This window comes from Scatophagus argus, chromosome 19 (assembly GCF_020382885.2).
Source record: "Scatophagus argus isolate fScaArg1 chromosome 19, fScaArg1.pri, whole genome shotgun sequence".
Taxonomy (NCBI): Eukaryota; Metazoa; Chordata; class Actinopteri; family Scatophagidae; genus Scatophagus; species Scatophagus argus.
The window spans coordinates 21,127,554-21,262,122 of record NC_058511.1 but is presented as its reverse complement, the minus strand read 5'-3'; the positions used below and the strand labels follow the sequence as shown (position 1 = coordinate 21,262,122).

At 41.9% G+C, this 134,569-nt stretch overlaps 5 protein-coding genes and 1 long non-coding RNA gene across 12 annotated transcripts; 5 read left to right on the top strand and 1 right to left on the bottom strand.

Annotated features, from left to right (window-relative positions):
• Nucleotides 1-12,899: 12,899 nt before the first annotated feature.
• On the top strand, nucleotides 12,900-57,861 carry mcm9 (minichromosome maintenance 9 homologous recombination repair factor). 3 transcript variants are annotated; one of them, XM_046372989.1, is made up of 15 exons: nucleotides 12,905-13,425; nucleotides 16,049-16,237; nucleotides 17,052-17,217; nucleotides 18,956-19,062; nucleotides 32,380-32,586; nucleotides 32,727-32,808; nucleotides 33,095-33,295; nucleotides 33,373-33,498; nucleotides 33,946-34,065; nucleotides 34,662-34,836; nucleotides 46,100-46,302; nucleotides 48,777-48,980; nucleotides 49,620-49,702; nucleotides 51,167-51,312; nucleotides 55,946-57,861. In XM_046372989.1, exons 2-15 carry the CDS (start codon nucleotides 16,073-16,075, stop codon nucleotides 57,753-57,755), a joined length of 3,795 nt encoding a protein of 1,264 aa, XP_046228945.1. In that variant the 5' UTR covers nucleotides 12,905-13,425; nucleotides 16,049-16,072; the 3' UTR covers nucleotides 57,756-57,861. The 3 variants fall into 3 exon arrangements, with proteins under 3 accessions (XP_046228947.1, XP_046228945.1, XP_046228948.1); XM_046372991.1 differs by lacking the exon at nucleotides 16,049-16,237 and having other exon boundaries at nucleotides 12,900-13,425; XM_046372992.1 differs by lacking the exons at nucleotides 12,905-13,425; nucleotides 16,049-16,237; nucleotides 17,052-17,217; nucleotides 18,956-19,062; nucleotides 32,380-32,586 and having other exon boundaries at nucleotides 33,070-33,295.
• Nucleotides 57,862-62,323: 4,462 nt separating this feature from the next.
• On the bottom strand, nucleotides 62,324-68,591 carry LOC124050879 (gap junction Cx32.2 protein-like). Its single transcript, XM_046373823.1, has 2 exons — nucleotides 67,793-68,591; nucleotides 62,324-66,705 (listed from the first exon to the last, which is right to left on the bottom strand). The coding sequence occupies exon 2, from the start codon at nucleotides 66,690-66,692 to the stop codon at nucleotides 65,934-65,936; it is 759 nt and encodes a 252-aa protein (XP_046229779.1). The 5' UTR covers nucleotides 66,693-66,705; nucleotides 67,793-68,591; the 3' UTR covers nucleotides 62,324-65,933.
• A 690-nt stretch (nucleotides 68,592-69,281) lies between these two features.
• LOC124051031 lies at nucleotides 69,282-73,742 on the top strand. Its single transcript, XM_046374057.1, has 2 exons — nucleotides 69,282-73,211; nucleotides 73,697-73,742. Exon 1 carries the CDS (start codon nucleotides 70,208-70,210, stop codon nucleotides 71,243-71,245), a length of 1,038 nt encoding a protein of 345 aa, XP_046230013.1. The 5' UTR covers nucleotides 69,282-70,207; the 3' UTR covers nucleotides 71,246-73,211; nucleotides 73,697-73,742.
• Nucleotides 73,743-74,133: 391 nt separating this feature from the next.
• Nucleotides 74,134-76,672, top strand: LOC124050592. Of its 2 annotated transcripts, none has more exons than XR_006841658.1 (3): nucleotides 74,134-74,189; nucleotides 75,086-75,235; nucleotides 76,163-76,666. It is a non-coding gene; the product is annotated as an uncharacterized LOC124050592 (long non-coding RNA). The 2 variants fall into 2 exon arrangements; XR_006841657.1 differs by lacking the exon at nucleotides 74,134-74,189 and having other exon boundaries at nucleotides 74,492-75,235; nucleotides 76,163-76,270; nucleotides 76,620-76,672.
• Nucleotides 76,673-76,743: 71 nt separating this feature from the next.
• LOC124050579 (gap junction Cx32.2 protein-like) lies at nucleotides 76,744-78,926 on the top strand. 3 transcript variants are annotated; one of them, XM_046373270.1, is made up of 2 exons: nucleotides 76,744-77,300; nucleotides 77,990-78,923. In XM_046373270.1, the coding sequence occupies exon 2, from the start codon at nucleotides 78,031-78,033 to the stop codon at nucleotides 78,781-78,783; it is 753 nt and encodes a 250-aa protein (XP_046229226.1). In that variant the 5' UTR covers nucleotides 76,744-77,300; nucleotides 77,990-78,030; the 3' UTR covers nucleotides 78,784-78,923. The 3 variants fall into 3 exon arrangements, with proteins under 3 accessions (XP_046229226.1, XP_046229224.1, XP_046229225.1); XM_046373268.1 differs by having other exon boundaries at nucleotides 76,745-77,300; nucleotides 77,954-78,916; XM_046373269.1 differs by lacking the exon at nucleotides 76,744-77,300 and adding an exon at nucleotides 77,307-77,702 and having other exon boundaries at nucleotides 77,954-78,926.
• A 2,241-nt stretch (nucleotides 78,927-81,167) lies between these two features.
• Nucleotides 81,168-87,222, top strand: gja1b (gap junction protein alpha 1b). Of its 2 annotated transcripts, none has more exons than XM_046373266.1 (2): nucleotides 81,168-81,304; nucleotides 83,942-87,222. In XM_046373266.1, exon 2 carries the CDS (start codon nucleotides 83,958-83,960, stop codon nucleotides 85,122-85,124), a length of 1,167 nt encoding a protein of 388 aa, XP_046229222.1. In that variant the 5' UTR covers nucleotides 81,168-81,304; nucleotides 83,942-83,957; the 3' UTR covers nucleotides 85,125-87,222. The 2 variants fall into 2 exon arrangements, with proteins under 2 accessions (XP_046229222.1, XP_046229223.1); XM_046373267.1 differs by having other exon boundaries at nucleotides 81,181-81,304; nucleotides 83,939-87,222.
• Nucleotides 87,223-134,569: the final 47,347 nt, after the last annotated feature.

Below are 134,569 nucleotides of genomic sequence, written 5' to 3'. Positions count from 1 at the left end.
AGAGTAGCCAATTAACCTCATGTGCGTGTTTTTGGATTGTGGGAGGAAACCAGAGTACCCAGGGAAAACCCACACAGGCACAGGGAGAACATGCAAACTCCACACAGAAGGGTCTGGACCAGTATCAGACCTGGGACCCTCTTGCTATGAGGTAACAGTGCTAACCACTGCACCAGCGTGCTGCCCCACAATAAACATTTAAGCTATAATACTATTTATGAAATACACGGACTACCATGAAGCCATGGCAGAAGTTGTTCAGGTATAAAGAAGCTCCCTGGTGGCAAGGCTCTGGGGAGTGTATGAGATTCAACCAAAGATGCTTGAAACTAGTTTAAGGATAACGAAGGATATCAAACTATTGTGTGAACTTAGGATTGTATTAATAACATTAACATTATTAAACGTAATCGATACAACAAATACACCAAAACCAGTGGGGCTTAAGATCAGTATATATCTGATTTTTTTTTTCATTTAATTAAATCACATTAAGATACACTGATGTTATATGCAACTGTGTTCCATATAGTCTGCCTGTTTCCTCGTGCCACTACTATTAAAGATTAAGATTAAGATTAAAGTGACATATTTTGTCATTGTCATAAAGTTTTATATTGATTTATCCAAACATTTTGTTAAATATTGACAATGTTCCACAGATGCATCATTTAAAAAAAAAAAATCAGTTCAATTGTTTTTATTTATATAAGGATAAATTACAACAAAACCTATCTCATGACACTTTCATATCAAATAGAGCAGGTCTAGACCAGAAAAAAATTAAATAAACGTACATGTATTTCTTTTTGAAAAGAAAGAAAATAAAGACAGGTATCTACAGTGCAACCATTTTATTACAATGTGACAACGGGAAAAATATTTGGGTGCATTGATGTGAATGACTTGAGCTCACCAACATAGTACCACTTTTAGTTGGTACTGTGGCTTGTAAAAATATGAAACGTTATATCATATCAGTTGTCACCAACAAATATTAATCCCATGATTTAAGTTGATACAGGCCAAAATGAAAAGTTTGGTGTTGTTCAGTTTGTGTGCTCTCCGTGGGAAACAAGTTTCCATGCAACACCACTGCCTATACTAAGCCTAAGATTGTTGAGGTAAAAGAAACATCACTCTGTAACACTGCTGAACATTCATTGGACTGAATGTTTCTGTATAGCTCCAACAATGAATGAATGAATGAGTGTCTTTGTATGCCTGCATACACTCTTCTGTTCGTATACTCTTCTGTTATGTCATTTTTACCAGAAATTTCTTGGGTCTGCTTTCTTGGTTTTTGTTGTGTGTTTTTTTTTTCACCCATCTGATTTGCTTGCCTCTCCTGCCTGCCTACCTGTAGACCAAACATCTTGTAAGTTTGACTGAAGTCTCCAGAGTCTTGCCTTCGGGCCCTGCTCTCTCTCTGGTCGGTTCGCAGTTGTGTCAGTTCTCCAGAACTCCACACATATCTTTGGTCTACTGAATGGTCCCATGAACAAACCAGTCATGACCTGGAATAACAGATGCATGACAAACCCACATATTATGCTCAAACAACTGTATAATTTAGAAAACAAGGTTTATGTGAGCCATTACCATGAGGGGCCACCTTAATTTTGACATGGTGACCCTCTACATTATATGCATTTGGTTTGTTTAGTTTCTTCTTTGTTAGGTGACCATTAAACCTTTGTTCGCAGCTCCAAACCACTCACTCTGCAAGCACAGGATGTGGCACTGATATTCATGATGAATCTGCCTTCAGAGATGAAGTCCTGAATCTGTCTGTGTGGTGTCAGGCCAACAACCTCATCCTAAACACTACCAAGACTAAGGAGATCATCCTGGACTTCAGGAAGCACAGAGCAGACCCACCCCCACTTTACATCAACGGTGACTGCTTGGAGAGGGTCCACAGCTTCACCTTCCTGGACACCACCATCTCAGCCGACCTCACTTGGTCCATCAACACCAGGTCCGTCATCAAGTAGGCACAGCAGCGCTTGTACTTCCTGAGAGGGCTCAGGAAGAACAATGTAGATTAGAAGCTGCGATAAAGTACATATTGCTGAGGGAACTGAAACATTGGCAGGCCGCTGAATTAAAATGGTTTTTGACTTGTATTACTGGGACAGGAAGTGCTTTCATGCTACTTTTCTCTGTTATTGCTCTTGTAAGTGCTTGACTATCCTGCCACACACAGTATACTCACAACTTACTGTACCAAGATCTATTGTCAATTACTTTGATAAAACATAAAATAGATATAGAAATTATTGTAATGTGCATGCTTTGGTCCATTTGTCAGATGAAGTACAATGACATGGTAGCATTTTTCTATATTTCCCTATGAAAGTTACCTACACAAGCAGATATCTCAAGGAAATTCAATCGAATGCAACTGGACTTAGTTATTTGTCTTTGAAGACGTTTCACCTCTCATCCAAGAGGCTTCATCAGTTCATGCTCGCTTGACTAGGCTAGTCCCAGCAAATACAAATACAATAATACAACAAATAACTTAGTCCAGCAGAAAAAATAGTAAGAAAACTTGGCTCTATCCTTGACCAAATTGTTGGATGGGGAACAGGAGAACCGCAGACCATGAGCGTACGTCCCATGGGGAAGAGGAAAGATGATGCAGGAGACTTGAGATAGCTTAGGGGCAAAAACCATTGGTCAGAGCAGGTTTGAAGCTTGCACACAAGCAGTCACTCAGGAGGATGACTGGAAATCTGAGCAGACAGACAAATTCCCTCAAAAACACTCCAAAATCTTGTGGAAAGCCTTCCCAGAAGAGATGCAATGCAATGGTCAGGTGGCCCTATACTTTCGCCTATATAGTTTAGGAAGGCTCTATGAAATGCAAGAGCAGCCTATTACTCAGTATTAACAGAGGAAAATAAGGAAAACCTCAGCACTGCAGCCAGACTGACAGAGAGCCATAGCTCCATTGATCCTTTAGATGCCAGGGTGTTTTTGTTTTGTTGTTTCTTTTAATATTTGGTTTTTGACACCAAGATTTTAAAAGACTATAGCTTGAAAGTAGTTCAAGCTACAGTCAATGTCGTACATCCTTGCCACCTCAACATTTGGTAGGATCATTTTGTTCATGTACACTATCGCTACACATAGATGCATGGCTTCCATGCATGGACACATCATCATATTCTATGTTGTTAGATCTAAAGGCAGATTATCTCCTTTAGAGTCAGATTTTCTCTTTCAGAGTCAGAATCAGAAAATGGCTGACATAAAACACCTTCAACTGTCAACAGATTTCTCAGGATTTTCTGTTTTTGCAACGCTTTACTTCAAAACTTTAGACAGGAATGCCTCAGCATGTACTCCAATTAGCGCTGTAAGCAAGCAAGTTTCAACTTCAATTACCTCAGATACTTTGAATGTGAACATGCAGTGATTTTGGGTTAGAATTAAAATATTGCTTGTCTGCCAACTACTGGTAGGGAGGACAAACAAGATTTGGATGTGTATTTAGTGTCACACACTGAGGTATTGTCTCGTTTTGGTTTTATGTCTCGTCATTTCCTGTTTTATTTTGAAAAGTAACTCTCCTCTCATTTCAGGTCACTTGCCCTTCCTCATGTGTCTCCAGTCTGTCTTCCCGATTACCTGATTGTTAGTAGTTATCTTTGTAGATAGCAGTTTTGTCTTCAGCTTTGCGAATGATTTTTTGTTCTCCAGTTAGTTTTTCTTTTCTAGTTTTTCTTTCCTCCTATGGGAGCGTTTTCAGTTGTAGATAGAGTAGATATTTCCCTCGGTAATCTTAATAGCTCTTTTGTTTCTTTTCTCTAGTAGATTTCATCGTCGCGCTTCTTCTAAGGAAGAACTGCATTACTGTTTTATGCAGTCTAACTGACAATTAAAAGACTGTGGATCAAGCCATTTTTAGCTTGTAGTGTTTTTTGTGTGATAGAGAGAGTATCAGTGGTACGATTAGTTTTTGACTGGATGGATATTTATGCAAAATAAAGTCAGTGACTCTGACAAAAGCTGATTCTGATGTCATCTATCCATTTTCAGACCACACTCACCTCCATGGCCAATAAATCCACCACCCTATGACAAAAATTCATTTAGGGTAGGACAATACCTGCTGACAAACTACAGTGGAAGTGAGCATAGTGAAAGTTCCAGTCACACGAGTAAAAAGGGGAGACTTTGTACTTGAGAGAAAGATAACCATAGTAGGGATTAAGAGGAGAACAGTGGATAGAGCTGGCCACCTGAAGTACCTTATTACAGGGAGTTGTCATAGCAAGCAAAGCCATACTCACATAACACTGAAGATGAAGGGGTAACAAAGCAGATGAACACATAAGATATTGAGGACAGGGAACAGATGCATGAGGCACTGAAATCAGTGGCTACAGAAAGGTTTAAAAGCAACCGTGGGGGGCTGTTGATGTCTACTCCTGACCTAACAAAAGAAAACAATAAGAGAACTTCAATATATTTTGACTAAGACAGAAATACTAGAGACAGGGGACATTCCATGGAAGACTAGCCCATGGAACTTTATGGACCGAATGGAAATGAAAGCAGCTTGATGGTTATGAATCAAAGAAAAGAACAAACAGAGAAGAAGCTGAATATGAGGAGGTAAGACATCATCTGGGACCACAAGGGTGTGACAGCAGCGATCACACTACAATTGCAGTTGATGTCTTTGTTTCAAATAATATGTTCCGGTCCACATGTGACATTAATGATTCCAGAAGGCCATAAACAAGTGGTAAGAGAAGCATTGTAAGTTCAGAAGTGGCTTTCAACACTCAATTCACAAATTCATATTTCAAGTGACAGAAAGTTTATTAGAATAGCAAATAAAACCCATGATCAAAGAATAGCAAAAAGAGTCTTGTTAGATAACAAGAAACCAACAATGTCACTTACAGACAAGCACACACCATTACAGCAAATACCAGAATGCTTGTCGCGACATAAAATAGATGTAGGGATGGTCAAATCAGCACAACTAGCACACATCAACCTGAAACCAGGGACAAATTTGTTATGTAAGAGAACATGTTCAAACATCTATGGATTGGTTCATGATCTGAGGGTAATAAATGTAATGGTGGATGAGACACCAATTATGCCAGATCCATGCATATTGTGTCAAGCATTTCTCCAGAAACTCAGTGCTACACAGTGATATATTTGTGTTCAGCATTCTTTTGTGTGCCACTACATCCAGACTCCCAAATCCTTTTTGCATTCACCTACGGAGGTCATCAGTTGATATATACAAGATTAGCTCCGAAAGTCTATCCATTTTCAACAAAGTACTGTCAGAACATTTACAGCATCTGAACATAGAGAGCACTCTCATTCAATATGTTAATATCCTGCTCATTAGCAATCCCACAAAAGAACAATGTGAACAAAACCTAGTAAATGTGTTGCAACTATCAGGCCAGGGAGGTCATAAGGTGAAAAAAGATAAAATGCAGCTCTCTCACAAAGAAGCTGAATATCTAGGCAGGAAACTGTGTGATCACAAAATGTGTATCACACAATCACAGGTGGAAGCTATAGTAAAAGTTCCACAATCGCAACAGTTGGAAAGACGTTGTCCCTCTTGTGTAAATCAGGGTTGTCTCCAGTGGGCTTATGACTATGCTCTTAAAACAGCACCATTTTGAACAATGATCAAAGCAACAGGATAAGCTAAAAATTCAGTTCAAATGGAATGAAATGACACAAAATGACACAAAACATGCATTTATGGCCTTAAAAGAGAACTTGCAATCAGCCTCTACATTAGGCACCCCAGATTATGGCAAACCATTCCATTTCTATGTGGCAGAACACTGTAGATTTGCCAGTGCACTGTTAATGCAGGAAACAACCACTGGAAAACAGTCATAGGGCAACAGCCTATTGTAACACAAAGATGCTGTCAAGCAAGTTTCTATGAGCAGTCCACTCAGCTGAATCAGTAATTGGGTTTCATGTCATCCTCTTCCTCAATCCACTCTTTTTTAAACTCTGCAACACTTGTATAGCCTTGCATGTTATCCATTTTAAAAGTATGTCACCGCGGTGAGGTGTTGTCTTGTTTTGGGTTCTTTGTCTCATCATTTCCTGTTTTATTTTTAAGAGTAACTGTCCTCTCGTCACAAGGTCACTTGCCCTTCCTTGTGTCTCCAGTCTGATTGTCTCCCCGATTACCCGATCGTATCCACCTGTTTCCCATTACCCTCATGTGTTTGAAATAGTCTGCGTTTCCCTTGCCTTGTGCCAGTGTGTTTCGTCCTTTGAGTGATCACGCCAGCTCTTCTAGCCACAGCTATAGCCTTGTATCCTGCATTGTAAGCTCTTAGTAGTGTCCTCTTTAGGAGTGATTTTTTGTTTTACATTTTATAACCCAGTTTAGTTCTAGTTAAATTTAGTCATAGTTTTTTCCTTTCCTTTTTTGTTCTTAGATTAATCACCTTAGATTGTAGATTTATTCCTCTCTAGGGAGCGTTTTTCATTCTTTGTTTTCTTTTCTCCTGTTTTGTTGATGTTTCATAGCTGTGTGTTCTTCCTCAGGAAAAACGCACGTTAGGATAATTTCATAGCCTCATTGTTTTTTCACTCTGCCAAGAGGTTTGTCTCAGACATTGTCAATAAAGTCTGATCCTTTTTAATTGAGTCTCTGCATCTGAGTCCTGCTCCAAGCCCAAGCCTGACATTCTTCTGCTGTTGTTTCTGCTTCTTCTGAAGATGGGAGGAAGAGGTGGAACTTGGAGGTGATGACGTGGGTGTGAGCGTAGGCATGAATCCCGGGACCTCCTCATCCTGCTCCTCTTCTTCATGAAGATGACGCCATCATCATTGTTGTTGTCTGTGCTGTTTTCTCTTTTATCTTTTTCTTCGTAGTCCAACAGCTGGTCCTCGGATTTGGCCACCCACCCGTGGGCCGCCCGTTGGTGAAGAACTCATCGCTGGGCCAGCATGGCCACTGTGGCCGACAACACTGCTGCTGAAGACAGATGATCAGTAGAAGAAATTCAATGACCGATAGCGTGCGTGTTGTTGACATCACCGTGCAGCCAATAAAAAAACAAACAAAACAAAGACAAACACAGTCCCCAGACAAAAGTCTTTTTACGGCCCAGGTAGGGACAAGATGACTGGAAAGAGGGAAAAGAAAGTACTTGTTCTTTAATCAGCTGGAATTTCAGAGACGCAGAAGTCTAACCATGTTTTCTGTCTAATTCAGTCACGTTTGACTAAATTTAAGCTAAAAACTTTATTGTGAACAGCTCTGTGAGAAGACTGTACTTAAAATGCTGAAACTCATGTTTTCTCACTGAAAACAGTGCAAAAAGTACTTGATCTGTGATCAGCTGGTATTTGAGAGACATAGAGGTCAATCCATGTTTTCTGTCTAATTCATTTACATTTGACAAAAATCTGAGCTAAAAACTTGATTATGCATAGTTAGTTAGTTAGTAGTAGTAGTTAATAGTTATGTTTGACCAGGACATGTCCTTTGGTCTAGATCTGCTCTAATTGGAAAGCGGCGCTATGTAAATAAATTGAATTGCACTGAATTGCCGTATTTTTAATAATTTTCTAAAGACAAATTTCACCAGTTTTTCTCTTCCTCAGGCCTCTTTTCCAGCTAAGTTATTGCTAGTCCCAGACACCATTATTTCTTGGCCTTTAGTAATGGTATTTTTTTAAAAAAATAATTGTTTTATGCAAGGTTACAATGAAATACTCTTTTTAGGTTTACAGAAGTTATAATGAAGTTACATAGACAGAGTTTTCTACATAGACAGAGTTCACACTTTCTTAAATCAAATCAAATTCTTAAATCACAACAGCATGACTACTTCATATACAAGGCATGGCGTATTACATCCTTTAGCACATCACAACTCTATCAGAAATTATACCACACTGTCATGATCCACCTGCTGACTATTTGCATTGTTTACTTACTTGCATGCTTCTTCTTATTATATTATTATATGTTACTCATTTTATGTTGTATTTAGAATGTGGACATTGTTGTCTTCAAAGGAATGTCCCATTTCCTTGAGATGCAAGTGGACCGCTGAGTCTTGTCCTGTGGAGGTGACTCTCCTGTGTTGTGCCATTCTTCTGTGGAGTGGTTGTTTTGTTTCACCAATGTACAGATCTGAGCATTCTTCACTGCACTGGACTGCATATATGATATTGCTCTGTTTTTCCCTGGGGATTTTGCCCTTGGGGTGGAGCAGTTTCTGTCTAAGTGTAATCATGGGTTTGAAATGGACCGGGATATCGTGGTTGTTGGAAATTCTTCTAAATTTTCTGATAATCTGATTCTGATAATCCTGACACATAAGGAATGACAATGTTACTCCTCTTCCTGTGGTTGTCCTTTTTATTGTTGGTGGGTCTTCTTTTTGTGGCTTTGATGAGTGCCCAGTTGGGGTAGCCACATGTTTTTAGGGCTGACTTGAGGTGTTGTTGTTCCTTCATCTGTCCTGCTGAGCTGGTGGGGACTGTCTCAGCTCTGTGATGCAGGGTTCTGATGACTCCCATCTTGTGTTCCAGTGGATGGTGTAAGTCAAACAGTAGGCACTGGTCTGTGTGTGTGTGGGTTTCCTGTATACTTCCACATTAAGGCTTCTGTTATCTTCAACGTGAACTGTGCAGTCCAAAACGGCCATATGGTTGTCACTGGAGTCCTCCTGTGTGAACTTGATGTTGTGGTCCACTGCGTTAATGTGATCTGTGAATCGTTCCACTTCCTGGGTCTTGATCTAGACCCAAGTGTCATCCACATATCTGAACCAGTGGGTGGGAGGTGTTCCAGGAAAGGACCAGACAAGACAAGACAACTTTATTTGTATAGCCCATTTTTACAAGCAGTTTGTCTCAAAGGGCTTAACATAACATCAGCAACATCCTCTGCCCTTCGACCCTCACATCGAGTAAGGAAAAACTCCCAGAAAAACCTTTAACAGGAAAAAAATGGAAGAAACCTCAGGGTGAGCAACAGAGGAGGGATCCCTCACCCAGGACGGGCAGACGTGCAATGGATGTTGTACAGGCAGGAAAGCAGTTAACAACATGAGAATGACATTACTAAAAAGACAAGTAAAACAAAATCTCAACTCATGAAAATTTTTGAAATTTTCATGCGATTCATCTGTTTAGTTTCACTTTTGATACCATCTCAATATGATTTTAACATTTCACAAAACTGAAATTAGAATAATGAAATTATAATGAACTGCTGTATCATTCATGTATTTTTTATGTGCTGTGGAAAATCACTATCCTATTAATTCTATTCAGTTCAATTTTGGCCTGCAAGGGAGAACCACCCCGCCGATAGATTTCACTTTGTTCACGTTAATAATGCTTCCTCTTCATATATAAGGGTTAGACTCGGTGTTCCACAAGGTTCAGTGCTTGGGCCGATCCTGTTCACCTTATACATGCTCCCTCTAGGAAATATTATTCAGAAACTACTACTGATTCCTGTTAAAACTCTAGCTGCTGCATTCTGGATCAGCTGCAGGCTATTAACAGAGTAATTTATTATCATCCTGACAATAGTGAGTTGCAGTAATCCAGCCTAGAAGTAAGGAAAGCATGGACAAGTTTTTCAGCATCACTCTGAGAGAAGACGCTCCTAATCTTAGCAATATTACGGAGGTGAAAGAAGGCGGTCTTAGAGATCTGTTTAATGTGATGGATAAATCACACATCCTGATTGAAGATAACGCCGAGGTTCCTCGCAGTCGTACTGGAGGCCAAAGTAATGCCGTCCAGAGAGACAATATTATCAGCTATTCTAGTTCTAAGATGTTTGGGGCCTAGAACAATGATCTCAGTTTTGTCTGAGTTTAATAATAAAAAATTGGAGGTCATCCAGTCCTTTATGTCCTTAAGACATGTCTGGCTAACGGCTCTGTTTCTTCAGACTTTAAGGACAAGTACAGCTGAGTGTCATCAGCATAACAATGAAAGTTTATGTCATGTTTCTGAATAATATTTCCTAGAGGGAGCATGTATAAGGTGAACAGGATCAGAATCAGAATCAGAAATTCCTTTATTTATCCCTGAAGGGAAATTCTTGTACTTACAGGCATTGCACATGCAGTATTCCCGACCAAGAAAGGAGAAAAGTGCGGAGTATAAAAATAGGATAAACAAATAAGGATAGGATAAACAAAAAAACTAAAATCTCAAAGTACAGGTATTTACAAGTGTATTCAAGTTTTTTAAGAAAATTTAAAATGCAGGTATGTACATGTCTAAAAAATCAATATATACATTGTATATATAAAGTGAGTGTGTCCGTCACAGTGCTGAGTTTAACAGTTTGATGGCGACAGGCAGGAATGATTTCCTGTGTCGCTCTGTGGTGCATCGTGGTAGTAGGAGTCTCTGTTCAGCAGGTAGATGATGGCATCGTCCACTCCAAGACGGGGCTGGTAGGCGAACTGAAGGGGATCCTGAAGTGGTTGGACCATGGGCCGGAGCTGTTCCAGGACGAGTCTTTCCAGGGTCTTCATGATGTGTGATGTCAGGGCCACAGGCCTGTAGTCCTTGGGGTCGCTGGGACGCGGCGTCTTCGGGACAGGAACGAGGCATGACGTCTTCCACACCACGGGGACCCTCTGAAGACTAAGACTCAGGTTGAAGACATGATGGAGTACTCCACTTAGCTGGGGGGCACAGGCTTTCAGGACCCTGGGGCTCACACCATCTGGGCCTGCAGCTTTGCCTGCACGGAGTCTCTGCAGCTGTCTTCTCACCTGATCAGCTGTGAAGGTCATCGTTGGGGTGATGGGTGCGGGAGGAGTGCATGTGGTACCCAGGTGAGAGTGGTCCACCCAGGCTTCTGGAGACGAGGTGTGAGCCATCCAGTTGGAATGTGGGGGGGGAGAGTGCCTGCCAGTCTGTCACCTCAAAACAGCCCTGGAGTGTCTCATTCGCCTCGTCTGTCCATCTCCTCACAGTCCTTGAAGTTGCAGGCAGACGCTTTACGAGAGGCACATAGCAGGGGGAGAGGTGGATCAGGTTGTGATCTGACCTGCCTAGTGGGGGGAGGGGGGGAGAGCTGTAACAATCCTTTGCATTCGCATACAGCAGATCTATTGTTCTTCCCTCTCTGGTAGGACAGTTCACAACCTGAGTGAAAGTGTTTTGTCCAGGTTAGTATGGTTGAAATCACCCGAGATTGCAATGAATGCACTCGGGTGCTGAGCCTGTATCCGGGCTATTGCAGAGTGAATAGTGTCACATGTCCTGCTGGGGTTTGCAGAGGGGGGAACATAAACAGTCACCATGACAACATGTGAAAACTCCCTGGGCAGGTAATATGGACGTAGTCCAACGGCACACAGTTCCACATCCGGGCTGCAGATGCGCTCCTTCACCGTGATGTGAGCTGGATTACACCACCGGTTGTTAACGAGCATGGCAAGCGCCCCCCCCCCCCCCCCCGTTTGTGCTTACCGCTGGTAGCGCAGTCTCTGTCTGCACGGACCGTATAGAAGCCCGTTACTGTCACATTGTCGTTGGGTATGTCCTGGTGCAGCCATGTCTCTGTAAAGCACATCAAACTGCACTCCCGGTATTCCCTCTGACTCTGCGACAGTGCCGTCAGTTCGTCCATCTTATTCCCGAGTGACCTCACATTTCTCATGATGATAGAGATAGAGGGGAGACACAGCTTAAACTTCCTAGTCATAAGCCTCCGTTGTTTCAAAGCTTCCCTCTTCCTCCGTAACTTTTTATTTCCCCTGCATCCCCTGTGAGTTTTGATCCAACATTCAGCAGGGATTACTCTCTGTGTTTTCCCTGGAGCGGTGGCCGGCTTCAGGTCCATCAGCTGACCCCGAGTATAAACAATGCGGGCCTCGAGGAGTTGCATCGCCGCTCCGAAAAGTGTAGTTCAGCGACGAACAAAAACACCAAAAAGACCCACAACTTTCCTGGTGTGTGGTAGATAGAAGACAGTGTAGTCCAGAGTAAAAGAAAGTAAAAAGAGTAGCGAAAATATAATAAAAACAGTAGAAAACAGTGAAAAAGATCGGTGAAAGGATCGGCCCAAGCAAGGACATCAAGGCTCTTCTTTCCACTTCTTCCATGTAAAGGTTGGCCACAATAGGAGACACATGTGATCCCATAGCACAGCCATGCTTCTGCCTGTAAAACTTCTCCTTGTACTGAAAGTAGGTTGTGTTCAGGCAAAGGTCCAATAGATCACAGATGTTCAGATTCTTGTGAGCTGCCACAACAAGTGAATTTCCCCACTGCAGGATCAATAAAGTTCATCTTATCTTATCTTATATGGTCTGGAGAGAGATTAGTTCTGTCATTAAGTGTGTTATCTTGTGAAAGGCGTCTTCTTACCATCTGTGTGGCTTCTGAGGTGGGGATGCAAGTAAACAAGGAGGTGACATCAAAGGAGATCATGGTGTCCTCTGGGTCCATAATGATCTTTTTAACCTTTTTCACAAAATCCTGGGAGTTGTTGCCTTGCTTTAACTCTTTGAGTGAATATGACCTGGATGATTGAGAATCTCCACAGACAAGACAACTGAAAATACAAAGCTCTGGTACAATCATGAAAAACAACAAAGATGACAAAAAATAAATAATCCAATAAATCCGGAAAAAGAAAGAATAGCAGATTTCTTTAAGTACATTAAGAATCAATAAGAGTTGTTTTTTACTTAAATAGTTCTGAATATATATTAATGGCTGAGATTCCTTTCTTGTTCATGTTCCAGAGATTTAAAAGACAGGTTGTAAGTGCCATTATGCTGGTTTACTTTATTAAGTTTATTTCAGTGATTTATGCCAACCTGCGATGTAGATATAAGTTTGAGTTTGCCTTTGAATTTTGAGCCACCGGTGTTGTGGTTGTTCTTATGCGGCTTCCGTAGAGAAAACAGGAAGTGTTCTTGTGTGAACGTGTTGAATAAACGAGACATGGCAGAGCAACACAGTCGTTTGGTTTTACCATCTGTCTCGACGAGTAAAACAGTCTCTTGCCGTTCCTCAAGAATGGTATAACAAGTAATTTTCCCAATAAAAAGTCGAAGGGCTGTGGGCTGGATGGATAGGATTGGTGGACGGAAGTCTCTGATGCGCATGCATATTGGCCACTCTGGCTCAATGAGCTTGCGCAGTATGCGTTCACCCAGTCAAATTCTTTAACGCGGGAAGCAACCTTCTTATTAAATGGGCCAGTGGCTGTATTTAGAGCAACCATGGTCAGTGGGCCGCTTTCAAAAATATGAACAAGGCCCCGCCTTTGACTCTCTATCCAGTTACGCTTAAGGAAAACACACAGCTGTGCCCGCGAAACATCAGTCGTTTTGTTTAAGTCGGTGAAGGAAATCAAGGCGTCCTTCGAAACAAATGTTTCCGTCTTTGTAAGATAAGGTACGTACAACCTTCTGTATTAGAAGAATGTTGCATTTAGACCGGTCGTCTGGCAAAAGATAGAAAAGTATTCGACGCTGTATTACATAACTACGGAACAGACTTCCTCAGGGTATAAAAACTCATCCTCGAAACTCCACCTTACATTTTTGTTATGTTTTTATCTACGTATTAGTTTATATAGTTCTGTTTTTGTCTGTATAATGGAGAACTATAACTCAAGTTTCGTACCCACTGAAACATTTTTGTTGGTTAATCACACATTGACAGATACCCGTACAATGAGGCAACAATGAGCCCTGAGTAACTTCCAACCATCCCTTTTCTGTACCGCTAATCCGTCGGTGTCGCAGGGGGGCTGGAACCTATCCCAGCTGACACGGGGCTAGAGAAAGGGTACACTGGACATGACACCAATCAATTGCAGGGGTCCTACAGTAACTTATGGTACAACTGAAGATGACTAAAAGTTGGTAGAACTACTCAGATACTGTATTTAAGGAAAAACAGCAATACCACAGTGTAAAAATACCCCACTTTATCATTACAAGTAAAAGTGATTCATTTAAATGTTTACTTAAACAGAAAAGCAAAAGTATTAGGAGCAGCATGGTGGTGTGGTGGTTAGCACTGTCTTACAACAAGAGGGTTCCAGGTAGTTTGATCCTGGACCCTGCCGAGTTTGCATGTTTTCCTTGTGCCTGCATGGGTATTCTATGGGTATTCCGGCTTCCTTGGTTAGGTTAATTGGCTATTCTACATTGTCCCTAGGTGTGAGTGTGTGAGCGTGTGTGACTGACTGGCAACCAGTTCAAGGATCAGTAACAATTTATCTTAGCTTATATTACACCATAATGTATTTGTTAATTTGTATTTTTTGACAAAATACTAATAAGTCACTAGCTTCTGAACCATACTGGAGTGGAAGTATAAAATGGAAATACTCAGTAAAGTACCTCAACGTTGAGTAAATGTGCTTAGTTACTTTCCACCACTGCTAAATGTTCACTATAATTTGCTTTAATTGATATTTACTTAGTACATTTAAAAATCAAAGCTGTATTTACTCAAGCTTCCATGCACAAAATGATGCCAGAGACCCAGAGCCTGAACCCCCGAGCAAGCAGGCAGTGGCAAGGAAAAAGTCCCTTTTAACAGGAAGAAACCTTGAGCAGGACACCGGCTCACAAGGGAGAACTATCCTGCTGATAGTCGGCTGGGTGAAACATACATGCAAACATACATGCAATAAACATAAATTACAAAGGACAAACATGACAGGTTGTTTAATTGGAATGCTGAAGACTATGCATTGTATGTATTTGTTTTTTAGCTGATATGTAAGTTAGTTATAATAGCACTACATAGAAGAATGATTTGGGCAGATGTTGGCAGTAGACATTGGGTTTGTCAGAGGGCCGGATGCAGTTCAACATGTAGATCTGAATGGAAAGAGACCTGCAGAAAGATACAGAGAGAGAAAGAAAGGGAGGGAGAGACACAAAACTACAAGGAGAAGTGGACACACAGTTAGTGACATAAAATAATGGATCATATGTTGACCTGATGAGAGGAGAGGAGGGGAGAAGAAGAAGAGGAGAGGAGGTGAGAGAGTAGAGATGGTGGTGGTATTGGGGAGGTGGGGAAACTGCTCGGTGAATCATGTTTGTGTCCCCTGGCAGCCTAGGCCTATAAGCAGCGTAGCTATGATAGAGATTAAAGACTAAAAGTTAGTCAGACCTATTCTACTTGTGCCTAAATATCAAGAAGTGACTGTAACTATGCCTACCAGCCCTACACACTTTATTTGGGGCTAACTATATGCTTTAATAAACAGAAAGGTTTTAAGTTTAGTCTTAAAAGTGGAGGTGGTGTCTGCCTGTCGAACCCATAATAATACCACACAAGAATACTTCTATACAAGTCACACTTCTGTGGATAAAGTATTAGTGGGAAATATAAAAAATGGTTGATGTAGTCCAATTCTGGATGATGTACTTACTACTACTCCTCCAAAATTGGAGGACGTGGTAGACAAATACTAGCAGTGTATTTAATCGCGTTAGACCACTGAAACTTTTACCTAAGGTACAGCGATCTGTATTTTGCACTGGAAACCCTTCAACAAAGAACTTGAATATGGAATTGAGATTATTTTTTAATGCTGGAACAAGCAGTTAAGTGATTAGTAAATTGGTCTAAAACCAAAATAAAAAAATGCCGCATGTTTACTACATTTTCTGTTACTTACTTGGACAGACTCAATGTCTTTTGAAGGGATGGTACAGAGATATTTGAAGACTGTGTCAGGTGTTTTTCAGTATTGTTTGGCGTTTTTATGGATGAGCAGTTAGTTTATTACAGAATAATCTGAAGATTAATGAATTAATAAAGTAATCATTAGTTGCTGCCTCTTTTATCATACATCTTAAAAAAGGCCATGGAAAAGCACATGACTGCAAATTATGTGTTTTATTTCAAATGAGAGCCCTGTGGTGAAGTCTGTGCAGTAAGGAGAAGTGTCTTCTTCTGAGGTTGTTGAGCCAGTGTTATTTATTTTTAATTCTTATTTCTCTGTAAGAGTCAAGCCCTGAACACTGCATTGTTATTTCCATTCTTACAGGGGTTCAGATCACATTGGTTCACTATGTTGATGAGCCCAGAACATGAAGCCCTGATCAGCCAAGTATTTGAAAGCTATCTCAAAGAATATCATCATGGGGACATTCTCCAGCTTATTGCAGATACCACTGAAGAGACCCATCACCCCGTTGTTATTAATGCCATGACATTGTTTGAAGCCAATATGGAGGTAATGTGAACACATATTCAAAACAAAACTAACTGTATTCAAAATAAATAGAAGTAAGTTGGGATATGTGAGATTTAGATATATGTTTAAGTAAAGCTGGGTGATTTGGTTAAAATCAGTATGATATTTTTTGATTTTTTTCTCCTTACCAATAAATCACAATTTGGCATATGTAATGACATGTAAAATAATCAAATCAATGTTCACTTCAGTGAACTGTGTTCTGCTATCTCATGAAGTTACTTTTTAGTTCCATTTTACTTGAATGTATTAATATTAACATTTCTGTAAAATACACTATTAAATATCATTAGTGAGCAATGTTAAAGAAGCCTTACATTGACAGCTGCCTAGAAATAAAAGCTTGATAAAGTATATCAAAATTGTTAAAGTAATGTGCTCTGACAGATTTATTTCTGTACCAAGTTTCTAAGTTTTTTACAACACATCTTTCAAAGGCAGATGCTTGAAACTAGCCCAATCAATTTAAATGACACCTACTTGTTAATGCAAACACCCTTCTTCTCATGTAACTGATGACAGCTTTGCATAAGGTCCAGGGTAGTGCTCTGGAGAGGCAGGGGTATCTATGTCTCCATGTGGCCAGTTTTTAAATCTGTCATGTGCTTCTGGTTTCTGCTTTTTTATCTAAACTTTTATTTTCATTTAGATGCAAAATCATTGCTATTTTCTGTTCAATACACCTTACTTCAGATTAAACTTCAAACAACTGCGTGTTAGTCATTTTTAGTAGACTTGACCATTTAATCTGTGTTGTCACTAATTATATGATATCTCTGCTAACTGTTGGCAGGTTGGCGACTATTTCAACGCCTATCCCAATGATGTCCTGGCTATATTTGACAAAGTCTTACTCAAAACAGTCGCTGAGATATCACAGAGTGCTTCTCCTACTCACTATGGAGGACAGACGTCAAAAAAGTACAGAATGAGACACATTCCTCATGCCCGCATTACAGGTTAGACATCCAACTGCGAATGATGCTCAGATGTTGCCAGATGTTATTCAGAGCAAGCATTCTGAGAGTTTTTTCAGACTGGCATGTACATGAACGTTCTCCTCTCTATTGCTTTTAGTTATTTTTGGATAATGCAATCTGCTTTGTTGGAATGTTCATGATTATGTCCATGATTTCATGCATTGTCCCATAATTGCACTTCATAACACATAATGTCTTATAAATCATAGAACTGTGATGACTGTAGATAGTTCATCTACAGAAAAAGTGAGCCGATGAAGGCTGAGCCCCTCAGCACCCTCTACTGTCCATCTATCTGTATGATTTGTTTTATTAGTATAGGAAGAAGAATTTCATGTGGTGTTGTGTGGTGCATCATGGTGGCAACGTGGTTGGTTTTTTTTTTATTTTTTTTGGCGTTAACTGCACTTTTTTTTTACGGCCAGAGCAAAAATCCAGAGCCTGCTAGAACATCCTCAGCTTCCTGCTACAGATGTTATGATCAGAGCCTCAACAAAAAGTGGCCAATATTACTCTGCCTCAGTGTAGTCCACTTGTTGTTCAGGCATACTTCCCCATAGTTCTGCACAGTGTCCACATCCACCCCCTGGATTTAAATGGATTTAGATTCTCCTCTCTTACCACTTTTAAGCTTCACGTGTTTCCCACAGCACTGAGTGAAGGTTCACTTCATCTCTAAGCTTGGCCTCCTTTCCACTACTGATGCAGCTCATGGTTGTAGGGTCGTCTGAGAACTTGTACTGGTGGCAGGATTTGGATTTGTATGGGAAGTTTGAGGTGTAAATGGTGGCAGAACAATCCCTGTGATGCTCACCGCAATGTCAGACCAACAGTGCTCTACGGTGTAATGTGCTGTGGCCAACCAGTCAAATAGTCCACAATCCTGGAGACCAGGCCCAGAGTGTCTGTCTGCATTGCCATCAGCTTGTTCCCCAGTGGTTCACACTGCTACCCATTCTGTACAGTTGAGCACTGACACAGTGAAGCAGGAAGATGATGGTGTTTTCCACTCTCTCATTTGGTTTTCAGGGATATGATTTAAACGCACTGTCTGTACCGCTTCCATCAGGAAAGCAGCACAGGAACAATAAAACCAGCACAAATAGACTCAGGGACAGCTTCCTCCCCAGAGCTGTAAAAGCAATAGCAGTGCCCTGCAGTGAAACATTCACATCCCACCCCCCTGTAGGACTTCACACATACACCCTCTCCCCTCTAGCCACATACACACACCTTCTCACACACACACACACACACACAAAATCAAACATTCTCACAGTACACCATAGACTGGCAAGTGCACTTTACTTAAGTGTTCATTTCTAAGTATTTGTGTTATTTTTTGTGCCTTTAAGCAGGGAATCTCTACAAAATTTCGTTATGTTCCCATAATGACAATAAAGATTGATTCTTGAGTGTGGGCCCACTAGTATTGTTGGGGTATGCTGGTCTAAAGTACAAAGGGCAGAGAAGTGTTGTTGGGTGGAGCTGATGATGTTCTGTCTGACTTTTTTTGTGTTGCCCTGCTTGTTCTTGTCTCTGAAAACCTTCTCATTCAAGAGGAACTTGATGTCTTTTGTGACCCAACATACTTCATACAGGCTTTGTTAGAACATTTGTTATTATTCTCACAGATGTGATTTACCCTGTTATACAAACAAATGAATGAAGTTAATTTACTTTTCTGTTGTTTATTGACTCTCATATATGTGCCCAGGTCTGCCTGTGTGTCCAGAGCTAACCAGAGACACCATTCCCCACTCCAGAGATGTAGGCCACTTTTTGTCTGTCACTGGTACTGTCATACGCACCAGCGTTACCAAGGTAACAGCATGACACATGTTCAGTTTTCAACAACTGACTGGAACTGTTGACCACATGTTTATTGTTTCATCAGCAGTACATTTGTGAGGGGGTAGAACATACACCCACACATTGTCCATTTTCTGAATATATACACAGTTTGTGCTGCTGCTATACTTGCTTTTGTACTTTTATTTTTATTATTCTGTGTTTGTTTACTTATCATTTTTTATACAGTTGTTGCCATTATGCCTTTTATGATTATTTCTATTCTCTTTTTATACTTGCTGTTTTTTTTTTTTGTTTGGTTTTTTTTTTTAGAACTTATTTTGTTTTATTCGCTACTGTCTGGCTATGCCATACCTGGACATTTTGATAAATGCACATCTATGTATGAGTGATGAGTATGAGTGATCTCTCTTTCTTTATAAGAACAGTAACAGAGAAACTAATTTAGTGAAGTAGAATTGTGACTAGTAGTTTTTTTTTCGGAATCAGCTTTATGGGCCAAGTTTGTGTGTACAAGTACAAGCAAGGAATTTGATTCAAAGTACAAAGTACAAAACAGACACCTGGCACTAAGAACTCAGAAAGTACTATATACAATAAGATAAGGATAAAAAATTGAAAAAAATACTATAAACAGTACAATAGCAGTGAATCTGTGGAGTAGTGCAATGACAGTGTAGGTAAACTAAGATTTAAATAAATAAATACAGTGCAAGGCAATGCTGTGCAATAGATGGATAATAATGATACTGTATTGTTAAGTAAATGAGGTAGATGAACATTTGTGATTGTCATAGTCCAGTGTAAAGATATGGGGCTATTTCAAAAGAGTGACTGCTTGGGGAATGAAGCTGTGTTTGTGCCGGCTGGTTTTGGCAGACAGTGACCTGTATCGCCTACCAGAGGGAAGGAGTTTTAACAGTTTGTGACCAGGATGTGAGGGATCTGCAGAGATCTTTGTTGCCCTTTTCCTGACCCTGGACCTGTACAGGTCCTGAATGGAGGGAAGGTCAGCTCTAATGATCCTCTCTGCAGCCCTGATTGTCTGTTGCAGTCTGGCCCTGTCACGTGCAGATGACAGACTGAATGATGGCTGAGTAGAGGGTGATCAGCAGTTCCATAGCAGGAAGTATAACCTCTGCTAGGCCTTTTTCTGGATCAAGTCAATGTGAGGAGACCACTTTAGGTCCTGTGAGATGGTAGATCCCAGGAACATAAAGGAGTCTACAGTGGACACTGTGTTGTTCTGGATGCTGAGGAGGGTGAGTGGGGGGGGGAGGACTTCTTCTAAAGTCCACTGTCATCTCCACAGTCTTAATTGGATTTAGCTCCGGTTCTCAGATCGGTTCTTTCTATATGCGTACTGGTGTGGGTCCACAGTGATGTTGATGCAGTCTTTGATGCGGGCCATGACCAGTCTCTCAAAGCACTTGACTATCGGGGTGAGGGCTACTGGCCGATAGTCACTGACAGGTGGAGGCGGGCACAGAGAGCTGGGTGAGCTTCTGATGTAGGAGTTGAGGGATGATGATGTTGAACGCCGAGCTGAAGTCCACAAACAGGATCCTGGCATATGTCCCTGGGTAGTTGAGGTGTTGCAAGATGTATTGCAGTCCCATGTTGATGGCATCGTTCGCTGACCTGTTTGTCCTATAGGCAAATTGCAGGGAGTCCAGCAGGGGTCCTGTTCAGGTGGCTCAACACCAGTCTCTCAAAGGATTTCATGACCACAGATGTCAGGGCGACAGGCCTGTAGTCGTTTAATCCTGTGATGAAGGGTTTTTTTGGGGACTGGGATGATGGTGGAGCGTTTGAAGCAGGGGGGTACTTCACACAGCTCCAGGGACCCATTAAAGATCTGCGTGAAGCCTGGCGCCAGCTGTTCTCAGCACAGGCTCGCAGACACCCCATCAGGTCCTGGAGCCTTCTTAGTCTTCTGCCTCTGAAAGAGCCGGTGCACCTCCTCTTCGCAGATCGTCAGTACAGATGGGGGGAGGGGGTTGGGTGTTGAGGGTAAGTCATTCGTGCATGATGGGTGTGAGAAAGTTGTTAAAGTCGTCCGCCAGTCTGGGATTTTCTGCAGGGTGGGGAGGTGGTCTTTTATAATCCATTATCTGTTGCAGGCCTCTCCAGACTGATGCGGGGTCGTTGGCTGAGAGGCTATGTTTTAGTCTCTCACTGTAGCTTCTTTTGGCTACCTTGATCTCCTTTGTCAGCTTTTTCCTGGCCTGCTTGAACAGGTCACGGTCCCCACTTCTGTAAGCCTCCTCTTTGGCTTGGTGCAGCCTCATAAGATTAGGAGTGAACCAAGGTTTGCTGTTGTTGTATGTGTAAAAAGTCTTGGTTTGCACACATAAGTCCTCACAAAAACTGATATAAGATGCTACAGTGTCAGTGAGTTCATTTAGACCTGTAGCTGCAGCTTCAAAAACACTCCAGACAGTGCAATCAAACCAGGCCTGCAACTCCAGCTTTGACTCCCTTGTCCACTTCCTCACAGTCTTTGGCACAGGTTTAGAAGTTTTGAGTTTCTGCCTGTAGGTTGGGATGAGCAGACAGTGGTTGGAGAGTCCTAGAGCTGCCTGGTGAACAGCATGATAGACATCTCTGAGATGATGTGCTGTCTGTATTTAGGAACAAAATTACTATTCCCAATAGAAGCTCTCCATGTTCTGAACAAAAATACTAACAAAAAAACATGCATTTTGCAACAGAAAATGGCAGACCAGCGATGTGTCTCTGCAATAGTCTCCAATAGTCTGAGGTGTTGGAGGCCTCTCCACACTGATGCAGGGTCATGGGCAGAAAAGTGTTTTCAGCCTTCAGATTAGTGCCTCTTCACTGCCCTGATCTTGCCTATAGAAATCTATATCCTTACTTCTATAGGCATTCTCTTTGGCCTGTAGAGGTTGCCTGAGTTTTGCTGTGAACCATGGTTTATATGTCTTTATTGGAGCACACAGCTCTTCACAAAAATGATGTAAGATGTCACAGTGCAGGCGTCACAGTGATGCAGTGGTTAGCACTGTGGCCTCACAGCAAGAGGGTTCCTGGTTCGAATCCTGGGTCCTTTTATGCAGAGTTTGCATGTTCTCCCTGTGCCTGTGTACGTTCCCTTCCACAATCCCAAAAGCATGCACATTAGGTTAATTAGCTACTACATTGCTCCTAGGTGTGTGTGTGTGTGTGTGTGTGTATATATGTGAGAGGTTGTCTGTCTCTCTGTGTCATCCCAGTGACTTGAGACCAGTCCAGGGGGTACCTCGCTTCTCGGCCGTAGTCAGCTCTCGACTCCAGTGCTTTGTTCAAGTCCCCATGAATTATACACAGTGAGTCTGTGTATTTCAGTCCAAACCGGTTTCTTGATTGGCTTGAATTTTCTGTGTGTCTTTCACGTTGACACGGGAAGGTTTGTTGTTAAGGATTTAAAATTCACCTGTGCTGATTAACGGGAATCTCAGCAGGCAGACATATCACTTCCCCAGAAACCTCTCTAAATGCAATAGGAGGCAGATTATCAATATTATTTTTATAACATCTTAGTTCTGATAAACTGGTAAGTTAATTTAAATCGGCTTCAGAAATCCTACCCAAATCTGATCACCAATCACCCCTTCAATAGTTTATAGATCCTATAAGCACAAATGTAAATCACATGGGACATAAAACATTGAGGTTAAAGGAAACAAAGACCACATACTCATATTAAAATATAAAACATGAAAATAATAATTAATTGTCAGATATGATAAGAGGATTTTGTGAAATTGATAAGAGATGGTGTTAGACATACAGTAGTTTGATAAGTGAGACTGGGACTGAAGAGGATGGTGTAGACAATAGAGTTTGGTGCCGATAGTACTTATTAAGGTAGATGAAGATGATTGCTGCTCTTTTCTTTTGGAACTGCTTATAAACTGGAAGATCATTAAGCCTCTGCTAGTAGACATGGAAGCAATGAAACAGTCTTAGAGGTATGCTATGCAGGAATTTCTTTTTCACAGAGGTGGTATCAAAAGTGAAACTGAACAGATGAATCACATGAAAATTTAAAATTTTTATGAGTTGAGATGTGAGGGTCGAAGGGCAGAGGATGTTGCTGATGTTATGTTAAGCCCTTTGAGACAAACTGCTTGTAAAAATGCGCTATACAAATAAAGTTGTCTTGCCTTGTCTTGTCACTATTATTATTATTATAACAATAATAATAATGATAATAGTGATGATAATTTTAAAAAATCATGTATAGCTTCTAAAAAGAAATGGAACAGCATTTCTGTCATGAAACGGCTTCTAGCCAAAGATCCACGTTCATTAGTTTTGTGTTTTGCTTTTTTTTTTTGTTTTTGTTTTTAAAAAAAAAAAACAAAAAAACCTTTTTGACACTCCACTGGGGGACCCCTTCAGCTTCAGCAATGGGTCTATTGTTTACACCAGGGATCAGCTTTTAGCTCTATGTGGCCCTGCTCTTCTCTACACTGAAAAACCAGAGATACAGAGGAGAAGGAGAGGCTGCACAGCGGGACGAAAGATCCAGGAGAGGAAATGGAGGTACAGACCGTATGTATCCTCCATTATTATGGGAAATGTCCGTTCCCTTTCCAGTAAGAACGACGAGCTTACGGCGCTGATCTAGCTACAGAGGGTATACAGGCAGTGTTTTACTGAGACTTTACCAGACTCTGTGGTTTCTCTGGACAGATTTGAACTTGTTGACCGGAGGGTGGAGGACTGTGGTAAATGGAAGGCAGGAGGCTGGCAGTGTTTATTAATGAGAGACGGTGCAACCCAGGACACATCTTTGTAAAGGAACAAGTCTGCACTATAGATTATAGATAGAAAGTTACTTGTTGTTGGCATTTGGCCTTAGTACATCCCAATGGAGTTTCCGCACGTTATTGTGTTTAATGTGTACATCACTCCCCTCGCCGACGCAGTAGCCGCCTGTGAATTACTCCACAGTGCAGTGACCAGGATGCAGACACAGCACCCACAGCCCCTTCTCTTCGTCAGTGGAGACCTCAATCAAGCCTCTCTATCTTCCACCCTCCCCTCACTCACACAGTATGTGAAGTGCCACACCAGGGACAACAGGCCGCTGGACCTTTTTTGAGCTAATGTCAAGGACTCTGCCCCCTCAACCTGCTCGGACGCTCCGATCACTGTCTCCTTCATCCGCTCCCTGAATACACACCCAGAGTGAGAAGAGAGCCACACTTTCACAGAAGTCTGAGACCTGGCTGAATGGGCACTTTCACAGAAGTCTGTGAAAGTGCGAACTGGCGAGGCCAGTGAGAGACTGAGAGACTGTTTCCAAACCGCAGACTGGGAGACACTTTACAACTCTCATGGTGATGACATCAGTGGCCTGACCGACTGCGTCACAGACTACATGGACTTCTGTGTGGAGAAACCTTTACCAACCCAGGTACAGTGTTTCTCCAACAACAAGCCCTGGGTGACCCCTGAGCTTAAATCCCTGCTGAACCAGAAGAAGAGGGATTTCTTTTCTGGGGATGAAGTGGAGCAGAAGAGAGTTCAGGTACTCAATCAGGCAGGCAGGCCAACAGTTACAAGAAGAAGCTGGAGCAGAACAATACACGAGATGTGTGAAGGGATCTAAAGACCATCTGAGGACATGCACTGAGTGGAGCCAGAGGGACAGCTGAAGGTGACTTGTGCTGGGTAAGTGAATTAAACCTGTTTTTCAACAGATTTAATTCCAACCCCACACCTTCTGTCACCCTTCCTCTCCCCCTGTCTTCACTTCAATTCACACCAGCGCCCTCGACCATTATCAGCCCCCCGTCCCCCACCAATTTCCCCTCCTGAGCATTAGTCTGGATGGAGTCCCTGTCCTGTTGAAGACCTCCTGTGTGGCTCTGGTTCCTAAGACTGCACACCCCAAGGAACCAAACCACTACAGACCTATTGCCTTGACCTCCCACCTGATGAAGACTATGGAGTGACTCATCCTTAGCCACCTTCGCTCTGTGGTGAGCACCGCAATGGACACGCTGCAGTGTGTCTACAGGCCAAACATTCAGTCGGTGCTGCTGAGAGGGAAGGTGTTGAGAGCAGGAGTGGATGGACATTTGGCTGGATCATCGACTACCTTACTAACAGGCCACAGTATGTGAAACTGCATAACTGTATGTCTGAGGTGGTGGTCTGCAATGTGGGGCCCCCCCAGGGAACGGTGCTTTCACCTTTCCTCTTCACCCTTTACACTTCGTACTTCACCTACAACACCATCAGATGTCACCTCCAGAAGTTGACAAAGACTCAGCAATTGTTGGCCTGGTGTCTGAGGGGAATGAGATGGAGTACAGGTCAGTCATCATCATCATCACTTTGTGGACTGGTGTGAGCGTACCCACCTGTGCTTAAACACCAGTGAAACGAAGGAGATGGTGATTGACTTCCGGAGAAGGACATTACCACATACACCGGGCTGAGACATTGAGGTCTTGAACAATTTTAAGTATCTGAGTGGCTACCTCCACCTTCCACCACTATGCTGTATATATCCTGTATAGTGGTATATTTTACAGTGTTCTTTTTTAAACTGTTAATTTATTAACTTGAAACTGTTATGTGCTTTATTTGCTTTTTGCACTCTATTCTGTTCTTGTGAGCTGCTATGACAAGTGAATTTCCCCGCTGTGGGATCAGTAAAGTTCATTTTATCTTATTATTCCTTTTACAAGACGAGGACGCTTTGACATGTAGACTGCAGGGGCCATTGATAGAACCAAGAATATCAATTACCATTGTGTGGATATAACCACAATAATACAGTTTCAGTTTTTGTATATTAGTCCTTTACATATTTTCCTAACGATAGCTACAAGAGGTATTAGAAGTGTGTCAAAACAAAACAAAAACTTGGTGCTTGACTGATGTGCGAAACCAAATTAACCATTGCCGTAAGCTGGCGTATAAATGCTTACAAAAAGCTATTTCACTACAAAAGGCTGCAAAAATGTAATCTAATGGAACTTTATCTATTGTCACTCTTGTTTATACTGAAAACGTAATGAAAATTGGCAGATTTTTATTTTATTTTATTTTATTTTAAGGGGGTACATTTTGGGACTACAGCTCCAAAGGTCCCCCATTCATTATGGACTACCTCACGAGCACCCATTACATAACCAGAAGGAATTGTGTCTCCACTGACTGCAAGACACAGGGTATGATGGGCAACACCTGCATGTTGCCTGATCCAAAACCTGATTGGTTTAGAATTCGACTGAACAATATAATGTTTTATAGGTAATTCTCTTTTTTGTTGAATTGGAGAGATTTTTATTTGTCTGATTTTGAAGGTTTATTGTGTTAACAGAATGCATGTTGGGTGGCTGATGGCACATTTAGCATTTTAGTAGGCTAGGGACTGCGTGCAAACTATATAGATAGATAGATAGATAGATAAATGACTTTATTCATCCCCGAGGGGAAATTAGGTTGTCATAGCAGTACGGTATACTTCAATACAGTAAAACACATAATGACACAAAATACTGGGTATAAAAATAGAATAAAATACACTAAAAGGCACTTGTATGAAAATAGATAATAGTAAAAACAGTATCAGAATATACCATTTTTTTTCAGAGTGCAAAAATGTTGTATAATGATGAGAGCAGGACTAGGTTGTGGTCTGACCTGCCCAGTGGTGGCAGGGCAGTGGAGCTGTACGCATCCTTAACATTTGTGTACAGCAGGTCCAAAGTCTTATTTTCATGGGTGACGCATGTTACAAACTGGTAGAAGGTTGGGAGTGTGGATGAGAGGGAGACATGGTTAAAGTCACCTGTGATGATGATGAAGGCCCCGGGGTGTTTTGTCTGTAATCCCGTAGTCACAATGTGGATGGGGTCACACACAGCTTCTGCATTTCCAGATGGAGGAATGTAAACAGTGACGGCGATAACACTGGTAAACTCCCTCGGCAAATAGTATGGACGAAGTCCGACGGCGACAAGCTCGATGTCTGAGCTGCAGACCTGCTCTTTAACAGAGATGTGCCCGTGGTGACACCACCTGTTGTTCACAAGTACGCGGGTGTAAACAATGCCGGCGGTGTTGCAGGCATGGCTCCCAGTGATCCGGAGAGTTCCGAGTGCAATAACAATGAGGGGAAAAAGTGTCCAATCCTCTGGAAAAGCATCTTGCTGTAGTGCTTTGCAAAGATGCACAGAACAGTATAATAATAAAGATAAAAAGCTGAAAACAAATACAATAAAAATACGAAAACCGTCAGAAATACCCGGAGGTGCTACAACAAGCTCCCGCTAGGACGGCGCCATATGGGTCTCATGTAACATTTTAATAAGTCAGAATCAGATCTAACAGGATGGAAGGGTGTCTGTAAGTTCCTATAAACTGAAGGCTGCTGGAAACTGTCCAACTTGACTGCAGCTTTTTGTCTTTGCCCATTGCTGCTGCGGCCTGCTGTCATCTGCTTTACAGGCGAGGCGCTGTTCAACTCGAACTGGCTTAATGTGATGAAGTACTCTCTAGGCTGTCCTTCCCTCAAAGGTACCTTTCCCAGTGGATAAAACATGCCAAAGTGATTTCTGGGGTACCCCTCCAGTGGATATGATGCAGCTCCTATAGGCTGTTGTACATGCTAGAAAATGAGCTGAAAATAACTTAAGTCTCAACCGCCGTTTAGTAGTTTTTCATCATCATCATATTATAAAAAATTAAACATTCTTATATAAGAAATATTACTGTTACTGCATGAGTAAAAGAGTAGAGTAGACAACTTGCATTGTGAATCTCATCAAGGATCAAGGCTATTTAATTTTCATTCTCATCATGAGAACATGGAATGAACAAAATACAGTACTCAGGCCTTGGTGAAAAAAATATGCCTCTTAAAATAAAATAAAAACAAATAAAAATAAGTTAATAGTTTAGCTTTTTTAATTAGTAGGCTACAACCAATAAAAAAGGCAACAGCAATGATAATGATAAATAAAATAATGAGCAACATCAGTAGTAGTTATATGGGCATGAGCAGCATTGAGAGATGGTGCAATTTAAAAAAAAAAAAAAAAAAAAAGGTGCAGCAGAGCGTGGACAATTGACAGAAACAGCGATGGAATGGCTGGTTTGCTGGTGTTAGCCCTCAGCTTGGCTAGCAAGCCAGCCCTCTTGCCCCTCTTCTGCTTCCTTGTGCCCCGCTTCCTTTTGCAGCCTGTATCAGTGTAGCCTGCTCTTTTATGCCAGTGTGCTTCAAAGCTGTAGTCTACCGAGTGCTGCTCTGAGCTTTCGTGGAAATGGAGCTGATCAGTTGTTGTTCAGCTCCAAAACCTCAGCTGAGCTGTATTTTAAAGTTGTTCTGTATGGAAAAAGACATTCAGGAAATGTATCAAGTACGTTATGACTTTTCAGCTGAGCATCAGAGGCTATAGGTAATTAATTACTCAGAATTTCCTATTATGTATTTCTGTTTCCTGTTTCCTGCAGACATAGTGTATATGACTAGGAATTATGAATTTAGAGATTGTATCATGTACAACATGCTGTTCCAGCGGATCCGTACGTCTTGCTAGTGTCTTGACAAGATTGCAGTCTGCTTTACTTGTGTCAGCATCCTAAAGTTCTAAAATATCTCCAAACTGCTGACATTGCTCCTTCTCTGACGAGTGGTTAATGTTACATAGAGTCCTATTGGGAATGGTTGTTTCGGTGTAGTTTTCTTAATCCTAGAGTATGAGCATAGTATCAAACCGATACGTCATACTGGCACAGTGCAGCCCTATCACAATTTAATAAGTGCACCATGTGCAAAAAAGTTTTGCGAAATCACGTTTCAAAGGGAGACTCCATCTGCATTCTATCTCAATTCAATTCAATTCAGTTTATTTATATATTGCCAATCTCATGACACTTTCCAATTATAGCAGATCTAGACCAAACTCTTTAATTAAATTGTAATACAGAGAGCCCAACATTCCCCCTTGAGCAAGCACTTGGCAACATTGGCGAGGAAAAACTGCCTTTTAGAAGGCAGAAACCTCGGAGCAGACCCTGGGTTTTCATGTAAACTGCCATTCAGTCGTCAAAGTTACAATCCAGCTCTATGGAGGAGACAGAAGGAGACTGTCAGCAGCAATAATTAAGTGCCATTGATTGAATGGAGAAAGGGACTGGCGTTGGGTGAACAGAGCAGTGAATTTAGAGGAATTGTTACTTTTTGTAACAGTGTCTCTTTGCTTACTTTTGGTAACAATTCCTCACAGTGGTTATGTTATACATCACAAAGACAGTCACCTGATTTTGTGTGAATTCAGACAAAGCACACATTTTCTTGGTTCATTGTGTGCGGCTGTGTAATTTATCCATCCATCCATTTTCTATACCGTGTCCGTCAGGGTTGCGGGGGAGCTGGAGCCTATCCCAGCTGACTACGGGTGAGAGGTGGGGTACACCCTGGAGTCAATCGCCAGTCAGTCGCAGGGCCAACACCCACAGACAAACAACCACATACTCTCACACTCACACCTAGGGGCAATGTAGAGTAGCCAATTAACCTAATGTGCATGTTTTTTGTATTGTGGGAGGAAGCCGGAGTACCCGGAGAAAACGCAGGCACAAGGAGCATGCAGGCACAGGGAGAACATGCAAACTCCACATAGAAGGGCCCAGACCGGGATTCGAACCTGGAACCCTCTTGCTATGAGGCGACAGTGCTAACCACTGCACCACCGTGCCGCCCTGTGTGTAATTTATCCCCTCCCCAAACCATGTTCAATCACAGACCTGCAGCTCTCAAAGTCATGAAGGCATAGACAGGTTAGGGACATTGTATGTAGCAAGGTCATCATCAGAAACGATCTGCTCACTTGGGAAAAGGACTTCCTAAAAGAGACAGATAGCATTTTGATGCAAAAGCAAGCATACTTTGACCAATACTTCAGTGTTTATATTTCAATACTTAAAGCGACAAGATAAATATCTTGTCCTACATCTGTTTCTATGGTTCTTGTTTTTGAAGACCTGTACCAGTTGAGGGCATGAAGTGATTAATTTTGTTTGTAATAAGTGAAAGTTTGTCATTAAAAAGTTCATGAAGTCATTACCATAGGGGGTTATAGTGCTGAAACCTTAGGTTGTTCTTAATTTCCTCTATTAATGCTGAGTATTAGGCTGCTCTGGCATTGTGTTGGGCCTTCTCATATGATTTAAAGCTATCTTGGCAGACCAAACGAGATCCTTCCAGTTTGGTGAAACATCATTTCTTTGTTTTTGCAAGGTTTGCTTTAATTTATGGATCTGAGTTATACCATACTTGCTTTAAAGAGTGTTGCAGTGAGCTTCCACAAAATTACATTACATATTGTAAGTATGTGTTGTACTGAGACATGATATTGAACAAAATGCATGGCAAACTACAGAATGATATGAAAACATCAAATTAAAAAAAAGAAAATTACCCATTGTTTAAGTGGTGACTGTTTTAATAGTGTAAATGGCTCGATGTCCTTAGTAGTGGTCACATACTGTACATGTCTCCTTCAGGAGCACCAGTTAACACTTACTGTCCTCAAACATGTGGCCCCAGGTCATGTATATCCAATTTCAGACAACATTCTGAATGCTTTTGGATCAGTGGAATACTGTGAATCAGAAGCACTGAAACTTCATAAGCGCCTGGACAGAAGTTACAAATGCAGTTCATTCTCATTCTCCTAAGACTGATGTAGTTTGCATTTCCTGCAATGTTGTCATGTTCCCCAGGGAGATGTCAATACTCACAAATCCTTCAGTACAGAAGTTCACGCCCTTATAAGATCCCTCCAATTGGTGTCTATGGCTTCTTAAAATATCTCTAGCAAGATGGTGTTGTTCAGAGGATGTGGATCAAAGCCCTAAAGTAATATAATATGGAGACTTAACATAATGACATATGTATTTTTTTCTTGATTTATCTGTTTGCACAATCTTGGAGTGCAGAAAAAAAGTGCATGTAATAAATACTTATTTACTGCAATTTAATGTGACCATTGTGCGTGCGTGCGTGCGTGTTTGTGTGTGCTTTTTTTAGATATGTGCAGTGCACCATTTGTCATATTCCCCTTAAACATGAAGATGATTAATTCTTCATTTTACTTATTTGTCTGCACTACTCAGCTTCGTCAGCGCAGAGTGTTGTCTCTTCAAGATATGTTAGGAAGTTTTCTTTTGAACATTCATCACTTTCTCTGCTTTCTCTAAAGGTTAATTGTACATGCAAGAAACACTTTCATGCTCTGTTTTTCTTAATAGGCTACATGAAATGAGATGATGGATTTTCTGTAAAATAAATTCTGCTTGAACTGAACTGTTTACTATAGGCTGTGGACAAATTGTTGTTATGCTTAGACTGTGGTAAAGTGCATTAAATTTGCCCTAAACCACAGCTCTGTTCCTTTGAGACTGCATAATGCTACAACCAAGGGGTAAAAGATGAATCACGTTAGCTATTTAGCTGCATATTTTATCTTAACTAACTTCATTGGTGTCCAAAACTTTAACTAATTTTTATGTTTCGCCACATGCTACATTAATGTTAAGTGACTTACAGTAATGTTAGTGGACTGAAAAGCTTTGTCAAATCACTCATGAGAAGCATAATTAGTTATCCTGATGATAGAAATTCTCCACGAGCAACTTATTATGTGTTACTGCATCCTGGCTACTAAGGGTGGTGTTGTCTCTGGTCTTGGGCTCAATTTAGTCAGTTAATCTTTTTTTTTTTTTTTTTTTTTTATTGCAGGAGTGCACATATTGTATTCTGATGCAGACCTTAATTAAACATACTATAAGTATGTTTTAAACATTTTTGCAAGAAAAGATTAAAATCCTAAATTTTAAAGAAATGTACCAGTGTCATTTCTTCATTCCAGATATCAGTTTTGATATTTTTTACCTCCCCTAATTCTGTATAGATTTTAAGTCATTTTTCTGTTTATGAATATTGGCTACTTGTAGAACAATTGTAAAACTGCATGCTAGCGCATAGAAGACTTCCTTTACTAATCAATAATCAAGACTCATTTTCTTGTTGATATGTGATCCACCATTTTAGGCAATATTAGAGGCTATTGGTATTGGAAGAACATTGACATTTAATTTTTGAGGCTCAGGAGGAGTGGGAACAAAAATTGTTCTTAATCCAAATACTTAAAATAAAAACTAAAATGGATGTTTGCTGTAGCCCTTTGCCTGAACAATGAGGACACAAATGTGTAGTGACATGCGAGTGAAATTTATTTTTTTTGGTTTGTTTTGAGATGTACTTTGAATCAGTGCCTTCTCTACCTTTTGTAGGTCCTGGAATATGAACGGGACTACGTATGCACAAAGTGTCGTCATGTTTTCACTATGCAGGCGGACTTTGACCAGTTTTATACATTTGCCCAACTGACGGCCTGTCCTAATCCTGATGGCTGTAACTCAAAAAAATTCAGCTGTCTGTCTGGAGGCTCTGAACCTGCTACCTGCAGGGACTACCAGGAAATCAAGATACAAGAACAAGTAGGGCAATTATGCATGGGACCTTATTTTTAATTACTAAACCCACTTTCTTATAATGTTATTGTTTTCTTCAGTAAAATAAAGTGTCTAAAATATGCATTGTACTTTGGGTCAGTGTTACTCTTGTTCCCCTACTACAGGTACAGAGGCTGTCAGTGGGCAGTATTCCTCGTTCTGTAATGGTGGTTCTGGAGGATGACCTGGTTGATGGTTGTAAATCTGGTAAGAAATGTAAATAGCAGAGTACACAGAGGGCCATGTCATGGTATTAGCTACATGTGATATTGTGGAAATCTAGTCACAATACCAGCTACCTTTTTTACCTCATTTTTGTAACAAAACTGCTCTATAAGATACGTTATTAATAAATACCTTTTATTAATGTGCTGTCGCCGAATGAATGTTGAAAATTTATTGAGAATTTATAGCATTCAGAATTAATTTTTTACCTGACAGTGCTGCTGCTCATGCTATAACTTTCAGTAATTGTGGACTGGGGTGCTCATAGGGGATGATGTGACTGTCTATGGGGTGATGTGCCAGCGCTGGAAACCCTTTTCTGATGGCACTTGCTGTGATGTGGAGCTGGTCCTCAAAGCTAACAACATAGAAGTGAACAACCAGCAGGCTGCTGCTGCTCTGATCATGAAGGATGTTCAGAAAGAATTTGAAGACTTCTGGAATAGTTATAAACATGATCCCATAGCTGGTATGTAAATTGAATTTAACTCATAACCCAAAAAAATCTTGTTTTATTCTTATTTTTAAATATTATTCTCTCTGTAGGTAGGAACCAGATCTTGCTGAGCCTGTGCCCACAGGTATTTGGCATGTATTTGGTTAAACTGGCAGTGGCTATGGTGTTGGCTGGTGGTGTGCAGAGAATAGATTCTTCTGGGACCAAAATCAGGGGTATCTCTTTCTCTTCATATGTGATTAGAATAAGTGTCTGAAAAGAATACCACATACATTTCAGTGTGCTTGCCAGTTTGTAATTTCCAAGAATGACAGCCTTGATATAATTTGATAATAGTTAGTAGTGTATATATATATATATATATGAAAACATTTTTATAAAGAAAAATTATAAATAAATAACAAGGCAAACTAACTTATTTTGTTTTGATTTAAATAACACATGCTTGCAATGTTAAATGTTTACATTTAGATATTACATTTTGATATTGATCAGGGGAAAAAATACAGTGATCATATGTTTTGCCATGTCATCCTTAATAACCTATGACCATTACAATATGGAAACTGACAAATGTTTGCTGCAGGTTGGTTTTTGTAATTGGATAAACTGATCTTCTGTGGAATGCTGTCTCACTAGGAAATTAATCTTATTCTCTTTAGGCGAGTGTCATATGTTGCTGGTTGGTGACCCTGGCACAGGAAAGTCTCAGTTCCTGAAGTATGCAGCTAAAATCATGCCTCGCTCTATACTCACAGCTGGGATTGGATCAACAAGTGCAGGTACGTCCTGTGGACTGTCAGCTGTCAAGCAAGCAGAGTTTTAGCACATTATACTTTCTGTCATCAAGAGCTTGAGCTAAATGTCAGATAAAGCATTGTACATGGTACATATAAACACATTTATTTAGTTTTAAGCATTACTGGATCAAGTGAATTGGTTAAAGACCACTGACATAGGGATGACACGTCTCCACTTCCTGCCACTGTACAAAAGTGATGACAAAATATCCCAGATACAAGCACTGTTATTTTGCGGTGATGACAAACACCCATCTGACCCAGTTGTCAGCAGTGCTTAATTGTCAGTCATAACATTTCATCCCCTTTTTTTTTAATAACATCAAATAACCACTTGCAATCAAACATATCAGAAAGATGAACACTAGAACACATACCAGAATTAAAAAAGAACATTTATTGGACATGGAGTTTTTAGTTTGGTCTGTGTTGCCTCTGTTAACATGAATGGGTAGGGATTTACAACTTGGGCTTGATCCGGCCATGAGGGAACAATCAAATGTTCACTTTTGGGTAGCTCTTATGTTATCCATCTTTATATACACTTAGTGGTTAATGCATAATGTTATTTTGTTAAGGATTGACAGTAGCAGCAGTAAAAGATGGAGGTGATTGGCATCTGGAAGCAGGAGCCTTGGTCCTGTCAGATGGTGGTTTGTGCTGCATTGATGAATTCAACAGCATCAAGGAACAGGACCGCATCAGCATCCATGAAGCTATGGAGCAGCAATCTATTAGTGTGGCCAAAGCTGGGTAGGACAGACACACATTCATGGACATTCAGTCCAGCCAAAGAACACCACCATACATGATAACTAGATCCACAACAGTAATTGTTGAATCTTTGAGTTTGGTACTGAATCTTTTTTAGTGGAAGACTCTTTAAGGAACCACAACAATTATGATGAGTGCTATGTGACTGATGGAGGTTACCTAAGACTTGAGATCACTTTGAATTTTACATAGTTAATAACAATATGGAGGTAAATAGATTACAAAAATAGATGAAGTTGTCAGTTCTTGTAGCTGATAATTTGGAAAGAATTCTAAAATGCTGACAAACTGTGTGTCCAGATATACATTAAACATATTGGAACAAGTACAAGTATTCTGACATTTTGCCTCTGTACATTACCACATTGAATGTGAAGAAAAGACTTTCTGCTTTAATTCAAGGGGTTTGACAAAAATGTGGCACTAACCTAGGAATTACAGCCGTTATTATACACCTGCCCCCATTTTTGGTCATTCATAAGTGATGGAACAAATGTCTGAGAAGCAGTTTCACAGTCAGGTAAGGCCTGTTCCCTCATTAGTCCATGACAAATCAAGATGAAGGTCTGGAGTTGGTTCGGAGTGTTGCATTTGGTAGCAGTTCACCAGAATACTCAACTCAAAGAGGTGTCTATTCAAGTGAAAAGGCGATCATTAGGTTGAAAAAAACTCTTAAACTAAACCATTTAGGGAGATGGCAAAAATGCTGGAAGTGGCCAAAAGAACAGTTTGGAACATTCTTAAGAAGAAGGAATTGACTGGCAACCTCAGTAACATCAGGAAGACAAGTAAAGACAGCTAAAGTGGATGACCTCAGAATTTTGTCATTGATGAAGAAAAACCCTTTGACAATGTGTAGCCTATGGCTGGTTAATCTATTAGTCTATCGTCTTAGCTGGGCTTCTTTAGTAAGGGTTTTACAGCAGCTGTTTTGAATTCAATTCAGTTTATTTATATAGCGCCAGTTCACAGCAAAAGTTCACAACAAAACCGCTGTGGAGTGGTTGCGGCGATAAGCAAACTGGTACGGGTCGAATATTGAGGGGAGTCCAAGGACCATATGGTTTCTGGACTCCCCTCAATATTCGACCGCTCCACAGAGGATGCCATCTCCTCCACAGTCCATCGGAGCCTGCAGCATCTGGAAGGGGAAAACACACACGTGCGGATGCTGTTTCTGGATTTCAGCTCCGCATTCAATACCATCATTCCACAACACCTGATAAGTAAACTGGCCCCCCTTGGATATAACACCCACCTCTGCAACTGGCTGCTTGATTTCCTCACCAACAGACCTCAGCGTGTGCGGGTGGGAAACAACGTCTCCAGTGTCATCTCTCTGAGCACCGGCTCCACTCAGGGCTGTGTCCTGAGTCCGCTGCTATTCACAGTTATGACACACGACTGCTACGCCAGGTCCACTACCAACCACATTGTGAAGTTCGCAGACGACACAACAGTAGTGGGCCTCATCACGAACAATGATGAGCAGGCCTACAGAGAGGAGGTGAAACACCTGGCAGTCTGGTGTGACACCAACAACCTGATCCTGAATGTCTCTAAAACAAAAGAGATCATTGTGGACTTCAGGAGGAACCGGCCCAGCCACACCCCTCTCACCATCAACAATGTAGCAGTGGAGATTGTCAGCAGCACCAGGTTCCTGGGGGTGCAGATAACTCTTTAACCTGGTCCAATCAAACTGGCACGCTGGTAAAGAGGGCCCAGCAGCGCATGCACTTTCTTCGCCGGATGAGGAGAGTACAACTACCCGCTCCCATCCTCACCACCTTCTACAGAGGAACTATAGAGAGCATCCTGACCAGCTGGAGGACAGCGGAGAAAATCATTGGGACCCCCACTCCCTCCTCTCCAGGACATTGCAAGGAAATGCTGCCTGACCAGGGCCCACAACATCACCAGTGACCTCTCCCACCCTCACCATGGTCTGTTCTCACTGCTGAAGTCTGGCAGAAGATTCCGCAGCATGCGGTGCAGAACAAACAGACTCGCAAACAGCTTCTTTCCATATGCCATAAGACTACTTTACTCTACATGATCACCTCCCCTCCTCACCCACACAAACACCACTCAGGACTACAGCCCATTTATTTACTGTGCAATATATTTATATTCTGTACATCTACAAAAGTACTATTTATTACAAATACTCACTGTGCAATAATAATTACATATGTATATATGCCGACTGACTTTTTATACAAAATACAAAGTACTTTTTACTGCATATTTATTGTGTGTATATATTATATTTTTTACTTTTTTTTCTTTTAAAAAGAATATGTCAGTAATTCCTGCTATGCTTGAGCCACTGTACCGAAATTTCGTTTGTTCGATTTTCGATGAAAATCCAAATGAGAAATAAAGAAAGTCTAAGTCTAAGTCTAAAAGTTATCTCATGAGACTTTACAATTAGAGCAAGTCTAGACCAAACTCTTTAATTACATTTTTTTAATACAGAGAACACAACATTCCCTCTTGAGCAAGCACTTGGCGACAGTGGCGAGGAAAACCTGCCTTATAGAAGGCAGAAACCATGGGGCAGATCCTGGCTCAAGATGGGTGGCCATCTGCCTTGACCAGTTGGGTTAAGAGAGAGAGGGAGAACGGGGTGGGGTGTGAGAGAAGGAGCACACAAACAGAGATGTGTAGCAGCAACAGTAATACCAGAAATATTGGAAAAGTAGATAATCATAAAGATGAAGTATATAGAAGAGGTACTATGGTGATTATGCTAATAATGGTAGTAACAATAATAATGGTGGTAGCTGTACAGAGTCGTAAAGTAAAGTGGAATTAAAATAGATTATAACTAAACAGTAGTAATCGCAGTAAGTTTCAAGCAGGACCGCAGCAGGAGCTCCAACCACGATCCATGGGAGCCTGCGAGACGAAAAAGCACAAGGACTCCAGGGAAGAAGCTGAGTTAGTAACATGCATTAATGGGACATAAATGTGTCCAGAAGGAGAGGGAGAAGAACAGAGAGCTCAGTGCATCGTAGGAGATCCTCAGCACCTACTGACCTCAGAGGGTACTGATCTACCATCAAACACTAGAACCTTAGGAACAGCTGTACAACCAGATAATTATCTTGACTGCTTTTCTCCCAGAGTTTTTGTCCGGGATTTGGGTCGCCAGGACCCCCGTCCACAGCTGTCGCCCAAACCACATTGCACCGGCCCCTTCTGAACCCTCTCGCGGGTGGTGGGCCTACGAGAGAGCGGGCCCACGTCGCTTATTCGGGCTGTACCCGACCGGGTCCCATGGGCGGGAAAGGAGCCAGTTGAGGTGGCTCGGGCATTTGTTCCGGATGCCCCCTGGACGCCTTCCTGGGGAGGTGTTCCGGGCATGCCCCTGCGGGAGGAGGCCCCGAGGAAGACCCAGGACACGCTGGAGGGACTATGTCACTCAGCTGGCCTGGGAACGCCTTGGGGTCCACCCGGAAGAGCTGGAGGAAGTGTCTGGGGAGAGGGAAGTCTGGGCATCCCTGCTCAAGCTGCTGCCCCCGCGACCCGGTCCCGGATAAAGCGGAAGAAGATGGATGGATGGATGCTTTTCTCCCATTGGCCTTCATCAGTTAAATTCACTCATATTTTCATCTAAACCAACAACATGCCTCTCAGACCCTATCCCAACTAAGCTGCTCAAAGAGTTTAAAATTCTTCTCCTCACATATGAAGCCCTGAACGGCCAGACACCATCAGATTTTAAAGAGTTGATAGTACCCTGCTATCCCACAAGAGCTTTACGTTCCCAAGATGCAGGGTTACTTGTGGTTCTCTCTGTCAGCCTGGCTACAATGCTGAACAGAAACCTGGGGTTATGCTTGTTATCCTCAGTTTTGAGAATTTTGAGTAATAGCCTGCTCTGACAGTCCGTATGGCCTTCCTATATGATCTAAGGCTGTCTTGCCAGATTGAGCAAGTTCCAGTGAGTTTGGAGGAATGCCATTTCAAATTTTTTGCTCATTTTGCTTTAATTTGTCAACCTCAGTATTATGCCATGGTGCTATTAGCCTGATTCTTTAATTGGAAGCCCAAGAACAGACCAGAGAGATCTTCATTTCACAGAAGTACAATTTATTTAGGTCACAGGTAAAGTATGGCAGCGCTGGGCTCAAAGTGATAGCGCTCTCGCAGAATCTCAGTCAGAAAGAGCCTGGATATCAGAATCAGAATTCCTTTATTAATCCCTGGAGGGAAATTCTTGTTTTTACAGACATTGCACATGCAGTATTCCCGACCAAGAAAGGAGAAAAGTGCAGAGTATAAAAATAGGATAAACAAAAAACTAAAATCTCAAGTACAGGTATTTACAAAAAACTGTATTCAAATTTTTTAAGAAAATTTAAAAATACAGGTATGTACATGTGTAAAAGAGCCAATATGTACATTGTATATACAAGTGAGTGTGTCCGTCACAGTGCTGAGTTTAACAGTTTGATGGCGACAGGCGGGAATGATTTCCTGTGTCGCTCTGTGGTGCATCGTGGCAGTATGAGTCTGTTGCTGAACGAGCTCCTGTAGCCGATCAGCACATCGCGGAGAGGGTGAGAGGGAAAGTCCAGTATAGTTCTTATTTTGGACAACATCCTTCTCTCAGACACCACTGTCAGAGAGTCCAGTTCCTCTCCCACAACATGGCTGGCCTTCTTGATGATTCTATTGAGTCTGTTTGTGTCCCTCACCCTCAGGCAGCTGCCCCAGCAGGCAACAGCATATGTGATGGCACTGGACACCACCGACTCGCAGAACGTCCTCAGCATCGTCTTGCAGATGTTGAAGGACCTCAGCCGCCTCAGAAAGTAGAGGCGGCTCTGGCCCTTTCTGTAGACCATGTCCACGTTCTTGCACCAGTCCAGTTTGTGGTCTAAGTACACCCCCAGGTATTTGTACTCCTCCACCACCTCCACAGTGTCCCCTTTGATGTTGATAGGGGTCACTGGAGCCTTAGTCCTCCTCAGGTCCACCACCAGTTCTTTGGTCTTTGTCACATTGAGCTGTAGGTGGTTTTTCCCGCTCCATGTGACAAAGTTGTCCACTACCGTCCTGTACTCTCTCTCATCCCCCCCAGTGATACACCCAACCACTGCAGAGTCATCAGAAAATTTCTGAAGATGGCAGGACTCTGTGCAGTGCGTAAGGTCTGTGGTGTAGACCGTGAAGAGGAAGGGAGAGAGGACAGTCCCCTGTGGAGCCCCGGTGTTGCTGATCACTTCATCTGACAGGCTGCACTTCAGGCGTACATACTGCGGTCTGCCCGTCAGATAGTCTGCGATCCAGGACACCAGTGGGGCATCCACCTGCATCGCTGTCAGCTTCTCAGCCAGCAGAGCCGGCCTGATGGTGTCAAACGCACTCGAGAAATCGATTCTCACAGTGCTTGCCGGCTTGTCTAGGTGAGTGTAGACTCTGTTCAGCAGGTAGATGATGGCATCGTCCACTTCGAGGCGGGGCTGGTAGGCGAACTGAAGTGGATCCTGAAGTGGTTGGACCATGGGCCGGAGTCTTTCCAGGGTCTTCATGATGTGTGATGTCAGAGCCACAGGCCTGTAGTCCTTGGGGTCGCTGGGACGCGGCATCTTCGGGACAGGAACGAGGCATGACGTCTTCCACACCACGGGGACCCTCTGAAGACTCAGACTCAGGTTGAAGACATGATGGAGTACTCCGCTTAGCTGGGGGGCACAGGCTTTCAGGACCCTGGGGCTCACACCATCTGGGCCTGCAGCTTTGCCTGCACAGAGTCTCTGCAGCTGTCTTCTCACCTGGTCAGCTGTGAAGGTCATCGTTGGGGTGATGGGTGGGGGAGGAGTGCTTGTGGTACCCAGGAGAGTGGTCCACCCAGGCTTCTGGGGACGAGGTGTGAGCGAGGCCATCCAGATGGAATGTGGGTGGAGGGAGAGAGGGTGGAGTGGCTGGTTGCTGCAACCGTACTGCTGAGGAGTCGTTTGAAATGTGAATTGGGGTCCCTGTGTCGAATCTGTTAAAAAACTGATTCAGCTCATTCGCCCGTTCCACACTGCCATCAACTCCTCCGCTGTTTGGCCCGTAACCTGTGATGGTCCTCATGCCACTCCACACCTCTCTTGTGTTGTTCTGCTGGAGTTTCCACTCCAGCTTCCTCCGGTACCTCTCCTTTGCCTCCCTGATCTTTATTCTCAGGGTGCGCTGAATAGCTCTCACCTCCTCCCTATTGCCTGCTCTGAAAGCCCTCTTCTTGTTGTTGAGGATGGCTTTGATGTCCTTGGTTACCCACGGCTTGTTGTTGGGGTAACACTTTACCGTTGTGGTTGGGACAATGGTGTCCACACAGAAGTTTATGTAGGCAGTGATGCACTCAGTGAGCCCATCAATGTCCTGGCCGTGGGGCTCACAGAGTGCCTGCCAGTCTGTCACCTCAAAACAGCCCTGGAGTGTCTCATTCGCCTCGTCTGTCCATCTCCTCACAGTCCTTGAAGTTGCAGGCAGATGCTTTACGAGAGGCACATAGCAGGGGGAGAGGTGGATCAGGTTGTGATCTGACCTGCCTAGTGGGGGGAGGGGGGAAGAGCTGTATATCCGCTTGTAGTTTACATTTATCTTCTTGGGCTGGTCTGTCCCATACAGAGGTTGGACTGTATGGGACAGACTGAGTGTCACTGGCCAGTTATCTCTGAGGTGAACACAGCAGGTTACATGAGTTCAGTAAAAAAAACCCCCACAAATCTAAAAATACAAGTCTAAAGTGTACACAGTAAAGGCCAGTTATAACAGCGCAAGTCTTTTGCTTTATGTGATTCTTTTTTGGCGAGGCAATTTGTCGATTGTTGTCCTTAATGAGCTTACAGCACTGTCCACAAAATGGTTGATTTGAGAGGGACTACAAGTGGCATAAGAATTTTCCTTGGTGTTGTAATGTTCTGCAGTACCAGGACATGATACTGATGTAAATGACAATAGAATTGTTTCCTTAAATTTAGCCACAGCACTATCAGGTAGGTATCTAGTGTAGGAAGTTTTTCTTGGTGGTATGTAGTCAAGTAATACAAACTCAAAAGTTATTAAACAATGGTCAGATAGAAGAGGATTTTGTTCAAAGACTATTAAATGTTCTACTTCAGTGCCATATGTCAGAACAAGGTCAAGAGTGTGATTGAAGCAGTGAGTGGGTTTATGTACACACTGACAAAAGCCGAGTGAATCTAATAGAGAGATAAATGCTGTGCAATGGCTAACATTACCATTGTCCATGTGGATGCGGCCATAATAATTACTTAAGACTCGATAGAAACTCTGAAAATTCCAGTAGTAATTCAGAGTATGGGCAAAGAGTGCGGTACACTACAACAATAAAAATTGATTGCAACGTTTTCCAGGTTGTATGTGAAAGACTAAGAATAAGGCTTTCAAGTGAGTGGTAGTTGACTTTAGGCTTTAGACTGAACGATAGGCTTGGGTCAAAAACGGCTGCAACTCCACCTCTTCGACCAGTTTCTCGAGGAATTAATTAATTAATTAATATGATTAATCTCGAGTAATAATTTGACTTGGGGGAGTGGATTCATTTAAGCTGGCATATTCTTCTAGCTGAAGCCAGGTTTTGGTTAAACAAAATAAATCTATATTATAATCTAATATTAATTAATTTACTAGTACAGCTTTAAATGAGAGAGATCTAACATTTAACAGTCCACATTTAATTCTCCTATTTGTTGTAGCTGTGGAGGTGTTGGTGTTAATCTTTATTAGATTTTTATGTATAACTCCTCTTTTTGTATCTCATTTAATTAAATTAGGTGGTTGGGGGACAGATGCAGTCTCTATGGGATTTTGGGTGGTTATTCCCATGGTGCTCATGGGAGTGCAGAGAGGGGTGTAGGACTGCAACTCTGCCTTCTGGTCTCAACTCTGGGTTGTCATGGTTTTGATTTAATAAGAAACTCAGTCAGATTTCTAGATACGAGAGCTGCTCCCAGCTCACTGGTCAGATTGGGTAGGCTGGCACAGTCTGGTGTCATTACTGTATTTATGCTTATCCTTAGCCAGTAGTTTTAGATATGATTCAGCGTCGCCCGCTCTGGCCCCAGGCATGCATTTGACTGTTGTTGCTGGTGTCGCTAACTTCACGTTTCTAACTATAGAGCTGCCAATTATAAGAGTTAGTTTCTCAGCAGGTGTGTCGCTGAGTGGGGAGTACTTGTTTGAAATGTGAACAGGTTGGGGTGAACCATGGACTTGTGCTTTGGACTATCCCTCAAAAGCACAAATACTGTCAAACACCCACTTTAAAAATGCTTTTGGTATAGAGGTGGAGGGAGTGATAATGACAGTCAGACACTTGTAAAGCTCAGCTGATGTAATTTTCCCATGCTCACAACTTTTCACAGAGTTTGCTGACATCAGCAACAAAGCTGTGTCTAATTGCATTATTTTGTTACCGAAAAACAATGCAGTACTTCATCATTTGATGCAGAGAACTGTGGATGGGTGGGGGCAATGTTGCGTAGCTGGTCAGTAGTGGAGAACAATTGTTTATATACATTCCAAATTTTTATGGGTTCTTTGTTGCCTCATGTTACATCCTTCAACCAAGCTTTATGAAAATAGGGTTGCTAGTTTTTCCGTAATCCCGGTGACAAACAGACAAAACCACAAATTGGACCAAAAACATCACCTCCTTGGTCGAGGTCATGAGATTTAAAGACTCATGAAGAGCAGATGAAAGAAAATGGATGAAAACAAGACTCACAGTTCATTGTCAGATAAACAAAGAAGCCTTGACTGTCCATAATGAATTAATACTTGTGGCATTTGTATAGAGAATGCTGGAAACTCTAAAAAAAATTGTTCTCCGCTACTGACCAGCTAGCATATGTCGTAGTCCTGTTGGTGTCATCGAACAATGATCAGCTGAGGCCATGGTTCTCAGCTAGAATCTTGTGGACTGCCCACTCTGGGTCAGAGGAGCGTTGCTGGCCCAAGTAGAGGAGTTCAAGTTTCTGGGGGTCTAAATAATAAATTTGGAGAGGGAGGGGATTTAAGTGCCTTGCTCAAGGGCATATCAGCTGCCTAATGGGGGGGGGGGGGGGGGGGGGGGCGCGCTTCTAAACCTCGTTTTGTCACGTTTTGTTTTGTTTTTTTTGTTCACAAGTGAGAGAAAAATGGAGTGATGTGGATGCGGTACTGGTCTGTTGTGGTGAAGGGAGAACTGAGCTGAAAGGTAAAGCTCTCAGTTTACCAGTCAGTCTATGTTCATCTATGGTCATGACCTGTGGGTAGTGACTGAAAGAACATCACAAATACAAATGGCTGAAATGAGTTTCCTCCACATGGTGGCTGGACTCAGCCTTCGAGATAGGGTGAGGAGTTCAGAGTAGAGCACTGGTCCTCCACATTGAAAGAAACCAGTTCAACATCTGGTCAGGATGCCTTCTGGATGTGTGCCTGGGGAGGTGTTTTGGGCATGTCCATTTGGCAGTAGGCCCCAGGGCAGACCCAGGACACAATGGAGGGATTATATCTCTCAACACGTTTCCTAGTTTAGATCTGAGGGAATTTCTGCAGCTGTTTCATCTCACGAGACAGCAAGCCTGATTGCAGTCGCTTTTTCTCCCTTCGCCATGGCACCTTTTGCAGAAGAGACAAGTGTGGACTTCTCTGCTGGGACTGTTGCCCCCACAACCTGGACCTGGATAAGGGGAAGAAAACAAGATGAAATGAAAGGCTACTTTGGCTCTCATGTAGCTGCCTCTTTTGGCCTGTGTTCAGCACCTTAAATATATTATCATTATCTTGTATAGCTCCTATGATCAAAAGTAATAAATGCTGCCGTGCTTGATGGGGAAAAAGAGGTTGAAGTTGCACTGGTGAGAGCAGTGCTGCGTGTCAGAGAAAAGGCAATATTAGCAGATATCGCAAAAGATGCAAAAAACATTACAATCTCATGATATACAAGATTCAAGAGTCTTTATTGTCATTATGCAAGCATAACGAAATTTTGTGCAGATTCTCAGCTTCAAAACACACTTATAAATAGAAAAAATTAAAATTGAACACCTTAGAAAAAATATAAAAATATAAAATGCAAAGTACAAAATACGGAATACGGAGTGAGGTAGATAACAACAAAGTGCACTTAGTGCCAGACTATGTGTATGAGTGTTTCACTGTAGGGGGGTTATTGCTTTAACAGCTCTGGGGAAGAAGCTGTCCCTGAGTCTGTTGGTGCTGGTTTTAATGTTCCTGTACCGCTTTCCTGATGAAAGCGGTACAAACAGTTTGTTGCCCGGGTGGGTGGGGTCTGTGGCAATGCGTCTTGCCTTCTTCTGGACTCGGGCAGTGTAAACTGAGTCCAGATCTGGTAGACTGCAGCCCACAATCCCCTGTGCTGTCCTCACTACCCGGGCTAAATCTTTCCTGTCCTGCGCTGTGCAACTGCCATACCACACAGTCACACTGAGACACAGGATGCTTTCTATTGTGGCTCTGTAAAAGTTCACGAGCAGCTGAGTAGACAGTCCAGTCCGTTTCAACTTCCTGAGAAAGAAGAGCCGTTGTTGGGCCTTTTTCACCAGGTGTGAGGTGTTCACTGACCAGGAGAGGTCAGAGGAGATGTGGATGCCCAGGAACTTAATGCTGTCCACCCGCTCAACCGCCTCCCCAAGTATACAGACGGGAGCGTGATCAGTCTTCCTGGATCTCCTGTAGTCCACTATGACCTCCTTGGTTTTGCTGATGTTCAGGATGAGGTTGTTCCTGGAACACCACTGTGTCAGGTTCTGGACCTCGTCTCTGTAGTGGGTCTCATCACTTCTGTGATGACATGCATGCCCAGTTTCCAAGTTTACACCACTGAAAAGGTGCAAAGTCACAGCTAACAGGACTTCACTCAGTCCCTCGTTGTCCTTCAGAGTAAAGCTCACGATTTCATGTTTTTTCACTTTTGATAAAAATTACTTTCTAAAGTAACAGCAGCAGTAAAACTGTTTTACACTATGATGATCAAATTTTGCAATTAATTCACAGTTCACATGGGTTATTCAGATCACTATGTTCAGTTACACCACTAGTAACTAGTTATGTGTCAGTATTTAGTGGTAATTTTTTCCTCCAGTCCATTACAGCATTATCGTAGAAATAAGTAAGGTAATAATGGAAACTGAGTGCTGTCTAAGCCTTATTTTTGTAATAGAACTATAAAGACAGTATTCTTACTCTACATTTTCTCTCCTCTCTACAGTATGGTGTGTAAGCTGAACACTCGAACTACCATTCTGGCAGCCACCAACCCTAAAGGACCATATGATCCCAACGAGCCATTGTCTGTGAATGTAGCTCTGGCCAGCCCTTTGCTGAGTCGTTTTGACCTTGTTCTAGTTTTGATGGACACTAGAAACGAAGAGTGGGACCATATCATCTCCTCTTTTATTCTGGAGGACAGAGGTAGACTATATGCTTTCGAATTTGGAAATTAAATACTGAAACTAAAAAAAAAAAAAACATTTCAAAAATGAATTTTGAATTACTTTAATTTTTGAATGTTTGTTTTTCGGTTACTGCAAAAGCTGCAGTCCTTCTGTCTTAGTATCTGTCTGTTGCTGAAGGAGACCGCTGGGCCAGCCAAGCTTGACAGGCCTCTTTCTTTGTATTCTTGGTTTGCCACCAGATGGGCTCTGATGACCTTATGACCACTTTTCACCACTATAGATTCTTTTAACATGGCCCATTCAAATTCCATGTCCACAGCTTTGACAATTCATCCTGGGATGAATTGTGGAGGTGGGAGTTGAAGACCATATGAACAGTGGTGATCTGTGCTCTTCTCTGGTGTCCAAGACATTTGATCACAAAGTTGATATTTGTCAAAGTACATAGTTTTGAGTCAGTCTTGCGCCCCACCCCCTCCACTTAGGCAGCTGTCTTGCCATTGCACCATTTTCTTACAATACGTTCCACATGCCATGCCTTTCTATAGCTCGAAGCTGCCTAGTCTCATTTTGCATTGCTTTATGTGATTTTGATTGAACATCCATCCATTTTCTATATCACTTATCCGTCATGGTCGCAAAGGGGCTATTCCAACTGACGAGCAAGAACCCTGGACTTTTTGCCAGTTAATTGCAGGGGTGACACACAAAGACAGACAACCACACATATGCACACACTCACGCCCAGGGGCAATGTAGAGTAGCCAATTAACCTAATGTGCATGTTTTTAGGGACTGTGGGAGGAAGCTGAAGTACCTAAAGAAAACACATGCAGGCACAGGGAGAACATGCAAACTCTGGACAGAAGGGCAGAGACTGGGATTCAAACCTGGAACCCTCTGGCTGTGAGGGTGTGTGTGTGCTAACCACTGTGCCACTCTTTTGATGAAAAATTCTTAAAAAATATTCACAATAACACAAAGTTTGGTGACTTGCAGTCACATAGAAGTCAGCCTGTGTTTCCTGTGATTGATCATAGGCTGGTCATACAATGTTCTTTTTTCGTGTTAGATGGATTACCTTTCGTAATTTAGTCTTGTTGGAAATGCTTTACTGTACTCACAGCAATGTAATTAGTTGTCACAAGTTTGAGTAAGGCTGTCTTTATTTCTCATGTTTTTCCTGTACTCCACTTTGTATATCAGTACAGTGATATAGGCAAAGCTAGCCAGGCTAGCGAGTTATCTTTACATGTAGTGAGGCTAGTTTCCGAACAAGCTAATTCCTGAAATTTATTGCAGCATTCTGAGGTACCGGGATTGTTGCTACAGGTTGAACTGTCCAATACTCCCACATAAATAGGTGATGGTAGGCGGTCATAGTTTGTGATCAGCCAATAAACACAAACGAAGAAGAAGAACAACAAAAACAACACACTGTTGTCATTCACATGACATCAAACTACTGCACCAAGGTAGAGCCACACAGGGTAGACAAGAGAGCCAAACATGTCATCACCAATGTGTGAAAGTTTTCTACACTTTAGTGAATATATTTTGTTCTCAAAAATGGAATATTAAATCATCTGTCTTTGCATTCTTACCCTCAGATGTGCATAAACTACAGCTTATGAATTTTTCAAAATACAAAAATGTGAAATTATTGGTTTTCTTATTGGACATCAAAAGCAGGAAGTTACAACAGTTTAGTTACAGCTAAAAAAACCCCAACCTCCCTAGTTAGTCCCCCCAAGTGAAGAATTTGAGCATATTTGGATCTTCATAAGTTCCGTTAAAATCGACCATGAGATACAAAGTGGATTGGTGTGACGTCAGCTTTAATGCTGGCAGTTATGGGGAAGAAGAAGACTGACTTACTTGTTGATCAACGTTCCAACCCTTGCCTATGGTTGTAAGCTTTTGATAGTGACCAAAAGAATGTGAGTTTCCGCTCAGCTTTAGAGAGAAGGTAAGGAGGTCTGACATCTGTAGGGGCCTCGGAGTGGAGCCATTGCTCCCTCATGCCAGAGGGAGCCAAATCAAGAGTTTCAGACATCTGATTAGTATACCTCCTGAATGCCTTTGTCTGGAGGTTTTCTGAGCAGAGACCTCAGGGTAGACTTAGAATTCACTGGAGGGATTACAAATCTCATAGCCGGGGAATGCCTCAGTATCCCCAAGGTCAAGCTGGGACATCTGGATTACCTTGCTTGACGTGCTAGGCTCTTGAATACTTATCAACATAAATTTAATGAAAAAAAATGCAGAATGTTATTTCAGGAGAACACACAAAAAAACGATTTAGTATGGTGCAGATTGATTATTAAATATTAATAATATTTAAGGTATGACTTCAATATTTTTATTTGCGATTTTATGTCATAATATCAGTAATTCTTATGATAATTCCCAGTATTTTATCTGTCCCGTCACACACCGCTTACCTGAAGACCTTCAGGTGAAATGTCAGTGCTCTTGTTTTGCTCTCAGGACTGTTTGCTGAAACGCCCAGCTTCTGGACCATGGAGAAAATGAAAGCTTATTTCAGTGTGATTAAGCACTTGCAACCACAGATGTCTGAGGAGGCCAACAGCATCTTGAAACGTTACTATCAGCTGCAGAGACAGAGTGATAGCCGCAGCACTGCCCGCACAACTATTCGCATGTTGGAGAGTCTAAGCAGACTGGCTGAAGGTGAGGATGAGATTGTGACTTATTCTTATTTCAGTTGTTTTGAAATAAATTAAAATTGAAATTTATCTGACCTTGATTTGACTTCAGCCTCCCAAGCGACACAACATCAAGAAAATGGAGCACGAGATGCTTGAAAAATACCAAAGTTTGAATGAAGCGCTAGAAAATATGTGGCAAGTAAAAGCAACAGTGGTGCCATTAGAGCACTGGGGGCTGTGAACCCCAAACTTCTTTGGTGATGGTACTCCCAAAGTTCATGTCAATGTTGAAACACTCTCTTAATTTAACTTTTAGTTCAAGTTATATTCTGTCGGAGCCACAAGAAGATATCTCATAGCACTTTCCAAATAGTTCCAGACCTCACTCTTATAAGGAGACCCAACATTCCCCCTTGAGTACTTGGTAACATTGGCAAGGAAAACTGCCTTTAAGAAGGCTGAAACCTCAGAGCACACACAGCACGGGCAGCCATCTGCCATGATTGGTTTGGAAGAGAGAGAGAGAGAAAGAAGAAGAAAGGGGAACAACTTGGCAAACAATGGTCTTGAGAAAAACAAAAATGCCAATAGATTGAATTGTGTAAAAATAGCTGAAACCAGCAGAATTGTACTAATCACACAACTGCTTTGAACCTTACAGCTCATGCCAGGCTAATGTACCGAGAGACTGTGACCATAGAGGATGCTGTCATGGCTGTCTCTGTCATGGAGTGCTCTATGCAAGTAAGGAGAAAACAGAATGACATACTTTGTTACATGAATAATTATCACTAATATGATTTTATCTTTATCTTTTTGCTTGTTTCTTGATTTGAACTATTGGATTTAAACCTTATAATGTTATAAATGTGTTTTGTCTGTGGAAGGGAATGGAAAAAAAATCAGCTTTCAGTCATGTTAAAAAACATATATGTTTTTGCCAATATAGCTAAACACACTATTTTGTTTAGTATCATAAATCAGTTAACACAGAAGCAATTAACAACTGCTCAGCACAACACTCTTCAACAAGTACCAGCAATTATCCCCTTGATTCCAAATAAAAGTTGGGTAAAACAGAAATAAAACAGAATGCAATAATAATAATAATAATAATAATAGTAACTTCCTAATCAAATGCAAGCTAAGACTCTACCATCGGATAGAGTTCAGTATCTGATCAAATGTGAAATATGCTCACTATCTCTTCTTCTGTTCTTGAGCTATGGAGCTGAAAAATGGCAGTGGTTTTGTATGTCATTACAACATTTTATCCTGTCAGATATTTGTGTGAAATGGTGTCATAATTAGCGTGTGAATTCTCAATTTACGGCTTAAAGAGTATGCTTTGTGGAGTCACAGTGACCTTAACCTTTGACATCCAAATTTTCATGATTTTATCCTTGAATCCAAGTGGACCAAGAGAAAAAGACCCATCCAGATTGTTAAGGTCTGTAAAGACACCATTACTGCTGGAGGGCACATACAGGCTTTGGAGTACCATATGCTGCCTCGAAGACAACATCTTTTTCAGGGGTATTCCTTATTCTAGCAAGACGGTAAAGCCACAGTCTGCATGTGTAACAGCAGCTTGGCATCTTAATAAGAGCACAGGTATTAGCCTTTCTACAGTTCAAAACTGTCTCCCATTGAAAATGGGTGTGGAGTGCATTATGAAGTGCAGCTATCAACAATGGAGACCCCACACTTATGTGCAAATGGAGTTGTATATACTGTATGTAATACAGGATGGGAAAGAATTTCACTGTCACAGTTTCAACAACTAGTGTCCTCAGTTCCTAAACATTTACGTGTTGTTGAAACAAAAAGTGACATAACATATTATAGTCATTAAATTCAGAATGAGTCTATATTTACAAAAAACAAATTCCATCTGTTTGAACATTTTTTCCTTGTACTATATTCACCTGAATATAGATTGAAAAGGTGTTGTATTTTTGGCACTTTGATTTTATTTACATTTTAAACAGAATTCAAACTATGTGGAGACAGGGTTGTAAAACAGATCACACCTGTCCTGCTGTGATGTTGAGTGTGATCATAGATGCATCATACTCCCTTTAACCCAGCTCAGCAAAAAGCTAATTGATTTATACTTGACTAATTACTGTGATAATACCTGTGTTTTCTGCTATAACACTGTAGCCTGGGGGCAGTCTGTAACTATATGATATGACCCTTTTTTAGGGTGGCGCTCTGCTGGGAAATGTAAATGCATTACTTACCTCATTCCCTGCTGACCCTAGTAAACAGTATCAAACTCAGTGTCAAATACTGCTGAAAGGACTGAACTTGCCACTGCTCCTTCAGAGGGAGATGGATAGACTGTACAGGTGAGTAACTGACTACTTTTTCTATTTGTTGAGTCCCAGTTATAGTGCTAGTGTTGGTTTACCCACTATTATTCAGTGCTTAAAGGTTGTCAAGTTAGCATCTTACGATAACCTAATTCTGTGTATTGTCCATGTAGCCTGAACCATCCTCTCAAACTCTCAAACATACTACTAAACAAATTACATAGAACACCCCTTTTGATGCTCTGTGTGACACGCTCCCTTACATAACAAGTGTAGTTTATTTGTTCATCTTGCGGTTGATTTTATTTTTCAGTACTCCCACAGCAAACATTTTTTCATGCACCTGACTTTGTGCTCAGGGCTATTTAGTCCGTGAGCCAGAGGGGTTGGTCGTTACCGAAAAAGTGGCAAAGGTTACCATACCTTTTCGGAAAGCTTGGAATCTCAGCTTTTCAATGATGTATGATGGCCATCTGACAAGAGCAGCTGTTTTGAGTTATCACACATAATGTAGACCAAGGTTGAGAAAATAATGCGTATAAATCAAGCAGAGCATTGGCATAGTTAAAAAGCTATATTGGACATGCTGGAATATTTAATTTTGTTATGTTTGGTATCATTTTAAAGGGGAGACTCTGAGCTTTCATTTAAACCCTTTTGTGAACATTTTGGACTAGTATAGCCAACCCTGGAGCTCTTCAAACTTTTAATCACACACATTTTCCTGCCATTTCCGCCTAATTCATCTTTTGTCTTTTAGTCCTGTGGCACCAGGGAGCATCAGAGAAACTAAATTCAAACACTGAAATACTGGCATGACCCTAAGGATTCAGAAAATGTATCATTTACCCATATTATCTGATTTGGAGGGGGTGATTTTCAGTCTTATATCAGACATGGTGTTTTTCAAAAGACGGAAACAATAGTGTACTAGGTTGAGAAAATAATGCATATATCAAGCAGAACACTGACATAGCTGAAAATCTAACAACGGTATAACTGGATGGATGACATGGATAGACATGGATTCCTATTTTAAGGTGTGGCAAACCCAATTGTGACTGTGCCATTACTGTAAAAGGTCAAGGTCAAGACCTTTAGGCATGGTCAATGATATTTTATGATATTTTCGCACACATTGCATCATTCAAGGCCACAACACTAATCAAACTCCTCGTCGGAATCCTCATCAGAGGAATAGGATTGTTCCTCAAAATCATCCTTCTGGTTTTTGCACTGTCTTGCATGGCATAGGTCAGTGCAGGCCAAGGTGTTGGCAACACACTGACATGATGGAGTGACACAGTCCCTTCTGCATGAGCAGGACAGAAACTCAAGTACTGCTTGTGGACCGATGGAGACACTGAACCAATCTATGGAGAGCTGCAAGTCACCATCTTGCTCCACTCGAGACCACCCGTGCTCAACTGGGGAAGGAACTTCAGGGTTGTTCTCGAGGCATCTTCTCCAGATAGCACCTTGATAGTTAGCTCTGAGACAGTGCTTACTGAGAGAATCTGAGCATGGAGGTAACTGCCAGGATTCTATGCCTTTCTTTGCGCAAAAAAGTGCATACCTCATTTCATTGATGTTGGTGATTTTGGACTTGGAGCTGTACATTTGACATGTGAACTCCTGTAAGGCTGCATACAACAGGTGTCATTGTCCAGTCTAACCCAACCTTCTGAAAGGTCTCACAGAAGTTTTCATTCTTCTGAAGAAGTTTTAAGGCTGACACTTTACCACGGCCCGCAAATGCACTTACAGTGTCGCAGCCTGTGTATGCATGTAAACCAGGCAAAGCCTGGCATAACTGTGAACCCAGACCACGAGCGAGCTGAGAGATGTTTATGTAACTGGTGCGATTCTTTGTCCCTGTCTTCAGGAACAGGTCACATGTGAGTGTGTCACTGGTAGCCAGGCTTATCACCAAGACATCAGTGTCATCAGACACAAGGATGACAGACTTGTAACCAGTCCTTGAAGCATGGCAAGCATGGAGTAGCATACGGGTCTCAGCCTCTTCCTGAGTGGACGACAGTTCTGCTACCTTGTGCACTCCCTGTTGGGTCAGCTTGTAACACTGATCTTTCGCTGTAGTGTACAGAACCTTTTCACCGAGTCTCGTTCTAGACTGTTCTTTGCCCCACTCTTTGAGCAAGAAGGTAGCAAGATTTGTTTTGTTGTTGTTGCTGTGTAGGAACTTCTTCCATTGCTGAACTCTGTGCCCTGCAGTGATCTGTTTGACCTCTTTGCCTGAGTCTGCATCTCTAGCCACTCTCTCCATGTGTTTGATAGAAGCTTCATTATATACATCAAAAACAATGTCAACACGGGTGCTGTGACTTGCTTCAGCTAGCACAGTGGACAAAGCATAGACTGCAATATCAGCAAATGTCTTGCCATCACCGTTCAGCTTCTGAACAAGTGCCATGCCATCTATTACGCAGGTGGAATTAAATGGCAATGATTCAGCAACACATGGGAACTTAAGCAGTCTGGTCAATCGGAACCCTGCCAAATGTATTTGTTGCACTCAGCTGGGCCGAAAAGCCACCTTCACAGAGAAACATGTACAGATCTGGTTTCTCATGTTCAATGTGGCTCATCTCTGAGTAGTAGGCAGTGAGTGACCTTGCATAATTAAGATTATCATAAGCAAAGGTCCACGGTATGATTGATCGGATGCTAGCCATGTGCAATGCCCAGTTTCCTTCACGTGATGCCCTAACAAGGTTTAGTACAACCTCCACCATGTCAATATATGACATCCAGAAGCTGGCCAGTGGACCTTGCTGAGACCTGAGATGCTGAAGGAATTCACAGAAGTACTGGTGGACCTTTCTGAAAACTGTATGGTCAAGTGATTCTTCTACAGTGGTTGATGATATACCCTCAGAAAAGACACTCAAGTTTAAGGGCAGGATATCTAGGAGATTGTGGGCATCAGGATGTTTCTCTGTGAGCCACAGGGGAAACTGATTCCAGACCAGCCTCAGGAGGGCTTCATACATGATTTTGTGGAATCTCAGAGATTTATTGTACTTATGGCCATCCAATACACCACTGACAGACCCCTCTGCCACAGCTCCAAATTCAATGCAGATGTCCTTTAGGCCTGCTGCCTGGAAACGCTTCCCAATCACACCCAGGAACATGCAGATGGTGTGAAAGACTCCAAGTCTTGGCACAATGTTGGGAAACGTGTCTCTATGTGCCCACAGAATTTCTGTAACTTTACAGTAGAGTGCCTGATGTGTAAGAAAGTCATGATTTTCTTACTTTGAAAGAGAATTTCATGAACACTTGCCATCTGGGTAGCTGGGGCATTGATGGTTGGCAGATAGCTGACAACACTGGGAATAAAATCAACAGAGTTTGATGCTAAGATATTGTAACCTGTCCAGCTAGGGACGCTTTGATTTGTGGCAGAGTGCAGTCTGCATAGCAACCATCGTTGCATTCTGTTTTTATTTATTACAAGCCCATTATTTACATGTTTAAACTGCTTAAACCACAATAATAACTTTAAATGTGGCCTCATCCAATACATGTCAAGTTTGAACATTTCTCCAAAATTAGCGCCTATTTCAGTAAATTAAGCCTAATTTGCATATTAAGCTATTACTTTTAAGAAAACCTGAAATACAAGCAATACTTCTCTTAATGTATGTGATAAACTGGGGAAGTTTTGTGGTGTTATATAAAAGTTTTACCCTATTTACCAGTATTTCTCACCAGAGAACAGTCATTTTTAAATGTAAATTCCACAAAAGTGTGGACCTCATATAAATTAGGCTACATGTGGTTGTTGTGTTTTAAGGACCCTTTGAACTATCTAAAAATGATGAAAATGCTTAATAACAACTTTTTCTAAAAAATACTTACCTCAGACTTTCAACTTGACATATCAAGAAATTAGCCTAGGGATAGGCTAATAGTACACTTCTGTTTCTGTCTTTTGAAAAACGCCATGTCTGATATAAGACTGAAAATCACCCCCTCCAAATCAGATAATATGGGTAAATGATACATTTTCTGAATCCTTAGGGTCATGCCAGTATTTCAGTGTTTGAATTTAGTTTCTCTGATGCTCCCTGGTGCCACAGGACTAAAAGACAAAAGATGAATTAGGCGGAAATGGCAGGAAAATGTGTGTGATTAAAAATTTGAAGAGCTCCAGGGTTGGCTATACTAATCCAAAATGTTCACAAAATGGTTTAAATGAAAGCTCAGAGTCTCCCCTTTAAAATGATACCAAACATAACAAAATTAAATATTATAATATGTCCAATATAGCTTTTTAACTTTGCCAATGCTTTGCTTGATTTATATGCATTATTTTCTCAACCTTGGTCTACATTATGTGTGATAACTCAAAACAGCTACTCTTGTCAGATGGCCATCATACATCATTGGAAAGCTGAGATTCCAAGCTTTCCGAAAAGGTATGGTAGTCTTTGCCACTTTTTCGGTAACGGTTTCCATATTTTGGGGCCCTGGCTCACGGACTAATTGTGATGTTTAATGTTTTTGGATAACCATGGGTAATTTGTAGAATTCTGTGCCACAGAACTGTACATACATAAAAGTTATAGAAACATAAAAGCATTCCTATAGCTTCTAACATCACCCCATAGGACTTCATCTACTTTTTCTTTGTTTCTAGGATAAAAAGCAACACCTTAGAGGCCTCCCCACCAACTAGAGACACTATTCCCATCAACAGTGCACACCACCATGACATCACCAGTAATTGCAACGGTGATGTCTTTGACTTCTACTCCATCACTCCTTCACTTTTGCCAGGTGGTATGGCCTTGCCCATAATTACATCAACGCAAGAACCCCTAAAAAGGAAATCGGATTCCAGCTGGTCAGAAATGTCTACAGTAACCAAAGCGCCAAACTGTCAAACTGAAGACATTCTATGTAACAGTGGCTCAACCTGTGATGCCCTTTCAGATCTTTTTGGAACAGTAATCTCTGCTTCAGAAGAAGAAAACAAAAAAAAACAGAAAAATGAAAACATTGAAGAACAGTGCTCTATAACCCGAGAAGAGCAAGCTAAGAGACATACGGATGAAAAATATTCAGAGTCATTTGGGTGTGTGTTTCAGAAAGTCTCAAAGAATATGAGAGACCAAAGACTCAGGGAGCTGGAGGTAAATCATCAGCAGTGTAACAGAGAGGGAGGAGAAGGACAAGGAAACCAGGTGGTGTCTGTAAACAGTGCGAGAAAAAATGTGACTGATGTTTTAGATACACCTTCAGAATCCCTCATTAGCAGCACACAGTCATTCGTTAAGAGCTGGGACCAGATTTGGACAAAGAATAATAGTGTTGTACTACAGGAAAAGGTAGTAGCTGAAGCTGAAACAAGAAAAAAAATGCATGCAAAGTTGCCAAGCTTTGTTTTCAGACCAAGAAAGATTACATCATCAGTCCACAAATGTGACCTTAATGTTATTGCAGAGTTCCAAAATCAGTGTAATTCAGGAAACAGAGATTTTCACACCAACATAGAAAGCGGAGTAAGTAAACAGAAGCCTGTAAGTGATGATAATTCAGCAAGCCCACATACAGACACAGAGAAGAACAAGAGACAGAACCAGAACCAAATTCTTTCTGAAGATAGAAGAAAGCAGATGAGCTGTGCTAGTGACGTGCAAGACAGCGGGTCTGAAGCTAGTCTTCATTTTACATCAGAAGAGCTGGGAAAGGATATATTTTCCTTGGGAAAGGATGAAGTGGCACGAGTAAAATCTCTAGATAGAATAAAGGGTAGAGGCGATACAGAAAATCTGTGTCATCAACAAAGAACTGGAGTCAATGCCATTGATGAGACCAAAGTAGATAGCTTTACTTGTGTCCCATCTTTAAAACCAAGCACTTACATCTGTGGTGCGGAACCATCCGAATCAGGCCACACCAAGCCTGCTGTGGCCTACTCCACCCTTGCTAAACTTTCAAGATTCTCATTTATCTGTCCAACTGAATCCACAACCACAGCTCGAATGAAAGTGGAAAAAAGTCCACTTAGAAGAGCCTGTGCTGAATGGTCAAGAGGAAATGGGAAAAACGAGAAAACTCTAAGAACGAAGATAATTTATGACAAAATAAATGACATATTACCCCCGCCAGCCACTGAGCTCACAGCAGAACAAAAACATGAACAAGGGACAGAGTCACCAACTAAAACAACATCTAAGACCAAGTGCATAGAAAAGCAGATAGAGCCTGCTCATTCTGCAAAACATAGTAACAATTTTAAAGTAGTGAATGATGGTCCTGTTGTCTGTCAAAACACTGTCACTCTGAAGAAGAGAAAGCATCTTGAGCTGGGACTTCCACCAAGTAGTGTTGATAGTTCTAGGGGTCTTTTTTCAGGATTGTCTTTGTTTGGCTCAGTTGACTTAGCCAGTGATGTTCTTGACACCGACTGGGACCGAGAGGTTGCAAAGAAAGCCAACGTCTGAAATGTGTGCATATGGATCAGTAAAGTACTTCACATCATTTTTTTCTCTGGGGTACGTCAGTTGATTTCTTTGCTGGGAATAAATGTTAACTCATTGGAGAAGTTCAGGTTTGCATCAATTCATTCAGTGTTGATTTTTGGCTGTATTTCTCCAGATTCTTTGAATCTTTTGATGATATCTTGGATTGTAGAGGGTGAAATCCCTAAATTCCTTGCAACTGTGCCTAGGATGACTGTTTACCCACACAGTTTTTTACCAACCAGTGGTGAACTTGGGCCCCATCCTTGTTTTTGAACAACTGACCCCTTTTTTTGAGGATTGCCAGTTAACTTCTTAAAATGTGTTACTTTGTTGCCTGCTGCTCAAATGTGTAAGTGATATTAATTTTACTTTGACCACACTACGTACTTGTTATGTTAATTGGTTTTAATCCCTTCAGCAAATCTGATCATAAAACAGGTAAATCTATTTCTAATCTATCTTTAAAACTGAAAAAAAACAAACAGTTGTATTAGTCCACTGGGCGCAATGCTGCAAAATAAGAAACGGCACATTTTTGATTTGTGCATTATTTTTTAAAATTATTGCAAGTATGGACTGGGAACAGTTCATGGGTTATCAATCAACAATCACTGTTTTGCAGAGAAAAATCAAGGAGACCATTCTTCTGTGTCTCCAGAGACACTCTCCCTTCATGTACAACTACCGGTACCTCTGGTCGACTGAAGCTGTAGAAGTCACAAGACGGAAACTAAGCCAGCTCTTTTCTGCTAATGAAAACCATTTAGATATTTTTCAATCATTAATTAACTCAAGTCATTAACACAACAAAATCCATTTTCTATACCGCTTATCCATCTGGGTCACAATGGAACTGAAGCCTGTCCCAGCTGACAAGGGGCGAGAGGCAAGGTATATCCTAGATTTTTCGCCAGTCAATTGCAGGGTTGACACAAAGACCAACAACCCCCCCCCCCCACACACACACACACACACACACTTAGGGCCAGTGCAGAGTAGCCAATTAACCTAATGTGCATGTTTTAGGAACTGTGGGAGGAAGCAGGAACACCTGAACCTTGCTGTGAGGCAACAGTGTCAACCACTGTACTGCTGTCCTGCCCAACGCAGCAATATTTAAGGTATAATGCCCCACAAAGTGTCTGTTACCAGGAATTAATGGAAGACGGGGAGGCCAGAACCATCCAACTCCCTGTCCATTAATTCCTGATGATGGACAAGTGTATTATCCCACTTAATCCGTAATCACTTGGAAAGAAAAAAATTAAGACCGTTCATTTTATATGTTGGTGTATTGCAGTGCTTCTCAATTATTTTCTGTTGCGCCCTCCCCCCCAGCAAGAAGAAAACAATTCGCGCCCCCCCAACTCTCCGCCGCGACTATAAATAATAGTAATAATAATATGTAATAATATGATGCTAACAGTGCTCGCTGGTTTACTGAAGTAGCATTCACAAAGCGGGATGATTGTTGGCAATATTCGGCACGTTTTCGCTGAAAAAACTCCAGCGGCTTATCAGCATGATTGGGATGTAATGTCTTCAAGTGGCGCCTTAATTTATTTGGCTTCATGCTGTCCGCTGCCAGCATTTTTAGACACAGTAAACACACCGGTCTTTCCTCGTCTCCCACTGTAGTCACTGTAGTGAAACCAAGCGCTACATATGCGTCGTCATATTTCCTCGTCTGAGCTTTCGGGTGAGTTACTTTTGTCTCATTATCTTCGTCTCTCTCCGCCTTTCTTTTCATCCCTGTTAAAAATTTCTTCATGTTGTCTCTTAAGGGTTCGTTTACTGCACTTCATATCGCCTGCTCGGTGCAAAAAACCCGCTACACCATAGAGCTAATACTCCTTGCGCACACTTTGACAATGAGAGCGCCACTGCCAACTACTGTAGTGGATGTGCAATTACACTTTATTCTAGTACGGCAACAAAAGCGTGTTCTCCAGGGTCACACACGCCCCCCCTGGCATCGCACCGCGCCCCCCCCAGGGGGGTGCGCCCCACTATTTGAGAAGCACTGGTGTATTGAAAGTTTTTCAGTAGCTTTAACTCTGTCTGCCTGGTAATACCTGAGAGTATGTTTGTACTACAATCATAATCATAATGTAATAGAAACACTGTTCAATACTCAAGTAAACAGGGCCAACTTTAGCAGTATGATATTCCTAGTCCACTCTGTTTTGGCTCAAACGTGCGCCCGAAAACTAGTATTACGCTAGCAAGATTCAAAGTCAGTAATGACTTAATTCCTATGGTTTACAAACAATAAATTTAATTTGCCAAAGAATATACTTTTTTTTCTGGTTCCTGAAAAATTTGGATAGCCCTAAAAACAATCATATCTATAGTAAATAGCAGTGTAAAGACTGGGGTTATGCACTTTGGCTTTGATTTATTGCTGCTATTCATTCTGATTCCGACCTGCTGTACTTTACACTATTCCCTTGTTTATTTCAGAAGTAAAGGTATCAAGCTTAAGTACATTATTAATTTCTTTCGCTGTTTTATTAATTAATTCATTTCATGATTAAAATTACATTAAGTACTTTAAATGCAGCAAGAGTTTGAAATCATGTCTCTAAATCAAACAGCGCAAACCTTAGTAGATACAATTGTGTTCAAAATAACAGCAGTGTGTTTAAAAGGGTGAATGAAGTTCAAAATCCTTATAATAGCTTTTATTTCCATACACCGAAATGCATTGAGAACACTGCATATTCTCTTCCAACTCAAAACACGAAGAAAGATTTATCAAATCTATTTATACAAAGTGAAGAAAAAGGAATATTAAGCTGCATTTTCCTTTACAAACTCAAACGTTTACTGTATAAATTGAAAAATGGATGAAGATTTAGCTTTCCTGTGAATCACTGAACTAACATTTAGTTGTATAACCACTGTTTCTGAGAACTGCTTTACATCTGTGTTGATGTGATGCATGAGTCAACCAAATTCTGGCATTCCAGCCCAGGATGATTGGACTACATGCCACAATTCGTCTGCCTTTCTTGGTTTTGCTTCCAAAACAGCATTTTTGGTGTCACCCCACAAGTTTTCTATTGGATTAAGGTCCGAGGATTGGGCTGGCCTCTCCATAACGTTAATCTTGTTGGTCTGGACCCGAGGTGCTGCTCACTTACTGGTGTGTTTGGGGTCATCACCCATTTCAAGGGCATTTCCTCTTCAGCACAAGGCAGCATGATCTCTTCATGTATTTTGTTGTATTCAAACTGATCCATTGTATGCAATAAATAGGCCAACACCATAGTATGAGAAACACCCTCATATCATGCGCCACCATGCTTCACTGTCTTGTGTTTGGGGATCATCTGATAAACTGTCTGGCCCAAGACCCATAGAAAACAGTCTTGCTTTCATCAGTCCACAAAATGTTATCGTCATTTCTCTTTAGGCCTGTCAGTGTATTTTTTTTTGCAAATTGTAACCTCTTCAGCACATGTAGTTTTTGCAACAATGGGACTTTGCGTGGGCTTCTTGCTGATAGCTTGGCTTCACGTAGGTGTCTTCTAATTGTTACAGTACTCACAGGTAACTTTAGACCTTCTTTGATCTCCCTGGAGCTGATTGTTGCTAATTTGGCTATTCTTCAATCCATTTATTCCATGTCTTTCTGGCTTTGGCTGCCATTTTAAAGCATTTGAGGTCATTTTAGCTGATCAGCCTATCATTTTCTGCATTTTATAAGTTGTCCCCTCTCCAATCAACTTTTTAATCAAAGTACGCTATTCTTCTGAACAATGTGTGGAACAACCCATTTTACTCAGATTTTCAGAGAGAAATGCACTATAACCAGCATGTACAACATTTGCTGCCTTCATCCTTAAATAAGAGCCACCTGTTTGACGCTTGTTTCTTCGCAGAATTAATGATCTCACAAATTAAACTATGCACTGCAATTATTTTGAACATGCCCCTTTCAATTAATTTCAATTTTTAATTCAGTTCATTTATATAGTGCCAATTCACAACAAAAGCTATCTTATGACAGTTTCCAATTAGAGCAGGTCTAGACTATACTCTTTAATTACATTTTGTAATATAGAGAACCCAACATGCCCCCTTGAGCAAGCGCTTGGCGACAGTGGCAAGGAAAAACATCCTTTTAGAGGGGAGAAACCTCGGAGCAGACCCCGGTTCTACATGGGCGACCATCTGCCTTGACTGTTTTGGTTGAGAGAGACAGACAGAGCGAAAGAGAGAGAGAGGGAGCCAGGTGGTGCATGAGAGAAGGAGCACACAAACAGAGATGTGTAGTAACAGCACTAATACCAAAAGTATTGGAACTGTAGATAATGATAATGATGAAGTATACACAAGGTACTATGATGATTATGATAACAATAGTAGTAACAATAATAATGGTAGTAGCTGCACAGAGTAATAACAGAATTAAAATACATTATGACTAAACAGTGGTAATCGCAGTAGGTTTCAAGCAGGGCCACAGCAGGAGATCCACGATCCATGGGAACCTGCGAGACGAGAAAGCACAAGGACTCCAGCAAAGAAGTTGAGTTAGTGACTTGCATTAATGGGACATAAATGTGTGCAGAAGGAGAGGAAGAGAGAGCTCAGTGCGTCGTGGGTGATCCCCCGGCAGTCTGAGCCTATAGCAGCATAGTCTAGGCCAGTCCTAACTATAAGCTTTATCAGAAAGGAAAGTTTCAAGTCAACTCTTAAACGTGGAGAGGGTGTCCGCCTCCCGGACCGAAACTGGAAGATGGTTCCACAATAGAGGAGTTTGATAACTAAAGACTGTGGTTCCCGATCTACTTTTGAAGACTTTAGGATCCACAAGTAATCCTGCATCTTGAGAACATAAAGCTCTGGTGGGATAATAGGGTTCTATCAACTCTTTAAGATATGATGGTGCCTGGCCTTTCAGGGCTTTATATGTGATGAGAAGAATTTTAAACTCTATCCTGAATTTTACAGATAGCCAATGGAGAGAAGCCAATATGATATGATGAGAAATATGATCTCTAATGCTAGTTCTTGTGAGTAATTGTGCAGTTGCTAGTGTCTTTAGAGACTTATTGGGGCAACCTGATTAAAGAGAGTTACAATGATCCAGCCTGGAGGTAATAAACCCAGCTTAATGGAGTTCCTTTAATGCCATTGTTAGGCGGTGTTCCAATCTGTGTAGTAAGATGGAATGGTCAGTGGTGTCAAATGCAGCACTACGGTCTAACAGTACAAGGACAGAGATAAGTCTCTTGTCTGATGCCAGGAGGAGGTCAATTCTGACTTTGACCAATGCTGTTTCTGTGCTATGATGAGCTCTAAAGCCCGATTGAAAGTCCTCAGATAAGCTATTACTATGTAGAAAGTCACATAGCTGATTGGCGACTGTTCTCTCAAGGATCTTAGAGAGAAATGGAAGATTTGATATTGGTCTATAGTTGCTTAAAATGTCTGGGTCAAGTGACTACAGCTACTTTAAAGGACTAGGGTACATAGCATGTGATTAGGGACAGATTGATGATACATAATAGACAGGTGCTAAGTAAAGGTAAAACTTCTTTGAGCAGCTTAGATGGGAGAGGGTCTAAGAGGTATGCTGTTGGTTTAGATGGAAATATGAATGAATTTAACTGGTGAAGGTCAATGAGAGTAAAGCAGTCAAGATAATTATCTGGTTCTACTGCTGTTTCCAGTGTTTGATAGTAGATCAATACCATCTGAGATCAGTAGGTGTTGAATTTTGTCTCTAATGTTTAAATTCTTGCACTGTCCACACAATGGTCGATTTGAGAGGGACTATAAGTCTTTAATATTGTAATGTTCTGCAGTACCGGGACATGATACTGTAGTAAATGACAATACAATTGCTTCCTTAAATTTAGCCACAGTACTATCAGACAGGTATCTAGTGTGAGATACTAGTGATATAGATACTAGTGAGATCTAGTGTAGAGTTTTTTTCTTGGTGGTATGTAGTCAAGTAATACAAACTCAAAAGTCATTAAACAATGGTCAGAAAAGGAGGATTTTGTTCTAAGACTATTAAATGTTCTACTTCAATGTCATATGTCAGAACAAGGTCAAGAGGGTGATTAAAACAGTCAGTGGGTTTATGTACACACTGACAGAAGCCGATTGAATCTAATGAAGAGATAAATGCTGTGCAAAGGCTATCGTTACCATTGTCCACATGGATACTGAAATCGCCCATAATACTTACTGTTGAGAAATGTGAGTATTAATATGACTGTGGGGAGTGGTTCTCCCCTGTGAACCACTGTAGGGAGTGGTTCTTCTTAATGGTTCTGTTACACAGAATCAGCAGTATGCATGTCATGACTGTTGGATCTTTTGGTTTCGTTACTCTCCTACACCTACCAGTAAATTATTTGCCATGTAGAAATGTAATTTCTACCAAAAACAGTGATTGATCTGGTTAGCGATGTTGGACTGCTATTATTGTGAATAGAACTGTATATCTACTATGTGTTGTCACTAATAATTTTTCATGAATATGTTGAGCTACCCAGAGAAGAGCTTTGAGTAGGCATGAATTATGAATTGACTTCACACATGGATATGACAAATACTTGAGGGTCCACCAGCAGACCAGCCTAGACTATAATTACTTAAAATTTCTAAATTAAAAACTCTTTGAAATCAAATGTATCTAATCCAGTCCTGGTCATGGGAGACCCTGCTCTCTGTGTTGAAGAGGTGTCACTGCTCCAACACACCAGCTTCAAATAAGTGGGTTCTTAACAGGCTTCAGCAGCACTTCATGATGAGCAGATCTTTTGAATCTGGTGTGTTGGAAGTGGGACATAACAGGGTAGATAAGACATGCCAAATAGAGGGTCCTGAGCACATTTACTGATTAGTAATCATACTTTCTCCATTGACTGGGGCTCAAGCCCACAACCTTAAACACACCAAGGCACCAAGAACAAGCCCTGGACTTTTCGCTTATCAGTGGTTTCACACTATGACACCATGACCTAGGTAGTCTGTATTGTCCTGGTTTTTTGTTTGTTTGTTTTTGTTTTATTTTTTGTTTTTACAAAGACTGATTGCTCCATACATGAGAAATTGAAGTTGAAAGATGCTATTTTCCATTGACAATAGTTAAAAAATAAGTTTTGGAGATAAAATTGGTGATTGATTTGACACATCTACCATGATATTTTCTATCATGAATACTAAGGATTAATTTAGCAAGAATTTGCTGTATGTCTTTACAGTTGATCATTATGATGTACTGTGGCCTCAGTTTTTGATAATTCAAAACTCTGGCTGCATCATTTGTGGTGTCTTAAGAAGCAGTGTAGCAAGTTTTGCGTCAATCAAACAAAAAATATAGGATGAGACAGATTTATTACAGTTAAAAAATGGAGTGATCGACGTCATAATTCCTGCCAGCTTAATATAAAACATTCTGCTTACATTTAAGTGTCCCACAAGGATACACTACATTCTATACTTTTTGGATCAGATTGTCTCCTATTTACATTGACCACATAGATGCAGTTTGGGTTGAAAACAGTCTTTTCTACATCTTACCAAAGACCTGATTTACACTATATGGACAAAAGTATTGGGACACATCTTTAATATTAAAATCAGGTGTGGAATAGAGCTGTTTTTCAGGGGTTTGGCTAAGCCCCTTACTTCCAGTGAAGGGAATCTTAATGCTTCAGCATACAAAGACATTTTGGACCAGACTATGCTTCCAACGTGGTGACAACGGTTTGGGGAATGCCCTATTGTAATTCCAGCATGACTGTGCCTCAGTGCACAATGCAAGGGCCATTAAGAAATGGTTAGATGATTTTGGTGTGGAGGAAATAGACTGGCCCGCACAGAACCCTGACTTCAACTCCATCAGACTCCTTTGGGATGAACTGGAATGGAGATTGGAACCAGGCCTTCCAACATCAGTGCCCAACCTCACAAATGCTCTGCTGCAAATATACTCACAGAAACACTCCAAAATCCTGTGGTCAGGTGTCCCAATATTTTTTTCAAGAAGGTTTATAAGGTATTAGTGTAGGCACACAAGATGCACTTGGCAGCACAATTTATGCAACTTATCTCAATTTCTGTGTCTAACAATATTCACTGAAACAAGAAGAATAGAATCGATGCTGAGCGTCCTTTCACAATCATTCAACAAAGTGTAACTCTTTCAGTTGAACTGCTGTTTGGTTTGTTCTCTGCAGTAGTGAAGTCACTGGTCCTCTTTTTCTTCACCTTCATCTTTGAGATCATCAGGTGGAAAATCTCCAAAATGTTGAGGATCACAGAGAGAACGGCCATAGCCAACATAAACATGATAAAGATGCTCTTCTCTGTGGGGCGACTTATGAAGCAGTCTACTGGTGCTGGACAGGGATAGTTTGGAAATGAAATCTTACTAGGCATAAGTATGAAGCCATAGAGGTAGTACTGGCCTACAATGAATGCCACTTCAAGCAGGATCTTGAACAGCAGCTGCATCATGTAGCTGACTAGCAGGACTCCCTTGAGCTGCACTTTTCCATGTTCATTTGAATATTTTGGGGCTTTCATCATTCCATTCTTAGCAGTTTTCTTCTCCATGCATCTCCTCAGCTTGTTTTCTCTGCGAATCACGAGCAGAACGTGGCCCAGATAGATAAGTGTTGGTGTGGAGACAAAGAGGATCTGGAGGACCCAGAAGCGTGCATGAGATATGGGGAAGGACTGATCATAGCAGGCGTTTTTGCAACCAGGACTTTCGGTGTTACACTTCATGTTTGCTTGTTCGTCTCCCCATATTTTATCTACGCCAGCAGCCAGGATGAAGATCCTGAAGAGGAAAAGAACACTCATCCAGACTTTCCCCACTACAGTGGAATGTGACTGAACCTTGTCCAACAAAGCAGACAGGAAGGACCACTCCGCCATGATGAATGACAATCTACAAGGGAGAAGACAAAGAAAGCAATGAAGACCAGGGATATAACATTTTATGTCCGGTCAAGTCAGCATGAGGTGACCACATTTCACACAATCAAAGTGGACACTGAAATAAGACATGAGAGAATTAAAGAAAGTGATTTACAGCAGCAATCCAATGAGCAGTGCACACTTACATTCCTCTCTTATGTATTACATATACATATATGTAACCTACATTCTACACAATCGAAATTGAAAAATAAAACATATACAACATAAGTAACCTGCTGGCTGGAAAGCTGTGTACAACATGAATATACTCAATTGAAGATGCTACAAAGACGATTAATGAAGAAGCTTTACTGATTTCTTTGTTATTCTGAATTTTGTCCCAACAACACACTTCAAACAAGTTCGGACAACAAAAGCCTTGGAAAGTTGTGAAATGCTCAAAAAACACTTGCTTGAAAACACAAGAGAGCTATAGTTTTGCTTATTTTGTTACACTCTTTTGGACATTGGTATGTGTGCTATTCTCCATATAATCTGAATGTGTTGCCAGTAACATGTTTGAAACAAGTTAGGACAGGAGCAACATAAGTCTTTGAAAGGTGTGGAATGTTAAAAAAATAACTGTTTATAACATTTAAAGAGGTTAATTGACAATGTTTGTGTATGGGGTGGGCGGGGTTTGCTACATTGTGAAACACATGACTAAATGGTCTCAGGAACACTTCATAAAACTCTAAGCAAACACAGTTTGTTTACAAATGTATTTTTCCATCATGAATATTGCCATGGTGTTGTTTTATGCTAGATTTTGAATTTTGAATGCTGACACTAGTAATTGTGGATGGTCCTTGCCAGATTTTTACACCACATAAATTTCAGATCAATCGGGTATCTGAAATCACATTTGTCAAAAATGTGAGACTCGGGTTTGTTATTACCATTTAGTAACAATACATTTTGCCATCCAGACTGCTGATTAATGTGAAATGAAATATCAGCTCATTAAATTCTATAGAATAGTTTTTACATTTTAACTGGTTAATAATTGCTATTAGTGGAAAATGAAAACGTATTACAATGACAAATGTTCCTACCTCAATAATGCCTTGTTCAATCAGTCTCTGTACTGTCACTGTCATTCTTTTACTTCCCTCTTATAATTCAGGCTGATATTGCACAATCATCTGGTTCCTCCCGGGTCTGACTGACTGACCCACCCATGCTCCAAAACAGCATGACTGTCTGTCACGCAGTAATGTTGAAATTAACTGATGGTAAGAAATTACAGTTCAGTGATCCTCTACTAACAGTAACTGACACCGGATTAACTGTTCTGATATGGATGACTAACCCTCATTCCATTAAAAATGTTTGGTCAGATGCCTATTAGCAACGTGCTGAGATTGAAGCAACTTTCACAGTCTGTAGCCATGGCTGAACTCGTCATCAGAAAAAAACTCACAAAATACTCACATACTTTCTGGTCTTCAACTTGTCATTTCATTGAAATTTTGTTTGGGCATATGTACAATATCACTAAAGCACAATTTAAACTGAAATTACACATGCCTGTTATATTACTGGGTCTCAAGGAAGAATGTGGTATAATCCTAAAATTAAATTAATGTTTGGTCAAATAACACCCCAGCACAGAAAATCTGTATACACTGCACATAGAGTCTGATCAGTAATGGCTCCAGAGATTACAAATGTTTTAGTTCCATTACATAAAATCAGGAAAGTTTGGTTGCTCCCATTTTTAACCTAGCTCCTTCCAGTCGGCCCCCAGTAGCTCCCGAGCACCCAGGAAACCAGGGAAGCTGGATGACTGTACGGAGGAAGCATAGTCCGAAGCAAAAGCCCACGGTTCACCCCCAACCAGTTCACGTTTCCAACAAGTTCTCCCCACTCAGCGACACACCTGCTGAGAAACCAGCTCTGGCTATTGGCAGCTCTATAGTCAGAAATGTGAAGTTAGTGACACCAGCGACCATAGTGAAATGTATTCCTGGGGCCAGAGCGGGCAACGTTGAATCTTATCTAAAACTGCTGGCTAAGGATAAGTGTAAATACAGTAAAATAGTAATACGTGTCAGCGGTAATGACACTCGACTGCACCAGTTGGAGGTCACAAAAATTAATGTTGAATCGGCGTGTACATTTGCAAAAACTATGTCGGACTCCGTAGTTTTCTGTGGACCCCTACCCAATCTGACCAGTGATGACATGTTTGGCCGTCGAGGTGGTGTCCAGCAAACAATGTGGGCCTATAACTGGCAGACATTTTGGGGAAGACCTGGTCTCATTAGGAGAGACAGCGTTCATCCCACTTTGGATGGAGCAGCTCTCGTATCTAGAAATCTGACTGACTTTCTTATTAAACCAAAACCCTGACAACCCAGAGTTGAGACCAGGAGGCAGAGTTGCAGTCCTACACGCCTCTCTGCGCTTCCATTGGAACAGTTACCCACCCAATATCCCGCAGAGACTGTCTGTCCCCTGTCTACTTAAATTAATTAAATCACATAAGAAAATATATTTATATTTATATATGTTTATATATATATATATATTAAAGATTAACGAGTCATTCTACCAAACCAGTGCCATTTGGGTCCACAACGTTTGATGAAGTGTATAAGGCACAAAAAATGTGCCAAAGTATGTTTCTAAAGCTTAAAGCTTTTAATTCCATTGTTCTTGTTAACATGATATATGAGTAAATACTATATTTTTTGAAAGTGACATACTATTTTTAATCATTTTCATGAGTACATGGCCATTTTCACATGTCCATATTGACCAACATAACATTTGCATCCAAAATATCACCAAATACAATTCAGATTTTTATCAAACCTTTATTATTTCCACGAGTATAAGTGTGTCACTGATTCCTTAAAATGTATTTATTCAAGATAAAAACATTCTTTTTGGTAAAAATTGTATTATTTGTGTGCGTCCCTCAGTTTGTCTTACCACCCCGTCACACTCACCAGTTTTGTCTATAAATAACTGACTGTTGCTTTAAGTGACATCACAAAGAGGAAGTGACATAATTTGAACCTCTGGAGCAGCCAGGAACAAAGAAGGCAAGTTCTGACATTCTTTTTCATTGGTTTTTTGTTGTTTTTTCATCTTAGATGAGGTCCGTCAAGCTCAACCCAACCACCCCGTCATGCAATATTGATAGGGAAAACAGTTTTTTATTAAAAAATTTACATTATTAATGTAAAGAAAATGATATTTTCAATTGAAAGTATACTCACTTAGGTCAGGAACTTGACCACTTGGAGAACAGCGGCCATTTTAGGATGAAATTTACCACCCCGTCACATACCACCCCGTCACATGTTTTATTGTGACGGGGTGGTAAGGGATGTGACAGGGTGGTTCTTCTTCAACTCACTCACAAAATTATGTCCAAATTATGTTATTTAATTTAATTATTATGGCACACATTCAACATAAAACAACAGTACTCCTACTGCAGAGAGTTAAAACAAAACATGTCTAAAGAGGAGGCAGTGATTCACATTGACTTCTCTGAAAACTACACATGCAAATACAGTTCAGAGATACAAGCTGTCCACTTTGGCTCCTCACACCAACAAGCTAATCTGCACACTGGTGTTTTGTACATTGGTGGTGAAAAAGAGCCCATTTGCTTTTGCACTGTGTCATCCTCCAAACACAAAAGCCCCCCAGCTATATGGGACCACATGAATCCGGTGCTGGATTATCTGCAAGCCACATATCCGCAGGTATCAGTTCTACACTTTCTGAGTGATGGACCATGTACTCAGTACAAACAGAAAGGGAACTTCTTCCTTTTCAGTACAGAGCTTGCAAGACGTAGTCTGAAAGGCGGCACATGGAACTTTTTTGAGGCAAGCCATGGCAAGGGGGCCCCTGATGGTGTTGGGGGGACCCTGAAAAGAACAGCAGACAAGCTGGTGACCAACGGCCGGGACATACCTGATGCCCGTGAGCTTTATAAGGTCCTCAAAGAAAACACTTCAACTATCAAGTTGTTTTATATTGAGAATGAAGCAGTGGAGCAGGCAGTGGAAAGAATGCCAGGCCAGATCCCCCCAGTGCCATCTACAATGAGAACCCACCAGGTGGTAACATTCACTCCAGGGGAGATCTTTTACAGAGAGGTCAGCTGCATGTGCTCCACTCACAAGCAGCTGAGATGTCAGTGCTTCACAACAAAGCACTTCTCTTTTAACCAGACAGCCCAAAAGGGGCTGACAGAAGCCATTGCTTGGGAGTCTGGAGATCTCCTTGGGAAGTGGTGTGTTCTCAGATATGATAATGATCTTTATCCAGGGATCATCCTGAATATAGACGAGACGCATGCCCTTGTGAAATGTATGCATCGTGCTGGAGTCAACAGGTTCTTCTGGCCTGCAAGAGAGGACATCCTCTGGTACCTCTTCGATGAGGTGCTTGAAATCATTCGAGCACCTCAGCCTGTGACATCCCGTCACATGGAGGTTCAAAAAGATGTATGGAGGCGACTTTCCCAGTCCCTTTCATGATGCTTCCGAGGCTTTCAAGAGTTCCCCCTCTTTTTAGGAGCACCCTGATATAATATGCTCATTTCTGAATGTTCGGTCCATGTTTCTTTTCAAAGAGTTAAAGTTAAATTGTTCTTTGCCTTTGAACCATTTTTCATAATTACTGTTAAAATGTCCTTAAGGAGAATGAAATGCTAATCAAATTTTTGAATATTGCATATTTCATGTTGTTATTCACATATTAAATGATCAGTATTTGCTAAGTTTATTACAAGCATATGAATATACTTAAACTTTTCTAGTAAGTTGTTGTTTTGTTTTCTTGTTGTATTAATAAATCCTAATTTTTGATATGTGATGTATGAATATATATATATATATATACATGTGTATATGTGTGTGTGTGTGTGTGTGTATATGAATATATTTTGGCTCTTGTATCATTAAGTCATGCCTACTTTCATATCCATTATTTATTAACAAAATTAACAAAAGTGTCTAATGTCACAATACCAACAGATCATATAAAAAGACAGTTTGTCCATACCACCCCGTCACAGTGAACCACCCCGTCACAGCAATAACCACCCCGTCACAGGGTCATCTTGTTAAAAAATTGATGGAAACAGTGAAATGCTTCATAAATTAATGTTGAATAACGTTCTTGTTTTGTGGACTAATCAAAGGACTATAAGTTTTATTTCAAATTTTGAAGTCGGTCTATATTTTTTGCAAAAACAATGACACCGTTGACATGTGAAATTCATATTTCACGGCTAATGAGCCTAAAAATGAAAAAAAAACAGATTAAATTACATACTGTATTGATGGTTTCCAAAAAAGGACATTTTACTAGCAGCAAAACATTAGATTTTTTAAATTTATTTAATGTACCATCACTCAAGTAGTGTACATATTGTCCGTGACGGGGTGGTACAAAAATGGCTACAAGGTCTAAATAAAAAGGATATTATTAATAAGGATTTTATGTCTGAGGTGGGAAAATATGTTTTCTTGGAGGATTAATATGTCTTTCATGTTGTGGATTTTGAAAAAAGGAGTTTGCTCTGCATGAAAATTTTACAAATTGCAAAGTGGAAATGGCACCTGTTTCGGAGAATGACTCTAACACCAACACCTCCACAGCTACAACAAATAGGAGAATTAAATGTGGACTGTTAAGCGTTAGATCTCTCTCATCTAAAGCTGTACTAGTAAATTAGTTAATACTGGACTATAATATAGATTTATTTTGTTTAACCGAAAGCTGGCTTCGGCCAGAAGAATATGTCAGTTAAAATGAATTCACTCCCAGTAGCGGTTTCTCATATGGGCGAATTGGGCGGCCGCCCGGGGCGGCACTTTGCTGGGGGCGGCATGTGAGGACCTCCGCCCCGCCCACCCAAAAAAAAAAAAAAAAGGATTAAAAAAAAAAAAAACTTAAATAATTAATTAATAATTGGCGCCCCCTGGCGTTGTAATTACGCCCCCCGAGAGCGCCGCTGCAGTTACTGCATCTCTGCAAGAGGGGGGTGGGTGTGGAGGTAGGGTCACTCACCGAGGTCAAACCACTGGAATAAGGAGGAGGGGGAACGGGGATCCTCCTAATTGTTCCACAGTTATGGAATCAAAAAGCACTCAAAGTAAATTTCATTCATAACACTAGATAATTGCCTACTGTAGGCCTATTTCAAATTCCATACACTCTTGTTTATCGTCTGTGGGTTGTGCGAAGGCCAATAATACAGCCTTACTATTCAAAAATGAGATGAGTGGATGAGATCTGTACACCACCAATGTGTTGGTTTAGTCCTGACCCCTGCTGTCCGTCACGTCAGAGGGCATTGGCATGAGCGTAACCTGTTGATTCCCGAGGCGACTCCGGTACAGGTAATAAACACAATGGACAGAAAAAGGCCAAAGCTATCGGGTGCTTATTTCAGAAAGAAAAGGAAAGAAGAAGAGGAGAAACGGTCCAAAAATAAAGGTATGTAGCTAATGTTCCCTCTGTAGCGTACGACTGTAATTATGTTATGAAAAGGGGCTAACGTTAATTGTTTAGCGGTCATTAGCTTGTTTGCTGTTTTGTGCGCTAGTTATAGTTGACCTGAACATTATCCCAGTAACTGTGTCTACACTTAAGCTATCAGCTCCTTGCTGTCATTGCTTTGTGGCCATTTGGTTATCGCTGCGTACTGTATTTGGACGTCGGGATTTTCCGTGCAGTAAGCTAGCCTTAAAAAGACGGACGTTGCCCACATTTCGCCCATTATTTTCAGTCTCAGTATAACGTTAATAGAATTTGGGCAATGTAGCATTTCTCCCCGTTGGTTAATCTGTAGGTTAATAGCATGTAATAGGCGTAATAACATTAAGAGATAGCTAATGTATTTCAGTGTGCCGTTCATGCATGTTTACATTGATGCACTTCCAGCAACACTGTTAAAACATTTTGGAGCGCCTCCTGCCCAGGATGAGTCTCCAGCAACAGAGGCCTCATCTGTAGCAGAGGATCAGGAGATCCCATCCACCTCTACGGCTGCTATGGCTTCTATGGCATCTCCTGCCATGTCTCAGGAAGGCGACGAGGAGTTTGCTGCTGCTTCTCCCCAGCAGGAGCCTATAGGTGGATGGTGCTTTGCTGTCATTTGTGTGTGTGTGTGTGTGTGTGTGTGTGAGAAGACAGAAGTAGCAATGTGTTTTATCTGTGAATTTTACCTGCCTGTACACATTTTTTCCTGTTAGTTGTGATTAATCCAGTTTTGCTATTTCTTAAAACCATGTTTTGTTCCACTGCTGTGTGCTTTGAATAATGTGCCAAATCAAATGTGCTGTTCTACAGAAATGCCTGAACCCCCACAAAGTTCATCTTCCACTGGGGAAGAGCCTCTTTCAACAGACCCTGCAGACTGGCCATCACCTCTGACAGACAGCATAAGGACCGAGTTGGTACACAGAGGGCCAAGTTAGGTGGCATCAGATTTCTTTTTTTCCTAATGGGAGATGTTGTCACCAGAAGGGTCAGGTTTTAGTTCTGTGTGTGTGAAGGATTTGTGTATTTTGACTTGTATTTTTATTGTTGTTATTTATATTCAATTATCCTTATTTCTTTGTCGTGCTTTTCTATGCTTGTGATATGAAATGTGTATTTTCTTTCAATTCAATTCAGCTTTATTTATAAAGCACTGTAAAAACAATATATATCTTGCATATATTTATAGTTGTGCACTTTAAATTGGTTGTTTAATGTTTAGTTTGTTTTATTGTATTTCTATCTTAATAAAGTTTATACATATACTTTTCACCCGATGTTCTCTTTGGGTTGGTGGGGGCGTGAGCCAGTGTGGGGGGGCACCACAGGGGCTGTTCGCCCAGGGCGCCATTCAGGCTAGGACCGCCACTGACCTCTCCACCCAGCTGACAACCTTGTTCAACATCTCCCATCTTTGCTTTTGTTTTGCACTGATGTCTGTATGTTTGCACTGATGTATGTATTGTATCAACTATTCCATCTACACTGAGACAAATTCCACTCACCTAACTTTGTGCCAATAAAAGAAATGTTGAAATGTGGCAAGCATCAACTATGGTCACGATAAAATGCAGGGAAAATATTTTGCATATTTTGCACAGTGAAAACATCACAGACTAGTTTCAAACTAGCTCCATCAATACTTATTGTGGATTTTTCCTTAATGATATATCAGCCAGTTAATTTAATCAACAAAAGTTGATGGTTGTTTTTAATGTGGTTATTTTGAGCAATATATGTACTGAACAAATTAAATTTCAGTTTATTTATTTTATATAGCACCTTATACAATCAATTCAATGTCAAATCAATTGTCTCATGCTTTACAGAGACCCATAGCCTGAAACCTCGAGCAAGACAGTGGCAAGGAAAAACTCCCTTTTAACAGGAAGAAACCTTGAGCAGGACCCAACTTGCAAGGGAGAACCTACCAGCTGATAGTCGGCCGGGGGGGAACTACAAGGAGAACTGGACACACAGTTAGTGACATACAATAATGAATTATATGTTGATCTGATGAGGGGAGAGGAAGAACAGGAGAGGACGTAGGGGAGTAGAGATGGTGGAGGTATTGGGGAGGTGGGGGAACTGCTCGGTGGATCATGTTTGTGTCCCTCGGCACCATAGGCCTATAGCAGCGTAGCTATGATAGAGATTATAGATTAACAGTTAGTCAGACCTATTCTAGCTGTGGTTGTCTGTCAAGAAGTGACTGTAACTATGCCTACCAGCCCTACACACTTTGTTTGATGCTAACTATATGCTTTACTAAACAGAATGGTTTTAAGTCTAGTCTTAAAAGTGGAGGAGGTGTCTGCCTGTCGAACCCAGATTGGCAACTGGTTCCAGAGCAAGGGTGCATATGAATTCTGGGAACTGCAAGTAAACCTGCACTCTGTGATCTGAGTGTTCTATTAGGAATATATGGGACTATTAGATCCTGCAGGTATGAGGGGGCTAGTCCATTTAGGGCCTTATATGTAAGTAGGAGAATTTTAAAGTCTATTCTGAATTTTACTGGAAGCCAGTGAAGAGAAGCTAAGATGGGGGAGATATGATCCCTTTTACTGATTCCTGTCAAAACTCAAGCTGCTGCATTCTGAATCAGCTGCAGGCTATTAATAGATTAATTTGGACATCCTGATAATAATGAGTTGCAGTAGTCCAGCCTGGAAGTAACGAAAGCATGGACAAGTTTTTACGGAGGTGAAAGAAGGAGATCTGTTTAATGTGATTGATAAATGACACAAACAGAACATTTTACAGGGTCAATATGCTCTTTGGTGGACAAATTGTAATGTAGACTCTTTCTCTAAATCACTGCCGTGTATTATTATTATTATTATTAACAAGCTGATGAATATATCACAGTATGACAACGTCTGCTTAATTTTATTTTCTGGCAGGTTATTTGCTGCTATTGCTGCTGTTACTAAACTGCTGTTGGTCAGCCAGACAGCAAAATTAGTTAGAAAGGAACTAAGCTTCCTCTGTTTCAGACCAACGAATCAGAGGTCAGTACAGTAAAAGCCTTTTGAGAACATTGTGTCGCTGTACTTTGCATTTGTGTCCACGTTTCTCAATCTGCTTTATGGATAAGGCTCTGGAACACAGTTTAGTCACTGCTTGGGAGTAAGGCTGTTTCTATTGCGCATTAGAGACACTTTAATGATGATTAATCAAGATGTGACAATGCATCACGACAAGGATGTCTACAACAAACACAGTATGTCAACACACAAATTTAAAAGATGAAACTAGATGATGAAAAAAAGACTACCAATGAACTTATAGTTTATGTTAATGTGTAACTACAGGAAAATCAACAACAGTATCAGAACTTCTGTGTTATTTTTCCCACAGCTGCTTAATCAAACTCAAAGAAGAGAAACAAAAACAAGAGCCTTGAATCAAAGACTGTAGGTATAAATGCTCTGCACAGACATTTTATCATTCAGACAAACAATAGACAACTGAATGATCACAAAAATATGAATATATATATATATTTAATAATGTCATATTATGAGAGTGTTTTTGGCTAATGATCTGTTTTTTGTTGGTTTTTTTGTTTTTTTGTGATTTCTTATTTTAATTATTTCTTATTCTTATTTCTTATCTTACATTACACTAGTCATTTATCTGTTTGTCCTTCTTCTGACAACACAATACTGAACAATGGTCCAATTTCATATTTTCCCTTTTAGGCAAATACAAATTTCTACATAATAGCAAATTCACATAAACAAAGTGTGCCCTTCAGTACATGCATGCCGTCTGTGTAATGTGTCTGATTTACATTGTGAATTAATGATAGAAAAAAATTGGTTTAAGGCTCATCGGGACTTTCTTAACAGGAAATGAGGATGAGCATTTTCATCACAGTCATCAAAATCATCACGAGTTTGAAAGGAGAAGCTGTGCACACCCACAGACCTCACAGTATTTAAGTATCAGCGTACTCAGTGAATCATGTCTTCTTCTCTCCTGCACTCTGGATCTTCTGTGACTGGCTTATGACAAAATATTTTTAGTATCTGACAGGTGAGTATATTTTATGTTCATGCTACGCTGAATTAAATGAATATGTTATTGTGTCACATGAGCCATTTCAGTGTTTCTTGAAGATAACTCAGTTGTAATTCTGAGTTCTCATGTCAGCATATTTTAGAAACTTGTTTCTGTAACATGCATGTTGTTTCTCTGTAAATGATATGGTATTTATCTAAGCTTGTATTTATCAACGGTGAAATTTGGACTGAATCAAAGGTAAAAGTAAAACATCTTTGGTTTTGTCCATCTCATAAACTCAAGAATAAAACAGATTTATCTAATTTCTTTGTACTTCAGTTGTCAATTGAATCATTTTCAGCAACGAATTTTATTCATTCAGAAGTTGTCTCTTTTTAGTGCTCTTAAAGATTTGATAAATATCGCTCCCTGCAGGTAGATATGGAAGATTAAAGTTCACATTCCTGATAATGTAATACCTGTTGCATTGCTTTTAGCTTACCGTCTCACATAATAATGTTTCACTCACTTTGGCTTTAGTGAGTTTTTTGTTGGAATTGCAGGCACCCTGATACATAGAAAATACAGTAGAGGAAAATAAAACTTTTACTTTAGCACTAGTCTCAACTGTTTTTCCTCTCTACAACTGTAAATCTGTGTGTTTCTTCTTTGACTTTACTTTTCAGCCATGAGTGACTGGTCTTACCTGTCCTCCCTACTAGACAAGGTCCAGTCTCACTCCACTGTGGTGGGAAAGATCTGGATGAGCGTCCTCTTCCTGTTCAGGATCTTTATCCTTGGTGCTGCTGCCGACAAAGTCTGGGGAGACGAGGTGTCAGAGTTCTACTGTGACACCCTGGAACCAGGATGTAAACATGCCTGCTACAACTGGATGTTCCCAATGTCCTACATTCATTACTGGGTCCTGCAGATCACCTTTGTGTCCACACCCACTCTGGTCTACCTGGGCCATGCTGTCCACATCATCCACAAAGAGAAGAGGATGATGGAGGACAGCACTACGAGAACCTTACTGAAGAAGCCCAAGTATACAGATGACAGAGGGAAGGTGAGGATAAAAGGCATCCTCTTTTGCACTTACGTGACCCAGCTGGTCTTCAAGATCTTCCTGGAGGTAGGATTCTCTGTGGGACAATTTTTCATCTTTGGCCCCGTGTTCATGGTCCCATACTTCCACTGTAAATTGTCTCCACCGTGTGCGCGTTTCAGTGGTGCCCAGTGTTACATTTCTCGTCCCACAGAGAAGACGATCTTCATCATCTTCATGCTTGTAGTTTCAGGCATTTCTGTGCTCCTCAACATCATAGAGATAATCTACTTGCTCTGTAGAAGGAGACAAAGCATCAAGAAACAACTTCGAACTCAGCACCATGTGCTGACTTCACAGCACTGGCCATCTAACCCAGAATTCAAGGCCATGAGCAGACAATATGGAGACTTGCATCTGTCAGGTCTCAAACACGATGACTCTATCAGTAAAGAGAAGGACACATGATACATGAATGTCGCTTTAGGATGTTTGCTCTGTTCATAGTTGGATTGTGTGAAAGCATAATAATAATACTAAATAACCAAACCAATAAAGTATTTACTGTGTCTTTCTTTTAAAGATACATAACATTTTTTAAACACAAGTTTCTGAAAAGAAAACTGAATGACCAACAGATACACTACAGTATTTTCAGAGGACACTTGTGCTGAACATGGCTTGGACACGCTTGTATACACTTTGTGACTTGTGTATCATGTTTTTATGTTAATATTAAGGACTGACGTTGTGCACACAAAGTGACTGCTGCAGTGGGAATTCTGGGAACCTGGAGCAGACATTTCATACAGTTGTCTAAAGAACAAAAAGGCTATTGAACACCAGTAAAGTAGTCAATAATAAGTAATGAATCTAGTAGTACAACAGTGCATGCTGTATAATGACTCATTATAGGCACAGATGATCACCTGAAGTTGCACATAACAAAAAACTGAGCTGACAATCAAATCAACTTTATTAAGCTATCCACATACAAAGAATATGGTCTGGTATTGTTTATTCTGTCGTACAGTGATATTTAGATTGTAAGTAGCCATTTCACCACAATAAATAAATCAAAACTCTCTCTCTTCAATCACATAGAGGATTAGTCAGGTCAAAGACTGTGTGATCAGCAGACAGACATTATCGTGTCGGTGAAAAAAAAGAATTCAGATTGAAACTAGATAGTCACAGCAGTAATTACAACCATGAATTCACTCAATGCAGTGAATTCACTTCACTGAATATCAGCACATTTGTGGCCTACTAATAATTATAAATAACAGCCACTGAATTTGAGGATTCCCAAGTTGCCAAAAAGACTCACATCAGGCTTATCCTGCCTGATGTACAGGATAATGTGGCTGATTAGCTGCATACTGAAGAATCATAATTTTTTCAGTATTGTCATACTATATTCATTTGCCTATATGAGTGATGAGTCTCTCAAAATTCAGTTTAAGCTAAAATAAGGTAGTCTCTTCTAGACAAACCAGGTTATAATCAGTCAGCTTCACTGAACTGTACTATTCAATCTACTGCCACCTCATGCAACAACACTGTGTGTGTGTGTGTGTGTGTGAGAGAGAGAGAGCGAGAGAGAGAGGCCAGTGGCTTGTGTTCTTTTTACCCTTGTTAAGCCAATTAACCAGTTAAACCCTTAAACACCTACAACCTCTTTAATACACCACATGTACTGGTGCGACATGTACATAGTAGCATTTTCCCATACATATGACACACATTGCATTGCAGTATTTCCCTCACTTGGTGGTGCTGTCCACTGATCAGATGCAATTACAAAGTACTCAAGAATGGTTAAATATCTACAGGTTTCAGTCTTACTTTAGAAATGGTTTGTGGTGGTTGTATTTAAATTCATATTAATAGCTTTTCACTTTCTTTATCATTATAAAGTTGTAACCACAACAGACTTTTTATGATAAGCCAAAGCAAAGGAGGAGCAGTAGGCAGAAGATGATGACAGAATGAAGCAGTAACACATTATAATTGTGGGTGCATTATTAAGGTTAACCATATTATTATACTGTATTGTAACATGTAATGCTGTATTGTAGCTAATGCAGGGAACATCTGTCTTAACGAATAACTTTGTCTTATATTGAGGCCTAAAGATTTATTTTTCTTGAAACTATAGCTAAATGTTTTATGCCAGCATTTGTCTTGAAATTTATTATTAGTTATTATTTCAAAGAAATGCCATTCTCATTTACTGGTTGAATAACATTAACAATTGGATTAATATCTGCCATTTTTTTGCAATCAGAAATTTCTTTTTACTTAGCATCAATCCCTCCGTAAAAATATACTCCATCACAAGCAACGTCTTGCATTTGAAGTTTACCTGAAGCAAACAGTGTATAGAAGTATCAAGATGTGCACTCCGTGTAAAACACGAAAAAGATTCTTATGAATGTTTTATTACTGATGCATTCATATGTAAGTTGCAACTTAATGTTGTCACAGTACATCATATTTAAGTTAATAGCATCAAATCTGCATAGAAAAGAGTAAGTCCAGGTCTGACATAAGTGTAGTAGAAGTACAAAGCCGCATTAATGGAAATCCTCAAATAAAGAAAAAGTAGCTTGGCTTAAGAGCAGTACTTAAGCAAATGTACTGTGTTAGCCTACATTCCTCCACTGATGACTAAATCGTAGTTTTACGTCTGTATTTTTAAGAGCGGCATAGATTCGTTGCATGGTTCGTTATCAGCACAGATGATGTGTTTTGTACCAAACTTTCTGTAGGACTCTTTTGTCTTTCTCTTGGAGCAAACAGCGGCTTCGGTCTTGACGTAGATATCAGGTGACTCTAGCTTCTCTGACGGAACTCTTATAAGGGAGCTTTGACAAGTTGACTCAGTTTCCCTCCGGGTCCCTAACTTGGATTCCATCAGGAAGGGATTTCATCAGGAAGGGGTTTCTACGAGTGACCGTCTTTTTCTTTCCTGTAACTCTCCTTGGTAAGTTTTCTACGGTTTTTAAAAATTAAACTTTTCCGCTGTCAGTTCTTCCGTTAGAGACGGTCTATTGGAAAAGCTCTAAACTTCATGTATAGTAACTTAGACAGCCCCCAGTTTGTCGGCTTTATTCGTACCTCACTGTTCAGAAACAAAACTCGATCGTCACATCTACAACAGGCAATATGTGATATACGATGAAGCCAAAGAGCTTTTTCAGTTATTGAATTATTTTTTTCTTAATTGATTAAATGACGCGTTGAACGAATTAAGTTCAACGCGTCATTTGATCAATTATGTGTTAAACGAATGAAGTTCATTCTGTTTTCCACCCTGGTGCTGTTGTCCTGACTTTAACCATTCTGTCCCCTTAACTTTTAACATGTTTAAAGATTTCTGCGTCTCCTATAACCCATTGACTCTGTTCCCTGAAAAACAGTTCAGTAGCCCCATGACACCAGGAAACTTCACAGTTGGAATGCTCAGTAGTTTGGACGGTTTTTCAGCTGACTTCTCATTGTAAAGCACTCGACAGTTCGTGAAAGATTTGGGGGCCTTGCTGAGAGAGTCTATTGTTCTTTTCTGTCATCTCGTTCTTAACCAGACAAACTCATTCATGTAGAAAAGTGGCGGGATATTGTCTGTCTAATGACAACAACTAAAAATTATTGTCCTCAACTTTTTACTAAGTCCCATTTCTCATTGTTTGACACTCAGTCTGAAGATTGACAGTACTGATACTATTTGATTCTGTCATTCCATAGAATGACAGCGGTGTCTGTGTATTTTCCAGGTGGAACGATACAGTGTATGTAGTTAATTATAAGATAAGTGAGAGCACATGTTTGGAACCATGTGGATTAGACTTGAGGTTTATACTTATTCACATTAACTTCATTATGAAGGCATGGTGCTCTCTGTACTAAGATGTCTTTATCATGTTTTTTTTTTCACCCTAAAAGATCTGCTCCAGCCTTTTAACAGCTCTCAGTTATTTTCAAAGCTCCATCACTTTTCTGATATTATATGGTATGGTTAAGCCATGAACGTGAGAGTGAAAGCTGGACTCTTTTAAGCTGGACTCTGGTTTATCTTTCAATTGTAGCAAAAAAATCACACTGCACTCTGCTACTTTTGCTGAGGACCTACTTGTATGCACTTCAAAGCTACTCCTTTGAGGAGCTCTATACTAATATAATCAACTTACTTAATTTAAGATTTGTTATTCAGTGTGTTTTGTTCATTCTTGATAATGAGTGCTTGGCTGAAGGGGTTGAGTAGTAATTTTCTATTGTTCTGCTGCTTGGAGACTCAGTGTGACTTCATCAAATAGCCATGGTTAATTTTGACCAAGGGCGGTGCTAATGTTCAGGGGATGAGTGCAGATAAGCCCAGTGCTGCACAGTAGGCTAGTCAGTAACTGTAACCCTTTAATATAAGGCAGATGAAAGTGTGAATCAGTTTTCAGTCTGCTGAATTTTTGTGTCAGAATGTGTCAACAGGAACTCAGCTGAGACAATTTTTCTGTAAGGGCTCATTTCCTTAGAGGAAATATAGTGTGTCTCTGGATCACGAAACCACAGGCCTGACTGAGAACATTTAGCTACACGCACTTATCAGATGGGGTGCACAATTACACAGCATAGTGGCTTTTTTCCAGCAACCTCATTCTGAACAGCTTTGCTAAGATAATAGCACTGAGTAGATTTTCTACTCTTCTCTGAAGTTTTGTTGCTTTGTACCCAGCACATCAGCTTTGTGTATGGCACTTGTTTATTTTGTTCTCTGTGCTTCACACAGCAACTATTGAGGAGTTGAGACTTGCAGCTGATTTTTAAACTTTGAAACTTTGGGTTGTTCAATTACATTGTTTTGATAAATAAGACCAGAGACTTGTTATTGTGTACTTTTTTAAAACCTATAAGCTATGTAAGGCAATAGGTTGATTTTCCCAGTTGAGAAAGGGCTATACAAGTGCAGCAGCAGTACTATAGTACAAAGTACAGTAGGTAAAATCCTGTCATGTGACTAAACAATATTATTTTTCAGGCACACTGACCAGCTAGATGGCTGTGCTTCAGGTTGAGAGAAGTTTGATTTTCCCAAGGAAAGCAATTTATCAGCAGTTTAAGTTATTTTAAGATGCTTACTGCTGCACAAAAGATTTAAATATTCTGACTGTGAATATTTCCTCCACATTCTTGTTTTGCCCATCATTCTTTACAAGGAACTTGCTCTCTGATTTAATTTTTTTTTAAATAATGCAACCTATAAATTAAATGTAAATAACTTTTTATTTTGATGAATACCAAGATTTTTTTTCACTTAGTGAGATGAATTTCCACATCCTTTCTTGGATTTAAAGGACAGTGTTACCTAAACCAAAAATGATTTCTGCCCCTGCTTTCAGTAATTGGATTAGCTTGAGTTTTGTGTCATCTCAAACATCTAATTTTGTCTCCATCAATCATGATGCTGTATGATCAAATAATGCTGCCAAAGAATGTTAATTTTCCCCAAATCAAAACTACTCTTTGAAGAATGCCTATGTTATACTGTATCTATGTGAAAAAATTGTAATAGTCGATGCTATCCATATATTGTTGCCAGTTCAACATTCACTCTTTTTTTTGTCAGCAGTTAACGCTCCCCGAGAATGGGCGACTGGAGTGCCCTGGGTCGTCTGCTGGACAAGGTCCAGGCCTACTCTACTGCTGGGGGAAAGGTGTGGTTATCGGTGCTCTTCATATTCAGGATCCTGGTTTTGGGCACTGCAGTGGAATCAGCTTGGGGAGACGAACAGTCTGCCTTCAAATGTAACACACAGCAGCCTGGTTGTGAGAATGTCTGCTACGACAAATCCTTCCCCATCTCCCATGTTCGATTCTGGGTCCTCCAGATCATCTTTGTGTCAACGCCTACACTTCTGTACCTGGCTCATGTTTTCTATCTGAACAGGAAGGAACAGAAATTCAACAGGAAAGAGGAGGAGCTTAAAGCTGTGCAAAATGATGGAGGTGATGTTGACATCCCGCTAAAAAAAATTGAAATGAAAAAGCTCAAGTATGGCATTGAGGAACATGGAAAAGTGAAGATGAAGGGTGCCCTGCTCAGAACCTATATAGTCAGCATTTTCTTCAAGTCTATTTTCGAGGTGGGGTTCCTGGTTATCCAGTGGTACATGTATGGCTTCAGTCTATCTGCAGTCTACACATGTGAGAGGTCCCCATGTCCACACCGGGTGGACTGTTTTCTGTCCCGTCCCACTGAGAAGACCGTCTTCATCATCTTCATGCTAGTGGTGTCACTGGTGTCCCTGCTGCTCAATGTCATTGAGCTTTTCTATGTGTTTTTTAAGAGGATCAAAGATCGTGTGAAGGGCAAACAGCAGCCCACACTCTACCCCAGTGGAGGTACATTGAGTCCTACCCCTAAAGAACTGTCCACTGCCAAGTATGCCTACTATAATGGCTGTTCCTCCCCAACTGCTCCACTCTCACCCATGTCCCCCCCAGGCTACAAGCTGGCCACAGGGGAGCGCGGAACCGGCTCATGCCGCAATTATAATAAACAGGCTAATGAGCAGAACTGGGCCAACTACTCCACAGAGCAGAACCGGCTTGGCCAGAATGGTGGAGGAAGCACTATTTCAAACTCCCATGCACAAGCCTTTGACTTCCCCGATGATACCCATGAGCATAAGAAACTGTCCTCGCCAGCAGGACACGAGCTGCAGCCCCTGGCACTTATCGACGCCAGGCCTTGTAGCAGGGCCAGCAGCCGAATGAGCAGCCGAGCCAGGCCAGACGACCTGGACGTGTGAGCACCTCCATCTGTGCAAGAGAATCAGGAAACACTGCATTACTTTGCTCAGAGAAGAGGTGGGGCTAACTTTGATCACTGTTTTCAGCGTAGAGACTCTTAGTCAATCAAAGGGACATTCAAACTGTAACACTGTCAAAGGTACAAGTGTCAAATATTTGTTTCCATGACATTTACTAGAACTTTTAGTGGATCTAACACAGCTTTAAATGCACAGCCACAGGTCACTGACCAGTTCAAGAAGGACCACACTGGTCAAAGTCACTAATTTGGTTTTAATTGTCTTCTCTTCTGGTTTTCATAGTTTCTGCTACTCTTTGTACTAGTGACTGTGTTTTACTTACCACTGTCATAGCTGAGATATATCCTGATAGCTTTACTTTACTTTTACTGAGTTTTGCCTTTTTTAACATTTTACAAGATAGAAATAGCTTTTTAGGTGACTTCTGGTTCATTCACAGTCTCTTTTTTTCTGTTGATAGTAAAATAAACTCTATACGCACGTGTCCCAAATCCCATATCCAGATCCATCTAGATGGATTAATTATAACCCATGGACAGGGAAGTATAAAAATCACAAACAAGTAATCATGTAGTTCAGGTAACTCTAACTAGTGATCTCTTTAAAGGTTAAAAAAAAGTTTTTTAGGAGATGTTAGGATGTGAACTCTCCAGTGTTGAAGTCACTTGCTGTCTGTGCCTTTATTATTTCAGAATACTACTTCCACCTTAGTTCCTGAGAGAGGACAGTCATGACACGTATGAATAGAGCATGTAAACATATGGTTTGTTGTTTTTCAAGTGAGAACAGTCCCTAACTTTAATAAAAAAAAGAAAATGAGTAAAACCATCAGTGCAGCTGGTTGATAAGACATCATCATACCAGCAAAGTTGAAACAGGAAAATATAAACCAGATCGTGTTAAAGCAGAATTCTTCTTCATTGACACACAACATTCCACACTGTATTAAGTGTATGGTGGACTCTTAGCCACACTTGAACACTTCTCTTTCTAATTAATATCACATTCTTGTTTCTCAGGAGTTAATGTCCAGTGCTGTCACATAGATAAAGAACAACAATATGTGAAGTATTAACCTCTTGGCTTATCCTGCATGTGTCTCACAATGAGGGTGAAAAAAAAATTGACTACTAAAAAAGTATCTCTTACGATAAACAACTTACATTAACCCCCCCATAAACTGTATATTTATTGACAGTAAAAATATTTGTTTTCTTTGTCAGTCAGTGTGGACTGTTGTTTCCTGATAAACTTTGAATTTATGTGGTGTTATGTTTTCATTTTGTAGTGTGGTGTGTATGTGTGTGTGTGTGTGTCAGAGAGGGTTCAGGCTGCTGCTACACAGCAAACTCTGATCTGCTTTTCTGCCACTTACTTAAAGAAAGGCTTTGTTACTGGCATTGATTAAAGAAGTGTCTTTTCTTTTTCATTTTTTGTGGGTGGTAGAGAAGTACAGTAAAATTATTCTGATCTGTGTTTTACATATTTGAATGAATGACTGCTTACTGTTTTGTATTTCAGATTTGATGTAACTGTTGCTGCTTGAGAAATAGATATTTAGTACTGTAAATCAAGCTGTGTCACAAAAAATGTGAGTTTTTAGAAGACTAGATCTGGACTAATATTTAGTCAGTCAGTTATATTAAAGCATATGCCAATATAGCACCACAACTACCAAACACTATGATAAATTTCAAATTGGACTTTTTTTCTTTTTGTTGTCATTTTTTCTGATTTTCGCATAATTTTGTTGGTACTCATATGTCATAGATCTTTCAGCTACAATGTGTTTGCACTGAGATCTTGATAATGGTGATATAGATGTAATATGGTGCCCACAGTAAGAAGATGTTTTCTGATAACCATGTTACTAATTTATTTTATAACACAAAAATCATATGACAGTGCATAATATTTGACTTCTGGCCACTTTTTCTGTGCGAGTTGTCTTCCATTGACAGAACAGGCTAATCCATTGGGATTCACTGTTGTACAGTGTGTAACTGCATAATATCAAAACTCATTCATTGTATCTGTGAAAAGCTATTTTAACCAATAAATATTTTTTCTGTCTTAATCACTGGTTGATTGATTTAATTGCTTTGTCATTACGGATCTCCAGAAGGTAAACCTGTATTATTTCTTGTGCCTCATTATGATTTAGCTTTAAATGTACATTAAATTTAGAAAACATTTAGGTTGTTTTCTGAAGCATCATTGAAATTTCAGCCTCATTTTGACCATATCATTGTAAGACTCAAAGTAACTTTACTTCCACATTCACAGGGTGAGGGTCAGTGTTAGGGTAACGCTAACACCCCTTGTAGAAGCCTCTTTGATAAAAAACGTTGGCATGCTGGCTTCCATGTTCCACCCATCACCAGACATAGCCCCTTTCACTGTATATTGCACTATTGCACTATCCACTTTAGGTCACTACTGCACTACCCCTGTACATAGACACTGCATATTTTTTGTTTATAGTGTTGAATACAACATATTGTATGTACGTGTGTATATTTTGTTCTTATTGCAGATTTTGGTTTTAGTATCCTATTTTGTGCTACCTGTCCGTTCCTGTACTTATTCTGTTCTAAGATGCTGCAATATTTGATTTTCCCCTCTGCAGATCAATAAAAGATTATCTTATTATATGAAAGCAAACATCTATTTTAGATTAATTAGATTTTTACACTTTGACACTTTAATGAAGGAGGAAAATTAAATTGAATGTACACTGCCTTGTTGCTGTAGACAAATATTGTGAATAGTTCTATTGCTGTCTCTTGTCAGCATTCTGTGACTTTTCCCAAGAATGAGTACTGTTAGCTAAAAGTTTAACTAACTTCTAAGGTAACATTTTTTTTAATTCAGTCTCTTTCCCTGTGAAGCAAATGTTATCAACAAATCCAATTCTTGGATACATATGTGGAACACACTGCAGAGTTATACCTCTGCTATAGTCATAGTGGCATTTATTCAGTTTGTCTGGCTCAACCATTGTAATATTGTACTGTAACATTTCTAGAGGATTGCATCACGAGGTGTTGGCCCTGCAACTAAAGTAATTGTCACAGAGCCAGGAGTATCAGAGCTTTTGTTTCAGAAAGGCATATTCATTCTATGACATGGCCAGAAAACTATCTCAATCTAAATAAGAATTTGTGAAAATGGTCCATGACAAGACTCTATCCTGCAAAAGTGAGTGCAATTTTAGAAAGGTGAAACCAGATCAATACAGAGTATTGTTTTCCTCAGCCTTGAGTGATTTTATAATTTTTTTCCTTTGCTTGATATGAAAAAAAGGTTCCAATTTGCAAAATAATTAAATTTGATTTGTTTAAGATCTGTTCCACAAAGCCATAATGTTCAGCTGTTTAACAAAAATTGTTTTTGTTATATCTATGATTTGTGTCTATGCTACGAAGTAAAAAATCTGAATGAACATCCTTCAAGTGTAATGATTCCGTACTTTTCCCAGGAGTTGTACTCTCCTCGTGTGCAGTTCCTTGTTCAGCTCCATACTCCATAACTTCAGTTCATCTGCCGCTGCTCAGTCACCAACTGAGGTCAGTGACTCATTCAGTCCCTCCTGGAAAGTCTCCACACAGCTCTGGATTTGTCCTCTTTCTCAGCCCTGAAAATCTTCACAGGTTTCTCATAGACACTCATAACCTCTCAAATAACAACCACAGTAACTTACAACTTGTGAACAATGAAGTGTTTTCTAAACTTGTTAAGTTAATTGAAGTGTGTTTTGTCAAGTTAAGTGTTTTCCCCTTTGCTATGTAGCACTGGAAAGATTGGTGTGCTGTCGATGCATTGTTTATTGTTTATACATTGTAGCTTATGAATGCGACTTTGCACTTGTGATCAAAGTCAGTAAAGAAAAGTGACATATTTTGTCATTGGAGGGAACTCACTCCAACGAAATTCGTGCTCTGCATTTAACCCACCCAAGTGACGTGCACACACACAGCAAACCCGCGTGCAGCGCCCGGGGAGCAGTGGGGGTTAGGTACCTTGCTCAAGGGTACCTCAGCCATGGACACCGGTACGGGGAATCGAACCAGCGATCCACCGATTACGGGTCCGACACCCTAACCGCTGATCCACAACTGCTCACAAAGTCGATCGCCCCCAGCGGGATTCGAACCCCGATCTCCCACCCCCGTACTGGCAGGAAAAATTTGGGTGTGGTGGATTAATCAGTTCTCTACCCCTCTATTACCTGGTTGATGTGCGCTGGAACAAGGCACTTAACCCCCCAATTTGTCCCCCAGTGCCTGAAATGGCAGCCCACTGCTCCTGTGTGTTTCACTGCATGTTGTGCGTGTGTTCAATCAGCGATGGGTTAAATGCAGAGAAGAATTTTGGTGTATGTGAAAATATACTGACAATATGGGTTTGAAGTTTACTTGACTTTTGTTGGTTAGATGTCCAGACACAATTCCTGTTGAACTGGATCTATTCTATATCTATGTAACAATAGAAGGGGTATATCTTTAGGTTGTTGAAGACATTTCACCTCTCATCCAAATGGCTTCTTAAGTTCTAAGATTGATGGGGAGTTCCAGGTATTTAACTCAGCAACAACTGCCCATAGTAGAACTCACGGCCACAAAATCAGGCATAAGAACTAACCATATAGCACAACCTGAAGAAGAACAAATCAGGGTGAAAATATCAGCAACCCTTTCCAGTGCGAAAACACCTCCTTCCAATCTCACTTTTCAGGAAAGGAAGGTCATTACATCCTTGAGCAAAGACCAGAACATCATAATACCTTTGGCCAATAAGGCTAGATGCACCATAGCCTTCAACACAACTGACTACCATGCAAAAATAACCTCACTCCTCAGTGACTGCAACACCTATGCAATCTTGAAATGGAACCCGACAAGCAAGCAAGTGTGACTCTCTCTGCCACTACATGGCACTGTCAACCCACTGAGCGCCTTGATTGAGGGGCGGCACTATGTGTCCCTATATAGAGAGGTGCAGATACACCTACCTCTTCCGCTTCCTTCGCTTCCTTCCACGGGTTTGGTGTGACCACTGTGATTGTTTGGCATGGCTGTTGCGGGTGCGCAGTCCTCTTCATTCAGGTAACACGTTCTGCTAGTCTCCCATTGCTCGTGTGTGCATAGAGCAGTCTTTTGGTGACGCGATCTTGACTCCGTATAGCGCGATCGGCTGCCGGGGCCGTGAGGATGCATTGCTCCGGGGAAGGTCTTTCCTGGAGGTGCTCACCTGCTCCTTTCGGTAAGTCCACGATTGTCCGATGTTCAGCGGCTTAGTTTCTCAGTTCCCAGCTGATTCTTTTCTGGTGTCTTGGTGCATCTGAGTGACTGACCCGCGGCATGAGCTGGTCGTCCTCTGCCTCTTTTTGGCGTGACTGTAGTCCTAGTGAACGGTGCGTATGAATTTATATTTTTTTCTAAATGTTCCAATTACGTAATTTACAAAAAGTTATGGTTTGTGTGTCTCCTTTTTTGTCTAGAGGCCATGGTAAATTGCCGGCTATAATCAGCCATCCCTCCCTTGGTCCACACTGCTGTTTTGGCTTTATGTGGGTTTTGTTTCCTTTCTTGCTTCTGTGTCGTTTTCCTTCTTGGTCCGGACTTCGGCTGGCGTGACTGAAGCACCCTCTGCCTTTGTCCATCTTGTTGAGCGCTGCCTGGGCCCGCGACGCGTTATCCACTTGAGCGTGGCACTGACTGTTTTGCAACTGTATAGTGCTCACGCCACCGATGTGGATCCCGGTGGTGTTACGCCGTCTTTTATAGTTGTTGTTCTTTGTAATTGTGTTGGTTTCCTTTTCATTGCATTGATGAGTTTATTAAATTGTTTTCCTTTTGTTTTTCCTTTTATTTAGGTAAATGTTTGTTTAGTTCACACTAATTCAATTCAATTCAATTCAGTTTATTTATATAGCGCCAATTCACAACAAAAGTTATCTCATGACACTTTCCAATTAGAGCAGGTCTAGACCAAACTCTTTAATTAAATTGTAAATAGAGAGAGCCCAACATTCCCCCTTGAGCAAGCACTTGGCGACAGTGGCGAGGAAAAACTGCCTTGAGCAGACCCCGGCTCAAGATGGGCGGCCATCTGCCTTGACCGGTTGGGTTGAGAGAGAGAGAGAGAGAGAGAGAGAGAGAGAGAGAGAGAGAGCGAGAGCGAGAGCGAGAGCGAGAGCAGGAGCAGGAGAGAGCAGGAGAGCGGCTAAGCCGTGGCCTCAAGCTTGATCCATGTAACTAAACAGCAGTATAAACTTGGGCACCTACAACATCGCTAAATGCCTTGCCACTATATTAGGACCACTTGTGGGAAATACCCCCCTTCACATTCATAATTCCAGAGACCTCACTAACAAAGTCCAGGAACTCAGACTGGCCCTGTATGAAACCATGGTATCTTCTGATGTCACTCACTTTTCACCTGCATACCCACAACCAAGGCAGTGGAACCAGTCAAAAAATGACGACTCCCTACAGACCAGAACTAATTTCACCATGGATCAGGTCTGTACTTTATTGGACTTCTGCCTTACCACCACCTATTTCAAGTACAATGGAAGTTTCTATAGATAAAAGCACAAATGTGCCATGGGTTCACCAGTGTCATCCATTGTGGCCAACCTCTACATGGAAGAATTTTAAAAGAAAGCACGAAGCTCCTTCAGAGGAACAAAACTTAGCCATTGGTTTAGGTATGTGGACGACACCTGGGAGGATTCCAAGGGACATAAATTACCATTCCTTCCTCTACCAGAAACCCACCCACACAGACCAGTACTCACTTTTTGACTCCCACCACCCATTGGAACACAAACTTGGAGTCATCAGGACTCTACACCGCCTGGCAGAGAGTATTTTTTCCAAGGAAGAGAGAAGAGAGATGGAACACACACACACACATCAGGGGAGCGTTAAAAATGTGTAGCTACCCAAACTGGGTCTTTGTCAAATCAACTAGGAAACATGGAAAACAACACCTAACTTCAACCAGTGATGAACAGAATAGACTGAAAAACCTTGTTGTTCCCCATGTACCGTGGTTGCCTGAAAAACTGAAGGATTTTCTCGAAGCACAACATCTCAACACACTTCAGACCCAGCAACGCACTCAGACAAAGACTGGTCCGTCCTACAGACAAACTGAACAATCTTAGAACTGAAGAAGCCTTTCAGATGAGAGGTGAAACATCTTCAACAATCCAGTTGTCTTTGCTTCTACCATGCTACTATGACCCAGATGACTGAGAACCTACATCGACACAGAAGGCTGCTGTAAGTTTCTAGGCTTTGAGAGCTACGCTGCTGAGCACTCCTCCCACTGTTCCTTCTTCCTGTTCCTCATTACTGACCCACATACCCTTACACTTATGCCATCCAGGGTGTTTAGATGGCCTGGGCGCAAGTGCGCCTGCATAATTTGCTTGCATAATGCACAAATTGTGTGTGTGTTTGTGTGTGTGGCTGCATATTTCTGTAGTTGTTCAGACAAAAAGGTTAGGTTAGGTGGTGGTTAAGCATCCAAGAAGTTAATGTAAGTCTATATAATGTCCCCAAAAGTGATAAAAACTTGACTGTGTATGTGTGTGTATGTGTGTGTCTGTATGCTTTGCAACTTCACTTCAATCAACTCTTTGAATCATGATGTCATGTTCAGACCAGAACCAGTTGGCAGAAACACAAAACCTTTGATGTTACACAATTAAACTGAGTAAAGGCAGTCATTCATTCGAGATAGATTTTATTAGCAAAATGTTGTATGTTTGGAAAAGCTAGTAAGGAGATCTTGAGTTGGAATTGCTTTGTTATAAATCTATTCTGTATTGTCCAGTTAGAAAAATGTAGAACCAGTCAGGAGTTTGCAAGATTATGCATGTGCAGAAGCAGATAGCAGGACAGTGTGATGAACAGCATGAATTTTTGCAGTGCAGTACAGGCATGTTGTCTCGGTAAGTCAATACCATTGTGTGAGTGTGTGTACTGTGTCTGTCTTCAGCAGATGAACTTTCATTCCTTTTTTCCTTCCTGCCAACCATATGAAAAAAAAAAGTTTCACATGCGCCAGTTTTTTTTTATGGTAGATGTACAAATCCATAAACGTATCTTTGTTTACCGCAGCTAAAACCTAAAGAAAAGGATTTTTCTGCTTCTTTTAATGTTTTCATGCTTTTCTATCAAATAAACATTCACGCTGTTGTATGTATGTACCACTTGCAGACCCAGGTTTTAACCAGGAATTAATCTGCACCAACATACTGGAATGAATGGGTCTAACACACCTAAAAGACTTCTGTGTTAGAATGCTGTATAGGACTCTTTCGTATACGCTCAAAGTACTTACATATCAGTGTATATATTACCATCCCTCGTGCTTTAAAGAATGAATGAGGACAGTTTATCTGGCTGTCAGTCTAAGCTCCTTATCAAGTTCACCTACTTAAAGGTTGCATTTCTGCATGTCTGACAAACATACAACCACAATAGTCACTGCATGTAGAGTTTCATTACACAATCACTGTACAGTGACCACTGTTGTGTGTATGGCATATTAACATTTCTCAGAAGTTGCCATTCTCAACTTTGCTACAGCAAACATTAATCATTAATGACTGGCAGCTACAGCTGCCAAACAAAAATCTTTTAATTAAAAGACGGTAATTCAAATGTGTTAAAACATAAAATTTACAGATGTTTTCATTATTTTTTTAGCAGAAAAATACATTTTTTTCTGTATTTTTTCTAAATTATTACAATCAAACACGTTGAAAAAGGTGACTGTACTAAAGGTTTTGCAGGAATATACTGTTATTTTAGGTATTTTTTCTAAATTATTACAATCAAACACCTTGAAAAAGTGACTGTGCTAAAGGTTTTGCAGGAATATACTGTTATTTTAGGTATTTTTTCTAAATTATTACAATCAAACACCTTGAAAAAAGTGACTGTGCTAAAGGTTTTTCAGAAATATACTGTTATTTTAGGTATTTTTTCAAAATTATTACAATCAAACACCTTGAAAAAAGTGACTATGCTACAGGTTTTGCAGGAAAAATGTTTATTTTACAGACCTTTCCTACATTATTACAATCAAACAATATAGTGATAATGCTAAAGTTCTGCAGGAAAATGCCATTATTTTACAAGAAATATCCATTTCTTTAAAGCTCCCCAACAGGAAGTAATCTCACCTAAAAATATAATTTCTTCATATGTCCCCATCTTGTAGTCTTTGCCAGCATTACTATTATGGTGCTCCGACACAAGTGGCGAAAGCAACAAATGTACTGTTGTATTGCACATGTTTATATTGTCCAGTTCAGTTTTGCATTGTTAATACAGTACTCTCCATTTCTCTGGCGCTCTGTATATTATAGTTTTAATATTTTTCCTATTAATTATTATTTTATATAATTAATAGGAAATAACAGTCTCTTAAGATTATGAAGGATGAATCCGAGCACTGACTGTCATGAATTCAGTACATGCACAATAACCACAGACAACAACAGGTTAAACTATAACAGGATTTATTAACCAGCAACAACCATCCATAGATAAGTATCACTTTGTAATAAACACTATTATAATCTAAGTTTTAATCTAAGAGAGAGAGAGAGAGAGAGAGAGAGAGAGAGATGACAACAAGATGGAGGCTAACAAGCTAGCGGCTAAAAACAAACAAGATGGCGGCTAACAAGATAGCGGCTAACAAGGTAGCAGCTAACAAGATAGCGGCTAATAACAAACAAGATGGCAGCTGACTACAATTAAGATGGCGGATGGCCACATGAGTGGAGAAACTACAACCAAAATGGCGAATAGGGAGACTACAACTAAGATAGCAGCAGACTACAACTAAAATGGTGAATGACTACACGAACCAGCACACAAAATGAACAACCACATAAAGGATGGTGATAACCCACGTGATGTTGCTTATGTGGTCACAGAAGAGAACAATGGGTGGGAGCCTTTGGGCGCCACGTACCCTTTCGTTACGGCGCGGCTCGTTAACGTGCGATCAGCTGATTGCCCAGTGATCCACGTAGGAAGAAGAAAAAAAAGGAAAAGTTACAGAAAAAATACAGCAGTCTGTTTCTCGGCCGGGGCGGCACGGTGGTGCAGTGGTTAGCACTGTCGCCTCATAGCAAGAGGGTTCCAGGTTCGAATCCCGGTCTGGGCCCTTCTATGTGGAGTTTGCATGTTCTCCCTGTGCCTGCGTGGGTTTTCTCCGGGTACTCCGGCTTCCTCCCACAATACCAAAAACATGCACATTAGGTTAATTGGCTACTCTAAATTGCCCCTAGGTGTGAGTGTGAGAGTGTGTGGTTGTCTGTCTTTGTGTGTTGGCCCTGCGATTGACTGGCGACCAGTCCAGGGTGTACCCCGCCTCTCGCCCGTAGTCAGCTGGGATAGGCTCCAGCTCCCCCGCGACCCTGACGGATAAGCGGTATAGAAAATGGATGGATGTTTCTCGGCCTGCGAGTTGCAGAACTGTGACCCGGGATCTAAGATTATGATAATCAAACGTTTGAGATTGTTGCTCCCTTTTGGCGATTTGGACACCTGGAGAGCCTGGAGCAGCTCTCACTGTCAGAGCACGCACGGGAAAAAGCCTGGTCTGAGGGTCGCCGTGACTTTTATTACCTACGAGACGTCACTTTGGATCGCGGAGATGGCTGGCACGCAGCCAATGTCCGTGCCGGTTCTGAGTTTGAAATCAGGAATTTACGACTAGGTGCACGTCATGGGTGGGGGTCATGAGTCTTCAATTTCTCTTATTTATTTTTAAAAAAATCAGTGGCCCTTTGCTTTTTATGGAAGTCTATGTGGCCCTTGCAAAAAATAATAGCCCACCCCTGGTATGACACGTTCCCTAAGCTTATGCTATTATGCCAGCTTAAGGCACACCCCCAGTTATAACTTCTTAGTGGCATAGTAAAGTGGTAATGTGTCTCAGATCTACCAAGGAACTTCTCTATATTATCATTATCTGTTTGTGTTGTTGTGCGACTTAGTAGGAGCAATTTGGTTATTGGCAAAGAGTCAATGATTATGGAAAATAATCATCAAAGTAAAATCAGTGTATGCTTAATACACATAAATATCGGGGCACCACCCTGTCACCAGGGACCAATAGCCAAATTAATTAATGGGAAAACAGTCTCTTAAAATTGTGAAGGATGATTCCGAGCACTGGCTGTCATGAATTCATGAAATCATGAAATACTTGTAATACCAGTACATACACAACAACCACAGACAACGACAGGTTAGACTATAACAGGATTTATTAAACAGCAACAACCATCCATAGATAAGCATCACTTTGTAATAAACACTATTATAATCCAAGTTTTATAAACACACATTAACTATCAACTAAGATAACACAGGTACAGCAACAAGAGTATGTCTATATACAGGAGTGTGTGTGTGTGTGGGTGTGTGTGAGAGAGACAGATGACAACAAAGGTATGGAGGCTAACAAGCTAGCCAGGTAGCGGCTAACAAGCTAGTGGCTAAAAACAAACAAGATGGCGGTTAGCAAGCTAGCCAGAGGGTGGCTAACAAGCTACAGGCTAAAAACAATCAAAATGGCGGTTAGCAAGATAGCAGCTAACAAGATAGCAGCTAACAACAAGCTAGTGGCTGACTACAATTGAGATGGCGGATGGCCACATGAGGGGAGGAGCTACAACCAGAATGGCGAGTGGGGAAACTACAACCAAAATGGTGGAGGACTACATGAGGAGGGGTCAGCACACCAGGATGAACAACCACATAAAGGATGACTCAGCAAACAAAACTAGTCACACGCATGTGATGACTCAGCAAAACCCAAAATGACTGCAGAAGAATACGCCGGCCGTATTATTCAGAGCCAAGATGGTGATAACCAACGTGATGTTGCTTATGTGGTCACAGAAGGGAACAATGGGCGGAAGCCTTTGAGCGCCACGTACCCCTTGGTTACGGTTCGTGATCGCGTGCTCGGACTTTCGCCTCACCGTTCAGAAAGAAGAGTGTGAGGAAAGATAGAAATGAAAATACAAGAAACACAACCCAATAAAATAATCCACTCTAATTCTTTAGAAACTCGCGTGTCACCACACAATAGCGGAGTCAGTAAACCGGAGCTTATCTGCTCAACTATTGGTCCTTTAACCGGTGAACGCGCTGTCTCGCTGAAACGGCGGAAATGACCGATTGGAAAACAAGATCAATGAATGCAGCACTTAAAAGTTACAGAAATCATGTGTAAACAACCCTACGTTACACTATCTCTGCCCAGACATAAGCCTCTTACTTAGCGTTGCTCCGATCATTCGGAGTTTGAAATAATGATCCGCTTAAACGTTCGCAGCGTCGTCCTCGGCGGGATGCTGGCGGTCCGTTATTCTGATGATGCGGAGTGTTGATCTCTCGGCGGCAGCGGAGAAAATCACCGATGAAAAAGTTAACAAACTTTGTTTCGTCCTTAACAAAGTCGGCCCGCGGCTCGTTAACGTGCGATCAGCTGATTGCCCAGCGATCCACGTCGGTAAAAGAAAAAAGGAAAAGTTACAGGAAAAAAATACAGCAGTCTGTTTCTCGGCCTGCGAGTTGCAGAACTGTGACCCGGGATCTAAAATGATGTTAATCAAAACGTTTGATTGTTGCTCCCTTTTGGCGGTTTGGACACTTGGAGAGCCTGGAGAAGCTCTCACTGTCACAGCACGCACGGGGAAAAAGCGAAGGGTGATGGTCGCAGTGACCTTTTATTACCTGAGTGACGTCACCGTAGATTCCTTAGGGATGGCTGGCACACAGCCAATGTCTGTGCTCGTTCGGGGTTCGAACTCAGGAATTTATGACTAGGCGTACGCCATAAAATAGATTTCTAACGGTTAGTCACTCTAAGTCAGGCTTTATGGGTCACATGTAGGCCTCTCTATTGTTCTCCAGAGCACATGACCAGAGATCCCAACATCCCCCCTTTGGTCTGAAGAATGGGGTAGGGGCCACGGTCTTTAGAGCAACATTATCTGAGGTCGAATGGTCCATGTGCGCTGAAGGTGGTCATCCTTCTGGCTTCCTTCCTGTTGGCTGATGAGCAGACACAGTGATCAACAGTTCAAAGTTCACAGTTCATTGAGGCTTTAGCTCAGAGTTCATTGAGGCTTTAATTCAGAGTTCATTGAGGCTTTAATGTCTAGAGTTCATTGAGGCTTTAATGTCTGGACAGAGTTGAGGCACAGTCTGGGCAGATATGAATAATGAGCTAACTAACTCTACTATGATTATTTGGCATTTCAACAACACATTTAACACAATTTCAAAAGAGCATAGCTCAATGTAGGTACCCAAGGAAAGAAAGAGAGGAGAAAGAAGAGGAGGAGTATCAGTGAATTGGCTATGTATTCTAATGTAGCCAGCAGCTTAGTGGCTGTATCATGCCGGTCGTAGGCTAATGAGCTTTGTGGTGACTGTATTCACCAACCATAGGTGGCCAATTCACTCTGCGAGGATCTCACTTTCCTCTGTTCTTGCAGACACGGTACCCTGGCATGTTTGCTAGGGTGAGTCAACTCTCAAACCACAGAGATCCTTCACATCTCTAACAAATGGCTGCTGGGGCAGACCCAGTGGATATTCCTGGTTCAGGTACATGTGTTAAGGTTCAAAATACAATGAGGAGTCTCCCTCAGGATACACCAGTGTAGATGACATACGTGTGTATTGTTTTGCCAAAACCAACATTCAAAACAGACTTCAGTTGCTCATTCTGCCAGTCTATGGTAGTTACAATTCAAACAGAGCCTAGCTCCAATTTCTAGAGGTCTATGATAATTATAAGGAGGGATTTATTACCTTCAGTATATTTAGGGACTGGTTCAATCCAACTGACTTGATGATTAGAACATAAAAGGTGACCCCCCTTTCCCTGAATTTGTGCTTGATTCAGAGGATAGTTGGTTAAAAATGACAGCAGGTAAGGCACCCTTGAATTTAACCTCTGGTGTCGTTGTTCATGGATGTCCAATATGCAACCTGCTGAAGTGTCTGGAGAGTGGCTTTGTAACCATGGTGACCACCACAGGTGAGTCAGGGCGTGTGTTAGCATCAACCCCCCCCCTTTCCCGTGGCTGGTGATGCTATACGAAAATCAAAAAAAAAAATAAAGAAGGAAAACAGTCAAAGGAACAGGGTTTCTGGTGTTAGGAGTATGTTTAGGTGACTAGGTGGCCTGAGTGGTCGATCTGAACGTCTCAGCCACACACTTCCTTATAAGCTCCTTTAAACTTTCCTCTTGGAAGTCTTCCCCTTTAAATGGAAGTGGGGCTTTGCCACCATACCTCCTACCCTGTTTGGAGTTGGATTTAAACCTGCCCTTTCTGTCTGGCTGGGGAGTGTCTTTTGCCGGTGGGCTCAGGTTTTGTGACCAGTTAGGACTGTTGGTCCTCTGACTGGGGTGTCCACCCTGTGGGCGGAGTGATTGGTATGCCGGGGGACCTGGTCCCGTTTGCATCTGGGCACGAGGCATCTTGCTGCCTTCCAGTGCCACCTCTGCAGTGGCGGACGGCTGGATCTCCAGTACCCTGGCACTGCTGTCAGCTGTCCTACTGGGCGTACTCGTGTTTCCCATTCCAGCTGCGCGTACCGCCTCATCTCCTGCATGTTGAGGTTGTTAGTGCGGCAGTGCATGGTCACGTCGTAGCGTACGCTCTCATGCAGGTTATGAAGGAAGAGAGATTTGAAAGCATGCTCTTCCTCTAATCCAGGCGCATTACGCCCTTGGAAATATGCTGCTCTGAGACGCCTGTAATAATCCCAGGGAGGCTCAAGTTTCTTCTGCGTGACAGCAAAAGCATCAAGAGTGGCGGAAGCATGGTCTGTATAGTGGGAGTATTCTTCCCGCAGGGCTCGGCAGAGCGCTGAGTAATGGTCTCTGGTTCTTGGTGGGAGAGTCTCCATGAAGACACGGACGCTCCTGGAGGTGGTTTTCCAGATCAAGCGAAGTTTCTCCCGGGCAGACGCATGGGGAAGATCAAGGAGACAGCGATCTACCTCCCTCAAGTAGTCATCGATGGATGACTCCTGGTTCCTGGGGTCAAAGCTCTCTATGTCTCTTGCAAGAGATTCAAGCTGACGTATGCGCAGACCCTGTTGGTAGTAGGTGCTGGCGTCGTCAGAGTCGTCTGAGGATTCTGGATTCCTCAAATCCTGGTGGGAAGGACCATGACTACTCCTTCGTTGCAGAGAAGGGGTTTGGTCAAAGTGAGGGCGTGAGCGGCGCCCTAGGTATGGCATGTCGGCCGGTGTGGGGCCAAAGTCCCTGTCGTCTCTCAAGGGGTATGGCTGATGTCCACCTTTCTCCAGGGAGGTTCTTCCTTTGGCAAAGTCAGGTATGGAGCGCTGGAGAGCTGATGAAGTTGCACTTCTTGTGCCTGAGGCATTCCCATGCCTATGGTGGACCAGTGGAGGAGTGTACTGGTCAAGAATGATCATGTCGGGCATCTCAGTAGGGGCTACTACCTCTCCACTAACTGTCCTCAGATCAGCGGGTGTGGCTCGAACTGTCTGTCGAGCACCCTCAAGCTCCTGACATATGGTGGCTATCCGTGCTCGGGATGCCTGTCGTTCAGCCCGCAGCTTGTCCTCCATGGTGTCCGCCGTTCGCGTTTTAACCATCTCTACTGGGACAGGGGCTGCATCTGGGTCAGAACCAATATCAGACGGATCAGGGATCAAGGCTGCTTTCACCTGATCCTCCGTCGTTTGGAGCTGCAAATTTAAATAAGGACAATCCTGCTGGATGGTCGCATTTTCCTCCTTAACTTCAATCAGCTGATCCCTAAGGTCCTTAACCTCTTGCTGTAGGATCAAGTTTTTGTGTTGCTCAGCATGATAGCCGGTCTGCAACACTGTAATCTGCTCCATATACTCTGCAGCTTGTAACTGGGCTTTACGGTGATAAAGCATTGTTACCTGACTGAGCATCTGAGAAATGAGGGACAAGTGACAAGTGACCACTTCCTGTATTTTCTTATCACAGGTGCTAGCGTTGTAGCTGTTCAGGTCACTCATGACATTAACTGCCAATTTCACGAGGCCAGTGACTGTGGCCTGCATGTCCAGGTCATCTGCCTCTTGGGAGCCTCTAGCTCCTGGGGTGTGGAAATCCCTATTGCTCATTTTGTCTTTCCACTGAACAGACAAAACAAAAACCACAAAACTGCTACGCTAAGCAAGTTTAAGTTGCACAGGTGGGCTTCAACCTGTGGCTTACAAAACCAACACAAATCAACAATGTGCTAGGCTAACTATGGCTGCTAAGTAGTCGTAACTGAAGTTACACAGGAGCACTATACCTTATGCTAAAGGAGTTAGTGCACGTCAAAACAGGACTCACAGATCCAGGAAAGCAAGAGAACACGGTCTGTGTTCTGCTACTTAACCTATGTAATCCACTATCCAATCTATGGCACCTCTTAGTGCAATCACAACACAACACAACCAATACTCTTAGTACCCGTAATTAATAGTTAACAATTAAAATTGCAGGGGACGGCTTCTTCACTCTAATTCTGAGAAAAGAGGAGAATAAGGAGAATCATAAACAACACAAAGAAAAGAAATTCTCTAAACCGTCAGCAGCAGGTTACTGTGGTGATACTATAACACAGCTGGAATTAGACAAACTCACCTGGGAACCCAATTATGTTGGTGGACCCATGGAAAAGTTTGGTTTTGCCTTTTTTTGTTATTGTGTTTATACTGTAACACAGCTAGAATAAGACAGCCTCACACGGGGCACCAATGATGTTGTGCGACTTACTAGGAGCAATTTGGTTATTGGCAAAGAGTCAATGATTATGGAAAATAATCATCAAAGTAAAATCAGTGTATGCTTAATACACATAAATATCGGGGCACCACCCTGTCACCAGGGACCAATAGCCAAATTAATTAATGGGAAAACAGTCTCTTAAAATTGTGAAGGATGATTCCGAGCACTGGCTGTCATGAATTCAGCTGGTATTACAAGTACATACACAACAACCACAGACAACGACAGGTTAGACTATAACAGGATTTATTAAACAGCAACAACCATCCATAGATAAGCATCACTTTGTAATAAACACTATTATAATCCAAGTTTTATAAACACACATTAACTATCAACTAAGATAACACAGGTACAGCAACAAGAGTATATCTATATACAGGAGTGTGTGTGTGTGTGGGTGTGTGTGAGAGAGACAGATGACAACAAAGGTATGGAGGCTAACAAGCTAGCCAGGTAGCGGCTAACAAGCTAGTGGCTAAAAACAAACAAGATGGCGGTTAGCAAGCTAGCCAGAGGGTGGCTAACAAGCTACAGGCTAAAAACAAACAAAATGGCGGTTAGCAAGATAGCAGCTAACAAGATAGCAGCTAACAACAAGCTAGTGGCTGACTACAATTGAGATGGCGGATGGCCACATGAGGGGAGGAGCTACAACCAGAATGGCGAGTGGGGAAACTACAACCAAAATGGTGGAGGACTACATGAGGAGGGGTCAGCACACCAGGATGAACAACCACATAAAGGATGACTCAGCAAACAAAACTAGTCACACGCATGTGATGACTCAGCAAAACCCAAAATGACTGCAGAAGAATACGCCGGCCGTATTATTCAGAGCCAAGATGGTGATAACCAACGTGATGTTGCTTATGTGGTCACAGAAGGGAACAATGGGCGGAAGCCTTTGAGCGCCACGTACCCCTTGGTTACGGTTCGTGATCGCGTGCTCGGACTTTCGCCTCACCGTTCAGAAAGAAGAGTGTGAGGAAAGATAGAAATGAAAATACAAGAAACACAACCCAATAAAATAATCCACTCTAATTCTTTAGAAACTCGCGTGTCACCACACAATAGCGGAGTCAGTAAACCGGAGCTTATCTGCTCAACTATTGGTCCTTTAACCGGTGAACGCGCTGTCTCGCTGAAACGGCGGAAATGACCGATTGGAAAACAAGATCAATGAATGCAGCACTTAAAAGTTACAGAAATCATGTGTAAACAACCCTACGTTACACTATCTCTGCCCAGACATAAGCCTCTTACTTAGCGTTGCTCCGACCATTCGGAGTTTGAAATAATGATCCGCTTAAACGTTCGCAGCGTCGTCCTCGGCGGGATGCTGGCGGTCCGTTATTCTGATGATGCGGAGTGTTGATCTCTCGGCGGCAGCGGAGAAAATCACCGATGAAAAAGTTAACAAACTTTGTTTCGTCCTTAACAAAGTCGGCCCGCGGCTCGTTAACGTGCGATCAGCTGATTGCCCAGCAATCCACGTCGGTAAAAGAAAAAAGGAAAAGTTACAGGAAAAAAATACAGCAGTCTGTTTCTCGGCCTGCGAGTTGCAGAACTGTGACCCGGGATCTAAAATGATGTTAATCAAAACGTTTGATTGTTGCTCCCTTTTGGCGGTTTGGACACTTGGAGAGCCTGGAGAAGCTCTCACTGTCACAGCACGCACGGGGAAAAAGCGAAGGGTGATGGTCGCAGTGACCTTTTATTACCTGAGTGACGTCACCGTAGATTCCTTAGGGATGGCTGGCACACAGCCAATGTCTGTGCTCGTTCGGGGTTCGAACTCAGGAATTTATGACTAGGCGTACGCCATAAAATAGATTTCTAACGGTTAGTCACTCTAAGTCAGGCTTTATGGGTCACATGTAGGCCTCTCTATTGTTCTCCAGAGCACATGACCAGAGATCCCAACAGTGTGTTACTGACTTTGTAGTTTATCAATTGTTCAGTTGATTGCGCTGCTACATTTAAGGATAATACAGTGCATCCGGAAAGCATCCCCACCATTTCACTTTTTCCGCATTTTGTTATGTTACAGTCTCATTCCAAAATGGATTAAATTCATTTTTTTCCCTCAAATTTCTACACAAAACACCACAAAGTGAAACAAGTTTGCTTGATTTTTTTTGCAAATTTATTAAAAATAAAAACAAAAAATATAACATGTACATAAGTATTCACACCCTTTGCCATGACACTGAGCTCAGGTGCATCCTGTTTCCATTGATCATCCTTCAGAGGTTTCTACAACTTGAGTTGAGTCCACCTGTGGTAAATTCACTGTGGTAAATTGACTGGGCATGATTTGGAAATATATAAGCCCTCACAGTTGGCATTTCATATCAGAGCACAAACCAAGCCATGAAGTCAAAGGAATTGTCTGTAGACCTCTGAGACAGGATTGTGTTGAAGCACAGACCTGTGAAAGGGTACAGAAAGATTTCTGCCACAGTGGCCTCCATAATCTGTAAGTGGAAGAACCACCAGGACACTTCCTAAAGCTGGCCGCCAAACTAAACTGAATGATCGGAGTAGAAGGGTCTTAGTCAGAGAGATGACCAACAACCCAGCGGTCACTCTGACAGAGCTCCAGTGTTGCTCTGTGGAGAGGGGAGAACCTTCAAGAAGGGCAGCCATTTCTGCAGCATTTCTGGTAGCACCTTTCCCACGACTGAGCATGGTTTTGGAGGCTTTAGAGCAGAGAATACTGCTTATTATTTCATGTTCGTGAAGCCGTGTTTTATGTTGTTATGCAATATTTTTATTCATCAAACTTGACTATGTTGTTACACGTACGTACACATTTTGCTGTGGTGTGATGAACTCAACCCAGTTATTGTTGCTTTACACAGATTTTAACTTCATTGTTTATTTAAATCTCCCAACACAAAGACAGGCTTGGTCTCAAGATGTTATTTACCATTCTGTGTTCTTCATTCACAAGGTCACATTCACTCCAGTTTGGAAATTGGACTGCGTTATTTGCTGTAGTGACAATGTGACAATGGAAAGATTTAAATTATTGAAAGCAGCCTCACTAATTATTAAAGTTCATCCATCAAGACATCAAGACAATACACAATAAAGAAAAAAGCAGAGGTACAGTCTATGGAGGTTGGAGTTTATGTTTATGGGGATTTCCTTCCATCTAACCATTATCTATTACTGTTCATCCTGTGCAGGGCTGCTGTGGGGTCTGGAGATCTATCCCACCAGACTTTGGGGAACTGGGAGATAAAAAAAAAAAAGTGTCACTGACAGAAGAACAACTCTTTCAGTTTGTTCTGAATGTCACACAGATTGATCCTTCAAGTCTAACCCAGTTTCATGAGGAAAGTTGGTTAGATATATGCATTTCAGTTGTGCAACATAACTTGTTTTAGAGGACAGATGAGTGTCTCACTTTCTCTGAGAGATGCTATAACTGAGTTCATTGCTAATCACTGAAGACAGTTGGTCCATAGCATCAGAGGACAAGGTAGTTATACTGACATAAACATTTATACCTAACCTACACATTAGCTAACTACGAGGCTTTGGATAGGAAGTTAGCTGATTATGAGATACCAGCACCAGTGCAACACCTATCTACTTCGACTGTAGATAGATAGATAGACAGATACTTTATTGATCCCGTTGTGAGGTGAGCTCACCTCTGTAGTGAGCTCACCTCACAACAGATAATAGGTAACAGATAATAATACTAACTAGAAAATTTCTTCACAACCAATTTTGAGTGGGCCAATGGTGCTCGCCAGGACCCTGCCTGCACACGTCTTTTGATGCACATGCATTTTTCACGTGCATCTTGTAAAGTGAAAACTGAAATAAGTCAATAAGAGACTTACTGAACACACTTCTACTCAGCACGCCGGTCGATTTGATGTATAATGTGTATGGGTTGCTAGCGCTGGTTAGCTCTGTAATGATTTTGAGGCGTCTAATTTGAAAATGGGCGTGTGTCTGTGCAAGAGTGTCTGTGTGTCTGGGTGGGTTGGAAATAATCACTGACATGTCTGATAATAGGATTGAGTCTTTTATTTTGAAAATCAGTGTGTGTGTGAGTGTGCTGTGTGTAGGCTGGGAACATTCCTTAGTAGATCTCAAAACATGTTTGAAATTTTTATTTTGAAAACCTCTGTGTCTGAGCCACTTCCTGCAATTTTTATCTGGAGTAAAAAAAAGCCTATGTGAAATTAGAAAAACCATCTCTCAACAGAGAGGGAGGTCTGCGGCACCACCTATCTCCAATTTACAATGCTGCCCTTTCATCTCTTCCCAGGAGATTCAACAACTTAGCCTCTAAGAACAACTGCCATTCACAAAGGACCCCATGTGACTCTAACGACTGTCGTTAATGTCAACACAATAGAGCATTAACGAAGTCGAAACCAACTTTACCATCCCCAACGACTGTCTTTCAACGACTGGCGTTTGGCACAATGGGGCACTAAACGAGCCACTGGCCATGTGAATGCCTCCACAGAGGTTAAATACCTGGGTTTCCACACCAGCTAGTTGGACTAGTTCCAGCCTAGTCAAGCGAGCATGAACTGATGAAGCCTCTTGGATGAGAGGTGAAACGTCTTCAAAGACAAATAACTAAGTCCAGTTGCATTCGATTGAATTTCCTTGAGATACAAATGTATTACAGAAAATCTAGCCCCAACCCTCCTTACCCTAAACGGCAAAGAGAGCAATGTTTTGCAATTTTTCGTATTTTTCTCTCTCTCTTTTTCAGTCATCGTCTATGTTGTTCACCCATCAGTTTTTCGTGATTTTCTCGAGAACCATTTATCGGATCGGAACCAAAGTCATAGCACACTATTCCTGATATGGCCGCATGTCTGGAAAAAGTTTCAGGATGCTCACGTAAAAGCTGTGGGACTATTTACACGTCAAACTTCTGTCCGGAAGAAGGAAAATAAGAAGAAGAAGTATGAGGAATAGTAATAGTGGAAAATTGCACTAGAATGGGGCTTTCTAGTGCATTGGCCCACTAACCATGGAACCTGTGAGATGAGAAAGCACTAACACTCTGGGGAAGAAGCCAGGTTAGTAACATGCATTAATGGGACATGAATGCGTACAGAAGAAGAGGGGCAGGACAGAGAAGCTCGATGTATCATAGGAGGTCCCCTGGCACTTTAAGCTTATAGCACCACAACTAGGGCCTAGCCTAGGTCAGCCCTAACTATAAGCTTTACCAAAGTTTTAAGTTTACTCTTAAACACAGAGAGGGTGTCTGCCTTCCAAAACAAAGTTAGTTAGTAACATACAGGGAGAGGGAGAGGAGGAGACAGAAGGTCAATGTATCAGCCTGTAGCAACAAAGTAGCCAGCCCTAACTAAGCAAGCTTCATCAAAAGGAAAATTTTAAGCCTACTCACTTAAGGTCTGACACTGGAAGATGGTTTCATGGGAGTGGAGTTTGATAACTAAAAGCCCTGGTTTCCGTTCTTTCGGAGACTCTAGGAACCACAAGTATTCCTGTGAGATATGATGGTGCTGGACCATGAAGGGGACCATGAAGGGCTTTGTATGTGATGAGAAGACTTTTATATTCTATTATGAATTTTACAGGCAGCCAGTGTAGAGAAGCCAGTACAGAAGAAATATGATGTCTAATAGAGATGCATACAGAAGAATGCCCACTGGTAAACAATGACACTGAGGCTACAGAAAGAGTGGTACAACTAGTGGGGTGGAAATGTAAAATTAGTGCTGTATTCACAGTATCACCAAGTGCAATGAAAAGCATCAGATGCAATGGTGTAAAGCACGGTAACCTCCTGCCTGAAGGGAGTTTCACAAAGAGTCTGTGTCCAGGGTGAGTAGGGTCAGCTGTGATCCGACCTGCACGCCTCAGAGTCCTGGAGATGTACAGGTAGATAGAAGGCTGCAGCCGATCACCTTCTCAGCAGAGCGCACAGCATGCTGCAGTCTGTGCTTGTCCCTGGCAGTGGCCCCAGCGTACCACACTGTGATGGAGGAGGTGAGGATGGACTCGATGATGGCCGTGTAGAACTGAACCATCATCTTGGTTGGCACCTTGAGTTTCCTCAGCTGCCGCAGGAAGAACATCTTCTGCTGGGCCCTTTTGATGAGGGAGCTGATGGTCAGCTCCCACTTGAGGTCCCGGGTGATGGTGGTACCCAGGAAGCGGAAGGAGTCCACCGTGGAGATGGGGGTGTCTGTCAGGGTGAGGGGGAGCGATGGAGCTGGCACTTTCCGAAAGTCTATGATCATCTCCACTGTCTTCTGGGCGTTCAGACGGTCCACCTCCCTCCTGTAGGCGGACTCATCCCCGTCCGAGATGAGACCGATGAGGGTGGTGTCGTCTGCAAACTTAATCAGCTTGACAGACTGGTCGCCGGAGGTGCAGCAGTTGGTGTAGATGGAGAAGAGCAGAGGGGAAAGTACACAGTCCTGGGGGGTACTGGTGCTGATGGTCCGGGTGTCCGAGAAATTCTTCCCCAGCCTCACATGCTGTTTCCTGTCTGTCAGGAAGTCAGTGATCCACCGGCAGATGGGGTCAGGCACGTTCAGCAGGGACAGCTTGTCTTGGAGGAGAGCTGGGCGGATCATATATTCATCCAAGCCAAAAACATGCCTCATAGACCCCATCCCTACTAAGCTATTCAAAGAAGCTTTACCCTTACTTAGCACCTGTCTATTAGACGTGATCAATCTGTCCCTAATAACAGGCTACATACCCCAGTCCTTTAAAGTAGCTATAGTCAAACCTTTCCTTACAAAACACACACTTGACCCAGAGGTTTTAAGCAGTTATAGACCAATATCTAACCTTCCCTTTCTTTCCAAGATCTTTGAAAGAACAGTTGCCAATCAGCTATGTGACTTTCTTAAAAATAATAACTTATTTGAGAATTTTCAATCTGGATTTTCAATCCTCCCATTTTTCAGAGCCCATCACAGCACAGAAGCAGCACTGGTTAAAGTTACAAATGACCTCCTCATGGCATCAGACCGTGGGCTTGTCTCCATACTCGTTCTACTGGATCTCAGTGCTGCTTTCAACACTGTAGATCACAACATTTTATTATTCAGATTAGAACATGAGACTAGGATCACAGGGACTATGCTATGCTGGTTCAAATCATATTTAACAGATAGATTTGATTTTGTTCACGTTAATGATGTTTCCTCTTCATATATAAGGGTTAGCCTCGGTGTTCCACAGGGTTCAGTGCTTGGGCCGATTCTGTTCACTTTATACATGCTCCCTCTAGGAAATATTATTCAGAAACATGGCATAAACTTTCATTGTTATGCTGATGACACTCAGCTGTACTTATCCTTAAAGCCTGAAGAAACAGAGCCGTTAGCCAGACTCCAGGCATGTCTTAAGGACATAAAGGACTGGATGACCTCCAATTTTTTATTATTAAACTCAGACATCCCAGACATCTTAGAACTAGAACAGATGATAATATTCTTTCTCTGGACGGCATTACTTTGGTCTCCAGTATGACTGCAAGGAACCTCGGTGTTATCTTCGATTAGGACGTGTCATTTATCCATCACATTAAACAGATCTCTAAGACCGCCTTCTTTCACCTCCGTAATATTGCTAAGATTAGGAGCGTCCTCTCTCAGAGTGATGCTGAAAAACTTGTCCATGCTTTCGTTACTTCTAGGCTGGACTAGTGCAACTCATTATTGTCAGAATATCCAAATTACTCTATTAATAGCCAGCAGCTGATTCACAAGGATTGTCATTTCACACATGTAGAAACATGAGGTGGAACGAAATTAGTTTCCCCGGTCCCGGTATAAGCCCAATTACCTAACAAAATAAATATAAACAATGCTATATATATATATTTTATATAAATATAAAAAAAAGCAATCAGAATAAAAGATATAAACATCAGAATAAAGCTATCTAAACAGTACTGCGGTATTGTGCAAAGTGTTGTTGCTCCAGGTGAGGTCGTCCGTTATGTGGACGCCTAGGTACCTGAAGCTTGAGACCACTTCCACCGCTGTCCCTCCGATGTACAGGGGAGGAAGGGGGAGATGTCTTCCCCTTCTGAAGTCCATGATCATCTCCTTGGTCTTTTTCACGTTGATGCAGAGGTTGTTCTCTCTGCACCAACCCTCCAGGCGTTCCACCTCCTGCCTGTAGTCGGCCTCGTCGCTGTTGGCGATGTGTCCAACTACAGCTGTATCATCCGCAAACTTCACAATGAGGCAGCTCGGATGTTGTGCTGAGCAGTCGTGTGTTAGCAGGGTGAACAGGAGGGGGCTCAGCGTCTGGATCAGTGTCTGTGGAATGATCGTATTAAAGGCAGATGTAAAATCCACGAAGAGAAGGCGGACATAGGAGTCTTTATTTCTCTAGGTGAGTGAGAGCTGTGTGGACCACAGAAGATATGGCATCCTCTGTGGATCGGTTCTTTCTGTGACAGTGACGTCAATGCAGTCTTTGATGCGGGCCATGACCAGTCTCTCAAAGCACTTCATGACTATTGGGGTGAGCGCTACTGGCCGATAGTCATTCAGGCTCATCACTGTGGAGGTCTTGGGAATGGGGATGATTGTGGCGGTCTTCAGAAAGGTGGGGACCGTCGCCTGTTGGAGAGAGGTGTTGCAGATGTCCGTCAGTACCTCTGTGAGCTGATGTGCACAGCCCTTCAGCACCCGCCCCGGGATATTATCGGGACCTGCAGCTGTGTGTGGGTTTATCCGCTGGAGGGTCCTCCTCACTTCTGCTGGGGTCACGCTGAGGGGCTCTTCACCAGGTGTGGGGGTGAGTCTGGTGCTGAGGGGGGTGTCCGGGTCCTCAAAGCGGGCGAAGAAGTTGTTGAGAGCTGCAGGCAGAGAGGGGTCCCTGGGACATTGTGCATCTTTGGTGTTATAGTCTGTGATGCACTTAATGCCCCTCCACATGCTCCGTGGATCGTAGGATGCAAAGTGTCCCTGGATCCTCTAGGCATATACAGTCTTGGCCCTTCCTCCTGCCGTCAGCTCTCTTCTCGCTGCCCTGAGTGCCATTCTGTCACCTGACCTAAACGCAGCATCCCTGGCTTTCAGCAGAGACCGGACCTCCGCGTTCAGCCAGGGTTTCTGGTTTGCGTAGGTGGTGACTGTCCTGGTACTGGTAACATCCTCTGCACACTTGTAGATGTAACTGAGGATCACAGATGTGTAGTCCTCCAGGTCCACCTCTCCCTCACGGACAGCTGCTTCCCTGAAGATCTGCCAGTCTGTGCGCTGAAAACAGTCCTGTAGTGCAGGGACAGCATCGCTGGGCCACACGGTGATGGTCCTCTGTGTCGGCATGTGGCATTTGAGCAGCGGACGGTAGGCAGAAACCAGCATGATGGAGATGTGGTCGGAGAAGCCGAGGTGGGGGTGGGGGACAGCTCTGTATGCGTCTCGTTTGTTTGTGTAAACACGTAAACACAAACGTTTGTTTGTGTGTTTTATGTGTTATTTCCCCGTGTTGGTATGGTGACATGTTGGCAGAGTGTCTGTCAGGTTTATGTGGTTGAAGTCTCCCGCAACCACGTAGAAAGCCTCTGAGTGCTTGTTATGAAGCGAGCTGATGTTATTGTGTAGCTCCCGTAGCGCTTCGTTAGCATTAGCACCCGGCGCGATGCAAACAGCCATAACAAACACCGCCGTAAACTCCTGAGGCAGATAGTATGGCCGGCATTTAACAGTCATATACTCTATCGCCTCAGAGCAGTGGCTGTTAACTTTTGTGCAGTTGGTACACCTTTATTAACGTAGACGCATAGTCCGCCCCCATGAGCTTTCCCAGACAGCTGACTGCGGTCCACTCGGAAGAGAAGCCGGCCGTCAATCTGGAAGGCCGGGTCCGGCAAGTTCTCATTTAGCCATGTTTCCGTCAGACAAAGCACTGCACAGTTCCTCATCTCACGTGAAACCCCCAGTCTCAGTCGAAGTAGGTCCATTTTGTTGTCCAGAGAACGATCATTGGACAGGAACAGGAATCTGAGGTCTCCCGGCGTTAGCCCTTAGCCTAGCTAACAGGCAGTCTGCCCACCGAAGCTCTGAGTTGGTGTGAGGCCGTTGTTGTTGTTGCTGTTGTCGTAGTGGTCATGGTGCTCGAGCCGTCCCATATTTTAAAATGTTCGGCTTGGCTGTACCTTATGCGCTTGTTTAGAAAACCGAAACAAGTAGAGTTGGCCTTTCGACCAACACAAAATCTACAAAAAAAGGGCTTAAACCCAGGAGCGTGAGAAGCCACTGCAGCACTGTGCGCCGCCATCTTGATTAAAGCAGCAGCTCGAGTTTTAACAGGAATCAGCAAAAGGGATCATATTTCCCCCATCTTAGCTTCTCTTCACTGGCTCCCAGTAAAATTCTGAATAGACTTTAAAATTCTCCTACTTACATACAAGACAAGACAACTTTTTTTGTATAGCCCATTTTTACAAGCAGTTTGTCTCAAAGATCTTTACATAACATCATAGTAACATCCTCTGCCCTTCAACCCTCACATCGACTAAGGAAAAACTCCCAGAAAAACCTTTAACAGGAAAAAATGGGAGAAACCTGAGTGAGCAACAGAGGAGGGATCCCTCACCCAGGACGCGCAGACGTGCAATGAATGTACAGGCAGGAAAGCAGTTAACAACATGACAACAACATTACTAAAAAGACAAGTAAAACAAAATCTCAACTCTCAGGTAGTCGGTGCACAGAAGAATGACAGGCAAATGTCAACAGTGGACATTGGGTTGGTCATAGAGCCGGATGCAGTTCAACATGTTCAAATTACTCTGTTAATAGCCTGCAGCTGATCCAGAATGCAGCAGCTAGAGTTTTAACAGGAATCAGTAAAAGAGATCGTATCTCCCCCATCTTAGCTTCTTTTCACTGGCTCCCGGTAAAATTCAGAATAGACTTTAAAATTCTCCTAATTATATGTAAGGTAGGCATAGTTACAGTCACTTCATGATATATAGCCACAAGTAGAACAGATCTGACTAACTGTTAATCTTTAATCTCTATCATAGCTATGCTGCTATTGGCCTATGCTGCCGGAGGACACAAACATGATCCACCAAGCAGTTCCCCCTCCTCCTTTTCCTCTTCTATCCTCTCCCCTCATCAGATTAACATACAATTCATTATTTTATGTCACTAACTGTGTGTCCAGTTCTCCTCGTAGTTTTGTGTCTCTCCCTCCCTTTCTCTCTCTCTCTCTGTATCTTTCTGCAGATATCTCTCCATTCAGATCTTCATGTTGAACTGCATCCGACCCTCTGACCAACCCAACGTCTACTGTTGACATCTGCCTGCCATTCTTCTGTGCACCGACTATCGGTGGGTGGTTCTTCCTTGCGGGTCGAGTCCTGCTCGGGGTTTATTCCTGTTTGGGGGGGTTTCCTTGTTACTGTCTGCTTGCTCGGGGGTTCGGACTCTGGGTCTCTGTGGAGTGTCTGGAGGCAATCCTGATTGTGTAGGGTGCTATATAAATGAACTGAACTGAATTGAATTGAATTGATAGGATATTGGTTTTCAACAGAACATGAAAAATACATGAATGATACAGCATTTCATTATAATTTCATTATTATAATTTCAGTCTTGTGAAATGTTAAAATCATATTGAGGTGGTATGGAAAGTGAAACTGAACGGATGAATGACATGAAAATTGAAAATTTTTATGAGTTGAGATTTTGTTTTATTTGTCTTTTTAGTAATGTTGTTCTCATGTTGTTAACTGCTTTCCTGCCTATACAACATCCATTGCTCGTCTGCCCGTCCTGGGTGAGGGATCCCTCCTCTGTTGCTCGCCTTGAGGTTTTCCCCATTTTTTCCTGTTAAAGGTTTTTCTGGGAGTTTTTCCTTAGTTGATGTGAGGGTTGAAGGGCAGAGGATGTTACTATGATGTTATGTAAGGCCCTTTGAGTCAAACTGCTTGTAAAAATGGGCTATACAAATAAAGTTGTCTTGTCTTGTCTATCATCCACACTCACAAAAGTTAGTCACAGAGTTCCCCAAGGTTCTGTCCTTGGGCCAAGGTCCTGATCAGTGATATTATTAGGAAACACTCCATATGTTTTCATTGTTACCGGTACTGGTTTCTCTACATTGGCTACCTGTAAAATTCAGGATAGATTTTAAAATTCTCCTCCTCACATATAAAGCCCTGGACGGTCAGGCACTATCCTATCCTAAAGAGTTAATAGTTCCCTATTATCCCACCAGAGCTTTGCATTCCCAAAATTCAGGACTACTTGTGGTTCCTAAAGTCTTCAAAAGTAGATTGGGAACCAAAGCCTTTAGTTATCAAGCTCCTCTACCATGGAACCATCTTCTGGTTTCGGTTCAGGAGGCGGACACCCTCTCTACATTTAAGAGTAGACTAAAAACTTTCCTGTACTGTCGTAGGTACAGTACTGTAAATTACTTACTTACTCACTTAGCATATTTGATCTAATGTTTAAACATTTATTATGTAATATTAAAAACATTTAATTTTTAATATTTAAAACAACCTCAAAGAGAAATAGTTGATCTTTAACAAACATTCAGATAATTCACTGCTCTGCAGTATTTATGTTTTCATCCATTATGGACCTTCCTTAATTTGATTTCCAAAGGTCCAATTCAAGGCTACTTTAAAGGCAAGTCACATCATACCTGGGAAACAAACTATGACCCATTTTTCACTGTTAAACAATTTTACTACATCCCCAAGATGGTATTTTACCAGTACAAAGGTTTGGCTCTTGCTACTGATTGTGTATTAAGAGGTAAAAACAGCTTTTCAGGATCCATTAACTCAGTAGCCTGTGCAAGCTCTGGGACCTCAACTTGATATGACATGACATTTCTGTCAAAGAGTATAGTTTGAAATGGTTATTCTTCCAAATAATAAAGCCCTCATCTGTGTCAGGTGTATCAAGCTGTTGATTGGGGATGGAGTCCTCAGGAAGTTGATTGTTTTTATTCTTTTGTTTGTTTTGTTTTTTATTATATTTTATTAATCCCAAGCTGGGAAATGACTTCTCTGCATTTAACCCATCACTGATTGAAACACACACACATGCAACGTGCAACGTGCAACAGTGAAACACACAGGAGCAGTGGGCTGCCATTGTCAGGCACCTGGGGAGCAAATTGGGGGGATTAAGTGCCTTGCTCAAGGGCAAATCAGCCAGCTAATAGAGGCAGGGAAGTATTATTAATCACTCCATCACACCCAAATTTTTCCTGCCAGTCCGGCGACACTCCAGTCACAAGCTGATTCTCAAGTCTCTAGGCGTGTTACATATCAAAGAAACAAATGATGACATCCATCCATCCATCCATTTTCTATACCGCTTATCCGTCAGGGTCGCGGGGGAGCTGGAGCCTATCCCAGCTGACTACGGGCGAGAGGCGGGGTACACCCTGGACTAGTCGCCAGTCAATTGCAGGGCCAACACACAAAGACAAACAACCACACACTCTCACACTCACACCTAGGGGCAATTTAAAGTAACCAATTAACCTAATGTGCATGTTTTTGGTATTGTGGGAGGAAGCCGGAGTACCCGGAGAAAACCCACGCAGGCACAGGGAGAACATGCAAACTCCACATAGAAGGGCCCAGACCGGGATTCGAACCTGGGACCCTCTTGCTATGAGGCGACAGTGCTTTTCACATAAACCAAGCTTTAGATGGGCAACTATTGATATTAGTGATGAAAGTGAAAGTGACATATTTTGTCATTGGAGGGAACTCACTCCAACGAAATTCGTGCTCTGCATTTAACCCACCCAAGTGACGTGCACACACACACAGCAGCGCCCGGGGAGCAGTGGGGGTTAGGTACCTTGCTCAAGGGTACCTCAGCCATGGACACCCGGTACGGGGAATCGAACCAGCGATCCACCAGTTACGGGTCCGACACCCTAACCGCTGATCCACGACTGCAGATAAAACACACAGAATGAAGGGTGAGAATTTAGTTTTGTCAGGTTAAACATCAAAAAACATTAATAGTACTTACTATTTTATAAGGAGTGTGAGGTACGAACGGCCTGAGCAGGATTCAAGCTCAGGTCTCCCGCCTCCCGAGGAAAATGATGCAGATAGTACAGCGCCAAAGCATCTTGAAGTTTGCAAAATACGTAACAAAATGTAGACACGAATAAAGCGTTTCCTCTGCAGTCTATGAAAATGATAGGAAAAGTAATGTTACATGAAATAATGTGTTTTTAGAGGAAATCATGCTCAGAATAGGGGATATCTGAGAATTAATCTTTTTAATTAGTATTTATAATAACTCTATGGGAGTAATCTGTGGCTGTGATAAGTCTCGAAATACTGTATATTATATGAATTTTAAATCATGACTCTATCAGTTAATTACATTCTCTGTTTGTACAATGTTTATAACATTTATGTCATCCTCATTTTATGACATGATACCTTCCAAATGGGAATGCGCCAAAAACTCAGTCAAGGGCTGTCAGTTGCAGCTATCAACCTAGCATTTCTCTTCTGTGCAGTCAAAAGTTTGGGCCTCCATTAGTAGTCTGGACTAGCTACGCTATGGATGAAGATGGAAGAGCTTATCCAGGTATGAATCCTACAACAGCCGCGATATTAAAAGATAATCTTAGTTTCTTAGGCCTATCTCTGCAAGCTAAGCTAATAAAAGTTGTCACATGCTAATTTTTTTAAACTAATTTGGCCGTTGATCTCGTTATTGTTGGCTATAAGCAGGTAATAACTGCACCAAAAGCCATGCCTGAAAATTTATTGACAGTGGTTTATTGCCAGAAACCATGTTAGGGTGAAATGACAGTCAGTTTGCTTAGTGTAGCTTTGTTTTAGCATACTGTGGTTGGCATCATTTTCATTTCATTTGCGCCTTATTGTAGTTTAATTATCTTGACCTGGTTTTTCAGTCAACATTAATGATAGGCCTACTGGTAATCTCATGTTGTTAGTTAATGTTAACATGGTTGGTGTGTTAAAATCATTCCAGTGTTTATTGAAAACGGCAGGTGACAGTATGCTTAATATGTAAATATTGACTCCTACTTGTAAGGTGCTACTCTGCTGCTTTGCTTCAACTTTGATCTTGGTAAAAACACATATTGAAACTTATATACTTACTTACTTTGGTATTAATGCAGTTATTACTATTAACAAGGGAGAATACCATTTCTTTAATTTAGTAAATGTAACAATATCATCATTCTTTTTAAATCTTAGGGGTCTGGGAGCTCTAGCTCTCCTAAAAAGACATACCCAAAGTAAAGAAAAATAGCCTCAAAACTGTGTATAGGCAAAAGCTTGCCCTCTATGGTTAGGTTAAACCTCAGAGAATCTCTTGTCAGTGTTTGTAACATTGTAGCAACATTACTGTAGCAGAGTAAATGAAAGGAAAAATATATTTCATAATCAATAAACATCTACTGAATAATATACTATTTATTGTTGCCATCAAAAATGAATGAGTAAAACTTGGATAAGTTTGGAATGTATATGTGATAGGTAGAGCTCCTCCCCCTCCCACTGGTAGCTTGGTCACGCCCCTCTAATCAGCACCGATTCATAACAGCCGAGGTTAGATCACTTCCTGGTCGCTTTTAAATGTAGCTGCAGACAGCCAGTGGTAGGTTCCCCTCATTCTTTCCTGATCCTATACTGCCAGGAACGGCGTCTAGTTGAGGTATGTTTCTCTGTTGTTTTGGTTGAAAATAGTTTTGGTATATGCACTTAGCACTTTCTTTACATTTGTACAGGTGCAGGACGGAGCACTTAAGCTGCTGGTCACCGTGCTCCCCTCTCCGTTTGGTACAGTGCTCTTCATGTGTGTATGTGTGGCTGTATCATGTGGAGTTCCCGGGTATGCCTGCTCTTGGCGTTTTGAGTAAATTCTTGTTTTTTTGGTTGGATATGTTACTCAGACACCCAGTACCCACTAGTCACATTATCTAACACTTTGTATATGATGCATGTTTTTCATACTAGGAACGGGGAAGTGATGTCGACTCCTGGTGCAGTAGCTGAGCTCTAGGCACTGCTGTTTTTGCCCAATTGTCAAATATGTTTGGTGTGTTTATGGTAACTTTGTTGATTAGGTGTTTTTGTATAAGTTGTTGTAGCCATTAGTTTTTTTCTCCCTAGTTGGGTTAAGTTTTGTTATTTTTTTGTAAACCAACATTGAGTTTGCACTCTATTCTGGAGTTCTCTTAATACCAGCATGGGTGGGTCGGTCAGAGGCTTACAGGTGGTTTAAATAAAACTTGAATATTGTGAAACTGGAAATCCACCTCTCTGCTTCTTTTTCTCAAATCAATGAACCTGTGTGGTATTCTCTGGGTGAAATTCCCAGAGTGGCATTGTCGTATTGTCGGGCTTAGAGCTGCCCCGGTCACATATAGTTGAATCACTTTGGCAAAAGATGCCACTGAGAAAATCTGACATGCTGATTGTAAAAAGTTTTGCTGCGTGTTTTCTGTGTGGCTGATGTGAACTGTTTAGCTCTGGCTGTGTTGTGCTTGGACTCAGTGGAAACAATAGTTTCACGTAATGCCCAATATGGCACCAGTAAAGTGAACGCCGCTGGTGTATGGTCACGTTTAATTTCAGAACTCCCTTACATTTATTGGTGGTTTGTTTTTTGTTTTTTTTTTAAGAATTTTAAGATGATTGCCAAAGGAATACTTTTGGACAAAAACACCTAGGACTGATGTTTTGATGGTGTTAAAACCTTGTCCCTTAAAAACAGTAAAAAAACAAAAAAATTAAGTATTATTGTTGTTACTATTTCAGCCACTTTGGGAATTTGTATACACAAACACAACACAAACAGCGACTGATATTTCAATAAATGTTAAATCATGTTTTCTAGGATCTGAAACTACTGTGAGCCTACAGAACCAACTGCATACTGGCCATTGGAACCATGCCTTTGCTGATCTTCCCAAAGGAGGACATCTCTGTCAGTTTGATGTACAGTATATCATGGCATGTTACTACACCTTTCACCTTACATATCCCAAGTGCATTGCCACTCCCCTCTCTGCACTGCAGACAGAAGTCCTCATGGACACCATCCATGACCGATACATGACTTCCTCATATAAAAAAGTGATAGCTGAGTGGAAGATGTTCATTTCTGAATAGGCTTGTACATGAGTATTGATATTGATGCCTGGCCCCGGTAAATATTTGTATTGGATAAGCCATTTTTTCAAGTTTCACAGCCTATTAGAAGTATGACTGTGTAAGATGTGTATTGTTTTTGTTATAGAGTTTATAGCACTGTTTGCACAGTCATCTGCCTATTCAGCCTTTCAGCCTTTACCAGTGGTCTTCATGTTTTTGTTCACCTCATGTTCACCTAAAAATAATAAATAAGTGAAAAGAAATTAGATTAATATCTAGAAGAACTCACAGAACAAAAGGCTTTTGATGTGATGCATGGTAGATAGATTCCTTGAATCCTAGATAGATAGATAGAAAGATAGATAGATAGATACTTTATTGATTCCAAGGGAAATTCAAGCACCCAGTAGCACATTATAACAGTGTAGGTACACACAGTACTTGTACGTCCTGACCACCTCCACCTTCGTGCCCTCGATGGAGACCGGTGTGGGATGGGGTCTGTTCCTCCTGAAGTCAACCACCAACCCCTTGGTTTTGGATGTCTTGAGTTGCAGCTTGTTAGCCCTGCACCATTCAGCAAAGTCCTTCACCAGGCTCCTGTACTTCCCCTCCTGTCCATCCTCAATGCATCCCATTATCACAGTATTGTCTGAGTACTTCTGCATGTGGCAGAGCTCCGACTGGTACTGGAAATCAGATGTATAGAGTGTGAACAGGACTGGGGAGAGCACTGTGCGCAGAGGTGCCTTGGTGCTGCTCAGCAGGGTGTCAGACGTGCAGTCACTCCAATCCAGGAGATCAGGTGTGAGTCCACTCTCATGCTGTGCAGCTTGTCTCTCAGAAGGATGAGCTGGATGGTGTTGAAAGTGCTGGAAAATTCGAAAAACATGATCCTCACAGCACTGCTCCTGTTGTCAAGGTGAGAGTGGGCCTTGTGCAGCAGGTACAGGATGACGTCCACCCCTACCTTTGCCTGACAGGCAAACTGCAGGGGGTCCTGTGGTCGGGCCTGGAGGTCTAAGGTGGTGGAGCATCAGTCGTTCCAGTGTCTTCATCACGTGTGACATTAGGGCCACCAGTCTGAAGTCATCAGGTTGTCTCGGGGGTGGTTTCTTGGGACTTGAAAATTGAATGTTGAAATGTTAATGGTCATTCATTTCCAGTTGGAATAATGCTGATCCTCCCAGACAGGACTGTACCTTGATGGGCCTAAATGTAACCGTGTAGCTGATATTGGGACCAGAGAACAGTGCAGATGTCATACCAACTGTTGTGCACTAGTAGGAGCAATTTGGTTATTGGCAAAAGAGTCAATGATTATGGGTAATAATCATTAAAGCAAAAATCAGTGTATGCTTTATACACGTAAAAATCAGGGCACTAACACCACACAATAGCAGAGTCAGTAAACCGAAGTTTATCTGCTCAGATATTGGTCTTTTAACTGGTGATGCGCGAGCTCACGGAACTGATGGATTTGGATGATCGGTGTTGAAGCACACTTGCGTCCCCGAGTAGGTTGATGTGAGAGAGTTAAAACAGAGTCGTTGAAATAGCCTTAAAACAGAGTTATTTATTTTAGAAACAAAGGAGAAACAAAAAGATCTTTGCAGATCCCACCTCAGAACACAAGTCTGCTTCAGCCAAACACCAAGTGGGAACTAAAGCACTCGAGGAAGTACATCATTATATATACTTTAAGATAACACTGGTTGTTAGTCTCAACACCTTTCCACTCAAGCCGGAGGGGAGGGGTGGTGTATCAGTGTCTTCGCCCATCGGTCAGAGTGACTTGAGATATGGTGTCCTTCTCCTACTATGCATGATACCTCTATCTCCCTCAGAGTGTGCAGTCCTGAGACAAACAACCAGTTCTACATGATTATAACATTATTAATTATACCATTAATAATACAGCATAAAACAAAATAAGGCATGTTAAATATTTATTAATCCACATCGTTAACAAAAATTAAATGAGTGCGGCACTTACAAGTGAAAGTCACATGTTAGCAACTCTATCTTAATGCTGGTAGCAAAAATTTAATTAAATGATTGCAGCACATGTAAGTTAAAGAAAATCACGTGTAAATAACCCTACTTTACACTATCTCTGCCTTAATAACGTGTTTGCCTTAATAATGCCTCCACCCAGACATAAGCCTCTTACTGTGAGTTACTCCGGTTGGAAAATTTATAGTCCACTTAAACATTCGCCGCGTTGTCCTCAGCGGGGTGCTGGCGATCGGTTGTTTTGCTCCTTTGGCGATGCGGCGTATCACTGTGTGTCCCTCAGCGGCAGCGGGAAAATTCACAGATGAAGAAAAAAAACTTTGTTTCGTCCTTAAACAAAGTCGGCTAGTGCATCAGCTGATTGCAGCAATCCATGTCGGCAGAAGGAAAAAAGGAAAAGTTACAAAAAAAAAACACAGCAGTCTGTTTCTCGGCCTGCGAGGTGAAGAACTGTGACCTAGGATTTTAAAATGATGATAATAATCAAACATTTGACTGTTGCTCCCTTTCGGCGAGCTGGACAGCTCAGAGAGCCTGGAATAGCTCTCATTGTCACAGCAAGCACAGGGAAAAAGCGGCAACTGAGGGTCACAGTGAACTTTTAATACCTGAGTGACGTCACCTTGGACCCCTGTGGAGATGGCTGGCACACAGCCAATGTCTGTGCCGGTCCTGAGTTCAAATTCAGGATTTTACGACTAGGTGTGTGTCATGGGTGGGGGTCACTCTAACTCAGGCTTTATGGGGTACATGTAGGCCGCTCTATTGTTCTCCAGAGCATATGGCCAGAGATCCCAACACCAACCATCCAGGTAAAACTCCAATGATGATGCTAACTAGTGTGGATAGTGGGACTGTATGATCTGATCATTCCAGCTGGGCCGATCTGGCAGGTTAATTGTAACAGACCACCTACACTAGACACATCAAACCCACTTGTGCTCTTTGAAGTGAGAGCAACCCACTTCAAAGTTAAAACAACTGCATGTTGGTGACAGGCTGACCTATTAGGCAAAAGTTATATATATATAATATTAGGGTCTTCAAACATGATGTCACTGTCGTGTAGGACTGCTGTTGGGAGCATTTCACCAGTATCCAAGACTGTACAACCGATGAACTGAACCAAGATCTGACTTAGTCATTTGTTGCTGAGGCAGTCAAAAGGGATAAGTCAAAGAGTTATGTGGCACAAGTGGAGGACCCACAAGACCTGGCCAGCAGGAGACATCTCTGCTCTTCAAGAATGCTTTGAGAGCACTGACTGGCAAGTTCAGGGAGGCTGCAACTGATGGCGTCCACACCAACTTGGAGGAGTATGCTTCGTCAGTGACTAGCTATACTGGCAGCAGTGCTGAGGACTCTTCAAAGCCGAAGGTCACGGCCACTTCAGGGAAAGCAGAGACAATCAGCGTTTTTGGCAGGGCATCCAAGACATCATCAACTACAGCAACTGCTATGACAGTGATGCTTCCCTCCCAGATGCGCTGAGCAACTGGACCCCCTGCAGTTTGCGTATTGCCCCAACTGCTCAACGGACGATTCTGTCACCACTGCATTCCACCTGGCTGTCACACACCTGGACAATAAAGACATGTTCAATGCCAGCTCTGAAGGCTCTGCCTTGGGTCCTCAGCAGTGTGTGCAGTCATCCACAGCTTCTGGTTGGCATGTGTGATGATGGTCTTGGGGGATGTTTGTGTATATGAGATTCAACTTGTTTCCCCCTCTTGTTGCACGTGTCCACATGTTGATGGAACTTAGGGACGACTGCCTTGAGATTCACATAGTTGAAATCTTGATAATTAACGTCCATCTGGGTGTGAGTTTTGAGACTGCTAAGAGGCTTGTCAGGACACCTCTACCCTCACTACATCTACCACCACAGAGTCCACAGAAGAGCCTGCTCCATTGTAAGGAATCCATCCACCCCCCAACACGGACTGTTCACACTACTGCCCTCCAGCAGGAAGTACAGGAGTGTGAAATGCAGGTGGTCCAGACTGAAGAACAGTTTTTAACCAACAGCCATCGGACTGTTAAATAGTTCAAACACTTGCTGGCACTGACACTACCCTAGATCACCCCCCTAAAACTCACATGCACACTCACACACACACAATACTGCAGTCAAGCAATACACTGGGATTTTATGGGAGAGGGTGCTAATGTGTGGATAGCAGTTGAGCCTCATAAATGACATCTCTCTCAGCTTGTCAGCATCAAATTTATGTTTTGTTCCCTTTTTCTTGTTTTAAAATTTAATTTAATTAATTAATTAATTTGGCCTGCACCACCATTTATCTGCATGTAACCGCCTATCAGAGATGGAAAAGAGACATGGCCCAATAAAGTTGGAATAAACTGAAGCAAAAGTAATTAGCTGGGAGAGAGACTGAAAGATGTAGTACTCAAGGGCAGCGATTTGCCAGCCTGCTTGCCTGAGTCAGTCAACCTCACAGCACTTATTATTTTTATTAATGCAGGAATTTTCATCATTTTATATGAAAATATATAATACATATGTTGCACTGGGCCAATTGTCAAGCAGCCCATGGGAAAACTCACAGTGCTCCAGATGCCCAATCTGTTGTAGGAGGTGTTTAGGAGTGGGGACAAAGAGAGGTACAAGGAGTCAAAGTACAGCTTTAGCAAGGCGGTGAGAAATGCTAAACGACGGTACTCTGAGAAACTTCAACACCAGTTCTCAGTCAACAACTCTGGTTCTGTTTGGAGAGGGCTCAGACAGATAACCAACTACCGTCCCAAATGGAGTGCCATTAACAATATGCGCCTAGCGAATGAGCTGAACGACCGTTAGTGTCGATTTGAAAGACAGTGAGTCCATCCTGACATGTTAACCTCCCCCACCCCAGCCTCAGCAGGAGCCCTGACACCTCAGCTTGTTCCCCCAGGTTTTCTGCCCACCCCCCCACAAATTTTGTGTCTCTCTCTATCACAGAGAGAGATGTGAACAGGCTGTTCAAAAAGCAAAACCCCCGCAAAGCAGCCGGACTGGACCATGTCTCAATGTCTCACCAGCCACTCTGAAGCACTGCGCTGACCAGTTATCTCCGGTGTTCACAGACATTTTTAACACCTCACTGAAGTTATGCTGCATGCCACCCTGCTTCAAATCCTCCACCATCATCCCCGTTCCCAAAAAACAAAAGCCCTCTGGACTAAATGACTACGGACCGCAGAAGTCATTTGAACGCCTTGTCCTGGCGCACCTCAAAACCATCACTAGCCCACTCCCTGCAGTTTGCCTACAGAGCCAACAGGTCTGTGGACGACACTGTCAACTTAGCCATACACTACATCCTTCGGCATCTGGACTACACAGGAACCTACGCTAGGATCCTGTGCGAGGACTTCAGCTCTGCCTTTAACACAATCATCCCAGCTATCCTACAGGACAAACTCTCCCAGCTGAGCGTACCTGACTCCACCTGCAGGTGGATCACTGACTTCCTGTCTGACAGGAGGCAGCATGTAAGGATGGGGAAGCACGTCTCTAACTCCCGGACCATCAGTACTGGATCACCACAGGGCTGTGTCCTTTTTCCTCTGCTTTTTTCCCTGTGTGCAAACACCTGCACCTCCAGCCATCAGAATGTCAAGCTCCTGAAGTTTGCGGATGACACCATCCTCACTGGACTCATCTCTGATGGGGATGAATTGGCCTACAGATGGTAAATCGAACGTCTGGTGACTTGGTGCAGGCTCAACAACCTGGAGCTCAACGCCCTCAAAACAGTGGAGATGGCAGTGGACTTTAGGACAAACCCATCCCCACCTGCCCCCATCACCCTGTGCAGCTCCCCTGTGGTTACTGTGGAGCATTTCCACTGCCTGGGAACCACCATCACACAGGACCTCAAATGGGAGTTGAACATCAGCTCCCGCATCAAGAAAGAGGATGTTCTTCTTGAGGCAGCTGAAGCAGTTCAAACTGTCAAAGCCAATAAAGGTGAACTTCTACACCTCCATCTACACCTCCTCCTCCATCACCATCTGCTATGCTGCCGCCACTGCTAAGGATCTTAGCAGACTGCAGCGTATGATCCGCTCTGCTGAGAAGGTAATTGCAACCTACCTTCTCTTCAGGATCTGTACACCTCCAGGATCCTGAAGAGAGCAAAAAAAGATTGCAGCTGACCCTTCTCACCCCGGATACAAACTCTTTGAGGTGCTCCCCTCCGGCAGGAGGCTGCGGTCCTCTCTGACCAAAACCTCTCACCACAAAAACAGCTTCTTTCCCTCTCAGAATCAGAATTCCTTTATTTATCCCCAAAGGGAAATTCTTTTTTTTTTTTCATGAGCCTCTGCTGTCAGGCTCATGAACAAATGACAAGTCAAACACTGACAATCCCCAGCCCCTCACACATACACGCACACACACACACTTTCTTTCTTTCTCTCTCTCTCTCTCTCTCTCACACACACACACAGACAGACACACGCAGGAGGGGGGGCCCTCCTCTTTTCTTGAGTATGTCTCCTGCACCAGATGCCAAAACAAATTCCACCTGTCCACCTCATCATAAATGTCTCATATTCTGTATTGTGGTTTAACCTGAGGTGTTTCACAAGATTTGTTGTGTTGCCACAACTCCATGCCGTTTTTCCACAAACATCACAAACTTGGCTGTTTGTGGAGCTGAAAAAGCTCCACACATGACTCCGTTTACACTCTAACATTGTGTCTGCAGACTGACTGACTGACTGACTTACGTAGTTCCCACCAACAACACATCATTTAGACAAGATCTCAATAATTTTGTTACTTTCCGCTGTGTTCCTGTTCACAGCATAAAGATCTGGTATCGGAGATATCGATATTTCAGCATCCATCTGCACATCACTACTTATACATTCTCTACTGCATGAATGGGGAAAAATTTTCACAGATACACTTCAAATTCTTGTGGTAAGCCTTCCCAGAAGAGTGTAAGCTGTTATAGCTGCAAAGCCCTCCATGTATTTAGACTACAATGTCATAAAAGTCCCTGTTGGTGTAATGGGCAGGTGGACCAATACGTTTGGCTCTATTTGTGCTATGTTTTCTTAATCTCTTAAAAAGGATAAAAGGAAAAGAGACTTTTAATGGGCCTTTTCAGTTATTTCTCATCCCCATAGACTGTTCTTGAAAATATTTGTATGATTGTGCCACACACACACACACACACACACACACACACTTTGGTTTAGTTTAGTTCTGGGTTTTGTTTCATGTTATTCGACATTGAATAGTGGCATTTGTGTCTTCACATTCTCCTCCAAATCTAAACTGACAGTGGTAATGACATTATTTGGTTTTCATTTCAACTACCTATTCTTCAGAAAGATTGTAACTGTTTTGGAGTTTCTAGATGCTGATAATGACCTGCACCACTGCTAGAAAACATGCTGGAGAAGCTAAATCCCTCAATGGGTAAAGAACAGAGAGAGAGAGACGGCAAGAAAGACCTTCAAACTTGTCTCACTTTTTGAAGTTGAGCTTCATTGAGTCTCTGGTGAAATATTTATGTGGCTTTAAATCAGTGAATGCCGGTGTTTAAATAAAGAACACCCCTGCTCCTCATAAAATAGAGGGCTGCACTCAACAAGAGGCTCAAACATCTATCAGAGAATCAGCGGTGGGCCTGGAGGCTTCCCACATACTGCCTCCTCGGTTACCATCCCCAAACATGTGGTGGTATCAGCATTTTTTGTGCCTAGCTACAAATGAACTCATATTTGTGCAAAGCTGGTTGGACTCTCTTGAACGTATACAATCCTTCCTTGTCAGGACAGATTTAGATTATTCCCTTTTATTATTATTATTGTCCTTACCAAGGTTACTAGTGAATTGTTTTCAGCTGCTGAGTCTGGTTACCTCAACATAGTGCTGCTTTTGATACAGTCTGCTAAAGTGTGCTGCTGAACTGGGTAGAAACATAACTTGGTGCCACTGGTATTATCTCACAGATAGACAACAGTTTATGTTTATTAACAACATTAGGTCCCCTGCATCACCCCTTATCCATGGTGTCCCCAGGGCTCTGTTCTCCGACCATTACTGTTCACAATTTATGTATTACCACTTGACATACACCAAATAAATAAAAGTGCCTTACCACCCTGTGATGCAGCTGGACAGGATACTCGCAATGGTGCCTCTGTAGAATGTGCACATGATGGGGGCTGGGGCTTTAGCTCTTCTCAGCTTGTGGAGGAAGTAGAGTTGCTGTTGGGCTTTACTGGCCAGTGCTGCGGTGTTGTTGGTCCAGGAGAGGTTTTCTGAAATGCGCACCCCCAGGAACTTGGTGCTGCTCACCCTTTCCACAATAGCGCCACTGATTGTCAGTGGAGGGTGCTGGGAGTGCCAAGTGGGATCTTAAACACTCAAGGAAGTACATCATTATATATACCTTAAGATAACACCGGTTGTTTGTCTCAGCACCTTTCCACTCAAGCCAGAGGGGAGGGGTGGTGTATCAGTGTCCTCGCCTGTCGGTCAGAGTGACTGAGATATGGTGTCCTTCTCCTGCTCTGTATGACGCATCTACTTCCCTCGGAGTGTGCACTACTGAGACAAACAACCAGTTTTACATGATTATAACATTGTGAATTAGACTAAAGCATGTAACAGAATAAGGCATGGTAAATGTTTATTAATCCACACCCTGATCCAAGTTGAAAGTAAACAAAAGCAAAAGGAAAAAATGGAAAAGAATCTAAGTTGTCCACTGCGTCCTCTCTTGCCATCTAAGCCATTTTCAACTTTCAACACCAAGTAGCGCACTGAGGAGCACTTCAATGAGTGGAAAGGCATTAGGACCATCACAGACTATAAGTGCAATGACCAGCAGGTCAGCCACGACCCGACTTTGCCTGAGACCTTAAACAGCTTCTTCGCACGCTTCGACTCTCCAAGCAGCAGAAGAGCTGCATATCTTCCTCAGCCAGAGGTGCAGCAGCAGCCTCTCATCCTCCAGCTGCACCAAGTGACCTCTGCCTTGAGGAGGATCAACATCAAGAAGGCTGCAGGTCCAGACAAGGTGTCAGGGCACACTCTGAAGTCATGCGCTGACCAACTGGCAAAAGTCTTTCTGGACATCTTCAAACTGTCTATGCAGCTGTCCACAATCCCTGTGTGCCTGAAGTCCTCCATCGTAGTGCCTGTGCCCAAGAAATCAACCATAACCTGCCTCAACAACTACCGACCTGTGCTTCGAGAGGATCTTCCTAAGATACAGGGAGAACCGTTCTACGGAGGATGCTGTCTCATTAGCACGTCACACAGCCCTGACTCACCTGCAGCATCCGAACACCTATGTTAGGGTGCTATTTGTGGACTTCAGCTCAGCCTTCCACACCGTTCACCTGGATATGCTGGATATGCTATCCTGAAGCTCCACAACCTGGGTTTGTCAGCTTCACTCTGCTCCTGGATCAGGGATTTTCTCACCAACAGGCCCGAGGTGGTGAGGATATGGGAGTGGACAACTGCCCCACTGATCCTCAACACTGGCATGCCACAAGGTTGTGTGCTCAGCCCTGCCCTATTCACCCTATTCACACATGACTGCTCTGCTATCCACCCCACAAACATGATCATTAAGTTTGCAGATGACACCAACAATCATATTCTTGGTATCATGAGGAAACAAAATGAGGTAACAACACTGCTGATACAGCAGCAAGGCCTTTTAGCTCTACCAAAGAGAGAGAGATGCCAATATTTGATGGTGACCCATAAAATACACACCTTTAGTAGAGTCTTTGAAAATGGAATTGAGAGGAACACCACTGACAGCTGTGATTTCCTGGAACAACATACTAAAGGTCATGCCAAAAAGCACACTGACCCAGAACGGGGGATATTTGAAAGCAAAAACTTTATTAAAGGAGCAGTTCGGGAGCAGTTCGGGAGCAGTTCGGGAGCAGTTCGGGAGCGAACAGAAGGTTGCCTTTGCTTGTATGGGAAAAGCCCTTTCATGGCCTCCAATTAAAACAGAGGACGTAAAGACCCTGCCGCATTTCAGCTTCTTCCTCAGAGGCTGCTGTAGTGCCATGGAGGAAGTGCAGTATCTTCATGATTTGGACTTACCTTCCAACATGTTGAGTGTTATTAAAAAACTGCCTTACCACCTCAGAGATAGATGGAGGAGCCAAGCTTGTGAGTTGCAAGAAAGATACAATCGGAGAGCCAAATTTAAGGACATTGCTGACCACATTGAAAGGCAAGTGAAAATACTGACAGAATCTGTGTTTGGCAACATACAAGTATTCCCATCAGTAACAGGAAATGAAGGAATGAACAAACCTAAGCCACTTTGATCTGGAAACAAAGAACCAGGTTTGCAACCACTGTGGGCCCTGTGGAAAACAAATATCAGTCTGTAAAGAAAGAGAAGGAAATCAAACATACAGGAAGAAAAATGTGTATTTGCTGTGGAGGAGGACATACATTCAATTCAATTCAATTCAGTTTATTTAAATAGCGCCAATTCACAACAAAAGTTATCTCATGACACTTTCCAATTTGAGCAGGTCTAGACCAAACTCTTTAATTAAATTGTAAATAGAGAGAGCCCAACATTCCCCCTTGAGCAAGCACTTGGCGACAGTGGCGAGGAAAAACTGCCTTTTAGAAGGCAGAAACCTCGGAGCAGACCCCGGCTCAAGATGGACGGCCATCTGCCTTGACCGGTTGGGGTTAGAGAGAGGGAGAGGGAGAGAGAGAGAGTGAGAGCGAGCAGGAGAGCGAGAGAGAGAGCAAGGGAGAGAGGCAGAGGGGGTGGGGTGTGAGAGAAGGAGCACACAAGCAGAGATGCATAGCAGCAGTAATAATACCAGAAGTATCGGAAATGTAGATAATGATAATGACAATGAAGTATACAGAAGGTATTATGGTGATTTTGATAACAATAGTAGTAACAATAATGGTAGTAGCTGTACTGAGTCTTAACAGATTTAAATCAGATTATGACTAAACAGTAGTAGTTGCAGTAGGTTTTGAGCAGGACGACAGCAGGACCGCAGCAGGAGGTCCAGTCATGATCGATAGGAATCTGCGGGACAGAGCTTTGCGTTCCCAAAATGTAGGACTACTTGTGGTTCCTAGAGTCCTCAAAAGTAGACTGGGAACCAGAGCCTTTAGTTATCAAGTTTTTCTACTATGAAACCATCTTCTGGTTTCGGTCCGGGAGGCGAACACCTTCTCTACATTTAAAAGTAAAAACTTATAGTTAGGGCTGGCCTAGGCCGGCCTCTAGTTATGTTGCTATTGGCTTGCCGGGGGTCCTCCCATGACGCACTGAGCTCTTTCTTCCTCTCCCTCTTCTTCTGCACACATTTATGTTTCATTAATGCAAATCACTAACACAACTTCTTCCCTGTCTTCCTCAGACCTCCTGCTGCAGTCTTGCTCGAAACTTACTGCGATTACTACTGTTTAGTCATAATTTAATTTAACTCTGTTACTACTCTGTACAGCTACTACCATTATTACTGTTACTAATATTGCTATCATAATCACCACAATACCTCCTGTGTATTATCTACAGTTCCATTATTTCTGTATTATTACTGCTGCTATGCATTTCTGCTTGTGTGCTCCTCCTCTCATGCCCCACCCCCCTCTCCATCATTGTCTGTCTGTCTCTCTCTCTCCTGCTCTCTCTCTCTCTCTCTCAACCCAACCGGTCAAGGCAGATGGCAGCGCATCTTGAGCCGGAGTCTGCTCCAAGGTTTCTGCCTTCTAAAAGGTAGTTTTTCCTCACCACTGTCACCAAGTGCTTGCTCAAGGGGAATGTTGGGTTCTCTGTATTACAATTTAATTAAAGAGTTTGGTCTAGACCTGCTCAAATTGGAAAGTGTCATGAGATAACTTTTGGTGTGAATTGGTGCTATATAAGTAAACTGAATTGAAATGAATAAACACCTCTATGCTGCTACACTGATATTGATGTGCCTTAGAGGTACTGCAGTCTGGTAAAGGCCATCCTCTTGCTTTGCTGAGTTGCTCACTAACCCCAGGAACCTTTGATCTTCTCTCAGTGTTCCAAGTTGATCATCATTCATGAGTCAAGTCAAGTCAAGTCAACTTTATTTGTATAGCCCATTTTTACAAGCATTTTGTCTCAAAGGGCTTAACATAACATCAGCAACATCCTCTGCCCTTCGACCCTCACATCGACTAAGGAAAAACTCCCAGAAAAACCTTTAACAGGAAAAAATGGAAGAAACCTCAGGGTGAGCAACAGAGGAGGGATCCCTCACCCAGGACGGGCAGACGTGCAATGGATGTTGTACAGGCAGGAAAGCAATTTGCAACATGAGAAATGACATTACTAAAAAGATAAGCAAAACAAAATCTCAACGGTTTAGTTTCACTTTTTGCTACCACCTCAATATGATTTTAACATTTCACAAGTTATAGGAAATTTATAGTATTGAAAATTATAATGAACTGCTGTAACATTCATGTATTCTTTTTTTTTTTTTTATGTGATGTTGAGAATCACTATCCTATCAGTTCGATTTCGGCCCGTAGGGAGAACCACCCCGCCCATAGTCGGTACATAGAGGAATGACAGGCAGATGTCAACAATACACATTGGGTTGGTCATAGAGCCGGCTACAGTTCAACTTGAAGATCTGGATGGAGAGATACCTGCAGAAAGATACAGAGAGAGAGAGAGAGAAAGGGAGGGAGAGACACAAGACTACGAGGAGCACTGGACACACAGTTAGTGACATAAAATAATGAACTGCATGTTAATCTGATGAGGGGAGAGGATAGAAGAGGAAAAGGAGGAGGGGAAACTGCTTGGTGGATCATGTTTGTGTCCCCCGGCAGCATAGGCCTATAGCAGCTTAGCTATGATAGAGATTTAAAGATTAACAGTTAGTCAGACCTATTCTACCTGTGGCTATATATCATGAGGTGGGTGAAACTATGCCTACCAGCCCTACACACTTTATTTGGTGCTAACTATATGCTTTACTAAACAGAAAGGTTTTAAGTTTAGTCTTAAAAGTGGAGGTGGTGTCTGCCTGTCGAACCCAGATTGGCAACTGGTTCCACAGCAGGGGTGCCTGATAGCTAAAGGCTCGTCCTCCCGTTTTACTATTATGAATTCTGGGAACTGCAAGTAAACCTGCACTCTGTGATCTGAGTGTTCTATTGGGAATATATGGGACTATTAGATCCTGCAGGTATGATGGGGCTAGTCCATTTAGGGCCTTATATGTAAGTAGGAGAATTTTAAAGTCTATTCTGAATTTTACCGGAAGCCAGTGAAGAGAAGCTAAGATGGGGGAGATATGATCCCTTTTACTGATTCCTGTTAAAACTCTAGCTGCTGCATTTTGGATCAGCTGCAGGTTATTAATAGAATAATTTGGACATCCTGACAATAGTGAGTTGCAGTAGTCCAGCCTAGAAGTAACAAAAGCATGAACAAGTTTTTCAGCATCACTCTGAGAGAGGACACTCCTAATCTTAGCGATATTACGGAGGTGAAAGAAGGCGGTCTTAGAGGTCTTATGAGTCATTTTTAAACTGTTGCTGCCAGAGCTCATCCAGATTCACAGCTGACACTCTGATAACAATTATCTGTGGCTGCTCCCAGTTAACCATTTTTCCACTGTCAGTGGTACATTACCAGTGCAGTCCAGCATAGACCTAATGGCATATGGTTCATCATTTATGCTAAACACCAAAAAACCTGGAACATAATACATGGAAACACATGACAAGACACACATGAAACAACACATTGACCAGAAATCAAAAGACAGAACACAAGGTGTGACACTAGGGACCAAATTAGCCAAATTAATAGATAGCAGCAATGACTTTATAACCTTTTTTAACGACAAGATCTTAAACATTAGAGACAAAATTCAGCACCTACTGACCTCAGCTGATACTGATGTAACATCAAACACTAGTGTCTTAGAACCAACAGTAGAAACAGATAATCATCTTGACTGCTTTTCTCCTATTGATGCCCATCAGTTACATTCACTTATATGTTCATCTAAACCAACAACATGCCTCTTAGACCCCATCCCTACCAACCTTCTCAAAGAAGCTTTACCCTTACTTAGCACCTGTCTATTAGACATGATCAATCTGTCCCTGATAACAGGCTATGTACCCCAGTCCTTTAAAGTAGCTGTAGTCAAACCTCTCCTTAAAAAACACACACTTGATCCAGAGGTTTTAAGCAACTATAGACCAATATCTAACCTTCCATTTCTTTCCAAGATCCTTGAAAGTACAGTCGCCAATCAGTTATATGACTTTCTACAAAATAATAACTTTTGATAGTTCTCTAGAGAGTTGATAGTTCTCTATTATCCCACCAGAGCTTTGCGTTCCCAAAATGTAGAGCTACTTGTGGTAGATTGGGAACCAGAGCCTTTACTTACCAAGCTCCTCTACTATGGAACCATCTTCCGGTTTCGGTCCGAGAGGCGGACACTCTCTCTACATTTAAGAGTAGACTAAAAACTTTCCTGTTTGATAAAGCTTATGGTTAGGGCTGGCCTAGCCTGGCCCCTAGTTATGCTGCTATAGGCTTAGACTACCGGGGGTCCTCCCATGACGCACTGAGCTCTTTCTTCCTCTCCCTCTCCTTCTGCACACATTTATGTCCCATTAATGCATATCACTAACTCAACTTCTTCCCTGGAGTCCTTGTGCTTTCTTGTCCCGCAGGTTCCTATTGATCTTGGTTGGACCTCCTGCTGCGGTCCTGCTGTCGTCCTGCTCGAAACCTACTGCAATTTCTGCTATTTAGTCATATCTGATTTAAATCTGTTACGACTCTGTACAGCTACTACCATTATAATTGCTACTACTGTTGTTATCAAAATCACCATAATACCTTCTGTATATTTCATTGTCTTTATCATTATCTACATTTCCAATACTTCTGGTATTATTACTGCTGCTATGCATCTCTGCTTCTGTGCTCCTTCTCCCACACCCCACCCCCTCTCCCTCTCTCCCTTTCTCTCTCTCAACCCAACTGGTCAAGGCAGATGGCCGCCCATCTTGAGCCAGGGTCTGCTCCGAGGTTTCTGCCTTCTAAAAGGCAGTTTTTCCTTGCCACTGTCGCCAAGTGCTTGCTCAAGGGGAATGTTGGACTCTCTGTATTACAATTTAATTTTTGGTTTGGTCTAGACCTGCTCTAATTGGAAAGTGTCATGAGATAACTTTTGTTGTGAATTGGCACTATATACTGTATTTTCCACACTATAAAGCGCACCGGATTATAAGGTGCACCTTCAATGAATGGCCTATTTTGACCCTCAGGAGTCGACAGACGCGCCGGCGCGTCCTTATCACAAGACCACTTTAAGACGACGTAGCTGCAAGACGCAGCCTCGCTGAATCTCAGTTTTTTTTGTGTCG

Bases quoted from the DNA above. Each gene is read 5' to 3' on its own strand.
- mcm9 (XM_046372989.1), top strand. From the start codon at position 16,073: ATGTTGATGAGCCCAGAACATGAAGCCCTGATCAGCCAAGTATTTGAA. The intron at 19,063-32,379 runs GTAACAGCATGA...TACCTTTTGTAG, and splicing joins TACGCACCAGCGTTACCAAG to GTCCTGGAATATGAACGGGA. The intron at 48,981-49,619 runs GTGAGGATGAGA...TGAACCTTACAG, and splicing joins TCTAAGCAGACTGGCTGAAG to CTCATGCCAGGCTAATGTAC.
- LOC124050879 (XM_046373823.1), bottom strand. From the start codon at position 66,692: ATGGCGGAGTGGTCCTTCCTGTCTGCTTTGTTGGACAAGGTTCAGTCA.
- LOC124051031 (XM_046374057.1), top strand. From the start codon at position 70,208: ATGTCTAAAGAGGAGGCAGTGATTCACATTGACTTCTCTGAAAACTAC.
- LOC124050579 (XM_046373269.1), top strand. From the start codon at position 77,956: ATGAGTGACTGGTCTTACCTGTCCTCCCTACTAGACAAGGTCCAGTCT.
- gja1b (XM_046373266.1), top strand. From the start codon at position 83,958: ATGGGCGACTGGAGTGCCCTGGGTCGTCTGCTGGACAAGGTCCAGGCC.